Source organism: Ochotona princeps, chromosome 11 (genome assembly GCF_030435755.1).
Source record: "Ochotona princeps isolate mOchPri1 chromosome 11, mOchPri1.hap1, whole genome shotgun sequence".
Classification (NCBI taxonomy): domain Eukaryota; kingdom Metazoa; phylum Chordata; class Mammalia; order Lagomorpha; family Ochotonidae; genus Ochotona; species Ochotona princeps.
Window position 1 is genome coordinate 44,765,165 of NC_080842.1, and position 120,945 is coordinate 44,886,109.

The window sequence follows — 120,945 nt, forward strand, 5'->3', positions numbered from 1 at the left end:
TTTTTTTAAGGTTTCTCTATTTCTACCAGAAGGAGGGAAAGAGAAAGAATATTCCACCCCCAAATGGCCAGGCTAGACCAGTCTAAAGTTGGGCATCAGGACTTTCTAGGGTTCTCCCACATGGGTTCAGAATTTGGGTTCCCAACTTTCATGGTAGAGGCTTTTAGAGATGGTAATTATTTTCTCTGTTGGGGGATGGGCAGCTGTTTGGAATTTCAGATTTGGACATAGTTAGGATGCTAATTAGATATACAAGTGGGGATTTTTAGTAACAGTTAAATACGCAATTGTAGAATTTAGGGGAAATCTAGGGAATTAACTGTCTATGGGTGGGTGTGTATAAATGGTATTCAAATGCTTTTCCAGGCCACTAGCAGAGAACTAGATTGGAAATGGAACAGCCAGGACTCAAGGCAGCGTCTATACGAGATGCCAGCACCCCGAACAAAGGATTAGCTTGCTATACCATCATGCTAGACCATTGTGTCAGCTCCAGAACTTGATAGTCTACAAAAATATTTGTTTTATTTTCTTTTGTGTTAAAACAATCTTAAACTCTCAGTCATTTCTGAAATCCTCTTCATCAGGTTCTCTAATTTTTTAAGTGGAGGTCAATACATTTCTTCTTTAATTTTGTTTTTTTAATTATTATTTTCCATGATACAGTTTTGTAGGAATAGCGTTTCCTCCCTCTCCTTCTCCTATCTCCTCCCTGTTTCCTTCCCCTGACACCAGAGGATAACCCCTTCATAATCATTTTAATTCATATAAAACTGTTCATATGAGGGACAACAGAGTAGATTTTGCTTTTGTTTTGTTTTAAAAGATTTGTTTATTTTTATTGGGAAAATCAGATATACAGAGAGGAGAATAGACAGAGAAGAAGATATTCCATCTGCTGATTCACTCCCAAAGTGGCCAAAATAGCCAGTGCTAAGCTGATCCCACGCCAGGAACCAGGAGTTCCTTCCAGGTCTCCAACAGGGGCGCAGGGTCCCAAGGCTTTGGACTGTCCTTGACAGTTTTCCCAGGCCACAGGCAGGGGGCTGGATAGGAACTGGGGCTGCAGGGATCAAGACTGGCACACGTATGGGATCTCAGCGCATGAAAGGCGAGGACTTCAGCCACTAGGCTACCGTACCTAGCCCCAGAGTAGATTTTCTGTTTTAAATCCATGATGAAGTCTGGAAATTCTGTGTTGCACAACTCTTTGTAAGAGCCACTTTGTAGCAAATAAGATGTGTGGAGATTTACTTTATTTACTCACTCATTCAACAATCCCTCAAGCACTGACTGAACTTTTACGAGGCAGCAGAAACAGAAGCAAATGCTGATACTACAGCAGCAAACAAAATAACATATACAGTCACTTTGGGTATGGAATTTGTCCCTTGATACATCCATTGGGGTTAGGAAATTATCAACCACGCTGGCCAAATTTAATACATAAAAGAAGCTTTTGGTTTGATATTCTCTGTGTATGCTTATAGATGTTTGGGAAAGAATGTATTAGAGCTAAATGTCAGTAAATAACAATAAAAAGAAATGGTTAAATAATTGATTGCTTTGAAACTATATCCAGATGCATTTTGAAATCTTTGTATGGCTTAAAAATGTCAGCTTTTTTTATGTGTATTGCTTAATTATTTCCCCAACCAATCCTATTCATGAAGACTCTTCCCCTCCCAGACGCAGTTGAATTGCCACTTTTTATTTTGTAAACCTAGCAGTGAAAGCCACTAGCATTTCTACTTGATTTTTTCCTGATAACTCAGTGGCTAACAGGAGAATCCTAAAAGTCAGCACCCACCTAGGATGAACATATCTTGAGTTCAACAAACTTCACACATTTTATTAATATTCTTATTCATAGTAGTGTATCCACAAGAAAGCAGAAAATGAAAATTTGTTATAGTACAGTAACTACAAAAACCATGGACATCTCTAGGAATAAATGAATGAGGACAGATGTACAGACCACATCCTAAGCCCTCGGTTAATAGGAAATGCACCACATGTGTGAATAGAAATATTCCACAATATAAAGTTGTCAATGCTATACAGTGTAGGAACATAATTATTTTGAATAAAAATTCTTACATTTTAAATGGGAATTGGAAAGTCAATCCTAAACATTAAATGCAATTGTCAGGGCTAAAATCAAAAAGGCAAGAAAAATTGGATGAAGGAAAAGCTTAAAAGAGATGTATCGAAACTGTGAACTATAGAAACTGAATGAATTTGTACTTGGTAGAGCGTTCTGTTGAGATAGGACAAAATAATTCAGATAAATTAGGAGTTGAGAAATGGTCCTCTATTTTAGGAAAAGTGAGAGAACACTAGCTACTCAATAAATTCTGTGAAATCATTTATTAAACATCGAGAGAAAAAGTAAATCCTTACCTTATATAAATAAAAGTGTGTGATGGATAAATACATCATTTAAGTGCAGAAAACAGAACTTTAAACTTTTAGAAAAACTGCTCACAAATGTTTTTTGTTATTGTAGCATAGGGGAAGATTTTGAGATGAAGAAAAATATAAACTAAGAAGGAAAAGATTATTACAGTAAAGACATTTCAACATAATATTTTTATCATATGGCTCTAAATAGAGTGAAAAAATCAATTTGCATGCACAAAAGCATTTCCATTGAAGTTAACTATTAAAGAATCAATATAGTAAATTTGTCAAGAAAAGATCCTTCCCACGTATAAATAGGAAAGAAAAAGAAAGCTTCCTCTCTGAGGAAGAAATTGAAGCAAGGATATTCCATTTCTAAACTTATGAGTTATGCACGATTTAGGAATGGCTAATATGGACAGACTGCAGACTTTGGGAGACATGCTGGATCTCCATGCTTAGTAAGGCATTTTGGCCATAAAATGAACATACATTCAAGATGCGCATGCCCTCTGGACCAGAATAAACATAGTGCAGCAATGCACAAATGGAGTCTAGATATGTTCAGTTAGTGTTTTTAATAGAACAGAATGAACTACAATGTTTCTGTGGTTAGGGGTGTCTCATAAGGGGCTGTGGTGCTGGTCTGGGGAGGCCACTTGGACCTTGACCAGGTAGGGCCATGTGAAAGGTCCCCGCATCCCTGGGAGCCCTGCTCACCAAAGGGAGCAGCTTTCTCTTCCTGCAGGAGAGTTACAATAAAAACTGCAAGCCCTGCCCTTCCCTTTTCTTGTGTCCTGCCTCCAGAAATGGTTGCCTAGGCTCCTGCCATTGTATACCACCATGATAAGATGCCGCTGTGAGAAAATGATCACTTCAGAATTTGTCCAATTCTGGCACAATGGCCTTGAACCTCCAAAACTGAAAGGTAACTAAAATCCATTTGTTTTTATAGGTTATCTGGATCTACTATGCTTAAGGATTTACTAATTAGGAAAAAATAATAAATGTGAATATAATCACATAGAAGAAGTGAAAATATCGGGGTGAATGGTTCAGCCGTAAAGGCACAACTTGAGATAGCTGACTGCCTTATTGGAGTTCCTGGATCCCTGAGTGACCTTTGCTCTCAGTTCAAGGCTCTTGCTGATTGCAGCTAGGGATGCAGCACATGGTGTGGCTCAACCACTTGGGAACCTGCCACCCACATGAGAGATCTGGGGATTGAGCTGCTAGTTCCTCAGCACGTGGGGAGATAACCAACAAGCAGGAGGCTCTCTCTGATTCTGCATGTACAATATGTATAAGTATCTACATGCTACTAAACAGAAAGATTACAAATATGGAGTATTAACCAAACAGAAATAAATAGATGCAGAATAATAATATCATGATAATAGTAAAGATAAAAACGTTGAAATGCAAAAGCTAGTGTAAATATTATGTATATACATATATATGTACATATTAGAATTTAAGGTTCAACTGAATCTATAACATTTCATCAAAAAATCTCAAGCGAATTATCCAAGACATGGCATATGAATATTCAGTGTTCTACTCTCCATATAAGTTTAGGTATTATCAAAACTGATCAATATCAATGAAGTAGGACACGAAAATAAATTACTCCTAACTAGGGTATGGAGGATTTCTCAACACACCCCTCCCAACAGTGTTCTGTGCCTCAACTGGTGACATATGCCTTGTTAAAGCTATAAGCCAGTTTAGACTATCCTAAAATCTGCCAAGTTCAGTAAAAATTATGCTTCAACACAATAAACTACTAAATACCAAAATGAAAATAGACATAAGACAGCTGAATAGTATCCTATAGCCATTTTAAGGTAGACAGAAGCCAGTTGTATACAAACTAAAATTGAAATGTTAATGTAGTAGTCACAGGATATGGCTAAGTACCTGCATTTTCTAACATATCAGTCACTCAATACAATATCAATTAACCCCATAATGTTGGAAACTGTTGTTGATGTTATGTTATGGCTTTTAATTGGTTGGAACGATATTCTGCCAGCTATGCCTTTTGACCAAGGTGGTCTCCCCAAGAAACTGTTGAATTGAGCTGAACAATAAGATGCTGGACTTTATGCATGGTACATGCTTGCAATGAAAGAAACAAAGACTGGATTTGAACTGTAATACTGCAATAAGGTGGAGCAATCCACCCTGAGGGGAGGGCACAGGGAGAGGTTGGGGGAACCTCAGAGCCTATGAAATGATGTTATAAAATGAAATGCAATAAAAGAAAAAAATAAATATTTAGACATGGGCCAGCACTGTGTTATAGCAAGTTAAGCTGTAACCTGCAATGCCAGTGTCCCATAAGGGCGCCACTTCTGGTCCAGCTCCGTGTTAATTTGCCTGGGAAGCAACAGAGAATGGCCCAGATCCTTAGGCCCCTGGACATGCATGGAAGACATGCAGTCAGTTCCTGGCTCCTGGACTTGGTCTGGCCTAACCCCAGATATTACATCCACCTGGGGAATGAGCTAGCAGATGGAAGGTTGTGCCCTCTCTGTCCCTCTCTCTCATTCTTTCCCCCTCTCTCCCTGTCATATCAATGAAGATGTAAATATAAGCTATTATTGAGTAAATCCTTTTTAAAAATATAAATTTGGTGAGGGAGACATAACATTATTACTTTTTAAGATACTTACATAGTCCTTGCTATGCTTTCACACTTAATTTTCTAAGCTAAATTATTAGTTTATTAACAGTTAAAATGTTGTGTTACTTCAATATTACATTAACTGTTCTAATTAACTAATGTAGTATTTTTATTCTATGTTAATGGGAATGGTATCACTTCACTTTCTGCATATGAATTTATTCTCCAGGGACATGTTAAAATGCCTTGTGTTTCAAATTATATTAATAGCCAGCTCTCTGACATATTTTTAGCTGCTAATGGAAACAGACTCCATTTTACTTGTTAACTTTTTAGCTTTTTCTATTCACTTATTATAGTTTGAACATTTAAATTTAAAACATTTCACCTAAGATATCCAACTACTTATTTTTGTGTCCTAATTACCATGCTCTTATTTTGTTATCATAAAGAAAAAATAGCATCCCATTAGTTTTTTATAATTCTATTTCTTTAAAAATATTATTTCTAATATTTCTAGTGCTTGATAAATTGGAGTACCATTAAATGCTTTTCTTGTTTTAAAAATTTTTCCAAAAAGATTATATAATTTCTTATTTTAAAATACATGCTCTAGCTAATTAATGAAGCCATTCTCTATGCTATGTCTTTTATTAAAAGTACTAATTTTGTATTAATGATATTTGTAACATCTTAATATTTATCAACAGCATATTAAGCAGTTGATATATGTAGTGTTCATAATACCTTATTCAAGTAAATTGTAACTAATTCCATTTTGCAAACAAAGATACTGAGACAGAAAAAGTTCAAGTAATTTATCCAAGGTCAAACAATTAAAACCAGAAGGAGACAGAATTCAAATTTTGATAGCTTAATGAGCATCCATACTCTTTACCAACACACTATTAATTATGGAAAACTATCATTACCATAAAACATACAATTGTAACCTCTGTTGAACTTTTTTTTAACAAATTCTTTATGCTTAAATTTATTTAAATATGTTGTGACTGTTTCACAGTTTTACAATGATTTCGAATTACATGAACAATTTTTTTTCTTTAAGCGCAACAAGCCTTTGTTCCCCAAGTAGAATCTATAAAAAGTTCCTATGGAGTCTGGAGTGTTCAGAGGGCTGTGACTTCTGGCTGTGATGTGGTGAACCAGGAAATATCATGGAAAACGGTGACAATCAACACCTCTGTCTGTAGATTATTGCTTTACAATGCCAGGTGCAAAAAAGTCTGTGGAGTTGTTTCATTGTTTTATAAAAGCTATTTATACTTTTAATCTTGTTCCATAAATTAATGTTTTAGTAGCTGATATTGCCTAGAAAATGAAAGGTCACTACCCAGTATATATTTTATGTCTAAACAAAAAGATTTCATAACTCAGTTATTCACTCATTGTATATGTGCGTGTGTGTTCATACTTGTATTTAACATGAGTTATAGAATAAGGGTTAAAAATTATCAGTAGAAACACACTGCATGTCTAATGTTATGCTAAATAAATAAACACGCTTGAAACATGGAAAGCACATTTTGTCTTGCCTTGCAGGAACAGGGAAGCAAGACACCTCCAAGGATTTGAAATTTTCTGCTAGATGCTTAAATTTACTAAGTTGAGAGTTTGTATAGTATTCTAGCAGGTAAAAAAGCAGAAAAGCATTGAGTTTTGAAGTTGATGCCATAAAGAGAATGGAAATAATGCACAGAAAACTGGACGGAAATTGTGTTTACACTAACAAGAATGGTTGGCAGTAAGAAGAGGAGACTGGGAAAGATTCTGATGAGAAGAAATTGCTGCAATGCACAACTGAGCAAAAATCTGATGAGAAAAGAAAGTTTGTTGTTGTCTCTGTGTTATTTTTGGCGGTGCTGTTAAAAAAAATAAAAGAAAAACAAAAATCCTGATGATGTGACTTGTAATAAAAAGAATTTTCTTTGGCTCATGATTCTGGAGAAAGACCAGGGTCATATTGCAGCCTGGTGAGGACCCTGGGCTGGATCACAGCTTAGTGACAGGAAAGATTGGGCAGACCTGTACAAAAAAGGCTGTTGGCACAGGGTGACCTTGCTTTGTAAAAACTGTGTTCACTATAGCTAATCCAGTCCCACTACGTCTAATCCATTCCTATAAAATGGACGTTACTCTCTTCCAAGGTAGGTATCCCATGCCCAAGAACCTCAATATTATTTGCTCCCGTACATGAAATTTTGTTTCAGAACTTTAGTGGTACAGACAAACCATAGTTTAGCGATCAACATTTAGTTCTGCACATTTTAGATATGTATGATCTGTTGCTGAATAAAGCTTCCAAAGATCCAAACATCATTTTTATTTTATTGTCATTACAGTTTATTCAGTTATTTGAACAGAGACCTAAAAGACAGTTTGGGAAACCTAGGCATTTGGACTGATTGACACAGTAACAAGATGATACTGTAATTAATTAACTAGTTGCTTTCTGTGGAAAGAAATCAAACTTATAAAATTATCTTTCCTTGGGAAGATAAAGCTTCAATCATTCAAGCTTTAAACAAGAAAAATATTTTCTTCAGGAATGTGTTATTGCTATTGTTTACTAAAACTGAATAGATACTAGGTGAAGAACCGGGAAGTTCTGGGTTTCTTTCTCTCCCTATAATTGAAAGTATATTAGGCATAGGAATATAATGGTTTTAATTTGGGTGTAACAAATGAAATAATATTCAATATACAGACATGGACATGCCATAACAGATCAAGAAAGCTATCAGGAAATCAGTATCATAAACTAAAGGAAATAAATTCCGGAAGCAGAAAAAATAATACTATTTTATAACAGTGAGGCTGAAAGTAGTAATAATACCATAAGAGATATTACAATAAAAATGCAGACTGTTAAAACAAAAATCATTAACAAGACAAACTGTCTTCCAGAAAATAAAGAGTCATTAAGTTTAAAGTGTCATTAAATTTAAATTAAGAAAGCATTCTGAAGCTATAAATAACAGGAACACAAACTAAATGGTATGAGTAAAATGAGGGGATATGAAGTTGACAGGTTAAGATAAAATGGGGGCCCGGTGGCGTGGCCTAGCGGCTAAAGTCCTCGCCTTGAAAGCCCCGGGATCCCACATGGGCGCCGGTTCTAATCCCGGCAGCTCCACTTCCCATCCAGCTCCCTGCTTGTGGCCTGGGAAAGCAGTCAAGGACGGCCCAATGCATTGGGACACTGCACCCGCGTGGGAGACCCGAAAGAGGTTCCAGGTTCCCGGCTTTGGATCGGCTTGCATCGGCCCGTTGCGGCTCACTTGGGGAGTGAATCATCAGACGGAAGATCTTCCTCTCTGTCTCTCCTCCTCTCTGTATATCTGACTGTAATAAAAATGAGTAAATCTTAAAAAAAAAAAGATAAAATGGAAATAAGCAGTTATTTTGAATAAACCATTCCCCTTAAGTAGAAATTATCAATAAACACAAAACCTATATTTTACTGAGAACTTATTATATGTGGGGCTCAGGGGCAAAGAGGTCACTAAGTCAATAAAATGACGACTAACAGTCAGGGTCACTGGGTTACCTGTGGCAAGCAAGATGACAGCCAAGGACAGAGCCCTGGGCGTGAACCTGGGCAGGGGTCACTTTGTTTCAAAGAGAGACTGATTGACCAGGGGCATTTCACTCACCTACCCCTGGCCTATGGGAGGTGGCTTCCGCAGTCATTCTCCTAGTAATTGGCTAATAGTTTCTCCCCTCTTGGAGTTGCTGAAGTTCCTGGTCTGAGGCTATCTCTTACCCTATATAAGAAGATGAATTTCTCCAATAGATCAGAGCTGCTTAGACAGAACCCCTGTCCATCTGTTTGTTTCTTATCGGCCAGGAGGCTGGGTGGTGGGCAGCAGATTCACCCCCTTTGGCAATGGGGTACTAGAGGAATCTGTGCGGGAGACCCCACAATTATGTGCCAAATATCCTTTTAGAAGTCTTTTCCATATGTCATTCCATTTATACCTAACATCTCTGAAGTGAGGTAAGTTTATTTATTTGTTTACATTGAGGAAAGGACAGCTTACTGCGCATCACACAATGTGGAAGTGAGAAAGTATATATTCAAGACTGCAAAGTCAAAATCAGAAAGCATTCTCAGCCAGCAGACTGTAGGGTTTCTGATGGAAGAAAGATTATAGAGGGTGAGGTATCAAATTTCAGTAAACATACTAGGAAGTGTTCTCTTTGAAAACAGACAGGAACTGAAATTGTAGTGAGTAACAAAAAGTTTGGAACACCTGATTGGTGACCGCATAGGACTGATGATCCATACACACAGTACAAGCGAGAGGGGTGTTGTAGATTGTCTCGCAAACTGCATTTCCTTACCAAAATGCAGCAGAATTATTGATGTTCCTTGTGGTTCACCGTTCCCTAAGGTCCCACATGGCCAAGTACCCTCACTAAGATCTCTGTTCTTTGCTCTCATGCATTGTTACAGTCATATCAATAAATTGAAGCTTTCTGGGGGAAAACATGTATTTTCACACTCATCAAATGTGTACTTATCTGTAACTCCCTCTACAATAAGATACACAGGCAAGAAATATTTATTGAATCAATGAATCAACAAACAACACTGGTTTACACATATCTGGTATGAACCAGTCATGATTCTAAATGCTGCATCGTTCAGACGTGAACACAAAAGATAAAAACCTTTTTTGTGAACACTTTCAATGTTAGTGGCAAAGATGGGCCATAAACAAGACAAATATGTAAACTGCAAATATTTTTAACAGAGAGTAAAGAAAGCAAAATAAATCATGTGATTGAAGGGGGAACCTGCAGAAAGATATGTCTGTTGAAACTAGATAGGGGGACCAAGGAAGACTTCAATGGGAAAAAAAGACATTTGCATAAAAAGCATGCATGGAAATGAAGGCGGTCAGGTTGAGATTTCGAAGAAAAGCATTGATACACAAGTGAAAATGTGTGTAGTATGTTTGAGGAGGCTAGTGTGGCTATAAAAGCGGGAGAGGCAGAAACAGGAAATGAGTCATAGAATTAAGGATTTACTCTGAGACAGAAAGCCAGTGTTAGGATTTAAGGTGGGGATAATGTGACCTCGTTTGTTCTCTAAAAAAATACATCCCTGTAGCTACTCTAGAAGACAAACTATTAGAGGACAATGGTCCAAACAGTGGTTGAGGAGGTGACAAGAAACAGCAATATTCTAGATATATCTATTTCAAATGTTTTAACTGATACTTAGAATTATACATGCTTCTGGAATCCCAGGAGACATTTTAATAAACGTATATACTGTGCAATGTTCAAAACAAAATAAACACTATTACCTTAAGCTAGCATCACTCCTTTCAAACCCTTTCCTCTAGCTCTTTAAAAAATGTATCCAGAACACTGTTCATCTATGGCCATCCTACTATGCAGTAGAATAAAAATTCCCTGTGTCTACCTAGTCTAACTTAGTGCTCATTACCCATCATTTCCCCATCTTCCCCTTCCTCCTTGTTTTCTTCGATCTCTGATAACCATCATTTTATTTCCAGTTCACACTGAGGTTATTTTTCTACACAATGAGCATATTTCTTTTTCTTCTTCAAGTGAATGTCAATAACCTTGACTGTCTTTTCTGCAATGTAAGTGGCTAGCACATTCCGGGAGAATCTATTGAGTATGGATTGCAATAGTCTGTCTACTATTTCTAGTCTCTTCTATTGGTCTATGTGTCTGATTTTATGCCAACATCATGTTTTAATTACTATATTTTTGGCTAATTTTTTTTCAGTTTATCATTATTTTTCATGATACAGCTTTATAGGCATAGGGATTGCTCCTTGTCTATCTCTTCACTCCTCTCTCTGTTTTTCCCTCCTGCCATTTGACACTCCCTGCCCCAATTTATCACAGTAGGAGAGGCCCTTTCCTTACTAAATTTCGTATTATATATTTGAAGCCAAATTGTGTGATGCCCCTGCTATGTTCTTTTCGCTCAAGACTTATTTGTCCGTTGGCTGTCTGCTTGTGGTTCCTTACAGGTTTGGGGGTTGTCTTTTCCAGGCATGTGAAAACTAGCATTGGTATTTTGACAAGGACAGTAGTTGAACTGTGTACCACTTTGAGCATATCAACATTTTAATAATCTCGTTTTTTAAATTTATAATTATGAAATATCTTTTCATTTCCTTGTATACTTAATGTCTTTTTGTCAAAGTTTTGTCATTTTTTTAAAGATTTGTTTATTTTTATGGCCGAGTCAGATGTACAGAGAGGAGAGACAGAGAAGAAGACCTTCCGTCTGATGATTTCACCCCACAAGTGGTCAGGAGCCAGGAGCCTCGAGCCTTCTCCGGGTCTCCCATGTGGGTGCAGGGCTCCAAGACATTGGGCCATCCTCGACTACTTTCCCAGGCCACAAGCAGAGAGCTGAATAGGAAGCAGGGCTGCCAAGGTTAGAAACGATGCCCATATGGATCCTGGTCCTTGCAAGGCAAGGACTTTAGCTGCTAGGTTACTGCACGGGGCTCTGTTTTGTAGTTTTCATTGAACAAGTATAAATTTGGATAAATTTATTCTCATCCATGTGATTTCTGTAACTATTTGAAATGGAAATGCTTTCATTATTTCTTTTAGTTCCTTTTTGGTGTAAAGCAATGATATTCATTTTTGTGTATTGATTTTTATTATGTTACTCAGTTCATGTAGGTATTTATCCTAGAGGGTTCTAGGTAGATTTCTTTTTTGTTTTTATTACGTTGCATTATGTGACACAGTTTCATAGGCTCTGGGATTCCCCCATCCCTTCCCTCGCCCTTTCCCCATGGTGGATTCCTCCACCTTGTTGCAGTATTACAGTTTTAAATACAAGATTATGTCATTTGCAAGCAGTAACAATTTGATATTTTCTAATCTGGATGCCTTTCATTGATTTTTCTATTTCTAGTTTCTCTGGATAGTATTGTTCCATGCACTCTGATTTGGGATATCAGCTTAAATGCTTGCTCTTATTTGGCAATCTTAAGTCTCTTCCTCAACTCTGATAACTCAAATCCTTTTCGTTTAATGCTATCATAAATTTTCTGCAGATTGTCTTTATAGAACTTTATTTTGTATTTTTACTTTCTCACTATGTATTTTCAAAGACATGTCTTTGAACTTACCAATTCTTGCTTTCATTTGATCGTTTATCTTGACACATTTTATCACATTTTAATTTCATTCAGTGTACCTTGTGTGTCAAGAACCCTCAATTTGATTTTTAACTAATTTTATTATAAGCCTCTTAAGCATTAAGGTGTTTCTCTGTGATTTTTTAAAGTTTGTTGAATTTGAAATGGTTATTTTGGATTCTGTTTTCAACAATTTGCAAATATTTGTTGCTAGATGGTTTGTCTCTGGAGTTATTTGGTCTCGTATGTAGAGTCATGACTGTGAAAGTTCTTGACACTTCTCGGAGTATGACAACATCTATTGGTGGAAGGATTAATTGTTTATCTTTTAGTAATCTGACTTTGTACCTCTCCTTCCAGATCAATTTATTTATTTATCTGAGCCCAAAAAACTTTTTGCTTTTCTATTATATGGCACCCCATGCCCAGGCTTACCATGGTTACACTTGGTAATTTTAGTTCCAGAAGGTTCCAAATTCCAGGATTGTCCCAAGTCAACAGCTGGTGCATTGTGAAAAATTGATTGGGAAAACACATATAAAAGACAAATGACCTTAAACAAAGGTGGGACTACATGACCTTATCCATAGTTACTGGCCTTTGAGTATTCGTTGTAATATTCTGGATTTTGCGGCTTACCGCAGAAGATCTAGCCTTATGTTGTTATATAATATTTTGTTCTTACTTCCCTTTTCTTTCTTTTTTCTTTTAAAAGATTTATTTATTTTTACTTGAAAGGCAGAATTACAGGGAGAACAGGAGAGACACAGATAAAGGTCTTTCATTTGCTGTTCATTTCCCACATGTCTGCTATGGCTGAGGCTGTGCCGGGCAAAGGTAGGAGCCAGGGGCTTGTTCTGTGTCTCATATGTGGGTTCAGGGAACTAAGTCCCCTGCTGCCTTCCCAGGCCATTAACAGGTAACTGGATGGGAAGCCGAGCTGCCAGAACTTGAACCAGAACCCACATGGGCTGCTGGCACTACAGGCAAAGGGTTGATTTACTACACCATGGCATTGTCCCTTTTACTTTCCATTTCTCTCCTCAAACAGACCATTATAATTTCCATAGTTGTCTGAGACTTAGAGAGTAAATTTGTGGGGAGTCTTATAGCATAATGTCGCTATGCTAGGTCAAACTTAGAGCTGGGAGCTTACTAAGACCTGCATGGCACAATGCCAGGCACAAAACTCAGATTTTTATTGTCTGTCTCTTGCTGAGGTCGATTCATGATCCAAGAATGATATAACCAGTTTCAAGTGATCCTAAATGGGGCAGTATGCCTTTTGGAACTGTGGTCTTATCCTGCCACAGGAGTGGGTCCTGCTGCTCCACCTGCATGCATTGGATTACAGAGAGCAACCATTAGAATTGCTCTAATGCTAGGTTTTATCAGCCTGATGCTGTTTCACCTCCTTTTCTAGTCTCTGAGTAGGAATACTCTTACTACTTGCTGTGCTTCTCAAGGTTGGAGGAGGTGTGACCATTCCTCGATTGCCTACACTAACACTATGCTGGACTGCACCTGAGCCTCACATAGTTACAGGGGCTTGAGTGGGCTCATGGGTATATGCCAGGCTTTTGCCATGGCTGGTGCTTATGCAGGACAAAGTGAGGGTGCATCCTACAAGGGTGCAGGCCCCACCTGGTCCTGGGGCAGGCAGAACTGATCCATCTGTGAGTACTTGCCTGGGGACCAGTGTCCTTGGAGCCTGGCTGATGTTGTGTCTCACTACTGTGGATTTGGCTCTGTGTTTCAAGCAAACTTTCTGCTCACTTTCCAGCCCTCCTTTCTAGCTCATGAAATCTTCCTGTTGCTTGGTGTGTGTGTGTGTGTGTGTGTGTGTGTGTGTGTGTGTAGATGCAGTCTGTTGGATGTATACCTAAGGTTCCATAGACTCAGTTTGCTGTCTTTTGTTCTAAAGTATAAGCTTTTTTTTTCTTTTAATTATTTATTATTTTACTTCATTAGTTACATTGTATTATGTGACACAGTTACATAAGTACTTGGGTTCTCCCCACCCCTCCCCAAACCCTCCCACCATGGTGGATTCCTCCACCTTGTTGCATAACCACAGCTCAAGTTCAGTTGAGATTCCCCCATTGCAAGCGTATACCAAACATAGAGTCCAGCATCTTATTGTCCAGTCAAGTTCAACGGTTTCTTAGGTATACCCTCTCTGGTCTGAAGACAGAGCCAGCAGAGTATCATCCCAGTCAATTGAAAGCTCCAACATACCATCAGCAACAATTTACATCATTATGGAATTAATTGACATAGTAAAGAGTAACCAATATGTTAAAAGTAAATGCGAGTTCCCAGCCACCTTCTGTGACCACCTCACCTACACTTCAATTTTAGTTTATACACAACATATAACATTCATAACATAACATGTTATACATAACATCATATCATCTTAAATTAAGGCAAACATGTGATATTCAACCTTTTGGGATTGGCTCATTTCCCTTAGCATTATGGTTTCCAGTTTGGCCCATTTGGCCACAAAGAACTGCATTTTGTTTTTTTTAATAGCTGAGTAGTATTCCATGGAGTAGATGAACCATAGCTTTCTTAAGCTTTTAAGCTTTGCTTCTACTAATACATATTCTGGGAGTTACTAGGTAATAGTTCAAGTAGATGGGTACCAGGAACTCCTAACTTTGGCCTCTTCCCAGCTGTTATGGACAAAAAGCAGTGAATCAGTAGTCCTCAGGCTGTCTGTTCTCCTTCTCAGATAATCAACTGAAAATGTAGAGAAAAAATATCTCGTGTTATTAATAGAAAGCTATGATTTTTAATTACAAGTTGAGCATTTTAGCACCTAGTCAAAAACTGATTCTACTTCCATTTACACAAGGAACACCATTTTGTTCATTAAATTCTCTGAAAAAAATAGACATTTTGTCACCTAGAGGAAGGTGAGGAACATTCACAAGTTTGATTTTCTTTTGCTTCAGAAAATTGTTAATCCAATAATTCACTGAAGTGTTAATGTCGCTGCTGTGATCAAGTCAAATGATTAGGTTCCCAAAAGTTTCTATGACATTGCCACTTAAAAGAGGCAGGGAAGTTTTTAAATGATGAATAATAAACACTAATAGAAGTAAGTGGTTTTATCTTTCTTCATCATGTGCTTGAGTATATGACTTTCAATGGGGAAAAAGGATGAAGTCATTTTATTGGAAAGGCAGATGTACAGACAGGAGGAGAGACACAGAGGAAGATCTTCCATCCGATGATTCACTCCCCAAGTGAGCGCAACAGCCGGTGCTGTGCCAAACTGAAGCCAGGAGCCAGGAACTTCTTTCCAGGTCTCCCACATGGGTGCAGAGTCCCAAGACCTTGGGCCGTCCTTGACTACTTTCCTAGACCACAAACAGGGAGCTGGATGGGAAGTGGAGCTACCGGGATTAGAACCGGCATCCATATGGGATCCCGGCACGTTCAAGGCAAGGACCTTAACCATTACGCTATTGTGCCGGGCCCAAGACACCCTAATGTTTTAACACATTTTGCATTCTATCTTTCCACGAGTGGCAAGGAGATTAAAAAAAGTGGCAGGTTAAAAAAAGCTGAGTATGTTGGTTTTTAATATAACTAACACTTTGTGTGGCTGTGATGGTCCAGGTACTCTCCAGGGTGTTCCAACATGCGTTAACACGTGAATCCTTGCTAACAATTCTATCAAATGCCACCATCATTGTCCTTATTTTTCAAATGAGAAATCTGAACGCTAAAGGAGCTCTTCAAGGGTTAAGCAGCTAAGAAGGGAGCATCCAGAATTGGAGTAAATGAGAGCCTACAATACTCCGGCTGGGAGCAGGAATGTTCAGGATTTCTGCTTCACAGTGAGAATGTATGCTGATGGCAAGATCATTCCAAAAGGCGGAATGTCAAGGAAACATGGCCTGTGTATTTATTTGCACATTTATTTGCACTAGCAAAATAAGGTAAGCTCTGCATTATTTATGGTATTTCTCTCATATTTCTCTAAGGTATTTCTGTCTCATCTATGCAATATATATGTATTTATTATATATGTAAATTGCTTAATATATATATATATATATACACATAGATATACACTTTTTTGTTTTGGTTTGGTTTTTTGTTTCGTTTTGAGGGTTTTTTTGTTTGTTTGTTTTGCTGTTGCACCCAGCTAAAATATCTAGTTAGGGTTTTATTGTAGGAACTGCTTGAGCAACCCTTCTAAAAGAATTTGTAGGGCCAGGCGGCGTGGCCTAGCGGCTAAAGTCCTCGCCTTGAAAGCCCCGGGATCCCATATGGACACCGGTTCTAATCCCGGCAGCTCCACTTCCCATCCAGCTCCTTGCTTGTGGCCTGGGAAAGCAGTTGAGGACGGCCCAAAGCTTTGGGACCCTGCACCCACGTGGGAGACCCGGAGGAGGTTCCAGTTTCCCGGCATCGGATTGGCGCAGCACCGGCCCGTTGCGGCTCACTTGGGGAGTGAAAACATTGGATGGAAGATCTTGCTCTCTGTCTCTCCTCCTCTCTGTATATCTGGCTGTAATAAAATGAATAAATCTTTAAAAAAAAAAGAATTTGTAAAACATACTTGCATTGCTCTAAAAATGATTGGATGGGGATAAAAACCCAGTCATTCATCAAATGTCGATCATCTCCTCATTCTTGACTTCCTTTTATGCCATTCCGATCTAGACACATCCCGTTGTGCTGTCAACATAGATCACCCTCTGACTTGAACATGGCATTCTTGGCTCGCTTGTCCTTGTCCAGTGGACCAGCCCTGAAAGCCTTCACCCGAGCCTTTTGAGTCACCTCAAGAATACCTTTAGAGACAAGGGACAACTAAGGATCAGCACAGGTCCTAGCATATGACTCGGGACACTATCTGGCCCCTGGTGACCGAGTGTTCGTAGTCCTAAGCACAGTTTCTATCATTGGACTCACTAACTGTCAAGTTCTATTTTTTTAATCCTGAAAAAAGAATAGAATCGATGCTGTTTTGAGCATATGTGTATTGCACTTGGAAGATGGTGCTGAGTAGGCAGTGCTGAGGCTTTGATGTTAGGTGTTGTTAAAATTATATGAATAAACATCTAAGGTAAGCATAGTAGCGTTTTGTTACTGAAAATCAAAATTTGAAAAAAAAATAACTTCACAAAGAGAAAAGGCTTATTTATTTTTACCATTTTGGTGGTTTAGCTATAAGATTAGGCAGTTCGGATCGGGCGCCTTAACCTAGTGACTAAAGGCTTCCTCTTCTGTCCACCAGGATCCCATATGGGTGCCAGTTTGTGTCCCTGTGGCCCCATTTCCCATCCAGCTCCCTGCCTGTGGCCTGGGAAAGCAATCAAAGACGGCCCAAAGTCTTGGGACCCTGCACCCACGTGGGAGACCCAAAAGAAGTGCCTGGCTCCTGGCTTCGGATCGGCGCAGCTCCAGCCATTGCAACCACTTGGAGAGTGAATCAGCAGATGCAAGACCTTCCTCTCTGCATCTCTTTCTCTCTGTATATCTGATTTTCCAAATAAAAATCAATACTTTTTTTTAAAAGAGAGATTAGGCAGGTTAGTTGGTTTGGCCTCTGATAAGAATGGCAGTTAGATAACATGGTGAGTCAAGAAGCATAGAGAATGTCCAGAGAATTGTTGCTGTAGACCACATTGAATGAGTTAAACACCATTTAAAAATCAAAGTAAAAAAATCTAAATTAGTTACAGAAACAAAATGAACTGTTACCACTTTACCTAGAAAAAAAGTAATAATGTCAGCAAAGAGCTCAACTGTGTCCTAAACAGTGTGCTTACAACAGACATGCGCCCTCCACAAGCTGTGGGATCGGCCTTGTTCTCTGTCTCCCCGGCACGCAAGGTGCCTCTAGGACAGATCACACGAGAAGTCACTAGCCAATCTGTACAACTTTGTTTTTAAAAATTAGAAGTCAAATCAAGTATGTTTCAGATCATAATGCCATAAAACGAATGGAATTTGAAAAATTCAGAAATTACGAAAAAGATAGAAATGAACAAAGTTACCACTGAAAAACCAAATAATGAAGGGACAAATTAAGGAGGACTTTTAACAAAAGTTCTTGAAACAAATGATAATGAAAGCACAATGTATGCGAACAGAACTCCGATCCGGAGGCCCTGAACATATTTCTCAAGTCAGGCACCACTCAAGCTAAATTTTCAAGGCTCATCTCAGTGTTTTACGAACAGAAAACACACTGATGATAGAAAGTCTTAATGATCAAGAAAAACTGGTACATTGAATTAATTACTACAAGATTAAAAAAAAAAAACTGACTTGGGTTTTCCCACTAAAAAGCCCAACTGTGGAAGTGTGGATGTGTTACACTGTTGGTGAATCTGACTTTTCAAATTTTCAGCTTTTGAACACTATACATAGCTGCAAATAAGTGGCGTTTCACTTGTGTACTCTTCTGTGTTAGCTCCGATATCCTCCTTTGATCTTGATCTTCAAGCATAGTACTGGCTAGCAATGCTGAGAGCCTTCTCTCGAACGTGTCACTCAGTCCCTTCCCTCTTAAAATGATGCTTATTGCCACTCCGCGCAGTCGCCACCAGAGGGTGACGAAGAGCAGCCTGGCAGTGAAATCTCCGGAGGACTGACGGCATGCCAGCATGGGCTGCATCCGCACATCTGCATACACCGGGATGAGGTGATGGCTCCACTCAGGTACACCTGATTCGTGTCATAGCTTCTGTGTGGGAGATTCTTTCTAAATGCAGAAGAAATCCAGGTAAATATTTTGTTATGCTTTTCTTGAAAAACTGATGCTATTTAAACATTTTGCACTGGATCTTAGCCAAGTGATAAAAAAAAAAAAAATGCTGCTTAAGCAATCTAAAGATGCCAAATATTTCTGTATAGTTTGATTAGTTGAAAGAAACGCATCCTTTGGGCTAATTTAATCTTGTCTTCTTGCTATGAATACATTTAAAGTATCCAATCTAAACATCTACATTAAGTATGTATACAATAAGAAAGGTATTTAAAAAGTTCATGGAATGTGCAGTGTTAAAAACTGTGCATTGATTTCAAAACTTCTGTGACAAGGTATTCTTATTAATATGAAGAGACTAGACTTCATGTATCTCATGATACAATTTTAATAATATACTTTCCATCCTCTCTTCTCCTTTTCCTAAAATACTTACTATAACATGCTTTAAATTTACTTCATAATCACAGACTTAATGCTTCATTGAATAGAATTCAGCAGGTTAAAAAGCAGAATTTCAAAAACGTTACGAAGTCACTGTCTGTACCATATATCCCGCATCTTTGTCTTTTGCACATTTCTTAAATATCTTACTATTGTTTTTCCCCAAGCTTAGCGTGACATTTTTGCAAAGGCTTAAGTCTTACAACTTTTCAGAGGGAGTTGTAAAAGTTTATTTGAATCATTGTATTACACATAATTTACTTCTTTTTTGGCTCATGCTTTGTATTATGTACAATATCTATAGTGAGACTACATTATTTTAGAAACCATGATAAGGACAAAATTCAAATTAATATTAGTTAATCAATTCAGAATCTAACGGCTTATGTATTCTGCACATTTATACTTGCTCGCATTGCCGGAGTCCTTCACTGTGCTACCAAACAACTGTCTAACCTAAAAGAAAAAGAGAAATAAATTATTATACGATACAATTTCAGATTGCCTAAGAATTTGCCCTCATTTTTGTAACAATGAAGTGACATTTTAAAGATAAGAATAATTTTTAAAAAATATTTGTTTTTCTTGGAAAGGCAGATTTGCAGATATGAGGAGAGAGAGAAAGATCTTTTATCTGCTGGTTCACTCCCCAAGTGGCCACAATGCCTGGAGCCAAGCTGATCCAAAGCCAGGAGCTGGGAGCTTCCTCTGGGTCTCCCACACAGCTGCAGGGTCCCAGGATTTGGGCCTATCCTCTACCGCTTTCTCAGGCCACGAACAGAGAACTGGAAGGGAAATGGAGCAGCTGGGACTAGAACCAGTGCCCATATAGGTTCCCAGCACATGCAAGGTGAGGATTTAACCATGCTGGGCCTGAGAATAATTTTGAATGCATCAAAATTTTATTAGAATCCTGAAAATTTGCTACACATTTATTATTGTAAGCCTTTACTGTTTACATTAGTTAGTGATTTACAGTGAAATATGATCAACATCATATCATCTTTCTCTCTCTTTGAAGACTGGCAAGTCCAAAGTTCACGGTGCAAGCCAGCAGTGTGGAGACTCAATTCTGTTGTTTGAGGATGAAGACCATCTGCTTGCAGAATCAACTCTTTGGGGAAGGTCGGATTTTGTCTATTAAAGTCTTCAGCTGATGGAGTGAAGCATACCCATATTATTCAAAGTCCAATGATTTAAATATCATTTCATCTAAAAATACCTTCACTGAAGTACTTACAATATTTTACCATATCTGGATTCTGTGTGCTAGTCTTGTTGCCAGATTCATTATCATGACACTATTATGAAATGTGAATTTTTTCTATAAAGTATTTCAGGCATGTGAAAATGCACATAGAGGCCAGTTGACAGAGATGGCTGCTCAGTGACTCATGTCTCCCAGGATTCACATTTCATGCACTCCTTCTGGAAGGAGCTGGTCTGGTCCTGTGGTCTGCTCTGACCTGCAGAATGGTGATGCTCTGTGTCTGCAAGGCATGGTGTTAGGAAGTGTTCCGCTGAATCCTAAATCATCACACCTTATCATTGTATGTCAGAAATACATACCTTACAATTAAAAGAGTATCGCTTCTCAAAATGAGTAGTTTGTATAACGTTTATAGAATTTTACATACATAGACAAAAATAACCATGGCTCTTTGGGGTACTCTTCTAAATTTATGTAAGTGCTCACTCCAAAATTTACTCTAATAAATAAAATAAAATAAAATAAAATAAAATAAAATAAAATAAAATAATGCTTCACACACTATTAAAGCCAATTGCAAACAAGCCTATAAATATTTACTAAAATTGCTAATGATGCTGTAGATGCTTATAAAATACCAAATTTTCTTTTTAAAAAAATTCACTTGAAAGGCAGAGTTAGAAAGAATCTTCCATCCTTGGTTCACTCCCCAAACAACTGCAATGACTAGAGCTGTGCCTGGTGAAGCCACGAGGCCAGGGCTCCAGCTGGATCTCCCCTACGGGTGGCAGGAACAAGTTCTTGGTCCATACGTGCTGTCTTCCCATATGGCATGATGAAATCATGGGCAACAGAATAACCTGCTCTGTTGCATTACCTGAACCAAACATCCAACTTTCAAATGAAACCAAAGCTGACACTGAAGAGCTAGCATATTCCACTAGAGTTTAAATTAATATGGTCACTTGGAGACTATTAAGTATAGATATGCTCTCTCATGTATTATAAAAACATAATCACTTAAAATACAGTTATAGTTGACTTCTTAAATGTCACACATAGGAATTATTCACATGACATGCAAGTAGTTAGGGCCAATGCTGTGGTGCAGCAAGTTAATCTACCACTTGTGATGTTGGCGTCCCCTGTGAGGGATGTCCCAGATGTCCTACTCCTGATCTAGCTCCCTGCTAATACGCCTGGGAAGACGATGGAAGATGGCCCCAATGACTAGAGCTGTGCTTCTGACATGAGAGACCTATATCAAGTTCCTGACTCCTGACTTTGGCCTAACCCAGCCCATGTACGTGGCTATTTACGGAGTGAATCAAAAGATGGAAAATCCCACTCTCATTTTTACTGTCACTCTCTCTCTCCCTCCCTATCTCTGGAACTCTGCATTTCAAGCAAGTAATCCTTTAAAATAATGTTCCCAAGTATTAGCCACATTTTATTTCTTATTCAAGTGACATTATGACATTTTATCCAAAAATAATCTGCAAAATTCCCACAGATGAGGGAACCCATATATATTGACTTATGGGAATGTAAATTGGTCAGGTCATTGTGCAAAAGAGCACATTGCTTTGTCAGATAAACAACAACAACAACAACAACAGAATTACTCTGTGATTTAGTGACTCTTCTGTCAGTTATGTACTCAAAGGAAATGAAATCAGCAACTTGGAGACGTATCTGCACTCCTATGTTCATTGCAGAACTATTCACAATAGTCAATATATTGAAACAACCTAAGCATCCATCAGTAGAAATATTGACAAAACAACTAATATATAAATGTGAAATGCAGACTTAAAAAAACGAAGAGAGATGCAGTCATTTGGAACATCATAGATGAAACTAGAGTGTTTGGAAAGACAGATACTAAGTGACTTTCCTTAATCGTGGGATCCAAAAGCAATGACAAATGCCTAGAAACAGATTTTGACAGTGGTTATTAGTGAGTAGAGATGACGAAGGGGCAAAAATGGGATAAGTGAACTATGAGCCACAAGCTTGCAGTTGCATGGAATTGGTAAGTACAGAAAGAAGCACCCCAAGTATCCTGTCATTATAGACAGTTCTATATCTGCAGTGCTGAAGGACAGCAGAAACATGGGAAAACGAGCTTAAATTTTTATTTATTTAAAAGGCATAATTAGAGAGAGAGAGAGATCTTCTATCCACTGGCTCACTACCCAGATGACTGCAATGGGCTGGTTTTAAGCCGGGATCCAGGAGCGTCTTCCAGGTGTTGCACGGGGCTGCAGGAGCCCGCGCACCTACACCGTCATTTTCTGCTTTCCCAGGCATATTAGCAGGGAGCTGGTTCAGGAGTGGAGCAGCCGTGACTGTTGCTGCCATTTCGGGAGTGAACTGGCAGATGGAAGATGTCTCTCTTTCTACCTGTAATGTAATCCCTACCCTGTAATGCTGTCTTTCAAATAATTTTAGTATTAAAGAAAAACATTTACATGGAGAATCTGTGGAGACAAATGCTTTAATGGTGTATATGAAGGGTTCACTATTGTTTCCATTATTTTCCCCCCAAAACAAAACTTGAATTTTATTTCAATATTAATAATATTGATCTAGGATCTAAGATTTCAATAATAATATGATGGAGCTGACATTCATTCACTTAGTTTTTTTGTTCAAAAAATATTTGCTGATCAACTAAGTACTATGCGCGGTAACAAGAAATAAAACAAGCACGCATGTGCAAAAATTACCATTCATGGGCTCTCAAGCAGATTGCAATCTGTAAAGAAGAATGATATAAATTGAATTATGATGTACATTGGATGAAGGTAGCACGTCAGAGTACAGCCTGTTCTGACATTAGGTAGCTATGGGTTTTACGCAGTATGGACACATTTGCTTCCCCTGGGGATGGGTATTTTAATTAGGACTTTGAAACGTGTAAACAAAACCCCAAAATCCTCTCCAGTGTGGCTGTTACATCACACCATTCAGAAAATTGTGAACAAACTCTGAAAGTTCTAAACAAAACAAACCATCCCTGTCTATTCCCAGGAACCAAGTGCGGAGTTTACTAAGGCTATTGATGCATCACATGAAAATGCCTAACTGGATCATGACGCATGTTTCTAACATGCAATCAACAGCTTGTGCGTTTTAGTAAGTCTATTAGAAGTCCTTTAGGGAACACTGCCCACACAGTGCTCTGTTTCGAGTCACAAGTAAATTAGGACTTAATCTTCTGCGGTAGACGTTGTGGTGATGCAGACTTACCCATGCTGGGTAAGTCTGCATCACCTTCTGGGAGCCCTGCTGTAGCGCGGGCTACTCCTCTTCGAAAACTATCTCCTGTTCAGCATCTGGGAGCAAGCAGATCGTGGCCCAAGAATGTGGGTTCTTGTCACCCATCTGGGTCTACCAGGAGTTCAAGGCTGCAGATGGTGCCTGGCTCATTTCTAGCTGTTTCAGTTATCTGGGGAGTTTCCCAGCAGGTGGAAAATGTCTCTTTATCTCTGGAAAATGTCTCTTTATCTCTCTCTTTCCCTCCGTTACTCTGCCTTTTAAAGAAAATAAATGGATGTGTGCCCTTGCATTTTCATTCATGTGTCCCCTTTCTCACACACACACCTTGTTTTCCTGTTCTCTTTCCTTCTCCCTGCCCTCTTCCCCCACTTCCACTCCTGTGCCCCAACTTCCCCCATCCCGCTTTGCCCTCAATTGTCCACCTCTGGAAGGAAGTGGGCAGCATTGTGAAAGAAAAGCTTTCTCCAGTGTCCCAGGAAGTGAAACGGAAATGATGACCATCAGGGCTGCCCCGGGCTACCAGCCATATCTTGCCTCCTTGCCAGGACAGGATGGAACAGCAAAGCGCATTAGCTGGGGCGGGAGCAGTGAAGAAATTCTGTATTTTTCAACCAACAGCTTGGCAAACAACTTCACTACGCTGTGAGCTCCAGTCCATTGCCTCAAAGTTTGGCAAAAAAATCTGCCCATTGAGTTCTCACCCCTCCACCAGGACAAATCTTTTTTTTCCTTCCTCAGCCCCAGCCCCTGCACAGCAGTCTGCAAAGGCCACTGCCTCTCACTCCCCACCTCCAAGCCCTGTTAACACAGTATTCCTTCCCTCTACTATGGGTACAAAACGTGTTCTCCCACAGCCTAGAGAAAGCGGCTTCATTGGTTATTATCCGAGTTTCGGCAAAATGAGGGGAAACAGGAGAGTGAAGGGAAGACCCCACGCTGCTGCAGCAGCACCACGACTCCTGGCCGTTGGAGTTACAGGTCGCCGCAAACTTGCTGCACCTCGCTCACCTGCGCACCCAAGTTACTCCGCCCGGATGCGTCGGGTGCGGGCGCGAAAGGGTGTGTGGCGTGCAGCGGCATGCACAGTTTCACAAGCCCAGCAAACCGGCGCGGGAGCCTGAGCCGGAGCCAGAGCCGGAGCCGGAGCGGGAGGGTGCGCCGAGGCAGGTTCCGCCTCCCCCGGCCCGCGCGCGCACACACGCCCACCGCGGCTAGGGTGGTGGAGCGCGGGCGAGAGTGCGCACGTCGCGGGAGCCACTCTGCCCTCTCCACGCACTCTGCTCGGGGCATCTTGAGAGCCTGGAAACGTGAACAGGCTTAAAGTATGGCATGTTGCAAAGATGGTCTCTGCCAAGAAGGTACCCGCGATTGTGCTGTCCGCCGCGGTCAGCTTCGCCCTCCTGCGCTTCCTGTGCCTGGCGACTTGGTGAGTTCTTTGGGGGTGCTGTGGGTTATGGGCAGGTGGACAAGTGAGCGTTCCCTGGCCCTCTCAGGCCACCTACTTTTCCCTAGGCTGACCAGATATTTGTGTCTCCGCTGTAAGATCTGGAGCCAAAAACCACGCTTTTCTGTGACAGCGTAGACACTGAAAACATGAGGGGCGCAGGGGCCAAGAGGCGCGTTGCTGCTGGGTTGTGTGCGCGTGGGGTGCGCTTTTCCTAACCGCTTTTTGCCTCCGCATCCCTCCCCCCCTGGCCTCAGCATTGCTTCATTTAGCAACTCAGTCCCTAGAAGGCAAACCTGTTTCCACCTGTTCTCGGATCAATTCTTAAAATAACCCTTTCCGCCCCCGTTTTCTTGTGCTTACAGTATAAACGAATCCCCAGGACAGAACCAAAAGGAGGAGAAATTGTGCCCGGAAAATTTTACCCGCATCCTGGACAGTTTGCTGGATGGTTATGACAACAGGCTTCGTCCTGGATTTGGGGGTACGGTTTCAAACGCACACCTATGTCCTATCTGTCCCTCCCGTCTTGGTCTGCCTTGTCTGTCTGTCTGTGGGAAGATCAGTAGGTATGCAAAATACCTCCCCCTCCCCCATTTCCCTCTTCTGCCTCTTTCCCCAGCCCCATCTCTGTGAGACCTATGACAAAAAGACCGCCCCCACTGGTACACTGCCATCTCCCGGCGCCCTCAGAAGCTTTGCCTCTCCCCCACATTAATTACCTCCCCGGGACCTGACTGTTGGGCGTGGGATGTTGGAGGGGAAGTCAAAAATGGGAAGTCGGGGCTCAGCTGCGCCCTGAGAAGGGAGTTTCCCTGAACCTGGTCTCTTGGACTAGAGTAGGTTTGCTGGAGGCAGCTGAACCCAAGTCCTCCATCCTCCCACGTGCGCTTCACTCTGCCAAGAGCTGCCTGGCCAGTGTTCTACCTAGAACACGAATCTGGGGCACGGAGCTGCCTGCTCTGCTAAACAACCCAGTCTTTTCCTGTTCTACAACAGGGCACTTTTTTTTATTTTCTACTTTCTTTGAGGAAAATGACATTTGCTTCCCTCCCAAGACATTGGTTGCAGAGCTGTTTGGGCTTTTTTCTTTGAACAAATATTTATAAAGAGCTTAGCAGAAGTACATTACAGGGTTGTTGCTCTTTTTTCCTGTTCTTGTTTCATTTGCAAATGAGATGAGGAGCTATGTGGCAAGCTTTGTGCCAGGCAGTAGGCTCACAGAAATCTTAAAATATAATTCTTAATTTCAAGCATCCTCAGTGTGCAGTTGATTGAGGACAAGTGACTTGCCAGGGTGCTAGTAATAATGTTGGCCAGGTCTTCTGGTGGCCAAATCTCTGGATTATCCCATACACTGTGCTAGTTATCCCTTCAGCAAAGGCATTGAACTAGGATTAATCTGCTTTGTCAAAACTTATAGTTAATTCTATTTATTTTGAAAGAGGCAAAGATATGGAGACCTCCCACCTCCTGGCTGACTCCCCAAATGCCCACAATAACCAAAGTTGGGCCAGACCCAAGAGGAGCCAAGAACTAAATGCAAGTCTCACCAACGCAGGGGTAGGGAACCAAACACATGAACATTCCGCTGCTGTCTTACCAGGGTGCACTATGGTGTGTACCACGCACTGGAATGCAGAGACTCCTCCATGGGATACAGGCATTACAGTGGTGTCTTAACTACTGTGCCAAGCCTGCCCCTGAGCTTATATTTTAGTACTAGCACAGCAGAGCAGCAATAGCAACCACCAATATAGTACTTAGTTAATTACACTTTCATATATACCAAGGGTTTTAAAAGCATTTCTCTCTTTAACTCCTGCCATCCTGAAGAGGAAAGCCGGGGTTATTCCCATTTTACAGGTAAAGAAATGAAAGCTTGGAAAATCAGGTCTGAGTTCAGTTAGTAGATGGCAGGGCAGGATGCCAGCTGAGATAAGATTGCATCCTTAAAAGAGAAGCACCTGCAGATGTTGATATCAGGTGTGGCTCATATCCCAACATTAAAAGGGTTCTTATGCTTCCTATTGCAAGTGGATGGAGAATGGAGAAAGCAGAAGTGAGGAGTAGGGCAGCTTTGCATAAGAGGTAGGGATGTGGTCCAATAGTGAGGATTATTAGAGAGAAAATACGGCTGGGAGAAGAGCTGCTGCTGATTCTTCAGAGTTTATTCAGTCTGTTTTTTTTTTTTTTCTTTCTTTCACTTAATTGATGAGGGCCCTGAGAACTAAAAAGGGAAAGTGATTCAGCCAAGAGACAGAGCAGTTGATGATAGCTGGGGATCCAGTCCTGTGCATCCCAAGCCGTTTTCTTTTTCTGCATGGTTCTGAGAGGATGTGGCGTGGCTCTGAGGGACCCGCCTGAGGACCAGAGGGTTGAGTACGGTCAGGATAGATGAGCAGGATCAAAGTTTCTGCTGGTTCTGCCCTGCTGCCTCTGCAGAGAGAGGTTGCCCACACTGCAATTGCCATCATGCAGATCTGAAAAGAAAATTTGAGAGCAGAAATGAATCATTTGTCAAGGCATGATCTTTCCTAAGTGACTAGGAAATTATCATTTTAGGTCAAAAATAGTTTCATGGAGAATTTTTCAGCTGATTTGGTGCCATTTAAGACTACATTGTATCAGTAAGATGGGATTTATCTGCCTGTAGGGGTTTAAAATTTGACTTTTCAAAAAAAAAAAAAAAAAAAAGAAAAGAAAAAGCTAACAGAGATGGCAAATCACCAGTAGCTTAAATATTTGTTAGAGAATTGAGGTTCCTGTACGTAAATAAAAGTGAAAAGTTATAAGTGAGATCATAATGGTTTGATTATTAAATGTTGAACGTCAGAATAATATCAGTTTATGAAACAAGCTAAACATTTAAGAGGGAAAGGGGGTTCATTGTAAATGAACCTTTTTTAACCATCTACTCTCTCCCCATTATATTATGTAGATAATAAAATGTGGGAAAACCATTTATATAAGCCATTACTGGGTTTTGGTTAACTACAACATTGTGAAATGTCTCAAGGACATTGTTAGTCATCTCATGTGTCACTGCCAAGTAATTTGCATTACCCACTTAGAGGTTACACATTTATAGCTTTATGAAAAGGGAATGATCTAATGGAAGTAACTGTATTTTGACGTAAGTTGACTAATCATTAAAAGTTTATAACAGTGAATTTGTTATCTCTGTTAGAAATATTTGTGGTACTCATGATTCATTTTTTTTGGAAGTGGGTCATTCTTTGTAATGTGTAGTATTCCAAATGAGACAGAAGGATAATAATTATCACCTGCAGAAAATGTGCTATTGGCCTACAGAAAGTTGTCAATGTACACCGTGAAAAATAGCAAAATATTATTATTAGCACAAACTTTCAGATATTTAGTTAGACCAAACTTTTAGTTTCCTCCCTTTTATGACATTTCACACTTTGTGGAAATTTTGGCATTTTAAAAATAGAAGGAAAACAATTCAGATTTTGACCAGTAGGCTATAAATGCAAGTTGACTTCCTGGTTCCTTTAATCCTGCTTCTGCTCTTTGTGGAACATTTACTTTTTATCTGTTTATACAACGTAGCTGTGTTCTATTTAAAATAAAGCTAAAAGCAAAGATTTGAATTGAAATTGGATGATATGTGATTGCTCAGTAGGCCAGGCAGGGGTTGAAATAGATTTGGAAACTAAATTGCATATTTTTAACTCAGCAGCACAGCTTGCAATGGGGAAATAAAAGGGACTGGAATGGTACTCCTCCTTTCATCCCTGCAGGTTCTGCTCTGCTTTGTCTGCACATTCTCCCACTGGAGAGGAAAGGGGGAAAGGTGAGCAAAGGAGGAAGGAGGCATGGGGAGAGATACTGGGTTGGGATTTGTGAAAGGATGTAGTTCTTTCAGCCTGGGACACATCAGGTGCAATCATCTTGAAGTACTTTGCACCTGCTCAGAAGTGGCACATCAGTGAGGTGTTTGTTTTCACAAAGGAGATAGAAAAGCATTCCTCATGTTCCAGCCCACTTTGACTTCCTACTTTCCTTCTTAACAATGAATGATTGGGGCATAAGCCACCAAGGGACCATTTGCATCTATCTTAGGGATCATGCAGGTTTGGAGCGTCTCAGCCTCTTGGGGCACATGCTTTAGAACAATAAATACTTCATATATAGATGGCTGCCTTGTATCATAGTCCATAACCTCTTTGGGATAGAAACATCAATAGGGCCAATTTTGTAAAATTTTGCTTACCAGCAAAGAAGGACTTTCCATCAGTGCAGTCCTTTATGGATTTAAAGACTTTTTTTTTTTTTAAGCAAGCAGCAGTTATCAAGACTATGTCAAAAACACACAAAGCGGTACAAACATCATCTCTCTTTTGGAGAAAATATTGGCGAAAGTTCCAAGAAACTGTCCAGGAACCCTACAGCTAGCAGCTGATGAGGTCACAGCTATAACCCAGTTCTCAAACACTTAATCAGGCAGCTAGTCTCTTTCAGCAGCCCTTTCTGAGGCGTTTTCACTTTTTTTTTGCAACATCATCTTTACCAAGCATCAAAATTTCCTGAATGGATATGCTTGCCAGTAAGTGAGTCTCACAATAAACAAAACTCCATTTATCCAGTGGAATAAGATGAGAACTTTCTGTCTAAACCTTTAGTAATGTTTAAGATAGAAACACAGATCTAAGAAATGATACACGTTTTGGTTAACTTGTGCTTTTTCCCCAAACAGATAAAATTGCTTTAGCAGTATTTATAGGTGATCTGTATCTCATTATAAAAATTGAATTTCTGTGACATATGTAAGTTTTGTTAACTGAATGTCAAGTGCATATTTTTAAAAAGTATGCATATTTAAAGAAAACTTCAGATCCTCAGGGCAATAGAAAGGTAGGCTCCATTTTCTTTTGATATGTCACATTCATTCATTTGTTACACCCATGCGTATTAAAACATTGGTGTCAGGAGCAATATTGGGTTGTGAAGGTATATTCTGAAGCAATATTGCTCCTCTGACTTTATAGCTAAACAGTATAGAGATAAAAATAGCAAAGAGATAAATAAGCAAGTGATTAACTGAAGATGCTATGCGATACTCTAACAACATGCAAGAGGAAACAAGAATGAATGAGCAACCTACTTCAGATACAGCAGGCCGTCTCTTTTAAGTGGGGACCTGAAGGCATGCAGAGTGTGAGAGTGAAGTTTATTCTTGGGAGAAGTACAAAAGACAAGTCAAAGATCCTGAAGGTAGAAAACTAGATTAGTGTGATTTGGACGCCAAAGGAGCCTGTATGCCGGTAGCTGGGTGTAAGAGGAAGGCTCTCCAAGCGTGTGGTGGGGTAGTAAGGTAACTTCAAGTCAGGTAAGGCCTGCTGGGATGCTCTAACAGGTGGCAGGGGCGGGGGTGGGGGGCGGAGGGAAATTATTCTCTGATGGACCCAGAAGTCTTTGGAGTTCTACAAGTGGAGAAGCTAGTTTTGTATGGCTTAGATGTCAACATGGTCCATTTAGCAGGCCTTTTGTGACAGGCTTGGGAAAGATCAGGCAACACTGGAGACAAGTATAACAATGAAGATGCTTTCTCTTTTCTTGAAGGGTGGCACTCTCCGTTTATTATACAGCCACTTGGAATACATTGTTAGAGGTTACCAAAATAAATGGCTAAAATCGAGATATATTAAAAAGTTTAATTTGACAAAGAATTGCTGTTGGAGTGAAATGGATGGTAAAATTACAGGGGGAAATAAAGTGGACAGATTCTGATTTTGAGAAACTGAACAAGGATGATGTTTGTAGGTAGGGAGAGCTGTGTAATTGCTTGTCCTCATGAACCATATTCTAGTAGAAGAGACCAAAAATAAGCCAGAGATATAAGTGAAATATAGATGCTGCATGGAGTAATAGAGAACTCAAACTGCAGTAAAGTAATTCCAACGTATATAGAATAATATGTTATTGCAATATTAACAAAGGCAGCTGGTAAAACTTTATTGAAAAGGAGGGCCTGGCGCATTAGCCTAGTGTCTAAAGTTCTCAACTTGCACGCTGGGATCCCATATGGGCACCGGTTTTAACCCTGGCAGCCCTGCTTCCCATCTAGCTCCCTGCTTGTGGCCTGGCAAAGCAGTCAAGGACGGCCCAAAGCTTTGGGACCCTGCATCCCTGTGGGAGACCTGGAAGAGGCTCCTGGCTCCTAGTTTCAGATCTGCCCAACTCTGGCAGCGGCAGCTGCTTGGGAAGTGAATCAATGAATGGAAGATCTTCCTCTCTCTCTCTCCTCCTCTTTGTATATCTGACTTTGCAAGAAAAATAAAAATAAATCTTAAAAAACAACTTTATTGAAAAGATGATATCTCAGTACTGATTCCAAGTGGGTAAGAGCTAAAGTCATGTCGGAGGTGAGGTGTTGTGCAAGTCAGTATTTCTGTAATGAAGAAGGAAACAGTGTTACAAAGAGGATGACTAAGGACTTTGCATGCTGAGAAAGATGTTGCTGTTACTCTGATTTGGAGAAGTGACTGGAGGAATTTTAGTGGAGGGGGGCTAATCCTGAAATAACTAACTTTGAAATGCTTGTCTTGTTGACTTTATTGAGCAATGGAGAACAGAGGCAAAAACAGCAGTAGAAAAGTTTTTCACCACAAACCAGATAAGAGGTGATAGACACTTGCTCCAAGCTGGTGCCAGAGAAATTTGTAATTTTCTAAGAAATGGTTAACTTCTGGCCATCTTTTGAAGTGAGGCTCCACTGATGACAGCTAGAATGTGGGATGTGAGAGAAAGGGAAGTGTCAAGGCTGACTCCAAAGCCTTTGACTTAAACGCTAACTAGAAGAAAAGCAGATTTTCCAAGATTGTTGTGGAAGCCCATTACAGATGCAGATGGAAAATTTGTTTGTGAAACGTTAACCTTGGGATGCCTACTGGTTATCAAATGGAAATGAGTCTGGGGTATTTTAAGCTGCATGCTAAAGGCATAGACTAAAATTGTACTAATACTATCATTTATTTACATTTTTAGTTAGAATCAGGTGGTGCAAAATGCATTTGGAGTTTTTGCAATTAGACACCATAAAATAAGCCATAGACTATTAATATGTTGATAATACTTCACTGAGTTTTCAGATTCTTTTGGATGAAAAAAAAAAAAAAAGAAGCCCACAAACTTAGGTTTGTGTATCCTTAAAGAGTACTTCCTTGTACTCATACTTTCCTGGTGCACAGAATTGAATTCTGGATGAATAATGCTTGGTTCATAAGACGTTCTCCTTCTTGAGTCACATAAATTCTGCTTTTCATCTAGCCAACTGTGTATCAAATTCTAGTAAACATAGCAGTGAAATCAAAGATTTTGACAACAACTTTTATTCTGCTGCGTGCTCCCTTCAATCCTATCTTTCTGTCTAATGTACCCAAAGTCATCACCCTTTTGAATCCTTTTTATAAATTACTTCACAAGATTTCTCTGAATTTCATTTTAGGTCATCTGTAGTTTTTGAAATCTATTTGGAATCTTGGCTTGTTTTGAGCTTTGTTGAGTGCTGCAGAGACTCGTTCTTGTGGCTGATGCTGTATAGATTGTTCCTATTAACTGCTGTGTGATATTCTCATAGCACAGGAACCAGTTTATTCATTTGCTCTGTTGGCAGCAGGATTTTTGCTTGCTTCCAACATTCTATTGCTGTGAATATTCTGGCCCAAATACCCTGCTGTAAATGTGCAAGAGTTTCTTTTGTATATAAAGCTGGGAATGGAATTTTCTGGATCTTGGTGTAAGTGGGAGTTCTGCTTGACAAGGTTACACTAAACTGTTTTGTCATGGTGAGTTGACTAACTCAGACTCCTTTTTGCAGTGAATCTGAGGCTTAGGAGCCACGCATCCTATCCAACAGTGGAAAGGGATGGATGCATGTGTATGTTGGGTGTACCCAAAGTCATGAAATGATATTTTATTGTGAAACCATTTTAATTTTCTTTGTATATTCTAATGTGGGCAGAACATATTTTTTAGATATTTATTGGCCTCAAAATGTTCTCCTGAGAATTTCTTATTTTCATTTTTTATCATTGGTGCATTCTTTTCTTATAGATTGCATGACTTGCATTATTCAAAGTTAGAGTGAGACTGATAGAAAAATTATAGTTTAGAAGGCAATCATGCTTAATGCCTTCCGAGGAAAAGAAACTTCTGGAACTCTTGGAGTTTTTGGTTTTCTCAGTGGTATCAATGGATGTCTGTCATCTCTATTCAACAATTAAGAAAGTTACAATTCCAATGTTCTGTTAATGACAAGCAGATTTAGATTTCGATATTGCCTTATGCATTTTAGTTGTATTTCTTGTCGTAGTTCTTGGGCACTTTAAATCTCTTCATTTTTGAAGACATATCACTAAGGTTTTGTAAGGTGTAAGTGGATGTATGATGTAAGTAGCTAAAAAAAGAAAACCTTGTTTTCAAGTTTTCTCCAGTCCATAGCTGGAGAGAGAGGCAATGTGTATAACAATGATTGAGTAGTTTTAAGATCAGCAACACATGGGCCCGGCGCGATAGTGTAGTGGCTAAAGTCCTCGCCTTGGATGTGCTGGGATCCCATATGGGCACCAGTTCTAATCCTGACAGCCCCTCTTCCTATCCAGCTCCCAGCTTGTGGCCTGGGAAAGCAGTCCAGAACAGCCCAAAGCTTTGGGACCCTGCACCCGTGTGGGAGACCTGGAAGAAGCTCCTGGCTCCTGGCTTTGGATTGGCTCAGCTCCAGCCATTGTGCTCACTTGGGGAGTGAACCATCGGACGGGAGATCTTCCTCTCTGTTTCTCCTCCTTTCTGTATATCTGACTTTCCAGTAAAAACAAATAAATATTTAAAAAAAAAGATCAGCAACAAACCTCATATCTTATTACAGAACAGCAAATTGAACACCACTTTTGGAACTGAAATTTTAAAAATGAGTACTGTTTGGCTACATCTGTACTAACAAAGTCATGTGAACAGTTGGGCATTCTCTGATGCATTGCTAACTTCCTTCCCACTTTCCCAGCAAGTTGGATTCTTTCATTCATTAGATGGTTCCATTTCCCTGAATTTTGTCTTCTTTCTTTCAAAGACTGTCGAAGATCACCTGGTCCGTCTTATGGAGCATCCACCATATTTTAAGAATTGAATTAAATTTATTTCTTCATAATCAAAGAAGTAAGATTTTAAAAATAAATGATGTCTTTTTAAAGAAAGAACTTGGTTTATTCTAAACGTATTCTGGAATCATGTTCTTGTTGGAAGTGTGTTAAGAGTTTGGCAAGTGTAAGAAAGCAAGACTTAGAGACCTAGAAAAGATTTAGGTTGAAAGTATGGTAAGCATAGGAGCAAGCCTGACCTGGATGAGCCTCTGAAATCAATGGTTGAGGTCAGCCGGTGATTGAAAACAAAGTTCAGTTATGGTTTGAAAAACCAAGGAGCACAGATGTCAAAGAAATCCGACACCTGGTGTAATTTAATTGGTTGGAAGAGTCCACCCTCTGTATTTCTGTATTTTAAAAACTTTCAGGGTATTTTGAGCACATGGGCACTTTTGAGGAGCTCAAAATACTGCACTGGCCCAGCGCTGTGGCACAGTAGTGGATTGAAACCAGTGCCCACATGGGATGTTGGCATAGCAGCCAGCAGCCTTACCTACTATGCTAGAATACTAACCCTTTGCAGAATTTGGAACTCCTAAAAACTGCCCACATATTCCAAATACCTTAGAAGTCTAAAAAGTATAGAGTGAGCTCTTCTATACATTGAGCCACCTGGCCCTCCAGCCCTCTGTGATAACATAGCATTCCTCCATTCTGGTAAGGGAAGTCCTCATGGAACAATTGAACCTACCAGTGGCTTGATCCTGGATACTGTCTTTTTTTTTTTTTTTTTGCATGGTCCATGCCTGCAATGAAGCAATCATGGCTGGTTATGAACTGTACTACAGTAACACTATAGAGGAATTCAATGTGGGGGGAGGGGTTGAGAAGGGGTTAGGAGAATCCCAGAGCCTATGAAACTGTGTCATAAAATGAAATAATAAAAACTGATGTCTTAATATCGGTTGAATACCATATATATGAGAAGTCCTTCCAGCATGTTCAAAATTATCAGGTTTCTATGTAATTATTCCCTTAGTAAGGTTCATTATAATATCTAAACAGTCATATTAGTGTCTCTAATATTTATTCTTAATTGCATAACAACCATTATTCTTTGACGACTAATTTATTGAAAACTATTGCCTTTAAGACCTGAGACTGGTTACAGAAGAGGACACACATAGAAAGAAGACAGTTTCTACTTTAATGGGAAATAGCTTAATGTTAATTGATTTAGCAAAGGAATCATTCATTTTTTTCTCTGGGGGATGTGGGTAGGTGCTTAAAATCACCACTGGGTGACAGTAGGAATACAATTGAGTGTATAGTTATTCAGCACTTATGTTGCATGAAAAAGAGGATTATGATTTCATCTGCTGTTAAGGGTAGACCGAATCAAAGAGTCTATAATTAGCAGGAAATTACAGGCATTAAAAAATTTGTGTATGAGCATAGTTTACTAATTATTTATGGATGAAACACAAAATATATGTATAGCATATTGTATACTAGACATCAAATTTCTCATTTGCTTAATCAGCCAATTACTGACTTATTATTTTATGGTATGGTATAATTTATTAAAGCTAGAATACATTTTTAAGATCAGCACAAGGAGATAGAATTCTGACTCTGTCACACTGTTTGACATCCAAAATCAGTGTCTAAATCTATGAAATTCTCATGACAATAGCATTGTCTTGGGTGGTATGATGATTCAATGAAATTGTAGTGGGGGAGCCTGCTGTCCTAGTGATAATAGATCTGTGTCTTGTTTGTTGGACAAGCCTACCCTCTGTAGACAGTGCACATGGATCTGCCGTTTCATCTCCAATGCTGTGTCCTTGGTCTGGGTCACCATTCTCTCAACTCCACTGGGATAACAGTCCTTTATCTACTCTTGGCTTCCTGCAGTTCATTTCCCACACCGCTTCTGGAATGATTTTTGAAAAAAAAAAGGCATAATTTAAACCTCCAGAGCTCTACTAGTGATGATGGGATACAAACAAACTTTTTACTATAGCCTATCAATAAAACAGACTGAATATCAGAGAAAAATTAGGAGAAAAAAATCAGAGAAAAAATGATTAATCTCTTACTAGAACTGCTATAGCAAAATGACATATACCAGTTGGCCTAAATATAAAATTTACCTTTTTTTGTAATTTTATGATACAATTCCAGAGGCTCTGGGATTTCCCTTATCTCCTCCCAAAATCCCCCTATTATTAAAATAGTATAGTTCTTCATAAACAATCTTAAGTACATCATTCTGTTATTCAAGTGTATCCTGACATTGCACGTGCAGAAAATGGCAGGGAGTCCAGCATCCTATTGTCCAAATATATTTAACAGTTTCATTAGGAGTCCATCTTTGAGTTGGAAGTGGAGATGCATATTGCATTATATCTTCACATCTGGATATGATAATCTCTATTATACAGTTGCTATATATTCCCGAAAGTGAAAAACCATAAAACAAAATCAACAACAGGAATAAAGTTAAAAAAGTTGCAATTCCATGAAGTTTAATAATATGCTATTGAGTGACCAATGTGTCACTGAAGAAATGAAAAAGTAAATAAAAAACCTTGGAAAAAATGATAATAATGTATGACCTATGTGCCGGGGACCTGCTCCGGCTGACTGAGAGCTTGCAAAGGATGCGTGGATCGGGGAGATGATAAGAAGAAGAGATAAGACATGGACCACTATGACATGATGCTCATAATGGACAACTCAGAAAAGTTGCCTTCTTTATTTATACACAAATCATCACAAACTTTTGCACAATATCCAATTGTTTCATTTTTACATCATGGTTAAAAAATGCAAAAAGCAATCCTAAAACATATTATTTACTTTAAAGAAAACATTTTTGGCAAACCATTACTCATTGAAATCTGCAGTGACCTGGCTAAAGCCAGGAATTCCACGGTTGGCAGCACATGCAGTTACATAGTAAGAAGTAGTTTACTTATACTCAAAATTAGTCTTATACTCAAAATCAATTTCTACTAAACACAAACTAAGATTGATTAAAATATTATTAAAAGATTATTGAATTAAAAGATTGTAAATGAAAGGATCTTATAAAAGCATATAACATAGGTTCTTTGCTAAATCTTATAATCAAGTCATGCATTAATTACTGTCACCTTCACCTAGTGCTGATTCAATTGTTTTTTGTTCTTTAGTTAAAGGGCAGTGAAAGGGATCAAGGCAGCTCAGCCAATCTACAGAGGGCCTTTACAAGAAACTTCCTTTTATCTTTATAAACTGTTTTCTTTCCCTAAGCATAACTGCTAATATAAGATTGAGATTTTAAGCCATTTTGAGGGGGTTCACATTTGTTTCCCTTTAGAAGATGCCCCATATACTTTTGCTTTCTGTGGTGAGAAACTAGAATGCGTCATATCATGTGTTGTAACAGTTTGAGGTGCATGGTAAACAAGCTCTTTGTACCTCCATGATTGCCATCAGTTGCAAGATATTACCAAGCCATTTCTTAAGGAAAACATTACTTATACTAGGGCAAATTCCAGGACAAAAGTGGGCACATAACAGGATATTTGGAAACAATGTGGGCTCAATTGTACTATTGTATACTTTTAGCTGTGTGCCATAGCCTTACGTCGCTAAAGATGTTTTTATCATAACATGATTGATCAATTTGAGGTGTCATACTAGTTACAGGAATCACTTCCCATTAGCAGAAAAACAACAACAACAACACCCTCAGGAGAATTCTATGAAACATCAGAGAGGTAATTGAGTGTCCATACAACGGGGTGAGGCAGCAATGAGGTGACCAGAGACATTCTGCCGGGCTTTGCCTCGCTGCCAGAAACTCCTCGTAGCCTTGCTAACCAAGGAGCAGTGCTCATCACACACCCATGCCATCCGACCCAACTGCATGGCTCCCCACACCTATGAGTCAGTGAAGAATTTAATATAATAAAATTTCATTTGTTTCTCTACTATTTATACTCTGTCAACTCCTTGTTTACCACTAAAACATCAGGACCTCATATGGAACCTGCCTTACAGCTAGGGCTTATGAATAAGGGTTTACTAAATAAACATTTCAGTGAAAACCATTTAGTGATCATACATCTCAAAGATTTATATGTTAGTCATATGACCAAATAATGTCACAAATACTGAAGTTAGAACATGAGCATAAACATTTTTCAAGAATTATTTGAAAAGTAGTGTGTTATGCAAGATTTTGACAATGTCTATTATTATTGCAGAATCATGATAACTGCAAGAATTATTATACAGTGATACATCTTAAATTTACAGAGAAAATTATTGTTTGCCTAACTCCTCTTTCCCTTAGGACTTCCCAGATCCTTGAAACACTTTGGTATTAATATTTTAAAAGATTTACTATTGTAAATATTAACCTAGAAAACAGGTGAATATCATTAAAAAGTTAATAACTTTCTCTAAGAACTTGCTAGGAATGAAAATGATGAGATCCTACTTTAAACCTTGTAAACTAGTGATCTAAGGATGACTCCAGCAATCTGCTGAAGTAAGCTCTCCAGGTGGTACTGATGTGACTAAAGTTTGAGAATAACTTCTTCGACTGGTAACATTCAACTTCATGTCAATCTTGTCAAATTCACCAGTTATTAGTGCATAATCAACCCTAATTGTTTGAATAACTTGCCTCTCCATGTCGTGTAATATAGTGGTATGAAATTGTCCAAAAATTCATGAAAAAAGCAGATTTAAAAATTAATTGTTTTGATAGAATTCATGCATGGTTTTTTCATAACACATATTTCTATGAACTTGTTATTTCTGCTCTTTAGGACTTTCATAGTTGTCTTTAAGAATGTAACAGAGTCATTTCTTCTACTCTTGAGCCTATTTGAGTAATGTTTCCATCTTCTGGGGTTCAGCATATATTCTGTTTGTTGGGTTAACTGATCCTGGTTCAAACAGTTTGGCTCTAATAAATATACTATCTCTGGTTCTTTTGATTCTAATATCTCATTTAATTGAAAATTTGGTAAACTTTCCTGTTTTCCAAGGAAGTGTCACTTACAAAATCAAAACTATGGTTAGATTAAGCAGATTTACATTTTCTTGCTCTCACTGTCCTCCCAAAGCTGTGGGAGTATGTTTTTGTTATACTACTTCTTCAATGAATTCTTTTCTTGTTCTCCTGGAGGCTATCTTGGTGTGGCTGAATCTTCACATTTTAGAGAGAAATATTCAAATTCATTTTTATGAGGATAACTTCAGACCAAGGGCTTTAAGAAATACCAACTGCTTTTTGGCATAAGTGTTATTTCTTGACCAAATCCAAGGGATGTATTTCATCATCATGGGCGATGTTATTTGTGTCACTTATGAAGTAGCTAGCCTCTAGCCATATAGTGTTATAAATCATCATTTAAGGACATGATGTTCAAGAGGGCAATAGTTTTTGCATTTTTAGTGGCAAAATGGTATCTATTATCTATAATAACTACTGTCACTGACTGCATTGGTTTCTGGTAATAGGATACTTGATTTACAAATGAGGTTACTGCAAAATGTTCATAGAGAATGGGATTAAAAATTAATTGCACATTTAAAAATTAATGTACATTTTCCATTAACTTTCTAAAATGCCTTTACATAATATTCCAAATAATCCTCGTTAAAAACACGTCTTTACTTAGGAGGAAACTTGACCAATGTCATCAACTTAGATGGCATTAGACACTCCAAAGTGCCAGCACCAAGCTAAATCTGGATTGTGGTAATGATCTTTGTCAGCTGTAGTATTCTTTTTTAATTTATTTTATTCTTATTGGAAAGTAGACATACAGAGAGGAGGAGAGGCAGAGAGGAAGATGTTCCATTCGCTGATTCACTCCCCAAGTGGCCAAAACTGCCAAAGCTGTGGTGATCTGAAGCCAGGAGCCAGGAGCTTCTTCTGGTCTCTCACGCAGGAATAGGGTCCCAAGGCTTTGGGCCATCCTCAACTGCTTTCCCAGACCACAAGCAGGGAACTGGATGGAAACTGGGGTTCCTGGGCTTAGAAGTGGCACCCATATGGGATCCTGGTGCGTGCAAGGTGAGACCTTTAGCCAATAGTCTACCACACCGGACCCGGCCAAAATATTAATTGCCATGTTTTCACCTTTTTTTCCCATACAGAATACGTACATACTTGATGAGGCAGTCTTATTTAGACACAGAAAAGAATCTTGTAAGTCAAGCACAACTGAGATTGAAAGAATAGTTACATGAGACAGTCACTGTGTTTGGCATCTTATTTAGGAAGCATCATTTGGTCTCCATAAAAATGTGCACAACAGGTATGGCTGCTACAGCTGAGGGTTAAGTAACTTGCCCAATATCACAGAGCGGTCCGTGGCAGAGCAAGAATAGGCATAACTCTTAGGAGAACTTTTCTTTGAACCCAATCATAGTGGATGGTGTGCTTGTTGTTAAAGATGACAAGGATCAGTTTTAAAGTCATTCACCAGTATTCTCAGTCCTCAAAAGATTCATTCCTTATAGTGGTTATGGCTTTTCTTTTCTTCACTATTATACCACATTTCCTATTTTTAACAACTCATTTCTTTAGAGACCAATCAATGATGGGTTATAAAAATATCACAAAGGCTAAAAGCTTTTGTGTCTCTACATTGCCTGTTGTAACAGTGCCCAGGGGTAATATATCTTTGAATAACAAGATTCCTGGTAAGTAATTGGCTTTCTTTTCTCCATTATGTAAACACTATTTTCTGGTTGTATTGTGCTTTGGTCCACATTTTTTTGTTGTTGTTGAGATTCTTTAGCTCACTGAAAATATAAGACACTTGTGAGATGATATGTCATTTGTATATTTATTCTTTAATTATCTAACTTGCCTAGGCTGTAAAAATGGTAATTATTTTTCACACTTATTTACTTCAAACCTGCTAGGTCCTGTAACAGAAGTGAAAACGGACATATATGTCACCAGCTTTGGACCTGTCTCTGATGTTGAAATGGTAGGTATTTGGGAAATTTTATGTACCTTCTGAGATTGGAAGAAAACATGCCTGAAATGAGTGCAATTAACGTTTATTTTCTTGTCAATCAGTGCAAAGCTGGAAAGTCAAATGTCCTATTCTACTAAAAGGCTATAAAGAGTAAGACATTGAATTTGCATTTCAGCTCTGATATTTCAACACTTGCTGGAGTCATTCTCAACAAAAAAATCTGTTAATAGTTCCCATAGCCCAAACTATGTGAAGTTGAGTTGCTTGTTTTTTTTTTTTAATTGGAGAGGACAATATTATAATTAATGTTATAATTAGTTTTGATCTAAATTAATTGAATACTTAGCTCCTCATGAGTGGCTTTCTCCCTCTCCTCCATCCCCTGCTGAAAGAGCTGAAAATACTGAGAAATGGTTCAGGATCAATTCATCCATTTAGTTGTACTGTTTTTTATTAAATACATTTATTTTTCATGACAGGGAACCTTCTTAACTTTTTCCCCTAGACCTTTGACGAATGATGATGTGAAATGTTTCGGTTGTTTGTTAGTAAACTTAATAAAAATAAAATTAATTTCTTACATATTTTACTTTGTCTTAAAGAAATACCTTCAACTTTATGATTAATTATGCGATGATATTTGTTACACTTTGATATCTAGTCTAATGTTAAGCACAACTATAATTACTGATGCTGGCAGTTTTATTTAATTACAGTAATTATTCTTTAATGATTAAATGTGTGGTAATTTATTTCTTATAAAAGATGAAGGTATCAAAGTGGACATAATGCACTCTAACTGCTGAGCTTAGTTTTACTTTATTGATTTGTGTTCATTTCCTCTCCTATTTTATGAGGGGCAACTTTTTTGAATTGGAAAGAGCCTAACATTTAATGCATTCTTTCTGTATATGTAGTGTAGTCATCTGTGATTTGAACGAATCACACACTAATTTCCTTAGGAATATACAATGGATGTATTCTTCAGACAAACGTGGATTGACAAAAGGCTCAAATATGATGGCCCCATTGAAATCCTGAGATTGAATAATATGATGGTAACAAAAGTGTGGACACCTGATACTTTCTTCAGAAATGGAAAGAAATCTGTTTCACATAACATGACAGCTCCAAATAAGCTTTTTAGAATCATGAGAAATGGCACCATTTTGTACACAATGAGGTAATCTTTTCCTTCTGCTCCTTCCTCTTTTATCCTGTCTTCTCTAAGTTCCCCCGTCTCCCCCTTTCTCCTCTCCTTTCCATTTTAAGGAGCTATAAAACTATTGCAAGAAAGGATTGATTCTATTTCACTGCATTTTTCCTTCATAGACTTACCATAAATGCGGAGTGTCCTATGAGATTAGTGGATTTCCCCATGGATGGTCATGCTTGTCCTCTGAAATTTGGGAGTTGTAAGTTACAATAAAAATGTTATTTTAGTCTGTGATTACCTTATGTGAGAAATATGTATCCCTGTGATTTTTCATAATACAACGTTTGAATCATGATCCAAGAATGATAGCATAAGGTTTGATTTTTAGAGATTGCTCATTAGTTAATTTTTCTAAATAAGGATTAAAATGAACCCCTCATTTGTTCACACAACGAGAAACCTATTTACATATGTAGTATAGGTAAACAGTCATAATTAACAGTTGATGATCTGTGGTGAAATTCACTTCATGTATTGGTGATAAAAAATAGAAAATTATTTTGGGAGGTAGTTTAAAAGTTTCTATTGTAAGCAGAACGCTTTATAGAAGGTTTGGGAAAAGCCAAAGATTAAAGCTTCCAGATATGACATAGGTTAAACAGCATGAACATCACTGTTACTGTGGAAGTATTTAAAGCATACTCCAAAGCACAGAAGGGGTGCGCTAGGATAATCTCGCACCTGGTTTGTCACGTTAAGGAGTTTGGATCTATGCTTTGGAGAGCCTTAGAAAGCTTTACAAAGTAGTCTGCCATTTTTTGATATTCCAAAATTTCCATTTGGCTTTCACACGGGGTTTGGGTTGTGGAAACGCTAGAGTGCAGAATACAAGAGGTAGAGGCTTCTGGTTCAGTATAAACAAAGATGGTGTGGTTTAGTTGAAGATGCTCCTGGAAGAGAAACATTGGACTAGATGAATTAGGGAAATTCTGTAGAGTTGAAAGCAAGTGGCTGAGCTGAGTGGATCAGAAAATTGATTTGAGATTCGTTGCTCAAGTTTCCTTCTCTGACAGAGTAGCAAAGTGTGATCGCGTCTTCTAAGGTCGTCTTCAAATATTTGATTCTATTAGAATTTACAAAAGAAAAATGTTTGCTTTTACTATTGCTTCACACTCTTAGGTGTGTTAATTATAAAATGATCTCTTGCTGTTATTCTTGCTCAGGTTTAACTTAATGAGAATCAGAAATTGTTCTTTTTTGTAACCCCAATATTACAATATTCAGTGGCTTAACTTGAAGCCAGAGAGAAATTATTTGCTTCTTGACCAAAGATTTAATGAAAAGATAAAAATCAGAAAAGTGCACAGAGTGATATTCTTTCCAGAATTAAAATCTATTTGTGCTGCAATAATTCAAATTTCATCCAACGGACTTTTTATTTAGAAGTCTTTTATGTATCTTATACTGTGTAGTTCTCACAGAGATTCGTGACTTGAATATAGTTGGTGCTCAGTCAGGATTTGTATTAAGTAAAGCAATCACATCTTAGAAGCTGGTGTTCAGAGGCTGAAGGTTAAAGAGAGGTAAATTAAAATCAGTAAATGTCCTTAATGATTCAGGAAATAGAAAAATACAATTTAGCCTTATTTGCAATTTAGAGGGATGATGAAGTGGAGGAAACAAGTTATTCTCGGAAGGGTAGCAAAGAGAAGGATACCTGCTATAGACGAGAACATAGGATATAAACATTTTCAATATATGAGTGAATTTTAGGAGATGAACACTGACACATAGCTGTAAACTGTTCAATGTCAAAATCAGCCTCATACTTTATTTTGCAAGGTCGTTTGTAAAGAGAGCCTCCCTAGGTGTTGACTCATTTTGAAGATCACAATTTCCGCTGAAGACCTGCCGTGCTCTGGCCATTTTGGGATGGTTTCTGGGGAGGAGGTGGCACAACATTCATTTTGATTCTTTTGAACTTATTTGTGTGTGAGCCAGACCGTCTGTTCTGGGTAATCTGGTAAGCAAGCAGCTGGTCTCCATTTGAACTGTACAATAGGAGATGGGTCTAAATTGCTGCCGGCAGGGATTTGTTGAAGATGGAAGGGAAAGTGTACTGATTGTAAGAGTTGAAAGGTAGTGGAACTGGTTGTATAATTATATTCCCTGGAGGGTTTTACAAAGAGCACTGCCAGTTGTCACTGCACAACAGTTCCTAAATCGTCTGGATTTTGCCCTGCTCAGAATCTAGAATAGGTGACCCCCGGAGAGCTCTCCCACCAGTAACATTTGGTTTTGTTTTTATTGTTATGTCATTATAGGAAGCATCTGGTATGCTTCTTAATGGCAGTGCTGCACCAGGATGGAAGATATCAGTATTGGTCATACAGTGATGTGTTAGAAGTGAAACAAGCAGGAGTTTGACAGTACTGTTTGGGGGGTTGATATGGCTGCTTCTCAGTGGCTTATCCTGTTATCATGAAATCACATCTATGAGAACAGATGCAAATGTCACCTTTTTCAAAGTCCTGGCTTTAGTCTTTCCTTCCCTAACTTTTTGGCATAAAAACAATAAATTCTGCAGAGTTGCAAGACTATTTGTTCAGTGCCTACAGTTTCTGAAGTAGTAATCGTTTTTATAATGAATGATACATGATATATCATAATAAATCTCATGTGTATTCTATTTTTCTTGGACATGCATAATAAACTTAAGGGTTGAACACCAATGCTAAGAAGAAAGCACTGACTCAATCTGCTCTCGTTCAGATGCGTATCCGAAGAGTGAGATGATTTACACCTGGACAAAAGGTCCTGAGAAATCAGTTGAAGTACCAAAGGAATCATCCAGCCTAGTCCAGTACGACTTGATTGGGCAAACTGTATCGAGTGAAACTATCAAATCAATTACGGGTGAGATCCTTCATGGTTGAAACCAGTATGTTCCTTACTACCAGCAGCAGAGCTGTATCCTAGCTTTTTCTCTGAAGCATCCAGGTTTTCAGCGAAACAACAAACATTTCCAGAAAGAATCAATGCACAAACAGTTCAGACTGCTATTCATGTACTCAATCTTAATTTAGTATTTTACATTTGAACTTGGTGAGATATGAGAAGTGGTTTCGTGTTCATATTCAGAAATCAACGCTAGCAATCAAATACATTAAACCTAGCTTTAAGAAAAATATGAGGCTGGAAGTTTGACCCTGCATATTTTGGTGCTTTCCAAAATTTTTATCTTCTCTTCCCCCAGCAAAGTAAAACAAAAATTTAAAGTTTAATTATAAAAACTGTTGATGGTATACATTTAAGTGCTTACAAGAATAGATGAATGGCTTTAATTGATGATTCTTGATTTCTTTGGAATATGAATGGAAATGATCATAGGATATAGTTTAACATTCCTAATGGGACAATCAGTATTGGTTTTTGCAAAATTGTTTCTTGTATACACACATCATAAAAAAAATACTTGGTAGTTGTTTTAGTCTGTTTGGGCTGCTAAAACAAAGATTCCATAAAGTAGATATATAGATATCTTATAAATACTTATTTCTTGAAGTTCTGGAGTCTTGGAAATCCATGACAAGATGCTAGCAGATTCATTGTCTAGGGAGAACTCATTTTCTGATTTATAGAATAGGACCTTTTCAGCATATCCTGACAACATTGTTCCATTGTATTTGACTATTAAAATTCTCATAACCATCCCATGGCCTTGATACTGTTACTATCTTCATTTCACAGTTGAGGCAGACATCAATGCAATTTATTTTTACCTTGCCTGAGTCCTATAGCTAATAAATAGTAAAACCCGAAATCTAGCCACTAGCATCCTAACTTCTGAAAACCTTAAAAGGCCTTGCCTGTCAGATTACAATGTTAAAGTTTTGTTAATAGGAAATGGACAGTCAGTACATATCTGGAACACAGCTCTGAGGGGCTGAAGGGGTTTTTTTTGTTGCATTTTATGAAAAAAAAATTCAAGAAGTAAATTCATTGGAATGATATTGTCAGGGACTGGGGCAGGAGACTAGAACAGCAGAAGATATTGGCCAAAGGATTTCAAATGTCAGTTTAAAAAGAGTAAGTTCTGGATGATAACTATACAGAATAGTGCCTTTAGTTAATAACACTGAGTTGTATTCTTTGTCTTGAAGGAAAGATCGTGAGTCTTCTCACCACACATGCAAATAGTAAGATGGAAAGACATTTTTTGAGGCGACGGAAAGGATTATGGCATAGGTTGTGCTGATCACAGATGTGTACTCTTCTGTGATGTCATCAACTTGTATGCATTTACTATGCGCGCATTTCTGTGTCAATTATATCTAAATGAAGGTTTTTTTAACTAGGTAAATTATATTATGGAAAAATAAAATAAATATGTGGGTTTTGTTTAAAAGAAAAGTAATTTAGTCTACCTTCTCCTCTATTAAAAGTCTCTTGTATACATCCACAATCCTGCGTGACATTAATGGTAGCACATCTCTCTTTTAAATTCCCATGACTTATCTTCACAACACCTGTTACAACTGTCATCATTTTGAGGAAACCTTCTGAAACAGCACTGTAGTCACCAATTATGAAATGACACAGTGGCCTTAACCTGTCATCTGGCCAGGAAAAAAAATTCACTTTTGAAAAACACTCATTTTCCTGTCTGAAATTTAAACTGTATCTGGAAGAATCCAAGTCTGTAATTAAGACCTCTATTTCTAAATAGCTGCCTTAACATATTCCTTTCAGATATAACAGTAATAGTGTTTATCAGCAGCTCAAGCAATCCTATGGTTTGGTTTGCTCATCAGGTCTTTAGGTTTTCATCTTTGTAACAAACATGCTTGAACTGAAGGATAGCAAACAAGGCATGTCTTCACACTCTGCATATCTGTTTGTATTTTTCTAAATGCAAATAAAGCTAACATAATTTCTCCCTATGACTGTGTGTGTGTGCATGTATGAAATACGTATGAATGATTTACATACACAAAACTATAACGTTTTCTAAAAATGTGAAATATATAAGGGAAATTTACTATTTTCAAAAAATCAGGCTTCCCTTTTCCATGCATATGATGGATAACCATGTATTTATGTGTGTGTGTGTTTTCATTTTTCCTGCAATTTTCTCTTAAAGTTACGTCTGCTTTCCACTTTAAAAGAAGCTAAAAATGAAAGCTAGTTTCTTTAGCAGTATTAGACCTTTGAATCGGAGGGTATTTCAGTAATTTATTAAAACTATAACATTTAAAAAGCTTTAGTCTACTAAATTGCTTAGTCACTATAGAGGACAAAAATATTCTGTATAATGCTTTCAAATCTCATTTGCTGTGTGGTATATAATATATATGTGACACTCTTGACTCATGTCCTGCAGGACCAATAATGCCTTTTTCTCATGTTTCTTGGCAGGTGAATATATTGTTATGACGGTTTACTTCCACCTCAGACGAAAGATGGGTTATTTTATGATTCAGACATATATCCCATGCATTATGACAGTGATTCTTTCTCAAGTTTCATTTTGGATAAATAAGGAATCAGTTCCAGCTCGGACTGTATTTGGTAACCACAATTCATTTCTTGGTCACGCATTGCATTCTGATTGTAGTTCATGGGAATTACTTTTAAATAGTTCAAAAAAGACACTAAATAGAAATAAGTTAACCTGTATGGAATAAAACATCACACACGTTTTCATTTTGTTAGGCCATACCAGTTGTTAAGGCTTGGGAGGGTATTTGCAGTCTGCCCACTACTTGGGCCATACATCCAATTTCCTCTTGAGAACCAGGGAAGTATAGACCAAGTGTGAATTGGGATATGATTTCATTTTCAGGGATATCCTTGGGTTTCTAGCATAATGCTGTGTAATTGAATTAAAATTACACTTAGGTGTTAGAACGAACTGCACTGGGAGCTTAAAATAAAACAAATAAAAGTCATGGCTGAATGAATATGAAAGTCTTAGAATAATTTGGCATTTAATAAAGAGGAACAAAATGCAAATGGTTAAATGCATTGAGTTGGAAGATATTACATTCTTTTCAGCCCATAATTATGATTTTTGCTTTTCCTTTTTACAGTTGCTGCTTATGAAGTCCACAACATATGTATTTAAAGTTTCTGTGAATGTTAATAAGTCTTACATGCCAGCCATGCTTTAAGATAATAAAATCAGTTGTAATTACTTATTTTAAGGTTAACATCTTTTCCTATCTTCTGTTTATTGTGAATAGCAAAGCATTTGTATGTACTTACCAGATGCTCTGCCAAGTCTTTAATGTTAATTTTCTCGTTTAATACACTAATCTTTTCTAACACTTACTTGAGAGGCGGAGAGATAGAAATAGAGATGGAAATAGAAACAGGGAGATGGAGAAATAGAGACAGAAAGATACCTGTATGTATAGAGATAGCTAGAGAGATCCCGTCTGTACTTTTCAAATGCTCACAAGCTGGGAGCCAGGAAAACAATGCAGATCTCCTATATAAGTGACATGGGCCCAGTACTTGAACCTTCACCTGCTGCTTTGCAGGGTATGTATTAGTAGTAGCCTGCAATGGAATAAGGATTTGACACTGTAGGATTTGGGCAACCCAATTAGTGTTTGAATTTCTAAGCCATTTGCCTAGTCTGATCTTGTATCTTAATATGTCATATTCTAAGGCAGCCTGACTAGTTGGGAAATATCTGTGGAAGATGAATATGAGATCAAAGTACCTTAATTATTCTCATAAAATATTAATAATTTGGGAGTCTTCATTATTAAAAATGAAGCCTTTCTTTCTATTAGGCTTTACAACTAAAAATTACTGTGCCAGTATTACCAGATCTTCTTCCAGATACCTTTCTTATTACTTGGGAGTAATTATTAATATTTTGCATTTCTGGATTTACACAAAATAGAATTGGCAAAATGTTATTACAGATGCATTTTTAAGTTTTATTTAATTTATATAAAGTGAGCAATACCCAATTAGGTTCACATAGGCATTACAAGATTTTTACTAAGATCTTAAGGAACTTCTGGAATAGAATGCATTGATATAGCCAAGGCTACAGTAATGAGAAGGTGATCGTGCTGTGAGTACAGGCTCCAGAGGCAGAAAGCCCAGGTTGAATCCCAGCATCCACCATTTACTATCTTAATATTCAGTGACTCTCTTCTGCCTGTTGGCTCATGGTACACCTACCTCATAGGGTTTCTGTGAGGATTAAATGAACCAATGGGCTGAAGCTCTTGAAGTAATGCCTAGCACATAATAAATACAATATAAGTGTTGTATGTCATTTCATGCTGTCATGTGTTTCTTTTCAAAGTTACTACTAGATACCAAAAGTGAATATCCTTCAGAGTTTATAATATTGTAATTTGGTTGATAAGCTTTGAAGATTTTCTCAACAAACTATTTTACATTATGTCTAAACTAAACTAAATGATAATATCTCTCAAAATGAAAGACATTTTCAGAGGTCTGGAGAATAATATCATTAATTACAACTGTTCAGCCAACATTTCTATCTGAAAAAGATATTACAAGGAAATTAAGTAGCACAAAGTAATTGTCCTAGTAGTGTTAACAATTTTTTTTCATATTCTGAAATAATCATATTATTCAAGCTTTGTAATAACTTAGCAATTAAGGTATTGCTATTTTTTATTCATAAGGAGTATGGTTCAGGGATATTAGAGAACTTAAATAAAGTTGCATAACTATAAGTAGCAGACCCAATTTATCCATTCTGTCTCTACCAGGGATATTAAAATAGGAACCTTTGGAAAATTTCTCATGCACTGGGGAGATTATGTGGATGTGTGTTAATTGTTGGATGTAGATAGGCTTTTCCATTTGAAATATGAAGTTTTTATAGTATGTACCCATATGTCAAGATATTGGTATTGATCAATCATGAAAAGTAAATGCAGAGAGATCAGTATGAACATACTGTAAAAATTAATGATGGCTTTGAAACATTCTCAGGACAGATGATGGCTAAGGCATTGATAATATGTACACTGTGTAGATGCAGAGAAACTGTTGATTCCTTTCTAAAGGACTGGTTTCTGTTTGTTGTTCCTTTGGTATTAATTTATTTAATTAAATGTTCCACCTAAAATCGGGGCAATAAGAACATCACTGTATTATTAGTGCCTTCCTCACATTTAAATGTCAGCTAGAGAAAATGTTCTAACATCTAAAGAGATGCTATCTTTCATACATTTAGCCAGTTGTCTATGTCAGCTAATTTCCTAGTTTTGCCAATAGACATAAATAGAAAATGAAATGTCTGAAAGGCTATTACACAAACTTTGAAATCAAGTTTATATAATTTTTTTAAAGATTTACTTATTTCTATTGCAAAATCGGATATGCAGAGAGGAGGAGAGACAGAGAGGAAGATCTTCTGTCTGATGATTCACTCCCCAAGTGACTGCCACGGCCGGTGCTGTGCCGATCCGAAGCCAGGAGCCAGGAACTTCCTCCATGTTTCCCATGTGGGTGCAGGGTCCCAAGGCATTGGGCCTTCCTCGACTGCTTTCCCAGGCCACAAGCAGGGAGCTGGATGGGAAGTGGAGCTACCGGGATTAGAACTGGTGCCCATATGGGTCTCAGCACATTCAAGGCAAGGATTTTAGCCACTAGGCCACCTATAAAATTTAAATTTTTATGAATGGTTTATTTTGATTTATTGTTAAACACTGTTTTCCAGGGTCAGCACTATGGCATGGTGATCAAAGCCAGTGCCTGGGGATCTGGAATCCTATACTGGGGCTAGTTCAAGTCCTATGTGTTGACTTCCAGTCACATTTCCTAGTAATGACCTGGGAAAGCAGCAAAAGATGTTCCAATGCTTGTGTCCCCACACCAACATGGGAGACTCAATTGATCCTCTTAGCTTATGACTTGCTTTTGGTCTGGGCCAGCCCTGGCTATTGAGGCATTCAAATAAAAACAAATTTCTGAAATTTTTTTCAGAGTCAGTTTAGGGTTTATTCACGCATCTTGCAGTCAGTATGAGAATTGTGCCATTTTTCCGAGATTTAAATTGGAAGTCTAAATATTCTAAGGTATCTTTCTGAAATAAAGTCTGGTGAATTTTAAGTTCATTTTTTATAGATATATAGGCATTTATATGTTTGATTGAATTAATTTTAAAATCTATTTTAGAGTAATAAAATACTATAATTGTTATAAAAATTGAAAAATATATTATGAAAGCCTCAAAATTCTTTTTCTGAAGAGTTTATATGGTTAGTGAGTGCAATTTCTCATCCTTGAGCCCGGAAATTCAGAAGGCACCTACTATTCAGAGGAAAGGGAATGACAGAACTGGAACAATGTGTTTTTCATGACATTTATACTGTGCCTGACACTATGTGAAATATTATGTTATTAAATACAGGAGCAATACCAGACATATCTGTCCTCAAAGAGCCTGTGCTCAGTGGGCTTGGTAACAAGGCTTGTACGTTTGGAGTAGCTAGTCCATGGCAGAGCAAAGATGAGAATAGGTGCTGAGTTTAGGCAACAATGTTTATTCTGGATTAAAATACCAATCTTTCTTTATTGCTGTATGGGGCTCATTATCACTGCAGTTGAACTTGTATCATTTGCTTTTCAGCTGGGAATTGGCATGGACTGGAATATACAATTTAGATGCCTTCATCATCTACTTCATCATCATCACCACCATCACCACCATCATTATTACCCACCCCCCCAAAACCTGGGTGTGTCAACTTTAGGACCTACCTTAGTCATTCAATAGAATAAGTTCAAATGGATAAATAATCCCTGTCAGACATTTTCAGCCTTAACTAGACGATATGAGTCAGATAGACATAAAAGGACAACTGTACCAATGTGAGCATCTTTCAATAACACATTGCTCTGCAATTCCAAAGGCAGGAGGAATTTTTACACTGAGAGTGGGAATCAGCTTTCTTCTAGACTGAGGAGATAGATTTGGGATTGCAGTGCTTTGAAATATGCTGATACAAAAAGCAGGATCTCTGTGCTTGCTGCGAATACTTCTTCCAGTCATAATGTGGTGGCCTGTATATATATCCAATCTTTTGAAAGCCAAGTTAGTCTAGAAGCCTGTGGAGGAATACATTTTTGTTGTTTTCAATAGCTGAGCTCTTGCACAGCTAGCAAATTTATTGTCTTCATTCAATAGGTAATCTTCAATTAGAAAGGTAAGAAAGTCCTGTGTATTGCTTGTGTTTTGTTTGGCAGTGATTCTCACTAGCAGGAGGCCATGCCTAGGCCAGATTTTCTGATGCTAAATTCAAGAGGCCAGGCTAGTATTTCCCTACATTCAACTCCTTTTGATATCCACCACTCTAATGAGTCTCCCTTCCTGCAAAATGTTTTGGATTTCACAGGCATGTTGACTTAGGACTTATATACAGCTGCATACAGAGTATATTGTACAAATCTTTACCTTTATCTGATAGGTGGATGCAAAATAAAGCCCAATAAGTACTCTAAACTTGGTTAAATCAAGTTCTGATTATTAGAAAGGTCAGGATTTGAACCATATCTGTCGCACTATAAAGTCTGTGCTAACTTCATTGACTCATTAGATAGTTTTCATTTAAGCTGTTCCTGGCTTTGTTAAAACCTCTTTCCACCTACTCTCCTGTAAGGTTTTCATTTTCAAGGTTTTGAAAAGAAATAATACAGAAAGGATTTATGTCTGTTTCCTTGTTTGCCTTCAAGGTATAACCACAGTCCTCACCATGACCACACTGAGCATCAGCGCACGCCATTCTCTGCCCAAAGTGTCCTACGCTACCGCCATGGACTGGTTCATTGCTGTCTGCTTTGCTTTTGTGTTTTCGGCTCTGATTGAATTTGCTGCTGTCAACTATTTCACCAATGTTCAAATGGAAAAAGCCAAAAAGAAGAAGTCTAAACTCCCTCAGGAAAATCCAGCTGTTCCAGTGCTAAGAGAAAAGCATGCTGAAGCACCTGTGCAGGTATTTAACTAACACTCTTTCTGTTTGAAATTTCAGCAATTTGGTTAAGTTAATATTGATAGAGAAAAGCTGAGAAACTGAGAATTTCATTGACAATGTCTTAGTCATTTAAAATTCAAACATAAAAAGATATTTATGAATTGAAACTCTAGAACAGTGATTAGATATAGCTTAAAAACTGAACAACTCTGAATGAATTAGCAGCAGGTCAAGATGATTTTTTTTTTTTAATTTCCAGATTAAAAGCTTTTGACAGATTAAGAGGAACCTGTGGTAGCTAAGAGTGGGTTAGGTAGGCATTTTGGTAGAATTCTTTGAAGAAGGTAAAATTCTTAGTGCATACCCACCTTACAACTACTTGATGGGGCTTACCAGCACCTATGCCTTTCAAATACACAAGAAAACAAAACCAGTAAAAGTGAAAACTCATAGTTGAAATTGATGCACGCCCAGGGTAGAAAATTCTTTACCTAAAATGACACATGTAAGAGATGGCAGATAACACAGTAAAAACTGCTGTAATTTAAAAATTGGCACCTAGAGATTCTGATTTAAAATAAGTGTCTTATTCTCCATGTGTAAAAATAGCAGTCTTAATGAAAGTAGGAATGGAAACTGGAAGCCTTTCTCATTTTTTCTCTGCCCTCCACTCCTTCTCCATCATTCCACTCTCTTATTCTCTCTCTGTTCGGCTTCTCTCTTGAAAGAATAGACAAATGTACAGTCTATTGTCAATGCCACCATGAACCCAAATGTAAATGTATAGACGCCATCAGTGTTATTCTCTGTAGATGGCATCTCAGACTCTTACTCCTTTCATTCATTCAACAGATTCACTTACCAGATATAGATACAGATACATAGATATAGTAGATACATAGATATATAAACATTTGTCAAGCCTTGGTAGGGATGCAGGAATCAATAACATGCCATAAAAATTCCATCCAGTATCCTACATATATTTAGATAGTGCAGGGGAGGGGAGGTAGATAATTTGCAAACACCTAAGAAGTAAAATAAGTATTGTGCTAGATAGTGTTAATGCGATAGTGCTAAGTAAAAGAAGCGTGAAGAGGACGGAAATTGTTGTATAAGAGAAGATGACAGTTGAGTGGACCAGTTAGTTGTCCACCTGGCAAAAACATACTGGTCGGGGTCCTGGAGTTTCTAGTCTGCTCCTGCATAGGCCTGGGGTGCTACTACTCTGCTGAGAACATTGATGACAGGCAGACAAACACAGTGCTCTGAACTGAGCAAGTTAAGATAGTTCACAGTTGCCTTGGCACCAGCTCATCAAGATTTTCACAATTATCAGAATATGCTTTGTATCCCACTCTCAGGTTAAAAATTATTCACTGAATATGCAGTTTTATTCTTATTTTCCATCCCTCACCAAAGCCCTTTTTGTCTCTTATGATTGTTTTCTTTTGGTTGATGTGTTGAAGCCCTAATAAAAGAATTCTATTCATAAGTTCTTTCCAAAATCCAGTTGGTTTATTTATTTTAGTATTTCTCTCTCTAATTATCAACTGAACACCACATTTTATTTATATCTATTTTACAAGTTAATTTTATTCATGATATTCTCATTTCCTGAGTTTATTTTTTAGTAATGTGTTTTCGTTGCTTTTTATTTAATATTTCCTTTGCTCCAATGAGATTTAGATTGCATACAGCTTTGCTCATACTTCATAAGTATTGGTGTACAATATTATCATAATTATTTCTTAAATGTTCTGTAATTATGTTGCTGCTTTTTTCTGTGGGCTAAGATTTATTTGGGGACAATATTAAAATTTTTATGTGGATTATTTTTGTTGCACCAACTCAAAATATTATTTTTACAGTTGATTTGAATGTTGCAAGCATTTCCATTGTACCTTGTTATACTAAAAGATTGTAAATGTTTAAAAATAATTATAAAGGAGTTACTTTTTAGTGATTCAACCCATTTTATTTAAACTTATGTTATCCGTCTTTTAGCATCTCACCCCTATAGTAGGTGATGGCTCAGGTCCTTTGGTCCCGGAAAGCACTTGTGTGTCCTGGGGTGAGTCCCAGGCTCTGAGTTTGACACGGTGCAATCCCAGCGATTGCAAGCATTTGAAATCTGAACTACAGAAATGGTGGATTTCTATGATTCTCCCTCAAATTAAAGAAAAAAATTACCTCCTTAGTAATTTTTCAAATATGAAATATTTGCAATTTCTTCTAATATTACAAGATGACTCTGATTTTTTCTTTCAACTATTTTTATCAGATGATAGGCTATTCCACTTGTAGAAAGTTGTAGTTGCTCTATTTTCTTACCTAGCTATTTCGTTGCATCATGAAATAAGTTTTCATTTTTCTCCTATATAAAACTTTTTCTTTTGAAGCTTAATGAGGCTGATTTTTTTTAGTATTTTTCATTAGTTAAAAAAAATTAACTTCAGCATTAAATTTTTGCCATTTTTTTCATTATTCATCCCTTCCCCATTTTCCTTGCAAGTTATAAATCTTTTTTAAAAAATTATTTGCAGGTAGGGCATTATTGTTGCATGCTGGGTTAAGATACAGTTTACCATATTGGAATGCCAGTTCGAATTGCCACCCATAAGGAAACCTCAATGAGGTTTCTGTTGCAGCCTTTTGGGAATGAATCAGTGGATGGAACATTCTGTCTCTCTCTCCCTCTCTTTCTGTCTTCCTCCTTCTCTTCCTTTCTCTCTATTATTCTGCCATTTCAATAAATAAAACAAACAGAGCTTGTAAGATTGTACCGTAGCTGGTGTAACTGCATTCAATTATGAGCAACATTTTCATGTTCCAGTTGCTCTAATTTGAATCCATCTTCCGGATAGTAGTATTGATAAGATGACTGAAGTGCATGGACTCTACCACCCACATGGGAGACTCCTTGCTCCTGGCTTTAGCCTAGCCCAGCCCAGCCCTGGCCACTGAAGCCATCTGAGGATGGAAGATTTTCTCTTTCTCTCCCCTCCCACCTCTCTTTCTCTCTGTAACTTTGAATTTCAAGTAAATAAATAAATATTTGTGTAAATTAATCTTAAGAAAGAAAGATGTATTTGGATTGACTTCTCAACATATATCAGATGAGAGCATCCCTAGGAGGGGTTTAAGCCACTGTACCACAATGTTTGAACCTGTGTATCATTTTCATATCAATACTGATAAACTTGAGATTTTCTGATAATATTGAGGTTATAAATATATGCCTCTCATGATCCTATTAATTTCCTTAACCTCCAGATTGTTGATGCAAAGATTTCAGTCTTGGAATATACTCTATTTATGTGTTTGTATGATTTTCTGTGTTGAAAATGAACATATACAGTTCTCTTTTCATTTTCCCCAAGTAATGAGGCTCATTACTCTAGTGCTGCAATAAAATATTATAAAGACTTGGATTTATCATTTAATTAGAATAAAACTGTTCTGTAGAATTTCCAAAAATGGGAAGAGAACGAATGGTTCTCAATTTTCTCCCTAAAATTTATCTCTTAACTACAGCAATTACTATTGATAGTCAGTGCTTAGTTAAGCTCCTTTGCTTGGCTTAGGAAATTTTGACTCAGAAAGTCTTTTTTTCATCCTGGTCCAGCTGCTCCATAAGCATGACATGTGAAGGTCAAGAAAAACAGAACTTGTGAAGGACATAAAGTTGTCCATTGAAGTGTTGAAATGGACTTTGAAACAAACCTACTCAAAAATAGGCATTAACTGCTTCATGCGCTTTACATATATGACTGTATAACAGCGTAGGTCTCCATAGCAGTTTACTTGAAGAATGTCTGTGTTTTTGTTACAGTAATTAATAGCTTGAGTCCACCTGTCTTCCTGCATCCATTTCCCACTAAAGTGCAACTGACTTTGGATTATCAGTTGTAACTGAATGATTTCTATATGAATTTCAACACTGAAAGTTGAAAATGCAGTTAACATTAAGGGGGAATAGGATGGGAGTTGTGGTGCATCAGGTTAAGCTGATTATTGGGACATCCCTTATTAGAATGCTAGTTTGAGTCCTGGCTATTCCACTTCTAATCCAGCTTCCTGCTAATATGGCTCAGAGGCAACAGGTAGTCTAAATACTCCGGTTCCTACAACCACCTGGGAGGCCTTTATAGAGTTCATGATTCCCAGCTTCAGCCTGACCCATTCCTAGCTGTTAGTGATATTTGGGGGAGTAAGCCATCAGATGGACAATATCTCTGTCTCTCTCTCTCTCCCTCTCAATGAGCCTTTCAAATAAATAAATAAATAATCTTTAAGAAAATTAAGGGAGGGTGATAACAAAAAAACAAAGATGGATATAGAGAAGGGTCTCAAGAAGGGGAAAATATACTGTGAAGTACACAGTAGCAAAAAGTACACTTGCTTTTGTACAGCAAGTAGTATCTGAAATTATTGCTATCCTCTATTTAAGAATCTTCTAGACCTAATCTTTAATTTTATAATATTGTTTTGCTTAAATTTTTTTCACATTCAAGTGCTATGTTTTTACCTAGCTAAATGGCGGGTTAATTAGTAAAACAGATATTGAAGTTATACTTTGTTCTCCCATACCTCACACAGCATACTTAACTGTTTATTGATGATGGGCCGGTTTTAGAAATTGTATAATACGAAATTTTGTTTTTCTAAGAGCCAATATGCTAATCACTAAATTTACATATAGCTATCTTTGTAACATTCATCTTCTTCAGAAGTAAATATGAACATTAAGGAGATGTTAACATGAACTTTTGGGACAGAAAACATATATTTCTAGCATTGATATTCTTTTTTTCTTAAGATTTATTATTATTGGAAAGCCGGATATACACAGAGGAGGAGAAACAGAGAGGAAGATCTTCCATTCGATGTTTCACTCCCCAAGTGAGCCGCAACGGGCCGATGCGCGCCGATCCGATGCCGGGAACCAGGAGCCTCTTCCGGGTCTCCCATGCGGGTGCAGGGTCCCAAAGCTTTGGGCCGTCCTCGACTGCTTTCCCAGGCCACAAGCAGGGAGCTGGATGGAAAGTGAAGCTGCTGGGACTAGAACCGGCGCCCATATGGGACCCTGGGGCGTTCAAGGCGAGGACTTTAGCTGCTAGGCCACGCCGCCGGGCCCCCTAGTATTGATATTCTGATGATCATGTACTGGTTGTCGCCCGGCTGTAGAACATGATGTTTGGTCTGCGTGCACTTTGTGTAATGATGAGCCTGAGGTGTACTTGTCAGTGGTTGCTCTTCACTGGTGTGCTGCAAAACAAGAGTTGGCAAATCTGTGACTGCAGCTTGTACTTGGAGGATAGGGCAGCTAGTTGTTCTCTGATCACGTCAGTTGTATCACTTCCACAAATATCAATGACTGCGAGTGACATTAGTATTAAATATGGTGACTTCTAGGGATTGGTACTACAAAAACTTCATTCTGTTCCTAAAGGGTATACTGACTGGGTTAATTTCAAATTTTTCTTTCAATCACACTATCAAAAAACCTCTTAGAATGCTGTTCTATAGTTTAAGCTAATAGAAAAAAAAAACAAAAATAAACTCGCTTTTCCATTTGTCCTTACTTATTTAATTTTTAAGCAATTTAGCTTAAAATCTCTTGACTTGGCACTTTGTAAAAGGAATGAAACCATACTTGTAGTTTATTTGACATTTAGGTGTGTTTGTGATAGAAGCCTAGTGATATATTATTTGGAGCTTAAATACTCAAATACCTCCACAAAATTATGTAGTTTTAAGTATCAGATTTTCTGTAGGTAGTAATGGTTTGTAGGCAGGACTGATAATTTAATTGCAAAACTATTAAATGGCTTAAATATTTGAAATGCCAGGATTATGTCTTGTTCCCAGCCATTCTAAAAAATTGTGTCATAATTTCCAGTGTAGAGAAATAGCATACTTAAGAGACTAGCATGCTTAAGAGGAGAGCTCAGCTAGTTAACAAACATTTGCAGGCAGCTATTAGACACCAATCACCATGCGAACAGCAAAGGATTCAAAAGCAAAAACTGCAAAGTGCATTTGGAGAAGCTCTTAATCATGCTATTTTGAGTAGCTGCATTTGAATTGAAGTATGATCTGGTTATTGGATTTAGAATAATATATACATGCTTATTATTACATAACTTTACTCTCAGATTATTTCTACTACCTGAGATCTATCAGCTAGCTCTACATTCTGTACAATCTCGATATTCAATGCATGCCTACAAAGGCATATACTTTTGAAATACCTATTAAATGTCAATATATCAGATATATCAACATACACAGATATGGGTATGTCAGAGCACATACTTATTTTACGAGTTAAAATAAATATTGGCAATTTGCAAAATGCTGTGAAGTAGAGATACTGAGTAGTGATAAACCATATGAGAGACAATTAAGTTCAGATTTTAAATTACTTTTGAAATGCGGAAGAGGGCATGCTAATGGATATCATTGAAAGTGGAGAAAAGGGCCTGGTGCGGTAGCCTAGTGGCCACCGGGATCCCATATGGGTGCCAGCTCTAATCCTGGCTGGCCCGCTTCCCATCCAGCTCCCTGCTTGTGGCCTGGGAAAGCAGTCGAGACTGCACAAAGCCTTGGGACCCTGGACCCACATGGAAGACGCAAAAGAGGCTCCTGGCTTCTGATTGGCTCAGCTCCAGCCATTGTGGTTACCTGGGGAGTGAATCAGTGGACAGAAGATCTTCCTCTCTGTCTCTCCCTCTCTCTGTGTGTATTTGACTTTCCTAAATAAATAAATAAATAATCTTTAAAAGAAAAAGAAAATGGAGAAAAAAAGAATCACCTTCATTTGTCTACTGGAATAGTATTCTATATATTTTGATGATGTTAGGAACAATGTCATATGTAAAGAAAAAATCAGCCTTTCCATTATAATTGAAGATTTAGATTCTTTGTTTTTCCAGAAAGGGAAGCACCATCAATTTAATGCTGCATTTGGAGAACTGGCTATATTGGCTAGCGCTTATGGAAGGAGTAAGATTTGTTAACCTGGCATATAACGGTGGGGTGTGTTACGTATGTAGATGATATACAGTTATAGATGATATGGTTTGTTTGTATATTTGACACACATATCACACCCAATGAAGCAGCTGTGAAACCTATTTTGTATACAGTTTGGGAAGGAGGCAGACCATCCTTGAGTACCTACTGTGAGCTGCTTGTCCTGCTACTTTCTTTATACCTGTCATTTCGAATCTTTACACCAAAACCCATGAGGAGCTGCTCTTTCATTTTACACAGAATTTGATGGTTCTGAAAACTGAGCCATGGTGAAGTATTTTTTTGGTGAGTTGCCTAGACTATATGTATAGTAAATGGTAGAGTTGGATTTGAGCCTTACGTCTTTGGCATCAGAAAATGAATGCTTTCAAATGCATAGTGTGCCTCTCACCTAGAAATAACTGCAGACAGACATTAGATGAGTTTTGCCTTTCCTCTCGTTTTTCTGGTGTAGCCTTGCTATCACAACCCAATACTCAAGCTTCCTCTTGTCCATTTCATGATGATCGTAAGAGAAATTATAACTAAATATCTGTATTACTATGGATTCATCCACTCTCAATAATAATGCAAGTGTTTATGCTTTGATAACAGGTCTTGTTTTGTGACACAGATACATTAAGAACTGGTTGGATGCAGGGTATTGCTTTTGGGAGCTTTTGTGTCAGATCAAATGAAATACTCAGGTTTGTTTTATGCTTACCTATGTGGCAAAAATGCGCATTTTTCCAACAGCAAAAAAACACCAACTGATGCTTACCATATACCACAGGGCACCTCAAGCATGAACTTACACATTCTCCAATTTTTTTTTCCTGGTGAGGAAATGGAGGCACCTAAAGATCTGAATGATTGGTGCAGTCATGCAGTTACTAGGTAGTAGAACCAAGGCTAAGCCCAGGGACTGTGGGTCTAAAGTACTACTCACTGCCTCACTCTGTGCCCTTCCTCAGCAACCATTAGCACACCTCTGCTGACTTCTGCTGTCCCCCTCACCGCATACTCAGAACCCATCCTTACCATAACTCTTACGAAAACCACATTGCTGTTGATCTTGTTGAAAATGGAAATACTGCCTTGAAACTATCCTATTTACAAACAAACAATATATATCCATTCCAGGGGTGGGAACAGCTGGACCACGGGCTGTATAATGGCCTCCTAGATCATTTATCCTGGGCTGCCAAGGAAACTGCAGGTAGGACTCTAAACTCAACAAATCTCTAGCAGACTAATCTTTAACTGATAATTGTGTGTGGCCTGAGAATGCTAATCCAGGTATTCAAAATGCCCTTGGTAGGAAAAAGATCCCCATTTTTGCATAGTAGTTTGGTTTAAAGAAATAATGAAACCATAGAAAATTACAACTCACTGACCTTCAAATAAACATAAAATACATGTGGATTTTATTTTCAAGGCTATAAATACTGAGTTATCACAGTCATTTCATCTAACCATAGAAGAACCGATCCATAGCTTTTCATTTTCATTTTCTTTTTTTTTTTTTTTGACTTTGTAAACATCAAGAAGTGTTTTAAATGTCACTGTTAGTTTTTGGTGTGCAGAATAACTATATCCAGCTAACAGTATATATTTATAACACATATCCAGGAGAATCATTTTACATGTTGTGGGAAACTTTTAAATAGAGTAAGTGCATAAGAAATTCCTATAGATCGTTTTGACTTCTCATATAATTGATGAGGCTTAATTGGCAGGGAAAATAATATATGCAAGTACCAGACATCTCCACTTGAGAACTCACACTGCTAAAACTGATTCTAAAGATGGTTTAATTATTTATTTATTTCCACTTGAGAGCTTGCGCTGTTAAAAGTGATTCTAATGATGGTTTAATTGTTTACTTATTTGGTGATGGTTTCCCAACAATGTGTGAGGGCCAGCAGGTCTTTTTAGAAAGCAAAAATAGAACCACATCAAAAACAAGCACTTCCCTAAACTACTCTCAGAATTTTGGAACAAGTTCTCCTTCCCAATACACTGAGTAATATTATCTGTTCCTTCTGGTTGATTTGGCAAAGCTGCCAATTTTCCCTCTGGCTCTTTTGAGGAACTAATTTTCTCCCAATATAATATACAGCACGAAGTCACTTTCAGATGCTTTAGCAGGTGCAAGAGACATCAGTTTAGATAGGACTAATCTCATTTCACCTAAATGAATTAGCAGATATCATTCATGAAAAATATCTTTGGTAGCAGAAAAGTATTATGCTTTTTGGTCAAATTTTCAGCGGTTTTAAGAAGAGAATATTTTCCATTCATATCGTCTTCCAGGAAATGTGTTTCTTAATGTTTTCTGATATCTCCAATTCCATAAGATTTTACCCTGTCTAGAGACTTTGCCTCAATAATACATTCCATGCTTTCCAAAGCAATCTTTTTCTTCCCTTAGTAGTGATTTTGCATTTTCACCTTCCTCCTAATGATTCTGTGGCACTCCATGTGTCTCTCAGTCTTTGGCCCTTGAGGTCTTTCTTCAACTTTATAACCCTCTGGGCTTTTTGTGGGTGATCTGCATGTGGATTTACTCTGATCTCATGACTCTCAAAGCAATGTAATTCACTGAATTTCTCTTTTTTGGAGACTCTTTTGGAAGGTAACTTGGGTTAAAAAAAGTTTTATTGTTGCTTTTGAAAACTGTTTGCTAGTTAAAAAAACAGCTTTAGGCTCCACAGTCACAATACTAATACTAGTACTAATACTAATACTATAATACTAATACTACTAATAATAGCTATTCTTGAGAAATTCACAGTAGAGAATGAGAATATTATCACTTTCTTTTTTCTCCTCCCTAAGAAAAGTTCTTCTATGTTTGGTCAGCTTAATGTAAATGTTAGGAACTTCATCAAATATGAAGACAAAACTGTCATAAAATATGAAGTCAGAGGAGGAGGTGTGGGGAAAAGGGAGCTACATTATTTAGCACACTTGTGCTTTTACTTTGTTCATGCCTTTGGCACTCGAGGAGTCCAAATGGTGTGGGGTGTGTGAGTTCCATGAATACAAAGAGTAGAAAGTCAACTGCTGTGTCTAGTTTCACAAGTTGTGAACACATGTGAACGACTGAGTTTAATATATTGAACAGATTTTTAAAAAGCATTTTGAAGAGTATAAACTTGAAGTTTGGTATTTGTTAACCAAGTCAGTGAATCAATGAATAAAATACAGTCTGTTAGTATTAATAGCTCCAACAGAAGCAGAGACAACTGATCTAGATCCATTTCAGCACAGTTATTTTCTTTTGGAGGATCCCACAGAGTAGTGGGATAGTTGAGAGAAATCTGTGTAACTCCTCTCTTACCCTGAAGCCACTCTGGTTTCTTTGGAACTCTCCCATTAGAAACAAGCACTGTCCCTGCCTTCCAATGACTGTGCCTTTGACCTCAGCATTTAAAAGATTGCTTTATTTATTTATGTCTTTTTATTTATTTATTTATTTATTTGAATGTCAGAGAGAGAGAGAGAGGGAGAGGGAGAGCAAGAGAGATCTTCCACCTGCTAGTTCATACAAGATGGCCGCTATGGCCTAGGGACTGGGCTAAGATGAAGTCAGGAACCAGGCCCTTTGTCAGGGTCTCCCACACAAGGTGACAGGGGTTCAAATACTTGACATGGACTTTCACCCTTAGAGAATGCTGGTGTCACAGGTGGTGGCTTTATGTGCTATCACACAATGCTGGCTCCTTGATTTTACTGCTGCTGAATTAATTATATGGCTCTTAGCAGGGATGATGTTAAACAGAAGGTGAGAGTCATGTTGAACTCGGCTTGTGGGATTTTGCCTGGATGTGAGCCCACTTTCCGGTTGTACATCAGGGAAGAATCTAGTGGATAACTAGAGCAGATTTGATATGGAGAAACTGGTACCTGCAACTGATTGGAAGGTGAGAAAGGGAGGCCTGTGTACCTGGAGTGATGCTTCCTCAGGGACTAAAAGCAAGAGCAAGTCAACTGTTGAGCAGCTTGACAGCGATTTTCTTAGAGTCCATCTGTGTTTTCAAAATATGGGGACAGCGATGGAGTGGCTGCAAAGGGTGGGTGTTCAGTATTTGTAGACTGTTCATTCCCTCGAGAAAGAAGCTTGTGGTTTGTTTCCAAATAAGTCAGGTGCTTCCAGTTGACCTTAGGAAAATGCCATTTTTGCTGGTTAAAATAGTTAAGAGTGAAGTAGAAAAGAGACCTAATCCAACTCATAGTTGCATTTATCAGCTCTCTTTTAACATCAAAACAGGTGTTTAATGAGTAAATGTCTCAGTGATAATCATTACCATATTTCAATTTGTTAGATAATTTGTTTTTAGGCAAAATTATTTGATTATTTGTAAAATTATTATATATTTATCTCATTTAAAAAGCAGACACAGATGGAGATCCTGCCTCTCCTCCAAAGATCTGTAACAATTTATTCACCTACCAAATGACTATAACAGCCTGGGCTAGACTGGCCAAACCCAGGAGCTAGGAACGCAGTCCTAATTCCTTGCATGGGTGGCAAGGACCCAAGTATTTAAGCTATCACCTGCTGCCTGGCAGGGTGTGTATTAATGATAAGCTGAAATGGGGAACAGAACCAGGAATTGAGCCAAAACACTCCTTCCTATATGGAATGTAGGCATTCCAAGCAGCATCCTAATTCCTACACTAACAACACTCATCCAATGTTAGTTTTTAAGGCAAAAACAATCTAACAATACCCCGACGTGAGCTGAGGGTATCAGCAACTGGAGCTGTACTGTGACTGGGACTGGTGGGACACCTCCTCTGTCGGCATCTTAATGCCCTCAGTAAGTGTTTAGCTTCTTTTTCCCATTAGGACTTGAAATAGTTGAGGCTTGTACAGATTCCAGGATTCACAAAACACTCTCCCTTGTACTTAGCTCAGGATTGCTGCTACTGCAAGCAAGAAACCCACTTTCTAAAATCTTAGCTGATCCTCAGAAATGTTAACATGCTTCCTGCCTAATGTCTGCCAACGAGCTGATCCAAAAATGGCACCAAGAATTTAGCTATTATCCACAGAACAAGAAATAGATGGCGGTCAATGGGGACCTGATCTGCTGACAGAAAGTTATTTTAGTATCCCCAAGCAATTCATAAAAATAGAATGAGATTTTACATAGTGAATTCTGTTTATTTTTGGTTAATTAAAAATGAATACCTCATTTAGTACTTTTTAATATTTGTTTTTCTTTCATATTTTCACAGCATTTCTCCATTAATTATATTTCTTTGAAAATTTAGTAAATAATTCATTTCACACATTTGCAATGAATAATATCCATGCAACATAGTCAAATTTATTTGTCAGATTCATTGCTACAAATATGTATTCAGAGAGTGCATTTATGTGTCAAGAGGAGACATAAAAAGGTTTAGAAATCACCAATTTTCCATGTGATATATTTATATTTTTATGTTGTCTTCAAATTCCTAATAAATTAGGAAAAAAAGTTTTAAAATTAATTTCTATCAGAAAGATAGACCTTGTTCTTGTTTGCCTGAAATTGCCTGAGTTTATACCACTTGTCCTCATGGCCCATCCAGCTTAGCATTTCTGCTGCATGAAAGCAAACAGGCTTGACCCAAGTATTAGAAACCCTAACAAGAAAGAAACGGTGAAAGGCAATCTTCTAGCAGTGAACTTTTTCTATTTAGCCATAATAGGAACACACACACACACACACACACACACACATACCCCCAATCAGGAGAAATAAAAATGACTTCCAGGTGTTATTGTACCATAATGGTTAAGCAAGGAAAAGGTCAATTGTCCATACTCTAAGAGAGGTAAAAATCACTGCTTGACTCTCAGATATTTTATTAGACTATTTTTCTAATTTAGAAAAAAATAGCAGGAGGGTGGAAGTAGTAAAATCTGGGGCTGACATGAGTGCAGTGAAATCAGAAGTATGAAAGGGAGGAGTGGACTCCTGGTAAGACTTTCTTCCACCTGCTTGATCTGCCTTGTGCATTACAAATATCGCTCTGTTTTATCACACAGAAAGTAAGGATAGTCCAGCGATTCATCAGATGTGGTGGTCTGATTGAGAGTAGATGGTGCACTTTTTTTGGAAAAAGAGCAGTATGAGTTCAAGTGTCACATTCTGTTAGAACAGTGATATTTAGGATTATGGCACTGTACTTGATAAACCTGATTTAGCACTGTTTAGTACAGCTTAGCTCATGAGAGAACTGTTAATCTTAGAAATAACTACACGAAATAAAACATTCCATGTGTTTATTCCAGGCCAGTCTGCTAGCACAGTGGAGCACAATCATACACTCTTGGCAAAGCAAGAGATGAGCTGCAATTGCTGCTGCTTCTGCACCAGCTAACGTCATGTTCATCCCTAGTCTGAATGCTCTTCACAATCTGAGTATTGTGTTTGCTACATGGTGTTCTTTGTTCATGTCATTAATACATTATTTTCTAAGAGTCTCCTTATTCAAAACAGCTTGATAGATTTCCAAAGGGTAAACAATGTGATTGTTTTGTTGGCTAAGGTATACATTGTGTGTTCACGTGGAGGCATTACTGCTGTTTCAGATCAGCTGAGTGGATTCAGGTTCATGGTCTGGGCTATCTGGCTACGTAGTGTACTATCTGGATAAGCTTATAGAGTGCTGAGGAGGTAGACAATAGATGGAAGCCTCTTGACGTGTTGACTGTAGATACTGGAGCAAGAACATAAGAACACACCTCCAGTGGGCTATGTGAATGAACCTTTTAAAACAGTATTTCACTTGGTGCTACTGTTCCAAATATGCTGTGGGGTATTCTGGCACTTCCAGGCATATAAAAGAGATCTCCAGGGTGACTCCTCCCTCAGCCCTTCAAAGGGACACCACGGGGAAGACACTAAGTCAAAGTTGCCTCACTCAGTCCTGTGAACCTCCAAGCCAGGAAAGATGGCATTGCAATGATTTCTGTTGCTTTAAGCCACCATGTTCTGGAGCAGTTTTTATTGTGCAACACTGGGTAACTAGGAAAAGCATGCATTTAAATTAGATGCATACTAGTTCACATTCTGATTCTGCTTCTTGATAGCAGGATGTCAGTCAAGATAAAAAAAAAAGAGAGAGTTTTTTTTTTAAGTTAGAAGATCAGATTCAGAGAGAGAAGGAGAGACAGAGAGAAAGATCTTCTATAAGCTGGTTCACTCCCCAAGTGGCCACAACAGATGTAGCTGAGCCCATCCGAAGTCAGGAGCCAGGAGCTTCTAGGCCTTCCACAAGGGTACAGGGGCCCAGGGTTTGGGGTCATTTGTCCCCAGGCCTTTCCCAGGCTACAAGCAGGGAGTTGGTTAGCAAGTGATGAAGCTGGGACACGAACCAGCAGCCACATGGGATCCCGGCGTGTGCAAGGCGAGGATTTAGCTACTGAGCCAGCATGCCAGGTCCTCAGCAAGGATCTTAAAATTTTCTGTTTCTGTATGTTCTTGTTTAGATTTTAATATGGAATACTGCAGGTGCTCAACATTATAAACTTGCCTGCCTTCCTTCCCTCTCTCCTTCCTTCCTTCGTCCTGTTACTTCTCCCTTTTTGCTTCCTTCTTTGTTTCCTTGCCTTTTTTCCCCACATAAAGTCAATTGAGTGCAGCTGTTTTTGTGATAGGCCATTTTAAAATCGAACTTGTTAGTGCCAGGTGTGGATTTAATTGGACCTTTACTTAGAACACAGGCAGACAAAATTCAGAATTTTTTTTCCCAATGAAAACTGCTGATTCACTGGTTCCAAAATCAGCATAAAATATGCTCAGATCTTCCACAGCCAGCATGTGTGATGCGATCAAGTGCCTTGCAGGAATGGGACAAACAATTTTTTTTAAAGGAGTGCTTGCATCAGTTCATGGTGAATATTATCTGAATTCATTTCAAGCGAAAAATATCTTAAAAAGCTAGATAAAGGAAATGAAAGCATGAGCAACATGTTATTTGAGGAATGACATACATTATCTCCTTGGCAACGGCAGGGTGGCGTGCAATTTGGCAATCTCTGTTGTGTCATCTTGGATGCCTGGAAGTCACTGTTTCCTACAGAAACAAAAGAAAGAACATGAGGAAAGCGTTCTGATTTTAGGATGCTGGAGAAGGATTTCAAAACCAAGGGAGCAGTAGGCGGCCACAGCATAACTGGAGCTCAAAATGGCATTAAACTTTCATTTATTAATTGTACAATGCTTTTGAGTATGGATTTGGGTCCAAAATGATTTGGGCCCTGCTGAGATTTTTATTCATATTTTGTGGTCAAGTGATGACTTACAGCATTTAGGCGAAACTTTCAAAGCAGTGATGTGTTAGTAAGCCTTTTGTCAACATGAAGTCTCAGGTCATTTCCATGTATTTATCCATTCGTTCCGTAAGTATTTATTAAGTTTCTAAGTTGTGCCAGGTGCTATGCTAGTCAAAAAAGGCTATGCAGATCCCTTACTTGATGTGTTCTTTCTTTCACAGCCATCTTACCACATCCATGGGATATTATGACATTTACTTATTTAACACGACTCAAAAGTAAGCATACACTTATCTTGTCTAGAGGCCCTATTATATTGGTAGCCCACAGTAGAAATGAGCCACACAATTGCACAGTACCTGGAATGAGCACAAAGTGATTCTCACAATGACTTTTGTTTGATTGGGGATTTTGGAGACCTACTTTAGGTACAGTCCACTTGCTTCCAAGAGCCTCCATATAAATGCCTCTAAAGTATTTATAATAATGCTTCGTGCTCAATATAACTTCATTCTGTAGGGTTCAGCTGAGATTGAATATCTTAAATGAAGAAAATGTAGACTGTGATGTAGCTGGCTGGAATAGAAAGTTTCCATTTTGATGAAATTCAGATTAGCCACCACATTACAAAATGCTACAAAGGCAGCCTAAAAAATTGCCAAGAGGCTGCTTGATTACAGCAGAAGGATGATATGGCTACTTGTGTGAGTTTAAAGCAGCAAATCAGTGGTGCCAGGATGTCACCATTGGGAGGCTGGGATTATTTTGCACAATAGTGGAGAGAAGAATCTGGCATTTACTGCAGAAAGGAGAGTTCAACATTCCTCTCTTCCCAAAGTTAGTCTTGCCTTCCATTGATCTGATTAGGATCTCTTTTTAAAGTTTTATTTATTTTACTTAAAAGACAGAGTTACAGAGTGAGGGAGAGAAGGAAGGACCTTGTGTCCACTGGCTCACTTCTCAAACTGCAACAATGCCCTGGGCTGGACCAGGCTGAAATCAAGGGCTTCGTCTTCCACCTGCATAGCAGGGATTCAAGTACTTGAATCAACTTCAGCTTTTTCACAGGCGCATTAGCAGGGGGTTGGATTGAAAGTTCAGCAGCTGAGATACTAACTGATTCCAATGTGGGATGCCTCTTTGGGTGCTGGCATTATGGGTAGTATCTTAAATCACTGTGCCACAGTGCAAGCCTCTATTTGGTGTTTCTCAAGCCTTGTATTAATTCCATTGACATCCAATCTTATTGTTGCAGAATGTGATGCACATATCCACGTTTCTGGGGCCTATTAAAGAATGATTTCAAAATAAAGCAATGTCCATTAGGGAGCAGCACAAAAGAATCTAAATAGTGATTTCAAGTGTTCTATAGCTCAGAGGAGTTGAATCGTATGCCTTATTTTTGTAATTTCAGTATTAAAATTAATGACTAGGTTTCATTTCCTCAGTTTTCCCCCCCATGGAGTCTTATTTTACTATGTCCTCTCCAAGAGCAGTATTTCAGCTAAGAATTTTCTTGGGTTTGTGGTGATATTCATGGAAGATTTAAATAGCAATGCAGCTGTACAGAAAAGCTGTTCTAGTGTATGCTTGGAAAATCAGCTTTTTCAATAAATGATAGCTTTAGAACTATGATTGAGATGGGAAAAAAAAAATCAGTCCTAGTTAAACTAACTATTGCAGCCACTGGCTACATGTTCCAAGTCCTTTAAATGAAAGTTTGCATTTCTTTTAGCTTGGGTCTTACAGGCGCAGGTTTGGTCTCATGTCTTTACTATGTATCCTCAAAACAAAAGAGGATGGTGGAGGGTGGTCCACAAGGTGATTTCTCATGCTTAGTAAGAATCACCTAGTCATACTTCTCCATAGGCAGATGTATGCAATAGGGGAGGGAAACCATTTTATTTTGGTTATCAATTAATATTCCAGGATTGACTCATTAAGCAACCCATTACTATGATGGTCCAGGAAGCATAATCTGGACAGAAAACATGACTGTCTGGTTTTCAAAGGTATTTAAATGCGCTACTTTTTGGCTGTATAGCATTGCTAAATATTATCTTCTGAGATACATTATGTGAAACTAATTTTTATATTTCGAGTACATAAGGAAAGGGATAGGGAGATGATTTTGATGTTGATATAATACAGCTTACTCATGAAGCATTATTTATTCACTCAACTTATTTTTATTAACTTTTTCTCAGTATTTAATCCCATGCTCGTTGTTGGGGGGAAAATAGGAAGACACAGAGGCATACTAAGTCCTTGGTTAGGAAGCAGAATTAGGAAGATCTGTGAAGATACTGCAGTCTGGAAGTTCCTCAAGTGAGCAATGCTGACTAGGGTGGTAGAGTGTCAAGTCAGACATCACAGAGGAAGCCATTTTGGGCACTGTCTTGGAAAACAAGGCCATGAAGTCAGAGAAAAGGAGGCAGTGAGGAGATTCTGTGCCAAGACCCAGAAGCAAGAGAAGGTGGCTCAAGTTTGTAGGACCCAACTAAAGTATAATGTGAGACATATATCCTGGTTAGAGTTAGGCATTTTAATTTAGGTCTTCCCCAAATCAAAATTCAGTGCAAAAATTTATGTGCAAGCAATCAAGAAGTATAGAAAGTGAAGTGAAATGAAAGGAACAACAGCCACTCAAGACCTTCATGATTCACTGTGGTATACCTTTCTTGCTGGAGACCTTGCTTCCCCAACTATGTTTAGGAGCTTCAGGCAGGTCTGACTCACTGGGTGGTCAAGAGATTGAGGTAATTGAGGTAATCAGACAATGCCTTAAAAAAGAACTTATTGAGAAGCGGAGAAACAATGAGAGACAGAGCGAGATGTTCTGTTTGCTGGTTCACTCGCCAAAATCTGGGGCCAAAACTAGGATCGAAGAATTCTATCCAGTTGTCTCATTTGATTGACAAGGTGTCAGTTACTCAAGCCATTATCTATGGCTCCAAGAGTTCGCATTAAACAGAAGCTGGATTCGGGAGCCAGGGTTAAGGATTTAAATCTACATATTCCACTGTGAATATGTAGATTGATATCATGAGAGGCCAAATGTGCATCCTGATACTTACAAATCTTGACTATTTTAGATTAGTGACATTATTCATTTGCATGGTATCTATTTAAGATTTACCTGGGTAGAGCTTTGTTTTACATATCCACAATGAGCTGATGCTGTACTCAAGCCAAATAGCATATCCATTTATCCATATAGTTATCTCTCTGTGTATGTATGTGTGTGCGTGTGTTAACATAACTGAAATGGTGTCCCTCTTGAGTAAATTCTTCCCTCTGTCTTCCCCTGTATTTTACCCTAGTAACAACTGTACTTTCTCTGAAATTGAGCATTTTTTATAATTCATTCATAAATTTGATCGTGCAATATTGTCTAACTTTCTCACACATCTGGTCAAATTTTCTCCCCTAGTCTAGTAAAGCCACTGTAAACCTAACATTCTTCATGCAAGCAATGGCAGTAAACCATCAATCTGTCTGGATTAACCTCGGAAGAAGCCAAATGAATATAGAGCAAATATGGACAGCATGTAACACACTAGGGTATTTGAAGTGGGAAAGAGCAAGGTTTGGATGTACAAGTGAGCTCAGACTTTACTGGGAAGTTGGGCCCAGTATATTTAAAATTTTTTGCTACGTAAGACTGTTTCTTTTCTCATGAAAATGTTAGGTACCATTAAAAAGCTTAAGCAAGAATATGACATAAGCAAATTTACAAAGAATATATATTCTTTCAGTGGAAAGCAGAAAGAGGGAAAGCACTTGAGACTGCTATGTCAGGGGATGTTAATAATTTGTGTAGTTGTCGAGTTAGGAATGTTGAATAACCTTACAATGGCTGAGGGAAAGAACAGACAAATCAGAAAACTTCTGAGTAAGCGGAATGGAAGAGAATAATTCAGAAGGAGACAAGAATAACAAGAGTTGTGTGGCTGGCAAGCTAGTTGTAATGAGTGCTACTTTCTGAAATATCGAATATACCAGGAGCTATATATTCAAGCAAACATTTCGTATTCATGACTATGAGTACGTTTGCACATTGATTGTATTTTGCACATAGTGAGAGTATAAATTCCTTAAGTAGAAATTGTAAGCTCTCCTTTGGTTTATAACACAAGAGTCAAGCCCAGTGCCTGAAATCTAAAGAGAAACTCAATAAGTCTTTGTTCAATAATTATATGAACAAGCAGTTTAGAGGATAAATGAGTACATTTAAGGTTTAGTATCCAGTTAGAAATTGGGGATAAATTAGGGAATAGACATTAATTTTAAGACATTGATCTAAATAATTGAATCAAAGTCAAGGAATATATACATTTAGTGGAAACTGAGAAGTGAAGATGACTGTGAGCCAAACCTCACAGAAAGATAATTTTTTAAAAGATTTATTTATTTTATTTATTATTTATTTATTTGTTTATTATTTATTTATTTATTTATTTATTTTCATTACAAACTCAGATTTATTTATTTTCATTACAAACTCAGAGACAGAGAGGAAGATTTTCCATCTGATGATTCACTCCCCAAGTGAGCGCAGCGGCTGGTTCTGTGCCAATCTGGAGCCAGGAACCTGAAACCTCTTCCAGGACTCCCACATGGGTGCAGGGTCCTAAGGCTTTGGGCCATCCTCGACTGCTTTCCCAGGTCACAAGCAGGGAGCTGACTGGGAAGTGTAGCTGCCGGGATTAGAACCAGCGCCCATATGGGATCCCGGTGCGTTCAAGGCAAGGACTTTAGCTGCTAGGCCACGCCGCCGGGCCTAGAAAGATAATGTTTTAGGGTTTGGTTTGTTGACAAGCATCAATACCATCAACTAGAAAAGGCCAGTAGAGTGTAGAATCATGAGTAAATGTAAAGAAGTGGGGACAAAATCAAGCACAATGATAAATGCTACTAAAACAATACATGAAACAGATTTTTTAAAGAGTCTTATTGGAATAATTATTGTTACATAAGAAAAATGAGAGTCAAATGCCAAGGAATGAGGAGTATATGATGGATGAAGAAGTGAAAATAATACTTACAGCCATTTTTTTCATCATACTAATGATAGTTGAGGGAAGTGGTCAAAAGTTCAAGGGGATTTGAAAATTAATATTTGCGCTTACTTATTTATAATGTAAAACAAAGTTTAGAATGTTGTATTTTGAGAAGGCACAGATGCTTTCTAAAATTTAGACTTCAGTTAAGTAGAATAAAATTCCTGGAAATTTTTATTTCCTGCCCCTTGTAGGATGCTATAACTATTCCTCCAATGGTCATATCTTGGAAATCTGGATTTTAGCTAGTTCTCAAGTTTGCTCCAAGAGATAAGAGCCGATTATTTCTCCAGTTAGAAATAATGAATAAGAATTATGATTATATAGGTTCCCATATATTCCCAGCATGTTCCAGAGTGAAGAATGTCATTATTCACTTGACATTTAGTTCTTTTTTAAAAATACATTTAGTAACTTTTCATGAAAGACACTTTATAGTGAATTTCACTTTACTTGCAGATATCTGTTATGTGTCAGCATACAACAGTCCTGCAAGGTTCAAGGTGGACAAACAGGCCCTGAAAGAATTGATTAGAAATAGGAATAATTAAGAATTAAGAATAGGAAAAAAAACAAGATAAAGGAACAGTGGGGACCAGGATTGACTTTGCACTTGAGCCAGGCCCAAGATCCCAGGGAAACTCCCTCAGTTTGTTTTTATTCGGTATGTACAAATCAAACATCCCATAAATCCAGGGGTCTGAGATTACTTGCAGGTGACAACACGAATTATTAGTGAACACACTCATTGTTTGTTTTAATTCTGTGCTTCTAAGTGCTGGTCACCCCTCGTTGACGCAATTTGTCAACCCCTATCTCCATAGTACTTATAACAAACAGGCCTAGATGTTGCCATTCCAAACATCTATCCTATCTCACTGCAGGGAGGTTAGTACAAGGAGGCAAGCCTCCACCCTGATCTTGTTCCTATAAATAACCCTGAGAGGGTTAAGGACTTGGCCTGTATCAATAAAGTGAGGTCATCTACCACACAGACTGCAACCTACCCTAAAATCAGGCCTTAACGAAGCCTAAGCCAAACTAGGGCTAAAACCAAAAATCCCTACATCTATCTGTGTATCTTTATTACATTAGCAAATGATAGCAACTGTGCTGTGGTGCAGCAGCTTAAGTAGCTATTTGCAACTCTGGGATTTCACATGGAGTAGACTTGAGTGCAGGAGCTCCCCTTCCAAACTGGCGTCTTGCTAACTTGCCTGGGAAGGCAGTGGATGATGGCCTGATTGTCTGGGTTCCTACTCCGGATTCAGGCTGGTTCAACCCTAAATTTTGTGGTTAGTTGGGGAGTAAATCAGTGAATAGAAGGTGTCCCTGTCTCTGTCTCTCTCTCTGCGTCATCTATAATTCTGCCTTTTGAACAAATCAATAAATCTCTTAAAAAAGAATAGAAATGCTAACAATTCAATAGCAATATTAATCAGTATTATTAAAGATATACAAGGAAGTTTCTCTTAACATGTTATCTGCCAAGCAGTTGTCATGATTATCTTCACTATACCCAGAAGAAATCTGAGGCACAGGCAGGTTGTATTAACTTCCCCATTATTGCACAGCTTGTGCTAAGCAGAGTCCAATACTTATCCACTTGACTTCAGAAGCTGTAATACTAATTTTAGAACCTAGCTATACGCCATATAAGAATAAGAATTAACGCTAGTGATGGTTTTAGGATGTGTTTTATGGATATTGACAGAGGGCAGATTTCCACTGTCTGGGTTTCCTGCCTGCATGGTTGAAGTGGTTATCTTGGCAGTAGACATTAATGTGCTGATGAGTCATTTGCCATAAATTGCAACTCAGCTCCTGGTTCAATTCATGCTAAATTTGCAATCTGCCTTTACTGAAGTGCAAAATTGGCTTTCTTGTCATAAAGTGGTAGAACATGCAAAATAGTCTAATACCTTATTTTTTAGCTCAAGTAAGATTAGCCAGGCTCAGAAAAAGTTTAAAATTTTTTCACTTGGGACGAACAGTTGTTTTCAGCTTGAGAGCATTATCAAGTATTGAATGGTTTGATAATAGAAACTCCTGCCAGTACCATGAAACAAGTCAAATACTTCAGAAAAGTCAAATAATTTCCTGGAAAACACCCAAATCACTTCGACTATTTGGTGGTTGTCTATTGTGAGTGTCATGAACCAGTGTCGCAGAAGAATGTGAATTCCATCTACTGACTTGAAATGCTGTTTTAATCTGGATGGAATAGACTTGCAGTGAATTATATTAACAGAATAATTCAATTTCTGTGTTATGACCAATTATGCTTTCATTTGTAAAGACGAGGGAAGGGTATTTATTTAAAAAATGCAAGAACTTATGTAATAAGCAACTTGATAAATGCTTATGTGTTACATATACATATGTACATATATAATTTGGGGGCACACATTGCTGAACTTAGGATAAAGTATTTCTTGAAAAGTCACATATTTTAAGAATCATTCTCAAGTCAAACTTAGAACAGTGTCTAATGAACATGGGTTGTGGGGGGATGTTTTAATCTGTTGTAGCAGATAAATAGACTATTGAAAATTGAAAAAGCTTTTTAAATTGATATTTGAACATAAAGGAGATTTCAGCAAAGAAAACTGAGCAATAATTTTCAGGTTGCAGAAGAACATCATAAAATACTATTATCATGTAGTAGATAAAGATTTCGAGTAACCATTATTAATTTTTCAAAGTCTTCAGGAAGAAAAAAGAAGCAAAACTTTGCTGAACTCTGTTTATTGTTATTCTGTGGTATAATCATGTGGACCTATTGTAGATATTTAAGCTTGTATTAGAAGATATATGTGCTATAAAAGAATATGTATAAGCACTTAATGACATCAATTGAAAGAATGTTATGAATGATATTAAAATTTAGTAAGAACTCTACAACAATTTTTCAATGAAGAATTGTGAGGGATACAAAGACTTAGCAGAGTGCTTAGTGAATATTCAAAGCCACTCAATATAAATCTAATCCAAATATGAAAAACCACATTATATACACGTCTTTTTCTTTGACTTGGGTTTTTGTAGGCCTTTTATGCTTCAGTTTTAAATTTCAGAAAAATATGTGTTTGTTGTTTTGGGCAGGAGCTGACATGATTGAATAGGACTTACGATTCAATTCATGATCTCTAACATTTTTAATCATGTGCTTTTGAGAGAGGTACTCATCTTTTCAAGGCTGCATGGCTTCATCAGGAAAATAAAGATGCTAATATTATCCCATGCATTATTGTAAGAAATCAGTGGTAGCATTTGTGAAAAACATTTACCATATAATGAAAAATAATTTTTGAAGGAAAACTTCCATGAAAAAAACAGTAATGAAATGGTTCTTGTCTTGTTGGTCTCAGGGACTCAAGATATTTCATAGTAAAAACTAATCAGAGAAAAAAAAATTAGTGTAGCATTTGGCACGTAGTTTCCAGTAGATATGATGATAGTTCAAGATTTTACTCTGGAAAATGACATTATTATTAGACATTATTATATGGAATAGAATGTACAGTCCTGCTTTAATTGTTCATTTACAAACTAATCAGGAGTAAGAGGAAATAGGGTAGATCTTAGGACATCTTTAAAGGGTCTCAAGTTTTTATTGCAAGTTTATTGGCCTTCTATATCCTTACTCCTGAAGGAAGCTTCCAAAATTGTTCCCACAACCAGCACTTGGAGCAAGTCTCCCCTTATCCTTAAGTCCCTCTATCATCTGCTAAAACTTTACTCAACTGTAACATCTCAGCCTAAGTATTAATTTTACCAAGAGGTTTCTCTAATGCTCAGCTAATTAATATACTCCATAGTTCCTTGGATTTCCTTTACAGCATTCATTGGTTTGTACATAGATGTCTTCAGTAAGTCATTTGCTGCTTATGACCTGAGCTGTGGATATTCTATTACCTCTTTGACATGGGCAGTAATTTCCTTTAGAGGATCAAACATAGGGATTCAGCTTTTATCTTTAAAACTGCAGCTATTGAAGTCATAGGAAACTATTTTTTGTCTGCAATTTCAAAGAAAATTAGTAAGGTTTCTGACTCATCTAACACTTCTGTTTCCTGCATAACTATAGTTTTACAAAGGAATACAAGGTTGATTAATATTTAGCTGAGAAATCCCCCCATTTCCCTCAACCCTGCAGAAATATCCTGGCAATCTGGTCTTGACAAATGTTTGTGATTTAGGCCATGCCCTGTTATATTTGCTTATCTAGATAAAACTGTGACTTGGATTACTTCCCATGTATAAGGTTGGTGCTGGCCTGAATCTCTCTGGATGGCTGTTTATTGTAGCACAATTTCATTATGCTCAAACTGCATTGTCTATATTTAGAATAAAACATTGTTCAAATGCTGCCTGAGTTTGGATTTTGTGAATTACAATCCAGTTTGAAGATTAAGCAAATAATTTTAATAGTGTCATGTTATTGCTTTAGTTGAATTTGGGGCTAAGTTTGTGGCACAGCATTTTAAGCTTCTGACTGCGATGCTGGCATCCTATATCTGAGTGCTGGTTTGTGTCCTCTGCCTCACTTTTGCTTCACCTCCAAGCTAATGTGTCTGGGAAAGCAAGAGAAGATGTTCGACTTCTTGGGCACATCTGACCCACAGAGGAGTTCCAGAGGGGTTCCAGGTTCTTGAATATGGCTTAACCCAATTTTGACCATTGCAACCACTTGGGGAGTGATCCAGTAGATTTAATCTCTCTCTCTCTCTCTCTGTTTCTCATTCTCTGAATGAGTCTCTATCTTGTGTCTCTCCCCCCCCCACTCTTCCTTTCAAGTAAATAAAACATTAATGAAAATGTGAATTTGTTGGGCCACCTGAATTATTACTTGAAAAACTTAGCAATTTATTTTACAATGTATTTAATCAAAAATGTACATAAATCAACTTCAATATTGTTCATATAGTTTTTGCTATTTTGAAAGGAAAGGGGAAAAAAAAGAGCTCTTGCATCTCCATGTTTACTCCTCCAAAGCCCCCGAGACCCAGGATCAGGACAAACCGAGGCCAGGATATTGTGCTCACTCTTGATGTTTCCCATGGCTGATACCTATCCAAGTGCCTGAAGCATCACCTATTGTTTCCCATGGTGCACATTACCAGGAAGCTGGAAATACTTTGCGAGCATAACCAAGACTTGTACCCAGGCACTGCAAAACTGGGTGTGGCAACTCAAATAGTACCTTAACCATTATGCTAACTACCCAGTACTCCTAACACAAAATGTAAAAAAGTAAGTTATAAATCACGCTGTGAATGACAATTTCTGCTTCTCATGCTCTGAAACACAAAGCGTGACCACACAAATTTGTGCATTAGTCACACTCATAAGTCATAAAGGATGAGAATTTTTATTAAAAAATGTCGAGTAGTTGCAGAAAGAGTTGGGAATCTAAATCAGAAAATTAAATAAAAATTCCAGTTAACTGGATTCTTCTGATTAGGGTGAAAATGAGCTAACAAGAACTGAGAAATACCAAGAGGGAATTTTATATATAAGTAAATTTGACCCTGTAAGAAGATGTCAGTGCCTCATGGGAAATATAAAAGCATCTTATTTCCTCAAGGACAACTAAAATATGAATAATTTCTGCCTTCATTCCTATCAAAAGTCTCTGTCTCTGCATGTCTTGCATCTTGGCTCCACTTAGGGTTTTTCAATAACCAGAGAACTGTACCCACTCTGTGAATAAAAAAGAACTAATTAGACATTCACAAAACTGTGAAAGATGAGGGGGCTGCCAAATAGTACACTTACATTTTTTTCTTACAAAACTGCTATTGTAATATTCATTATTTAAAAATATTCGAAATCTGTATCTTGAAAGTAATTTCCTCGAAATTAGGCTGTTTTCCTAATCTGTCTGCATTGTCATAATACAACGCCATTACCTGGGAGGCTTAATACTCAAATCCATTTGATAGTTGTAGAGGTTGGAAAGTTCTGGATCTGAATTTTTACAGGGCTCACCTGCATTAAGTACTGCTTTCTGACTTGCAAACAGTCATTTTCTCACTATGGCCCCATGTGGTCGAGAGTGGGGCTTGGGGGAGGATATAAGTAATCTGTGATGTTTCATTCTCTTCCATAAAGACACCAGTGGTACCGTATTAGGGTTTCACCCTCTGACTCTTTCACTTTAAACACTTCATTAAATATTTTATCACCTGTACACTCGGATACAGAGTTAAGACTTCATTATATGAATTTTGAAAGAACACAGTTAAGTTCCAAAAGTAATGACTTGTAACATTGTGCTGTTTCCATTTGTGATCTGCTCTGACACATCTTGCTGTTTGTCATCCCCTGTCTGGTGGTCTCTTGTTTCTTTCTTCCAGTTTGTATGTGAATGAAAGCCCTTTTGACTACTACCCAGATTGGTTAGTCAACACTGTACTTGTGAGCCAATGCTTCATGTCTGTCTTCTCTAGAATAATGAGGTGTGACAGTCATTTTGTAGATTGGTGTTCCGATGGTCCCTCCAGTCCTTGATGCTTCCCTGACGACTGCTTTCTAGACTGACTGATAGTTATTGATGTCCCAGAGTCACACCACACACACACACACACACACATCTAATATAAAATGCACATGATGCTTTTCTTATCATAGTCACAGTTTTATAGACATTGAAATTCTTTTGATTAGCTTTTGCTTTATAAAGCTCAACATAACTGTTGTGGTAGCTAGTTCAGTTAACTGAATGTTAGCTGAGTGCTAGGTGGCTTAAAAAAATTCAGCTTTTGTTGCTATTGCTACTATTGCAAATTTTTTATATTTTCTCTCTTTGTTCTACACACAAGTTACATGATTTAATGTTTAATCTCACCTTTAATATCACATTTTACCATTGTATTTTGTTATTATATATGTGCAAATATTTCTTATTATTTCTTCCAGTAGCATCCTTTCTATGGTTGGCATCACTATAGACTTCTTTTCTTTCCTTTTCTATCAGATGTGATCATATCTTATATAAGTATAAATTTTAAAACTTCAAAGTTTTGTTTTCATTATATGTTTCTGAATGACATGATTTTTCTGTTGGAGGCATATGATATTTAAATATATAATGTTGCATACCAATACTTATAAATATATATAAATCATTTATATATTTATGCATATATAATTTGTAATTGTGTATTTATGGATCTGTGTTATGCAATGTAATTTATAATAACTAAGTCTATAAATATGTAAATACATTATATAAACATACAAATAGTTCAATCAAGTTATTTATACGATTGGCTTTGTGCTTAGTATTTTGCTACATTATCTTACATATTCATGACAGGGAATATACTGTTACTGCTTTTGTAGCCACACAGTCTTGGAGACTTTGAAAAGTTAGATAAAACTTGTTGAATATCTCTAACTAGTGAATGGGAAATTTAATATTTGAATCTTGGCCAATCTGATTTAGCCAAAAATTTTTTTCTGTAAATTTCTAATCCAAGATGCTGACAATAGAGCAGCTAATTAATAAACTTTGTGCAAACAGGAGTTGATACTTTTATTGATATTTTAGTGATTTAAATGGTTCCTATAAATGCTTTAAACAACTACAAAATTGCTTTTCATTTGAGTAAGCAAAAATTTATCTAGCAATGTGTTTGGATTTAAGGACAGTGAGTAGAGTGGCTTTGTTATCCAACTTCTCCAGAGCTCTGTTCATAAGAGCAGCTGCAAGTGCAATTCCAGGTAGCATTCTGGAGAAGTCGGCCTGACCAAGCCAAGACCTACTGCTCTGGTGTGTTCCCAACAAAGCAGTGTCCTCCAGGGGAGCTATATCTTTAATACAAAAAATATTGGCAATCAAAGGCCTAAGGATCACCACAAAACAAAACTAGCTAATAAATCATGGCTCTGAAATAAATTCTGATGTTTTAAACATTTAAATCTAACTATGTAAAGGCAAAAATAAATTCTTTAAGCTCTATTTTTCTGGTAACTCCAAGTAGAAGAAGTAAATCTATCCCAGTGTCTGCTACTGAAATTATTTCTACAGCTTATGAAAATGCATACATTGAATTTACTTTTATCATTGGAAAAAAATGAAATAAAAATAAATAGGGAACTCAACATTTTCATTTCTATATTTTAGGGCTCAATATGTGATTGAATCCTGTGGTAACTATTCATGAAATATTTAGCATGCTTATTTAGAGGTGTTGTTTTCATTTCTCCATTGTGGCACTTTCTAAAAATGCTATTGAGGGTCCTCAGTATATCATCACATTGGGGTTTAGTTTCAACTGCACTCCAGTACTTATTTCCTCATTTATAAAGCTCTGTCCAGCAGCCTTGAGTAAATGTGTTTATATCTTTACATTATTAGATTTGGGATTTTTTTCTTTTTGAGTATGTGACTCATTGAGATCCTAAAAGGACAAGACTGTTCATTATTACCCTTGTTAGTTTTTAATTTAGAAGTGTTAAATTACATTTTATTAAAGTTCATTAGTTCTCAAGCAAGCAATATGAAAGTAGCAGCTCACACTCTACAAATCTAATCTTAGTCACTTATTCTCATTGCTGCTACAGTAATGAGATGGGGGTGAATATTCCTTTTTGCAGTTGATAATATTTCTTTAGAAATTGTGTTAGGTCACAGGCATGATTGACGAATTGCTTGGATCAGCTTCTGTTTGCCTGTTGCTGCTTCATTTGTTGGTAATGTTTGAATCTGTCACCTCACATCCCACCAGTTTCTTTGCTTTGGGCTATTGTGACTGATGACAAAATGCTTTCAAACTAAATCATTTTTAAAAATTCAAATGAAGCTTAGGTGCTTTTTCAGTTTGAAACCACTGTGTGTCTGCTGAATACTGATGGAGCCGCTGAAGTCTCGGTACTCTGTGTGAGGCATAACATCCCTCTGCTTTCCGCAATAATTCGTCCTCAAACCAGAAAGCTGTGTGAATATTATTGCTACTGAATCCTCTGCCAGGTAGATCAGCAAATTTCCAAACTCTTTTGTGATTTGTTGCCATGAAGAATGACAACAAACTTTTACACGATAGACGTTTGGACGTAAATACAAAATAATATAGGCATCATTTAGCTGTTTGGAAGAGGGTAAGGGTTTTCAGACTCATATCAATCCAATTCCATGTCCCTTTTTTGTAGGATTGACACACAGAGTGCTGATGTTGCATATTTGCAGAATATGTGTTTTCCTCCCTGAATATTACACAATACATACGTTCAATATCACATGGTCTCCTATTAACATGCCCAATTATGTATCTGTTAAACTGATTTAATTTGAAAGTTCTGTAAATGAAACTCCATAGGCATTCTCAGTTGTGCTTGAGATTGAGTCAAGATAATTGATTTTTTTTGCTATTTTATTGAAATTAGCTCCAAAAGAAAAAAATAATACTTTTTAGTTAAGGTAGAAATTTTATGATAGAAATTTGGAAAAAGGATTTGGATTCTGTATTATATACCTTTCAAGGCAATTTATCAAGGAAGAAGTGGGTTATTAATGTGTGAATTTGTCTTCAATGATTAATAAGATCGTTTTTATATTCTAGAAGCTTATTAATATTTTTCAACTGGAAATTATAAGATTTAATTTTTCAGATAGAAATGTTGTTGGTACTTCTCATGCTGCACCCTGCAGTCATCATTCTAATTATTTTATTCAGATCCTTTGTCTTTTACTTGGGATTTACCTGTTTTCTAGGGATATCCTGCAAATCTGGGCTTATGTTTCTCTTTTTATTTATGTCTTATCCAGTAACAGAAGTTATCAGGATAAAAAGTCCTTAGTCTTTTTACAGTTTGTTTTTATTCCTGCATCTAGAACTTGAAACTCCATATAGGTTTGCCACGGAGGTACCAGGAATCCAGCTGCGTGAGCCTCTGCCTGCTTCCACCCAGTGTTCATGTTAGCAAGAAGCTGGAATAGGACCTGAGTTACACCTCAGACATTGCCGCTCTGATATTTGCAACCCAAGCATCAGCTTAACTGTGTTACACCACAATATCTACCGCAGGATGTAATTTTCAAGCTGGCAAAAACAGAAGTAATTCAGATATGGAATAGAAATGACAAATCTGTAGTGAATGTATTAATTCATGAAGGAATCACTTAGTTGGTAAAATTGGCTCAAAATCTATTGTAACAGTGGCTGTGGGTTTTTGAAAAATGAATACTAGAATAAAAACCTGGATTACGAACTGATGTGCTTAATATCTCACGAGGCGATGAAATCATAACCTTTGGCTATTTTTTTCTGCAGCAGAAACACACAAGTTAATATGTGAATTTTCCAATGATTGCATCCTAATCAAATATTAAGCCAAAAAATCACTGTCAGGAAGGTCCTCCTATATACTTAATAAATGATGCCTTAATAAATACCTTAATAAATAGCCTTCTTAAATGATGCTCTATGTGACACTAGAAGTTTTTGCCATATTCCTTTCTAATTTCCAAGTCGTAGTTAGCTTTTCTTATACCTGACTATTACAAATACTTTACTGACACAAATAGCACATGAAGTTATTTTTTTCATACTTCTGAGTAAAAAAACTATGCAGCATGTCAGTCAGTAACTGGCCTGTGACGTCCAAGCAATCATAACATTGCTGTTCTTATTTTATTCTGCTGTAAAATGAAAAGCTGGCTTAAACTTATTAGTAAAATCCCTCCCAACTTCAATATATTGCAATCCTTGAAAGTTGGGATTATAGCGAAATATCTTGCTCCTTTAACTAGCAAGTGGAGTTAGGCTACAGTGCCCCCTAAAGGTACTCTAAGGCCAACCTTTAAATCCTAGAATCTGAGCGATTTTCAGAAGTTTATCAACACTTCTATTGCAAACTTTGATTCAAGTGGTCAATATATTTTTTATCTATCTTCACAGAGATTTCTCATCACAAATGACCATGCAATAAATATTTACTTTCACTCTAGAGTGCATTAGTCAACTGGGAAATTCTGTTGATTTTGATGAAACTTGTCTAGGCAGTTCATGGCCCCTGTGTCCAGAGATCAGGAAGCTGTTCAGTGATCCAGGATGACCTCATTGATATGACTGACACTGTTCTAAGTATTTGTAATCCTCCACCAGATTAGCATGGGCTTGTTTTCTATGTTACTGGTCATGTGTTTTGAGACATGATGAGGCCACAACTGGGAAATGACACACGGTCATTTCCATTTCATACCATTATCGAAAGAAAAGCTAAAGGAGTTTGTGGGGGGAAATGATTCATACATTGTTGAGAGGATTTGCGAGATCACATTGTACAAGATGTATGTCCTGTTTGGGTTATTTATCCTATACAACCCTTTTACTTCTCTTCTCAGGAAACTTAGGATTTGTATCACAGTTTGGCATTTGAATGTATTTCATTTTTGTTGTACTTTTTATTACATATGTGAGTGCCTACATTTAATCAATATTCATAATGCTCTGTCTATATTTGATCAATAGTCATACACGCTCTATCTTATACTTTCAAATTGCATTACTATGCATATAACATCTTTGAATTGGTGATAATCAGTTTTTATTTGTTGCTGTTAAAAGAGATTCAAACTCTGAAGTTTAAGTGCCATTGATACTATGTTGTGTAGGGGGATGTTCAGGATAAGTAATGATGTCTTTTAATCATGATGCCTTTTTATATCAATTTGAGTTTAAGTTGTCTTCACCAACTTAGGGGTCATTTATTAGGCTGCAATTTCTCGTTAGTTCAGCTGCAACCTGCTTAGGGGAATACTCCAAGCTGACACGAAGAGTTTAACTGGAACCTCACAGAGTCCACTTGGCTTTGTGTTTTGTGAAGCTGTTTTACTTCCTCTATTCAGTGACTTTGGTGCTGTAATTCAAAAATTTCATGGATCATAGATTACACATTATAAACTGGCTTGATGAGCATTGTAGTGAAGATAGTATTTATTGACTAAACCTTTTGCTTTAAAATGAACTCTCAAATACTCGCACTTTATGTATTATCTGTGATTTGTCCCCCATGGAAGTTTTCTCCTTCCAGCCACCCTTTGAAGAACTTCTTTTCTTCCTTTCTTGACTATTTTTTTAGAGAATTAATTATTTAGTAAGAGAGAGTTGCAGAAAAAAAAGAGACAGAGAGAAATCTTCCATCTGCTGATTTTCTCCCTAAAAGTCCAATCCCCTTTATAGATTTAAATCGTTTTTATAAAATGGATTGTATATTGAAGTAGAATTCTTCTGATTTCTAATTCCCCAAACATGCATATACTTTTCATTTATTTTAAGAATTTCATTAAACTAAGTGAATATAAGGTATCAATAAACATTTTTTATGGACATGGTTAATTTGTATTGTCCTTCCTTTTAGCTTTGTACAGAATCTTCATTAATTCACATAATCAATATAGTTTTCAATATACCTTTTCAGAGTACACATGCTAATTTGAACATGCGGAAAAGAACAAATGCCTTGGTTCATGCTGAATCAGATGTTGGCAGCAGAACTGAAGTGGGAAACCAGTCAAGCAAATCTGCCACGGTTGCTCAAGAATCCTCTGAAACCAAACCTCAGACTGACTTAGCTTCCAGTCCAAACCCGTTCAGCAAAGCAAATGCTGCTGAAACTATTTCTGCTGTAAGAGCACTGACACCTGCTCCTTCTTCAACTCCCAGTCAGACTGCATGTGTGTCCAGACAAGCTTCCATGGGATCTACTTCTGCTCCTCATGGGTTTGGATCAAGACTTGGACGGATTAAAACCACGGTTAATCCCATAGGGGCTTCTGGGAAACTGTCGACCTCTGCTCCTCCACCAGCTCCTCAACACTCTGGATCTGGCACAAGTAAAATAGACAAATATGCTCGGATTCTCTTTCCAGTCACATTTGGAGCATTTAACATGGTCTACTGGGTTGTTTATTTATCTAAGGATACTATGGAAAAATCAGAGAGTCTAATGTAATTTTATTGTATGGTAGTTTCCTACAAGTTGATAAAATGCAGACTAGCTTTTGCAATGTTTTCTAAAGATAAATGGTTATTCTTTACAAACATAAAAAGTTACACATAATTTTTCAGTTCAAAAAATTATAAACCAGCTATTGTTTCGGTGACAAGCAAGTGATGCCTTTATTCTGAGAAAGATGATCAGTTCATCCTTCAAATAAGATGAAATGTAGGCCATTCAGAACGTTGAGAAGACAAAGAGGGATGGAGACATTAGAGATATGGAGTATAAATTTTTTGCATTGAAATTTAAAAAGAGACTGTGAAATGTTTAAAATATATCCTATACATGTCATCAGCCATCCTAAATTTCTCAGTGGCACTGTTCTTAATCAGAACTGTTTATCAGATATCATATGCATTCGCCTTTAGAAATCCTTTTAGTACCTACCAAAAAAAAAAAGATTTATTTCCCTGCTAAATAAAATGTCCATTAAAGCAAAAATGGAACAAGGCTGGTCAATAGAATAAGACTTCTCTGTGTGAAAGACAAAGACACAGTCGGAGAAGATGTGTTCCCTTTCATATGCTGGTCAAATAGTTCTTAATAGTTGACTTGAAATTTTGTACTCTGAGCCAAAGCTTAATTCATTGTAAGCATTATTTTTATAGTAGCTCATTCAGTCATGTACTGTCTTCAGTCATTACATGGGTACTAAACCTAGAGTCCACTGAGCTGGGCACTGTCTCCTAGGAAAGCTCTTTCACCATTATCTACAATATTACTCATGTAGAACAGTCAATGCAGGCTTTAAAAACACAAGCTGGCAAAGGACAATGCATTCCTTAATAAAAGAAATTTATTTAGAGTCTGGCAACATATCCAAAATTATTTGTTTTTCGTACATCAGTAGCAGGTAACTAGTATATTTGTTTACATAGCTGCTGTGAGGTTAGTAAATGATAGTACAACTTCAAAAACTGGTTTTCAAAATATAATGAAAATGTGGCACAGATTGTTCTGTCCTTGAAAAGCACTATGTACCTGCAGATAAGAACCTGGGAATTGTAAAACTGAATAGACTCAAATTTGATCCGAATTACATAATAGAATTTGATCAGAACCACTGCAACATCAGAAATAAGAATTCGATATCCCTTCTCAGATGCTTTTCCAAGTGCAGACTTTTATTTGATGGTGAAATAATAAACTTCTTCAGAGTTTTATGCTCCTAGTTCTGTATTTCTGGGCTAGTTTTGTGTGCGTTCTGGGAATTTTGTTAGGGTTTTGTAACTCACATGAGCATTTAAAAACTAAAGTTACTACCGAGACAGGCTGTGAGGGAGAAATCACAGTCACAGGGTACCATCCACTGACCGCTAGGAAATGGATCAGGATTTTCATATAGTGATGTTTCTGTTTCATGAGGTAGACTTAACAACATAATTGGATTTTTTGGAGCTGTCTTATACAGCACTATCCAGAACTAATGTGTCGTTTTTGTGTTGCTTTTGCTTTTTTCTTCTATAGCCCTTCTGCCTGCTTCAAAGGATATGAATGAATGTGTCTGGGGAACATTTTGATAGATTCAGCCACCCTGCCAAGAGGATCTTTTATCATGTAGAAATAAACATGAATTAGTCGATGTCAACTTTTTGGGTTGAGCTCCATTGTTTGTATCTGAGACCTGTAAAATGTAAAAACTCAAAATAGTCATTGTTATCCATATCTGATGATTTCTTGGTTGTCTCTCTACGTATTTTATAGACTAGACACATTTTAAAGCTCTAGGATTATGTAGAAATCATCCAATCTAAATCCCTATTTCTAATTTATTATGATAAAATTAGGTCCAGTAAAATCTGTATATATGTATATATTTAATACAGAGTACTTGTAAAAACTGATTGACCATAAAGTATTTCATGAGTGTGAATGGATTTGTGGCCTTGAGGAAATGATTTGAACTATGGTTGGAATCTCTAATAATTCATTATTTCACGGAAATGAGCTTATTCCTTTGATGAAGAACACGTTTTCTTTGCTTACCTACTGACCTACTCTTCTGAAGTATTTTGTTGACTTCCTTTTTTATTTCTCAAAAGATTTTCTTTAAATTTTGCGGTTCTTAAATGAATAAAAAATAAATTATTTTAGATTTGTAGAACCGAGATCAAAAGGAACTCATTTTTTTTCTTGTGCTCTTACACATGAGGATTTTAAAAAATCAGATAGTCAAACAAATGAGAAATTGACTAAGGATTTTAAACTGTGTATTTAGAAAACAAATTGATTGAAAAATACAAATACTACTGTAAAAAGTATGGAAACATAGTGTTAAGTATAATTTGTAAATTGTTTTTCCTAACTCAACTTTAGGAAATTCATTCAATGATTTTTTTTTTTAAATTCGGGACAAGAATTCTGAATAAGAAGAATGCTGACTGAGAATGGTACCTTTGTATGCATCATTTTAAAATAAACTTCAGGATTGATTTCTTTAGTATTAGTATAGTATCTGTATTTCCTCTTTCAGTCTTAGTTGGCATCTAATTGCAACATAATTATTTTCAATTTCCTCTAGGCAGGACTATGTCTAAAAAGTATATTTACATAGCTAATTCAGTTGAAGATGACTCGTATTTGTACATATGTATAATACTTGATGTAATGTATATTCAATGGGACCTTAAATATGTATTGGAGTACATATTTAAGTACATGCATTGAAATAATGTATTTTCAATTGGACCTTTCAGCTAAAGTAGGTTGAATGTAAAATCACCCTCTTTTATGGGTGAAATGAATCATAGAGAAGTTAGTAACAAGATGAAAGCGCAAGGCTGGCATAAACTTTGAAAGATTGTTTTTCAATCACCTCACCTTAGCAGTTATCAGGTTTGTGGTTCATTTAACTACAAACTAGTCATTTCTGACTTACCTAGGGGAAAAATTCCCATTTTCCCCTCTCCTGTTTTCCAGTGATACCCCCTTTTCTAATTTTTGAATAACATCTTGTGGAAGGTACTGGAGAGAAGTCTCACTTGACTTCAAGTTCTAAGTATGTTCTGAGTTTAGACAAGTTACTTAATCTCTGTAGGACTGATTTCTCATTTAAAACAAAATGGATTAAATAATATATATTGATGGTTTCAATATTAATATTCTTTCATGCTTAGAGTAAATCTAAGTATATATGTACGTATGTATGTATTATATGCACTTAATATTTTGTGCCATACATAGATGATTAATTATGGAAAACAATCAGTTCTACTGTTTGATTATATGAATCTGTGACTTGCTGCAAGTAATATTTTCTTAATTCTAAAAATAAAATTCAGAGAAAGTAATGTCTCTCCATTTAGATTTGATACTTCCTGCATCATAGAAGATTTTACTCTTTACATTTATAAAGATATTGATTATTTCTCCTTTGGCTTTTTAAGCATTCTTCTAAATAAATTCTTTGCCAGTACTGGTACTGTTTTAGATAGACAAAGATAAAATTGATTCCTTTCCTTGCAGGTGGTCAAAATCTGGTGGTCATGACAGATGTGAAGAAAACAGTATGGAGTATAAAAAGTAGAAGGTCTAAGACTAGGACAACACCTTCGGCACTAGTGTGTTGGAGGACACCAAAGGCCACAATAATGAAGACAAGTAACAACCTAAAAAATTTTTAAAGCATAATATGCATATGTATGATGAGTAAAATACATACAGTTAAACACAGTATCAGATAAGTCATGTTTCTTTTAGCCTTAGACTCCAATTTTACTTGGCATGACATGAATCTAGGTGGTTGGAGGATACACAACATTTCATAGATTTGTTGAGAGAGAAGGCAGATAATAAATGATAGGGAAGGGCTTGTAGAATTGATACTTTGGTGTTTCTAGACCCAATACTACACTTCCACTAAGAAAAACAGAAAACACATTCTAAGGACCAGGATAAGCAAGAGAAAGGATGAAGTTTTCAAAGGTAAGAAGAAACACTTAGGGTAAATGCAATCTCAGAATTCCACCACCTGCAAAGTAACACCTCATGATGATCATGCCGGATAACTTCGTACAGTTTTTTTTCAGAAGAGCAGATTGATTAAAATGCACAGTTGCATATCTGCAAAATGTGTCACATATTAAAGCTGCTGTTAAGTGTTAAAAATTATTTTAACATTAAAAACACCAGTGTAAAAAGGAAGAACTTGTTGAAATTTCTACTGTGTTTCTTCAAAGATGTGGACTTCAGAGAATTATGCTGATTTCTACAGGTTACAAGCTTTATTTAAGCAACATTTTCTCCTGTTATATGTCTAAATAATTTTGTTCTTTAGGAATGTTAATTATGCTAAACCTCTTTTGTCTACAACTATTTATAATCATCTCTGTAATACATGTTGTATCAAATTTAGTCAATACTTAAGCTTCGCTGAAGTAGGTTTTCAATCATGGCTGTTCTATTTTATAACGTCTATAATAGTTTTCAACTTTATGAATTTTCTAAAACATTGCTTTCTTGATCTCTGCCACTTCATTTTTGATTTGTTTTTGCCTGTTCTAAAATGATCTCTTTATCAACATCTATCTCTTTGTTTGAGATTCTCAAGCTCCATTCATAAGATCATGTCTATAGTATTTGGTTTCTGTTTTAAAACTATCAAGCTATTTTTGTAAACTTTTATTTTTCTTGAAAATATCTTTCCCTAGTATGCATGTCTCATTTTTTTTCTTCCTTTGCCAGTCTTGCATGCTGGTTTCTCTATGTTCATCACTGACTTACAGAGGAGGAAACAGTGAGAAGATAGATCATAAGAACCCAGAGAAGTTCTTTCTATTTCAGATTTCAAGTGCACCTTTCTTCTTCTCACTGGCCATATGCTTTTCCACTTTTGATATTCAGGTGCTTTGTGTAGGTTACAGTGTGAGCTCTTCTTCCCCTCTCTCCCTATATTTTTATTGCTAAAAAATTTTTTCACTCTCTTCTGTGTCCATTTGAATCTAATAGTCATAGGCTGTTGCATAGTGTTCAAATGTAGACAATCAATGTTCTTTTCACTACCAATATTTTCTCAATTTCTGAATATGTAGCTGGAATTGTATGAACATGGATGCTGTTTTTCTCTTGTCTGTGTACTAAACTTCTGGGGCCAGTCTTTGAAGGCACCTTAGTACCAATAAAAGTAATGAAATCTATATCCTCCCCCAGATACATGCCATTTGCATCCTATTCTACCTGGGCAAATATCTACATGTTTACTAGATAAATAAAAACTATTATCAAAGTTTGTTATCAATTATTTATTAAAGATAGATCATGTTTTGAGTGTGTTTTAAAAAGTTATGTCATTTTTGGAGACTATCATACAAGGGAATTGATTGTATGTCCTTATATTTCACTATCTTTAACAGAATCACAACCTATCAGGTTTATATGGTGCGTAAGTGGTTTTAACTTCCTTGTATCAGGTATCCTCAGAATCAGCCATTAAAGCGGGATGGAATCTGTAGTAAAACAGTGTTACTGACTTATGGGAAGGGTCAGTGAACTAACAGAACTCTTAATGTCACTGAGCTTGTTATTTTTGGAGGTGATGGGCAGGGAGGAATACTTGATCCTTTAATTGAAAGAGCTAGGAACATAAAAGAAACAAAGATTTGCTATTATGACTTGCCATCATTTCAATTATTTAATATTACTTTTGACGCAAATTAATATGCAAAGTGTAATTTCCATGAATATCTAAATGAATTTAAGTCAGTAGGAAGCACATTGCAAGTGCCAGCATTCTATTATATATGAATGCTGGTTGGAGTCCAGGCTACTCTGTCTTCTGCCTGCTCCCTGCTAATTCACGGAGAAGGCAGAGGGAGTCAGGTCATGTGTTTGGTCTCCTCTCACTCCTGTGGGAAACCAGGATGGAATTACAAGCTCCTGGTTCCGTCCTCTTCCAGCACCATTGAGGAGTAAGCCAGTGGATAGAATAGCTCTCTCTCTCTCTCTCTCCCTCCCTACCTCCCCGCGCAGCTCCCGGATGCCTCCTTGCACCCCAACCCCCTCCTTTCTGTGTTCAATGTGTCTTCTGTGTGTCTCCTTTCAAATAAATAAATCCATCTTACAAAAAGAAAAACACGTTCTTCTTAAAGAAGAAAATCGTTGTGATGTAAAATGTGTTTTATTGTAGTTAGCCTTTAGGTTGGTGAGTCAGCTTGTGGTATATCTCTGCAGTGCCACTTACCGGCTTGCTGTTACATTCGTTATGTATCTTGAGAAAGTATCGAGCACTAACTTTTCAAGACACAAACTAATTATTGTTGGTGGAAAAAGTAAGGTTTTAGGATCTCAAGAGAGTTTTATTTTAAAATGAGTGAGAATTCAGTTTTTGTGCAAAGCCATGTCTATGACTTAAGACACTGAATGGTAGTTAATTTAAGTAGGAGTTCAATGTTTTACTTGTTTATCCTTGATGATGAAAACTTTCCGGTAATTACTTTGATGCCTAAAATGTTGAGAGCTAAAGAGGGAGAAAAGAGTTAGGGAAGGGAGCTTTCTTTGGATTTTTTCAAAACAAACAGTTTGGCAAGAGATATAGGTGTTTTGATTTCAAGGGAAAATACCATTTTCCCACATAGTATACATTTCTTGGGCTCATGCAATTATAGTTGAGCTTCTAAAGTTGGTGATTTTATTCTATATAGGAGCAAAGTCTTAACAAACTATAGAGAGGAGACATACTCATTACAAACTTGGCTTAGAATTCTGTTTTGAAAGAAGATATGTGTTATGAAATAAGTCATCAGGATATTATTTTCAATTTTTATTCATTTTTTTTTTACTTTATTGGAAAGGCAGGGAGACAGTGAGAGTGTGTCAGTGAGAGAGAGAGAGAGAGAAAGAGAAAGAGAGAGAATGCTTCTTTCTGTTAGTTTCCTCCCTAAACACCTACAATAGCCAGAGCGCAGAAGCCTGGGGAACCTGATATGGGATGTATTTGTGGGGTGTGGAGGCAAGAAGTAGTGTTAAGATGTGTCTTAGCTGCCAGGTTCAATGTTTGCTCTGGAAAACTGATTTTTTTAATGCTGTCTGTTAAGGCAAACTCCGTTTGCTTCCCAGATCTAAATTTCTACTGATGGTGATAGGATACAGTATTGTAGAACAACACACATCTTGATTTCTCACTGTAAAGTGTTTCCTTGAAACAGTAGGGACTTTAAATTTCTTTTAGAGTTAGACACAGATACATATATTTTAAGATAAATGAGCTAAAATTAACTCTGGAATCATTGAATATGAAATATTGTATCTCTCTAACGCATTTCCCTGTTTGAGTTTGAAGCAATAAATATCTTTTTGGTTTCTTTTGTGTAAGTACTGTTTTTTTTCAAGTACAAATATCCTTCCTCTAAATTGGGTATTGTGTTTGAGATGACATATCATTGTGTAAGCACCATCGCTGTCGTGAGTAATCTGAATTCTTATTGTTTCATTTACCTGACTAATGCCTCCACCTGGATGACATTTTTGCCATGTTTTAATGGTTGCAGAAATTCTTTTTAGATGACACAGATGAAGAAAAATTATAGGATCTGTGATATGAAATCTGGTATATTAAAGTCTTTTAACATGCAGTTTTGATTCACTAAAGAAATATCATATATATGTATATATATATGTGTATATATATATATATACATATATATATGGATTCTACCCAAAGGAAAGAGTAAACTAACAAATCATATTAATCAGTTCATGATTTGCTTCTCACTTGGAAGAAAAAAATAAGTGACAAACTATATGAGATTAACACATACTAGAGATATATGGTCTTATGCTTGTTAATTAGTTCATATTTGGGGTAATTAGTGTGATGAGATGAAGCACTTGATTTGTACTAGACATTTTAGCGTTTCTTTTAAATCTTATAATGATCTATGAAATATTTTGAATATAGTATTCTTAACAGCTATTTCAGTATAACTTTTGTAAAAGAGATGTTCCTGGGAGAATATACATACATGCACATTACTATACAACTAAACATCAATAAAATTTAATATATAGTTTTCTTTTGTCTCTTTGTTATATGATCTTAAGTAACTCTTTTCCATATTTGTTGTACTTAGTTAGCTAAGTACAATTCCCTAGTTTGGTAAGAGTTGCTGTTTAAATTTACTATTTAAAATGTACAGTTGCATTGTTGTATAGGGAAATATGCATATATATAATGCCTATAATATATTCACTATAAATATAACAATATATTTGATATATAGATATTTTACACACACATATACAGCATATTTATGTTTATGTCTAGATCTATATATCTATCTATATCCATATGTTTCAAAATTGAAAAGATTTCACTGATTACCATTTCTTGCTTCAAGTTGAATGGAATAATCTTCAAAAAGTGCCTACTTCTTGTTTTCAGTGATGGTAGGAAAGAGGGCAGCCAATGTGAATGTTGGAAGTTAAAATCAAGCAAGTAAAATCATCCACAATCTGAAGAATAAATAGATACATACAAAATAAGAATTAACAGAAGACAAGGACTGTAATGACTTTTCAAGCTGGATTAACTCAAGCGCTTAAAGCATGCTAGCTTCATTTGTTTTCATTTTCTACAAATAATTTTCTGCATAGCTCATTATTTTAAGATGTGTAACAGTTAAAGGTCAATTTCCTTCTGACTAATTAGAAGTGGAAATTAAGTGCTGGTCTCTTAGTTATGAGAATAAATCCTCAGTGGTTTAGTAATTGTAAATTTCTTTATAATGTTATCTTTTCCGCTTCCTAAAAATTAGTCTATCTCACAAGTAAAATTACATGAAATCTCAAATGCCAAGAAGTTTAACTGATGCCAGATACATATCCATCATGTAAATTTTAAATGCCTTTCTTCTCATATTATTTCAAAGAATGATACCATCCATTTACCATTTTTTTTTTGTAAGTTGTTCTGGATAACATTCATCAACCTAGAATTCTTGACAAAGATTCATTAATCTATACTTTTGGCATTAATATAAGTGCTAATTGGTGACATTCTTTATTAACTAAGGCAAATATGTTTGCTTTTTTAATGATACTATCATCAAGATGTTTCATGTACAATTATCGATTTGAAAACAAACAGATTGATATGTGTGTTCTTTTAACAGAGGATGCACTTTGATTGGCATGGTACTACAACACTCTGAGAGCACTTCCAATTCTGTTTTGGACTTCAGTTGGGCTGTATTTTTCCTACTCTCCATTTAATACATATAGAATATAAAATTAATCTCTTACAGTTTGTGGTGTTCCTACTGCTAAGGAAATAAAACAAAAGTCTTCTGTACCATGTGGAAAATGAAAAGGGCATGATGGCATCTTTCTCTTTTTCTATATTTTTAAGTGCATTGTTTTCTTAGTACTGTGTTGTATATATTATTCCAGTTTAGATGAGTACACTATATTAATCACTTATAATTAAAACTACTCTTGATGTTCTTTTAACAGAAAAAATGAAGTATGAAGGGTAAAACTATAGCTCTTTATTTTAGCAAAGAATTGTGAACAGAATAATACCCTTTGGCCACTTTCACAATAAAGTATGCATGGAATTGAAAATGCCCTTCAGAAGTTGTACTCACTAAATTATTCAAATATAAAACTGAAAGAGCAGATCTAAAATACTGCAACTTGTCAAAATGATTGAGTAACATGTAATCCGGTTTTCCATTTCACAATTACAGCTTGTATTTCTGCTCACACGATGGCTTTATTACTGGCTTCTTGATTTCGCTATTGTAGAGTCACCCATTCTACATGATGGTGTCCGAATACTGCTAAAGCCTGCTCCTGTTCATTTCTCACTTGCCTTCAAGGTTCTGTTAGTTCTTCATCTCCACTGGATAAAATATGAATCCTTTAACATAATCCAATCATAACCCACTTCTATCTTTACCCTCTGACAATTTTAATATTTAGCCACCTAGCACTACATGAAATTCTTGGATTATATCCTGAGTGACCATATCTTGATGCAGTGTCTAGGTAAATCTTTTGCTTGGAATGCTTTTCTTTTTTTTTTTTTCTTTTGTTGTCAATCTTATGTAAATCTCCCATTTGGTCAGGCCAAATCTGATTCTTCTGGAAGAATTCATTCACAACATTTCCCCCTATCTCACATATCTCTTTTCATATCAAAGTTCTTATCTTCATACAAAATTGTGACTATAGGGCAGCATATTTTTTTAAATTTTAAAGTGTGCATAAAAGCAATCAAGCTCCTTGATCACAAGTTCACAGTTTATTTGATAAGCATAGCTATGTCAATACAGTAATGATAGTTTGTCCATTTGACTAGCTTACTGCAGTAGTTGGTAATTGGAGTTGTAGAAATAATTAATGACTGGGCACAGCATGTTGACCCAGTGGTTAAATCCTCACCTTGCATGCATCGGGATCCCATATGGGCCCTGATTCATGTCCTGGCTGCTCCACTTCCCATCCAGCTCCCTGCTTGTGGCCTGGGAAAGCAGTTGAGCACAGCCCAAAGTCTTGGGATTCTAACTACGTGCAGGAGAACTGGAAGAAGCTCCAGGCTCCTGGCTTCAGATCAAAGATGGAAGATCTTTCTCTCTTTATCTCCTTCTCTCTTTCTCTCTCTTTTTTTTGTCAAGTTATATCTGCCTTTCTAATAAAAATTTTAAAATCCTAAAAATATAGTTGATGACTATGGAGGATTAGTAACAGCAACAACATTGAAACCAATACTTCTCATTTCTCAGGTGATGTTAGCAGTGGCTTGCATTTAAAGGTGTTACAAAGAAGCCCAAGAGAAATGTTAAAAAGAAGAGGTGGAACTTGTCCCAAATATCTCTTGCCTAGAAGAAAGCTCAGGTAGCACCCCCACACACACCAAAACAAAAAACAAAAAACAAAAAACACCCCCAAAAATAAGCTTACTAACAGGGCAGGCCATCTACTGATAGACAATAAACCTTTTGACCAAATACGACACAAAACAAAACACAGGAAATGATTTTGAGCACTTTCAGTGTGAAGAAATGTTGAATGTTTAAGGTCTGTCCGTCTAACTATCTATCTATCATCTATCTTCCCTCTTGTTTAACATTATACAGTGTATATTTCTATAGAAGAAGCATCGCTTAGTGCCCCATAAATATGCATTATTCTGGGGTGTATCCGAAGTAAAAAAAACAAAGAAGCTCTCTTAACCACCTTGTCAGATAGTGTATAATGAAACTGCAGCTCCAGTTTCAGAAAAATTTCTGTTCCATGCTCAAGAGAAAGCAATGCTGAAGAATCAGGTCACACGGGCGGTGCTAGGCTCTCCCATTTGCACTGTTAGCACTGCATCATGGACTTTTTTGTGTGTGAAGTTATATTATAGCACAATTATCCATGCTACAGTCATACAATCTTCAAAGAAAAAAAGTTCACAGTTTCCAGGAAGCTGAACAAGTGGAGATTTCTGTTGTGCTAGAGGAAGCATGCAAGCTCCGTAGCCCTTCTCCCAACCCCTACCTAAGCATTGCTATGTGGGGGCCTTTTACAATATTTTTTTAAAAATCACTTTTATTATTTTCTATGATTTATTTTTAGGTATAGGGAATTCCCCTCTTTTTTTCCCCCTACATAATTTTCCCCTTCCACCATTTCCTCCATATTATTAGTTTTTTATATATAGTTTTGCAGTGTTCTTTGCAACAAACTGAAAAGCATTTAAAAAGAACTAATCACCTAACTAATGTCACCAATATATTTTGTAAATGAAGCTTTGCCTTTTTTTTTAAACATCAGAACTGATTTACAACAACATGCCAACAGCTAGGCTTTCATTTTATTTATGTATTTTTTTTTTTAAAGATTTATTCCATTTTTATTACAAGGTCAGATATACTGAGAGGAGGAGAGACAGAGAGGAAGTGGAGCTGCCGGGATTAGAACCAGCAGCCATATGGGATCAAGGCGAGGACCTTAGCCACTAGGCCACGCTGCCAAGCCCTATTTATGTATTTTTATAATATTGAATCAATCAGTGATGCAAAGAAAATGTCTTCATATAGTTACAACTTAAAATTATTAACTATGATTAAAACAGCCAGAGATCACTCTGTGATTACAATTCTGACATTAATAGCAATTGAAAAAGGACTCGTATATATATATTTCAGTGTTTTGAGATATTATATAGCTTCACAATTTTTACCTATTTTTCCCTTGCTGGATGTTTGGAAAAAATAATATATTAAGTATTAAAAGATGAACTTCACGCCCATTTTGTTTTTGAATTATTTTCTCTGCAACTTATACCCTCTGAATTTTTTTGCTTGCCATAAAAAGACTCCAAGAAGTTTATGATCTTTTAACAACAGTCACACACTGTTTACTCAGACTGACAAAAGTAATTTTGAAATAAATATCCTGATGTGCAAGAAAGTTCGTTCTAATGTTTTCTGAAAGACAACATGTACAATATATTGCTCTATGAGAACCTTATTGTAGTTAAAAACATATTTGTTCATTTTCGTGTTCAAAATTTTTTATTATAGTGACAATAGAAAGAAAAAGATAATATCAAGGCACTAAGTGAGGAAGACACATGAGAAACAAGGAAAGGAGTATTGTGAAAGAAGCTCCACAGTGGTTTCTGAAGTTGCCTGGGAAAGTGAAACGAAATGCTAACCTATAGCAGAGATGCCAGTCCACTATTTCAGGCACTGTACAATCAGATGATAAACCTGGATCATAGGAAACATGGTTAGATGATGGAGAGGACAGAATGAAGTCTGAATTTACCGTTTTATTTATTATTTATTTATTTGCTTGAATATTAGAGTCCCAGACAGACAGAGGGACAGATGCAGAGACAGCTCTTCCATATGCTGATCCACTCCCCAGGTGACTGCTATGGCAAGGGCCGGAAGCCAGGAGCCAGGAGCATCTTTGTGTCTCCCTTGTGGGTGGAAAGGGCTCAAACACTCAACCCATGCTCTGATGTTTCTCTTAAGCCATCCGGAGGGAGCTGGATTGTACCTGGAACATGCAGCAAACGAATGACCACTCACATGGAATGCGATGCTGCAGAAGGCAGTGGCTGCATCAGCTATGATGTAATGTTAGCCCTGAATTAACACAACTTACTGTGCCTTGGCTTATATTCCCATTTCTGAGTTGTCTGGATAGAAGCATAGACATTTAGCATGGCAATGTTGTGCTGTTGGAGGATATTTTTATTTCCAAATGACTATCTAAGGCATTTTCATAGTACAGAAGTCTCATAACTCACATTTTTTTTATGCAGAAGCTGGCTTCCCCCAAAGTTAGCATTCCAAATATCAGAAAGTGCAAATAATAAGTTTCTTCATACCTGATATTCAGGTTGGCACCATGTTTCTTCTGTAATATTTATTGACCAGAGCAGTTATAACAAAAACAACCTAGGTGCCAGGAGAGGGGAAATAGATCTTAGTTCTTGACACTAGTATCAAAAACTGAATGACTGACCATTTTTAATTGTCAAAGTATATGTGTATTGTTCAGAAGTGCATGTATTGAATGCTATCCAGGCAGAAAAAAATTTGTAGAATTAAATATTCCACATTGAGATATTTTTAAACATGTGATTTTTCAATAATTAGCTGTATGGTTAGTACAGACTTGTAGCCTATGAATAATTACCTGAGCTATCATTTTTCTTTTGCCCTGTGTCAGCTGGTCTGAAGTTGGGTACACTGTCTCTGTCTACCAGTCAAATGCCAGTTGAGACAACTGATTGTAGAAGAACAACCATTTGTTCTTGAGTGAAACCCATGCAGGATCTGTGGCTACACATTGAAACATGAGTGTGAGAGAACTGGGTCACAGATCAGAGGTTATTCAGGTTTTATGAGTGTTCAATAAGTATTACCACAGCACAGTGGATTTTACTGAACCTTAGTTGGAAGTAGCAGGACCATTCAGCTCGAGAGGTCTCAGAGCTTTCAGACTGTGACATTTCAAGATTCCATTAACTGTGTGTTTATTTGTTGATTGACTCCAAACCCGAGCATAGGTTAGCAATCAAGCCAGTAAGTGAACATTTGAAACCAGAAATTTTTAAATTAGTTTTTGAGTTTCAGTTACACATATCAAGGCAGTCTATGTAAGTAATCAGTTTGTCACCTAAACAAATGAAGATGATAGTTATGTCAAATATAACCCACAAATCATTAGTGAAAATACTCACCACGAAATACACAGTAGGGTCTCTCATAAAATATATTGAAAGTGAGACTGTAGGGCCGTAAGAGGCTTGCTTTGTAAATGCACTTTACACGAACTAGTGCAGCGAGATAATTTTTTAGGTTTGAACTCTTGATCAGGATATTTTGTGACATTCTCTCCTAATTCATTTTTTAATAGCCTGTTGAACTCATATGGTTATAGCACAATGGTTAAGGAATCACAGTGCAGCAATCAGAAATTCATTTCATTTCAAGTAAACCAATTTACTTTGAATTTTAAACACTGTAACGTTTACATCTATAATCTTAACAAACACTTCTCAAAATCTCCTGTTATCTCACCCCCTTTGCCATTTTCCATGGTACTCTTCATATCCCTGTCTCCAAGGGCTACAGGAATTTCTCCTGAAACCATGCTTTGTTTATTTCATCTTTTATTCTTCTTGCCTGTCTCCCAGCTTTCTAATATTTGTTCATAGCCAAGGGAAAGAATTGAGATAACAATGCACTAAACGTGCTTCACAGAGTTTCACTCACTCCTCTCAACGAACAAGAATTTACGAGTGGAATATAAACTCAGAAAAGAGGCATGATTGTTGGTGTTTTGGAGATAGAGAGAGAGTTATACAAAAAGGAGACCAGAAAATACAATGGCCCTCTTCCCACTTCTGCAGTTCTGGGGCAGAATGAGAAACGAGAAGCTAGCGATGTTTTTGCTTGGAGAGAAGTGGGAACACATCTTGTTTCCACTTCTTTTTTGGAGAGTTCTAAAGGAATGAGATAAAAGAGAAATACAACACGCAGAAATGTGTGTATTCTATTTCCTAGTATTTTGTCCACCATGGTATTTATCTCATATTTTAAAATTTATGTTGAAAAAGTTGTATTCATGTTTGCATTAGTAACAATAATATTTACTAAATCTTAACCCTTTGATCATGTACTTCTGCTTCTAACTTCCGTACAGATTAGTTTAGAAAGATATGGAACCTGAACATTTATAAAATGTTCATTTTTATCACATAGTAAAATTGGCAAACAACCGTAGCTGTTCTGTTTTTTGATTTTCAGATCCAACATAACCAACACTTCTTCTATGAGGTACAACTTGCAGCACATTTTTCTAGGACACCAGTGATCTCGAAGAGCAAGGAAAATTAATTGCTAAGCTTAGGTGGTCATGAGCAAAGAATCTGATGCTATTCCCATTGCTTTCTACTTTGGGTACCGTTCAACTGAGGCCTGATCAATCTGTACGTAGGTCCTGTTACACTGGAAATTTGAACCAAATATTTGAATTGTTGTGACAACACAATTCAGGTCTTTAAGATTTTAAGATTGTAGTTACCAAAACAAAGCCAGATGGGAAAGATATTTAAGTGTATTTCTACAAAATTAAGGGATGACATGAGTAAGCCAATTGAATAATATGTTAAACAAAGTACAATATTGATTTTGGAATTTCATAACTGTGCTTTTTGATTTTTAAAGCTCACATAAAAAATATTTGTAAGAGGCTCTTTCAGAATTTGTATATATTTAACCATCTTAGGAAAATTAATTTACAAGGCTTTTTAAATTCCTAAGTCCTAAATTTGGCAAAATCTTCAAAAGAATCCGAAGTAACAGGGTCCAATGTGATGGCTCAATGGCTAAATCCCCTCTTCACATTTGCTTTGATCCCATGAGAGCACCAGTTTGTGTTCTGGCTGGTCCGCTTCTCATCTGTATCCCTGTCTGAAGGCTAGGAGAGCAGTAGAGGATGGCCCAGAGCCTTGGGATCTTGCAAGACTAAGAAGCCCCTGGCTCCTGGCTTCAGATTGGCTCTGCTCCAACCATTGTGGCCATTTTGGGGTCAATCAATGGATGGAAGATCTTTCTGTCTCCTCTCCATAAATCTGATCTGCTTTTCCAAAAAAAAGAAACACATTTTAAAAAGGATAAACATGAAAATCACATGGCTTTCTCAGTTTTATCAGTTTCAAATATGATTTACATACACCTCCGGAAAATATTATAGACAACTCAGACAAAAAAATATTAACACGAATTCTTCACAGAATATTAACTTACAAATATTAAAGTACTAAATATTAGTTGATATTAACTATATCAAATATTTACATTGCGTTATTTTTAATGCAAATATTGTCAATGTAGACATTTCAAAAAAACTTGTGCAGTGATTTCACTTTTTAGGAATAATTTCAACTTCAAAAATGAATTTTGAATTGTACTCTTTAATAGTTCAATCATATAAAATGATCTAAAGACGTGTAATTTCAAAATAATTTTATTAGAAATTTTATTTTCAGTTTCTTTGAATGGCAAAGATGAGAGAAGGAGATCGAGACACGAAAGGTGAGAGCGTTGGAAGAACGCAGAGATTTGCTAACCACTGGCTGATTCCATGTAAAGCTCCAAGAACTGGAACCAGGTTAAAGGCAGCAGACAGGGATTCAACTGGTCTTCTGCAGGGTGGGGCGGGGGTGGCAGGAAGCCACCTATTTGATCACTGCACATTGCCTTCCAGGATGTGCCATGTATTGTCGGTCACTGGATTTGGAGGCAATGCTTGAACCCAGCATGCTACTTGGCACCAAGCAGCGCTATCTGACAGGTAGGCATCCCAAGGGATGTGACCCATGGCAGTTAACCCCTCTCCCTGAATAATCAGAATCAATTGTACCTCCTGCTTCCACTTTCAAGGGTTCTCCTTTGGACAAAATAGTTTATGGTCCCCATATTTAGCATGCTGTAGGCTCAGAAGTTATATGTACCAAATACCAGGGGCTTCTCACTTGCTTTATGGTTGAAGGCGGTAATCAGCCTTCTCTCCCTACCAAGTGGGATAAAGATGTTGTTGAACGGCCACAGGTGCTTCTTGCGGTTTGGAAACGACGTTCCCAGCCGGAGTAGTATGAATACCGCAAGAACACTTAGAGCTCCTTTGTATTGTTTCCTTTATTATTATGAAACATGTTGGAGTAATACTCATAAAGTCATTTCTTATTCCTGCACGGGTGGTGGCAGCCGGGAATCTGATTGGTCAGTTGTTATCAGAGCCTCGCGTGGCCCGCCCCTTCCGCTCCCTTAGGCGGAAGCTACCACAGGACGTGCTCGGAGCTGGGTTCCCGCGCTGGAATGTGGGCAGCGAGTGCGTTAGGCTCCACGCCATCTTGTTCCGTCTTCTCGCTGAAGCTGTGGGTAAGTTGGCAAGTTTATTTATTCTGGGGTTCGGCGTCAGTAAGCTCCAGCTGGAAGCCACCGTGGCTTTTGCACGAGGGAATTTCACAGTGTTCCTGGCGAACCCACATGATTTTACGCCAGCGCTTGTCGGTGAACTTCTTAAAAAGCTCCCTGGAAGTTACAAGGAGTTATTTAGTCATTTCTTTTTTGAGCCGCTTCACGGCTTTCGATGTTATGTGTTCGACTTTTCGCAGTCCCAACATTTGGGGGTGAGTTGTGGGGACAGAGAAAGATGAGAAGGAAAGCAGTTCTGTGTCACGACGTGTTTCGTGGTGTGGCGATGGTGGGGCGCAACAAGTTTAGGCGAAACTGGGCTAGGAACCCACTCGGTGTTTTCAGCAGCCGCCGTGGCAGCTTCCAGCCACAGTGTCTGCCCAAGAGTGGCCGTCTCGGTGTAAGCCAAAGTTTCTTCCTTTTTTTCTTTCTTTCTTTTTTTTTTTTATTACCATTTTTCCGGTAGACACAGGTTTGTATGCCGAATAGGAGGACGCTAAGCGATCTCAAGGGACCCCCAAGCGCCGCATCTAAGCTGGATGAGTAGGGAGTGCATCCCGGTTATATCATTGCCGTGGCTTGTCCTACAAATCTGCAAGTGGACTAAGTTTTGATGATAAAGAGTCTTTCCGATACCCCCACTTTTACGGAAGTGTGTCTCTTAGGTCTCAGGGACCGCACAGCATGTTGAGCGCCACGACTAGCTCGGTAGGTAGGATGTGTGGGAGTCCGAGCTCTTCCGTTCTTTTGACTCCTGTTTGTTGCCGAATGAGGGATCCGCGAAGGCACGGATCCTGGTGTCCTGGGACTGGCCTGTGACTTTAAGAGTGATCTTATTGTTACTGGTAAAGGCAGTCCTGGAATTTAAAAAATAAAGAAATGTACTAGAAAAAAAAAAACCTTAATGCCTTGAAAAAAATTTTTTTAAAGTGGAAAATGCTGGTTTCTGGCAAAAACAACCTTTCGTGTAATAGAGTTATACATACATGATGTATTTAATAAAATACGTAGGTAGTAATAAATGCCTTACGTATATGAGAAGACACTAAATTAATCAGCTGGTTAAAAAGTTAGAAAGTAAACCCCAGAAGATGAGTTAAAAATCTGATTCAGACTTTGAGAAAGGTGTAAGAGGGAATGAGGAGGCCAGAGAAAAAACTAGAAGCATATTTCATTGTACAGAAAAACATGTAGCAGGAAAAAAATGCTGTTCAGACGCCAAACAATTCAGGGATGACAGTGCCTGGTGGGAGAGGAATCAGTTCTGGTGAGGGGTGGCCGGGGGAGGGCTCTAGAGGGCATTTCCCATATACAAGCATGTTGGGCACTACAGCTGTTCTGGGAAGCCCGGGCACAGCGGATCATTTGGCTGGTCTTCCCGTGTAAGTGTTGGGATCCTGTGTGAATGCCAGTTCATGTCCTAGCTGCTCCACCTGCACACCTGTGGGTGTTGCGGAGGAAGCTCCTGGCTTCAGATCGCCTCTGCCTCAGCCACTGTGACTATTTCGGGAGTGAACCCGCAATGGAAGATCTTTCCTTCTCTTTGTAAATCTGCCTTTCCCATAAAATACTCAGCCCCACTTTTTTCAAAGAAATTGATTTGGGAGAAGCAATGAATGAGTGGTGAGTAGAATTGAAAACTGAAGACGTTGTTGTACTCTACCGTAACCTTTGGCAACACTGTGCACTTGGGCCTCACCGAATTTGGAAAGGACACCATTATGCTTGGTGAAGTAAGCCAGTCCCAAAAGACAAATATCGTACTGTTTCCCTGACTTGTGGTAATGCATAGAGTACAGAATAAATGTAATATATATGAGCAAAATTGACTTTTTATTTGATTTTTATTTATTGGTGTAACTATACTTTTGAGGAATAGTGGGTTTTTTATTCTTACTATTTGAATTCTTAGTGAAAAGTTAGGATTCTGTTACAAAGTAAATTAAAAGTATATCATTGTAAAGATTAAAAGGAAAAAAAGATGGGAATGGGAATGCCAGAGGTGTATGGTGGTGGGCGGGCGAGCATCATTAGGATGCTAAACTGTCTGCCCCGGGACAGCTCAGCTCTGGCTGTCACAGCCATCTGGGCAGTGACCCAGCAGATCTCTGTCTCCTTGTCAATCTGATCTGCCCATCCAATAAAAATCAATATAAAACTCAGTATGTTAGATGCTTGAAATGTGTACCCTTAACATAAATAAAATACCACATAATGAATCCTAGCTTACTCTCTATATGTGGATGCATATAAATGTATGTGTGTATGTGTATGTGTATGTATATATCTATGTCTATATATTTTTTTAAATTTTTTTTAAAAATTTATTTTTATTACAAAGTCAGATATACAGAGAGGAGGAGAGACAGAGAGGAAGATCTTCCGTCCAATGATTCACTCCCCAAGTAAGCCGCAACGGGCTGATACGCGCCAATCCGAAGCCAGGAACCAGGAACCTCTTCCAGGTCTCCCACGCGGGTGCAGGGTCCCAGTGCATTGGGCTGTCCTCGACTGCTTTCCCAGGCCACAAGCAGGGAGCTGGATGGGAAGTGGAGCTGCTGGGATTAGAACCGGCGCCCCTATGGGATCCCGGGGCATTCAAGGTGAGGACTTTAGCTGCTAGGCCACGCCGCCGAGCCCTAAATATCTATATATTTTAATACCATTGATGTTTTAAACCAGGAGTGGGGGAAACTTTCTGCCATGGACCACTTAGATATTTATAAACCATTTGTGGGATATATAAAATTAGCAGCTTATAAATTAATTGCTATAGATTTATTGACTTTGAGTCACTCTTATGGTTGCCTGGTAGGGGCAGAGCAAATGATTCAAACAGCCTGTGGGTTGGACATTCTTCACCTTTGCTTTAAAGCATTTAATTACTTTAACACGTAGCTTTAGCTACATACACATTGTATAGTTATACAAAAGTATTTTTATATCTTACTCTGTAAGATTTTCTGAGAGTTTGTTTATACTTTTAAGAACCTTTTTTGTTAGAAACTAAGGCACAAACATACCAGCTCAGTCCTGTGAAGGTCAGAGTCATCAAGACTACTATTTTCCTTTCCATATCTCTTCCAACTGGAACGTCTTCAGGGATGGTCACATGCCTGGAAATGTCACTTCCTATGATGATAATTCTTTCTAGATACTTCCTAAGGACCTTGACGAAGCTGTTTTATGGTTTGTGTTTTTTAATTTGTTTGTTTGTAAGAAGATGGCATATACTTGAAATAATAAAAATTGAAATGTTAGTAAATATGTAAACCAGTACTATAGTTATCACCAAGTGTTATGTTCTATACAGAATTGCATTGCTCGGTCATTGTACGGTAGTGTGGTACACTAATTTATATAAGTATTATCGCAGGCACGTAAGTAAAGCTTGTGTGCTCTATGACCTGGCGGTGTCTGCCGCAACACTTGACAATTGTAATTCTTCTCTGTTACAGTTTTATGGGATTGCCATCATATATGAATTCAATTCTTGAGGAAAATGTCATACAGTGCATAACTATTTTACAAATGTTCATTCTATCAGGTTTTCAATCATGGCAATTTTAGAAATAGACTCAAAGCATTTTAGTTTTTATATGGCAGAAACAGAACCGGGTAATTTGGCTTCATAATCAGAACTAGAGAGGTCAATTATTTAATAGGCTCTAGTGTTCTATGTGTACCTTCTCTGGCATTTTCAAATGAAAAAAAAATATATATATATTTCAATTTTTTCTGTTTAAAATAATACAGACTGGGCCCAGCGCGTTAGCATAGTGGTTAAAGTCCTTGCCTTGCAGAGTTGCAAAGAGACCTTGTGTTTGTTCTCCCATTTGCCTTTTTCCTTCCCTGCAATGGCCAGCCAGGACAGGCCCAAGCCGGAGCGTGGCAGTGGGTCAAGCAGGATCCTTGAGCCATCCGTGGCTGCCTTCCCATTACATTATCAGGGAGCTGGCGTGCAAGTGGAGGAGCTCGATGCTCATAGGAGATGTCTGCAACTCAGCCTGACTTGCAGCACCTAACTTGCTGGTTATTATCTCTTTTATTATTATTACTTTTAGAAAATTCTCTTGACTTTTTAAAAAAGATTTATTTATTTTTGTTGGAGAGACAGATGTACAGAGAGGAGGAGAGAGAGGAAGATCTTCTGTCTGCTGATTCACTCCCCAAGTGACTGCAATGGCTGGAGCTGAGCTGATCTGAAGCCAGGAGCCAGGAACCTCTTCCAGGTCTCCCACATGGGTGCAGGGTCCCAAGGCTTTGGGCTGTCCTCAACTGCTTTCCCAGGCCACAAGCAGGGAGCTGGGTGGTAACTGGGGCTGCTAGACTTAAAAGTGGTACTGATAAGGGATCCTGGTGCGTGCAAGGTGAGGACTTTAGCCACAAGTGTACTACGCCGAGCCCTGGTTATTATCTTAATGATTTAACCTAGTAGCTTGGGGTGAAATGCTATTGTTTGTTGGTTTATGGGAGGGTTTGTAAAATGTTTCTCATTCTTATACTTGCTTTTATGTGAAAAATCCATCGTATTAACACAATTGGCTTCTCATTCCAACTCTTTAAAAATATTTGTTTGAAGGCAGAAATATAGACAGAGAATTATTGAGAGCACACAGCCTCTGCCCCATCACTGCATCTGTGGTGACAGTCACAGTGCAGGCCAGGTTATTTCTACTGCAACTATGTCACGATGGGTGAAGAACGAGAAAACGTATTTTCCACTGCTTACTAAGAGGTAAGCAGGTGACTAGCTCTTTCCTCTTTAAAACAACAACAACAACAAAGTCTCCTTAGAAACGTGGTGATTTGAGTCCTAAATGCACAACTTCAATATGTAAGTAAGATGTTTGCAGGAGTTATGTAGCTATGTATGTCTCAGACCAAATGTTGAGTCTCATTTCTTCTGGAATAAGTTCTTGGGGATTTTCTCCCCAGTTCTTTTAGCCCTTATCTGAGTACCTAACGCCGTGCGTAATCTTTAGCTTTGGGACAGTTGCAGGTGTCTGTTCTCCACAGAACTTAATCAAAGTGGGTTTTATGTCTTATTATGCAGCCTGTTTTCCTTATAGGTAGATTTACGAAATAGAAGAGTGTCTTACTCATTTGCCTTTCTTAGCTCACATTTTTACATTGCTGTTGCAAGGCTTCAAAATTATTTTGTTTTCTGCATAGTGTTAATGACAGTTTCTCAAGTAGGGTGCAGTGGAATCTAGCTAAGAAAGACAAAGCTACCACAAGTGAAATCATTAGTGTATGGTAGATTATAGAACATTTGAAACTTGTAATAACTGAAAGGCTGATCGTTATCTTGGGAGTAATTGATGATACTTAGTAGAGAAGGAAGTACATGAATTGGACCCTGCTTTGTGTTAGAAATCAAGAAAGTAGTACACTTCAGAAACTGGTGTGAACCGAGAGCATGTGCACGTATTTCTTAACTGTTTTCTGCAGCCGCAGTGGAGTAGAGTGATGAACGGGGGAGAGTAGTCTCTTCCTTCGTGAGTCCACAGTGTGGAAACTATTGCTCACACTCATAAGTTGGTAAGTGTTGTCAATAGGTAGCAGAAAACACAGCAATGAATATGTCTGGTTAAACCAAAGAATTTAGTCCCTATGCTATAAGAAATATAAGCTGAACACAGCTCTTTTTTTCCTGCAATTTAGGATTGATTTTACTTAATTTTACTTATTTACAAGGCATAGAGAGAAAGAACAGGTCTGCTTTTTCACTTCAAATATTTCAACGTCTATGAGATTGGGAAGGCCACAGGCAGGAACTGGGGATTCATTTCTGGTCTCCCGCATGGTGAGATGTACTCAAGCAACACAACTACCACCTGGCGTGTGCCAAGGTATGCATAAGCAGGAGAGTGGGATTGGGAAAGGAGTCTAGAATACCTCCAGAAATTGATGCGGGACGTAGGTGTTCCCAGGGGTGACTGAACCACTGTGGCAAACATGCACCATTCAGAACAGTTTTTAAACAAGCAAGGAAAAAATACAAAATAATATAGGAAACTTGGCTGTTGATAAATTGAATGGAAAGAGTTGTGAGCTAGGAAATTAGGAAAAACTGCAATAATTTAAGGCATAAATTATGAGAATGCCAAATACAATTGTGGCTTTTAGAACAGAGAATTTCAAAGAGAAGGCAAAATTCGTGTGACCCTCATTTATGAATTAAAGAAAAGAGGTAATTTAGAGTTAATGTCAGTTTAGAGGACATAACAGAAATTTGGGAGGGAAAGGGATAAGTAAAAATATGCATATTTGGATTTTAGTCAATGAGTATCTGTACAAGACAAAGCTCTTTAGGTACTGAAAATGTGGAACTAGAATTCTAGGCTGGGAGTGGAAGTTTAGGATTCACCAACCTAGAGTATTCTAAGTGTATGGGTGTCTTTTGAATTATAAGGCTGAAGAGTTAGCCATAGATGATGAGAAGGAGAAACAGAGGTGGAAGTCAGACAACATAATCAGAAAGTCAGGAAAGCTGAAGAAATACATTCAAACAATGTGGTTAGCAGTACCAGGTTCTCAGGTAAGGTAACAGAAAATGGGAATGCTGGTCTCACTCACCTTGCTGTAGCCCTTAACCCCAATCACTCCAATCAGCTATGTAAAATCATCAAAATTAAAAATAATTATAATTTAAAAAAAGAAAATAGGATCGGAGAAGTCTTCACTGATTCTCCGGTTTAAAATATCACTCAGGGGCCCGGCGGCATGGCCTAGAGGCTTAAGTCCTCGCCTTGAACGCCCCGGGATCCCATATGGGCGCCGGTTCTAATCCCTGCAGCTCCACTTCCCATCCAGCTCCTTGCCAGTGGCCTGGGAAAGCAGTCGAGGACGGCCCAATGCATTGGGACACTGCACCCGCTTGGGAGACCTGGAAGAGGTTCCTGGTTCCCGGCTTCAGATCGGCGCGCACTGGCCGTGGCGGTCACTTGGGGAGTGACTCATTGGACGGAAGATCTTCCTCTCTGTCTCTCCTCCTCTCTGTATATCTGACTTTGTAATAAAAATAAATAAATCCTTAAAAAAATTATCACTCAGAACAAGAGAAGGATATGCAGTGGGGAGAGCTGAGCTACTCTGTCGATATAAATTAACACTTTAAACTACCATCACCCATTATTGAAGACTTATTTCTGCAGTAAATTGAGAATGGGTTATTTAATTTGAACAGTGGAAAGAGATGAAAAATGGGAGTGTGTGTGAAGATGGGAGAGCAATGAATTGACAGCCTTCAGGATCATCCCGAGAGACTCAGGAGATGGAAGAACTGTAATAGGCTGGTGTCCCAATTAGTGTCTTCTGATCCTACTCCAAGAGTGGTCATTCTGTTTTGTAGCAGATGCCCAGGTGTTTGCTGAATGCCGTATTCAAGAGGGTGCTTGGTTAGCATTCTCCCAATAGAGAATGAAGTAATCCAGAAGAGCTGATACTGGATTGCTTTTTTATACATGGGTAACAGTGAGAAGAAATCCAGAGAGATGATAATTCCTTCCATTTTTCTTGAGACTTAAAACAAGGGTGGTGGAGGCAAAAATGGAATCAGGACCTTAATTTTACAGCGAAGCTAGTGGTTCATGACAGGCCCACAGGCTGAGTGACCTGTGCTCCCAGACAGTTGCCCCTGCGTTGACCCTGTTTATTTCTGGTTCAGTTGTCTGTGCCCCTAGGGTGATGCTAAGAGAGAGGACAATTGGGAAGCCTGGCATGGCCTACAAAATAAGCCTTCAACTGTCACTTTAATGGGTCTGCCATTTCACCTTAATTTAATTTTCCTACCTCCATGAATATATCTTGTTTTGTGAGTTCACAAGTTGACATATGATTCAGAGAGACTATTCATTTCCCCTGTCTTTTTCACACAAAGGCTGAGATTATTCCTGCAACAGTAATCAAGATCTTCTGTCTTTGGGTTGCAAAGAAAATGCATTCAACTGTACTTGAAAGAGAAAATTGAAATTTGGCCACAGATGATAAAGCACATTCTGCTTCTCTTTCAGTTTTGTCTGCTCATGTCGGCTGAGCTGCATTAATAAAATAAAATGAAAAGGATGCCTGTTGTTTGCTCTTAGCAAAAATATAATATTTGATTGCCCCAAACAGTGTATTAGATGTATGGAGATTTATTCCCGTACTTTTAGTATGTGTTTTTTTCCCATCATTTTTGTTTGTGAGAGCTATCCTGGTACAAAATGAACCAGAAAAATGGGAAGGTTTTTTTTGTCATTAGCTTGAGTAATTGTACATCATCCAGAAAAAAAAAAATGATCAAATCTCTCTTGTCTTTTTATACATGGCTGTATACAGACTTTGGGAACTATTATGTACACTTGCTAGAATGCTTAATACTATCTTTAATTATTTATTATGTTTATTTGGTATGTAAGTCAAAAAATAGCCACTGGATATGTTTACTTATAACCCTACCAGAACAGTAATATCTTAAAATAAAAGTAGGTTGATAGCCCCAAGACACTTCTGTACCGAAAGGGTTTACTATAAGCTCCTCTTTGTTCCCATCATGTCTCATGATGATTGTGAAACCATAGTCAAATTTAGAGAAATGCAAAGGTAAAGACAAAATAAATGCTTATACTCATATATACTCAATACATGATTCTTTTAAACCAGCTCTACAAGAAGGAGGCAAGTGGTGCAAGAATAGGTAAAATTGTGAAGTAAGATAAGTATATCATGATGTGTCCCCAGCTCCCTGTTTGTGTGTTTAATAACATCATCTTATCTAGAGACTTCATAGGTTTTTCTCTCCCTACAAAATTTGTTTTCAATAGCAGATGAGATTCCTTCTTAGGTTTAAAGGACAAAGGTGATGAGGCCACAACAGGAAGAATTGATTGAGGCCAGTCAGCCTTGGCTTTGAGTTTGGTCTTAGTAATTTCATAGTGAAATGATTTTAGTTAATAATTTCTCCCTTTGGGAGTTTTATGTAATCTAAAATTTATACAATTTTGGGGACGTTTAAAAAACTTATGTGTATAATACTATACGTATAATTGTTGGTAAGAAAGTATTAGATTGGGCGTTTGGCTTAGCAATTAAGATTCCTCGTAAAATGCCTGCATCCCATACTGAACTACCTAAGGTCAAGTCTAGCTCAGCTGTCAATTCCAATTTGCTGCTAGTATCCACCTTGGGAGGCAGCAAGTGTTGGCTCATGTAACTGGGTCTCTGCCATCCATGTTAATAACTTGGCTTGAATTCTTGGCTCCTGACTTTATCCTTTCGTAGCTTCAACTGTTGTGGGCATTTAGGGAGTAAACCAGTGGATATGAGTGCTCTCTCTATCTCTGTCTCCCTGTTTGTAAATTTTTTTTAAAAAATGTGGGAAATAACATTAATATAATTACACATTAAAATTGCTAAACCAAGTTAATTTTAATTGACTCCCCAATACCACCAGAATTAATTTTTCTTGTAGTTTTTATCCATGTGCTTTTAAAAAAAGAGTTATTTTATTTTTATTGCGAAGTCAGATATACAGAGAGGGGGAAAGACAGAGAGGAAGATATTCCATCTGATGATGCACTCCACAATTGACTGCAGTGGCTGGTGCTGTGTTGATCTGAAGCCAGGAGCCAGGATCTAACTCCGGATCTCTCACATGGGTGAAGGATCCCATGGATTTGGGCCATCCTCAGCTGCCTTACCAGGTCACAAGGAGGGAGCTTGAAGGGAAGTGGGGCTGCCGGGATTAGAATCGGCACTCATATCTGATCCTGGTGCGTGGAAGGCAGAGACTTCAGCTGCTAGGCCATCGTGCCAGGGCCTATCCCCGTACTTTTTAATTTCTTCCTATGAAATTTTATAAACGTTTCTATAGAGTGAAAAGTTGGCTAATTTTGAAACATGACTGGTATTTTTTTCCATAGGTTGGAGAACTTTCTTGTTCTTTGCCACTTGCTTTTGGAAAAGCTGCATTATGACTTCATCTACCATTTCTTGTTCAGATTGCTTTATGCCCAAATATGAGCTCTGGAAAATTCCAGCATAATGAAATTTCCTAACATTATCTCATCTGATACTATTTGGTTAGGTTCTTGACATTATTAAAAAAAAAGACAAAAAATTTGAGACATAGCATTAAAAAACCATTAATTCAATTATTCATTAATTATTTGGACTCAAATGAATTTATCCACTGTTTCCTTTTAGATGTGTACTCATTCCAGAGAATAAATAAGGAGGCATTTCTGCTCTCATGGAATTACTACAGAGTTTAGATGGTTATTTTATAACATAATGTGAACATTTCAACAACAAAGTAAGACTCTGAAAGGACTATGGAAGATCGATAAGAAAGTTTTAACAACTGGTATAATACAGAATACTTGTTTTAATTTTTCAAATATTTCCAGGGAATGAAAATTTTATACTGTGAAAGAAAAGGAAATTTACATATCAGTTTTTTAAAATTATTTTTCATGAGACAGTTGTATAGGCTCAGAGATTTCTTTACATATGAGTTTAAGAAACAAATAATACAATGTGTTTCTCTTAAAGATTCACAGTGCACTATTACACTTGTTAAGGCTCTAAGAAATTTTTTACCCAATATATCTAAATGCCTATTTAATTAGGCATTCTTCAACATCATTTGAAATTATTTTCACTGCTACCACAGTAAACAAATGAACAGCATGTTACTAAAATAGCTAATGGTTTTGGGATACAGTGGCTTGTTAAAGTCTTTGTTTGGAGATGTGGGGGTGATTTTATTTTATAATCATCTTGCAGCTGACAGCATAGGGAAGTAGGCTGTGTCTCCACCTGTGGCTGTGGCATCCCGTATGGATGTCTTAATTTCAGTCTGGCTCCCTGCTTATGATTTGGTAAAACAGCAGAGGAAAGCTGAATTCCTTGGGCCCCTGAACCCATGTGGGAAACCTGGAGGAAGCTTCTGGCTTCAGATTGGCCCAGCTCTATCTGTTGTGCCTGTTTGGAGAGTGAACCAGCAGTTGGAAAATCTTTCTCTTGTCTTTCCTTCTCTCTGTAGCTTTGCCTTTCAAATTAAAGCAAAATAAATAAATATATATACACATATATTTAAAAGTCATTTTTTTATTGCGACTGGAAGTTGATGTAGGGAGATGAACCGAAGGTTGGGGTTAAAAAGTAAAGCATAATTGAGCAACATACCCAGTTACTACATGTTCTGCCTCTTGTAATTTGATTTCAAGCACCAAAAAAAACTTGGATGCAAGGAATAATGTCTATGGTTCTTTAGATTCTGTATCATGGACAAGGCAATGAACAGCTCTTGTGTGGCACACCATGAATTCCATTGTGAATACAAATGAAAGTGTGATAGTGAGTCAGAGGATATCTGCTGTGTGCATATGTTGCTCCATGTTGTTTCGATTGGATCTGTTCCCTTAATGTTATCTAATAGATCAGTGAAGTCCAATAAGCACTCAATGGAATGTCACTTTTCAACCTATACTACAAAATACATCAGTGATGCCAATAATCACTGCACTGAGCATTGAAGTCAGGAAGTCTAACAGATTTCTGCAGTTTACATAAGTCCTTGATTTACCTGTTAAGAAAGGTGATCTCTGTTTCTTTAACAGTTTGTGTTAAGTGCATTGTTCTTTGGAACTTACAAGTTGCACTTAATTATAATCCTTGCTATCGACCTATTCTAATGGCTGTCCAACAATACCGAAAAATAAATTGAACAGAGTGAGGGAAGAAGAAAATAAGTGAATACATAAAATGTCTTGCATGGTGCTGGAACAAAATAAACCTACTTGCATTTGAGACTCATTTTTTTCTTCACTGAATCACAATAGCATGCCTGCGATTTAATTGGCATGGCTTTTAGGCTGTATTCCCCTCAGTATGTAGTCTATAGCTTGTGTGAAATTCACTGTCATTCTCTAGTGATACTAGTAAGCTAGAATGGTCTGAGGCCTAATCAAACTATCCACTGATGCAATGGTTTTAGACTTACTAGTGTACTACAGAAATTGTGAAAAAATGTGTACAACTTACATGCAATCTAAAGTAATGTCTAATAAACAGGGGTAGAGACAAGACATGGAAACTAGACAGTTGTGTTGCTTAAAGTGCACCCTCTTGGATACTTTGTTCAGTTGATTATTGGGGCATATTCCTGCTAATTTCCTCCCTCATCTGATGTTATACCCTTCTAATCCTCTCTGTTAGAGCATCTTCTTTAGTAGGATGTAAATATTGAAGACCCAGGATTTTATCATGGTCCACATATCTTTTTTAGATGTATTTAAATTTTACATAATGCTTTAATTAACATCCCTATAATGAAATCTCCACAGGTTTTGTAATTGGCTTGAATGTTCCCTTGAAATCTAGATTCATCTCCTAGCTCTTCACCTGAATATAACATCTCAAAAATTGAATGCTTAATTTCCTCATTTCCTCTGCCAGATCTTTTTTCACACCATGTTTTCTTTGAAGTAAATTTTAACATTTAGTTGGTTGGATTAGGAAGAAAAGAAACAAAAAAACCCCACAGTGGCTTTAAGTTTATTGCTTGGTTTCACATTCACATCAGCAAAACTATTAGCTGGACAACTTTTGAAATTCATTGTGAAGCTGACAACTTTTCTCCATGATCATTGTCATCATTTTCATTCAAGCTCCATCATTTCTGGCCTGTGTTCTTTTATCCTTCAGTTTAATGCATCTAGTCTTGCCATCACTTTAGCTTTGTTTCATGCATGGCCAGAAATATCCATTTAATCCATTTTTAGAGATATTCATATGTAGGTGGATTTACTGCTGACCTTTACTCATTTATACACATTGGTACACATGTAAAACTGTCACAGACTAGATGCACTAGAAAATAGTGTGAAAAATGTGGAAGAATAAGAAAAGTGATGAAAGTTCAACTCCTCAGAAATAATCACTTTTAACTTTTTGATGTATTTCGTATCCAGTTTCTTTTAGAGCATGTGTTTGCATGTGTTTATAGTTGGAGTAAGCTGACAGTATTTATGGAGTCCTGCTTGTACTTAGAGCCCTTTGTTCTTACATTAATAAGGAAGCCAGTAGAATTTCATTTATTCTACTCTTTCTTCTGAACAAGTTCCTTAGAAGGCATTCTCTGCATGAAATTATAGCTTACTTCTGTCGCATTACTGTTAGGTTGTGCTTGAGTATACTCTTGTCCTTTTTCGTATCTAGATGGGTTTTCTCCCTTGATAATATTGGGTAACACCAGTGACAACATTATGCATCTTGCTTTGCAATTTACTTCTGCTCAGCAAAAAAAAGCAATGTTGTGAAACAGAAGTCAGTGAAAACCAGACTTAAAGTATATGTGATGATTCTTGCCATGACGAAGAGTGAGGTGCTGCTGTGCTGTCAGGCCTAGGAGACATGAGGAAGAGGAGGATGGTAAAATTGCTTTGTGATAGAAGTTAAACCTTAGAGAGTAGGTAGCATTTCTGCACTACAATAGGAACACATGTCAAGACTCAAGTTCAGACCTATGAGACAGAATATTAAAAGTCCTAGACAGAGTGCAAACAGTATATAAAAATGGGAAAAATAAATGTAGGGACTGTTTGTAATTGTGAGATTTATTCTACTGAATGACTCTTTACCTTGGACTCACTTAGTTAATACACGATGATTATAGGAACACTGTGTTTATTTGAAAGATGTCTTCTGGTGTTTGTTTTGTTTTGGAAGATAGGGAGAGTATGTAGAGCCGGAATGGGAGGAAGTATTAAAAAACAGGAAAATCAGTGAAATCTAAAATGAATATAAAATGTTAAGATCGATTAATCTGCTTCTGTACATCATTGTGTAATACATTTTTTGATTAGAAAAGTTAATTTTTAAAGGTAACATAAATGTGCTGGAAGTAGAAAATTGAAGAGATCAGGGTTTGAATGAGGCTTATTTTCTTTAATTCTAAAGGCACTCGCTGAAATCTTGGTGGAATTCATTGTCTGTAACCTGAAGGCACCCCTCTGAGATTAAAAGAAAAAGGTCTTTGCCTCAAAGGAAAGCACTGGGCTCTGTGACACCTTCTAAGGGACACCACTTTGCTCCTCCTGGTGTGCTCCTAATGCACAGTTCACAGCGTGTGAGTTATTGCTTATCAGCCAAACTCTGATCGTCACTGTGAAATGTTGTTTTTCCAGATGTTTGGGTCATTAAGAGTGGTGTCAGCACAGCAAGCAGACCTTCCAGTTGGGGCATCTGTGTCTGCAGTAGGGGTTGGTAGCCTACTGGTTTGGGCCTGATTAATGGCTTCAGACAGGAATGAGGCATGCCCAGGATGTGACAAAGGAATCTCTGGACTAGATCGACCCTTACCTTTGTTTTAATTTTCCAAGCTACAGGCAAGGTAGAGGCTCGTTATGAAATGAGAGTTGAGGCAGAGGCAGGTAGTAACGCTGCTTTTGTTGGTGTAAATTGCCAGAGAAGAATACATTGTATCAGCATGGAAGGATGATTTTATGTACATAACCGTATGAATCCTCTGGGATCAAGCCCTGAGTAGGAGCCGGAGTACATATGTACATGAGGCAGCCATTCTGTCGCCAGTATCAAACCCACTAATGACTTATTCTGGTTTAGAAAAAAAGCTTGCTTTTCTCCTTATACTTTTAGAAAAGGAAAACATAAGTATTGTTCTTTGGAAAACTTATATCCCAAAATGCTACTCTAAAAACAAACAAACCATGAGGTTTGAGGAAAAAAGATGGGATTCTTCATTCTTTCCTGTCTTCTTCTGTCTTCATGTAGGATTTTTAGTAAGCCCTTTATGTGAGGTGCACACTACTATTCTGTTCCCTCTTAGAACCGTAATGCTAATTGTTTGAAAAGTTATATTTTCATGGTGCTGGGCAGATTTTTGCCTACAGCCTAAAACATGTACGTTATTTCCCCTAAACCTGTAGACAGTTTTGTCTAGTCAGTGAACTCCTTTGTACACATGTGGGGTTCTTTTTATCTAAAGTATTCTTTAAATATGTGAAAAGACATTTCCTTCTATTGAACTCTGGTTTCACTGATTTACTGTCTGAAAAGCTGAAAACTTCTTTGGGAAGTAATTTCATCTTTAGATACTTTTTTTTCTGTTAGCATAGTGGCATTTTTATTAGGCAGGATTCTTTTGCAGAAACTAGTTGTTTTTCTTTGGTTTAAGCTTACCATCTGCCAAATTTTTAATAAAGACACTGCATTTCTGAGCTGATATTTGTCATAGTATACAAGTATGTGAATAATTACATGTTGACATCAAAGGCTAATAATTATAGTTATGAAGATAAATTTTTCCATAGTCCTCATTTTTTCTTTTTAAGATTTATGCATTTTTACTGGAAAGTTGAATATATAGACAGGAGGAGAGACAGAGAGGAGAATCTTCTGTCTGCTGATTCACTTTCCAAGTGGCTGCAATGACTGGGGCTGTGCTGATCTGAAGCCAGGAGCCAGGAGCCTCTTCCATGTCTCCTACCTGGTTGCAGGGTCCCAAGAGTCTGGGCCATGCTTTCCCAGGCTCCAAGCAGGGAGCTGGATGGGAAGTGGAGCTGCCAGGATTAGAACCAGCACCCATATGGGATCTGGATGAGTGCAAGGCTATGACTTTAGCCACTAGGCTATCGTGCCAAGCCCCATAGTTCTCATTTTTTAAAATTTATTTGTTTTAGAAAGATACACAGAGGGAAGGAGAGACAGAAAGATTCTGTCTGTTGGTTCAGTCCCCAAGTGGTTGCAACAGCTGGAGCTAAGCTGATCTGAAGCCAGGAGCCAGGAACAACTTCTGGGTCTCCCATGTGGGTGCAGGGTCCCAAGGCTTTGTGCCATCCTCTACTGCTTTCTCAGGCCATTAGCAGGGAGCTGGGTGGGAGGAGGAGCAGCCCATAATGGATCCCAGTGTGTCAAGGTGAGGAATTATCCACTCTGGGCTCCATAGTCCTCATTTTTTTTTTTTTTTTTTTTTTTTTTGCTCTGCTATTTCCAAGTGTTTTTTTTTTTTTTTTTTTTTTTTTAATGGATTCTGATTCATGAATCATTTTAAACCCTTGTAACATCAAGGGGGATAACTTGGTGGTTAATGGCTTTGGCAATTGTGTTGTCTGTCTCTGTGACCATATTAATGAGTGCAGCTTAACGTTTTTGGCTATCAGTTTTCTTTCCTCCCGAAAGCCTCGTTCTAGGCCCGGAATTAGAAAATGCAACCTTACCATTGACTTTATGAGGTATACATGGTGGCATTTTAAGGATTTGATGAAATTACTTGACTCCAACACATAAAGACATCTGTTGACCTGGAATTCATTTTTAGGAAGACCTCATTTAGGTAATTCGAATTTTTGTGACTGGGCCAACGGTGATAGCATGTAACCCCAAAACCAAACTTTTCTGATGGTTCTTTACTTTCTCATACAGCAGAAGTTCCACCTCCAGTGAAAATGTTAAACTGCTGAAGTGAATGAAGAGAAAAAAAGACCATGTTTTTCTTGTAAAAACAAGCTAAAATTTGCTGGCTTTGAGCTGTATTTTAAACCTGGTGTTGGAAAGGGGTAGCTTTCTTTG

General features: G+C 37.5%; 1 protein-coding gene across 2 annotated transcripts; it reads left to right on the plus strand.

Moving 5' to 3' along the window:
* The first annotated feature begins 25,091 nt into the window (after positions 1-25,091).
* On the plus strand, positions 25,092-87,026 carry GABRA4 (gamma-aminobutyric acid type A receptor subunit alpha4). Of its 2 annotated transcripts, XM_004579121.4 has the most exons (9): positions 25,092-25,308; positions 25,692-25,810; positions 41,373-41,440; positions 42,394-42,614; positions 42,764-42,846; positions 45,360-45,503; positions 48,006-48,158; positions 53,325-53,584; positions 86,357-87,026. In XM_004579121.4, exons 1-9 carry the CDS (start codon positions 25,223-25,225, stop codon positions 86,888-86,890), a joined length of 1,668 nt encoding a protein of 555 aa, XP_004579178.2. In that variant the 5' UTR covers positions 25,092-25,222; the 3' UTR covers positions 86,891-87,026. The 2 variants fall into 2 exon arrangements, with proteins under 2 accessions (XP_004579178.2, XP_036352816.1); XM_036496923.2 differs by lacking the exon at positions 86,357-87,026 and having other exon boundaries at positions 25,152-25,308; positions 53,459-53,761.
* The last annotated feature ends 33,919 nt before the right edge of the window (positions 87,027-120,945 follow it).

What these genes read in the sequence shown, in the direction of transcription:
- GABRA4 (XM_004579121.4), top strand. Translation starts at nt 25,223, where the DNA reads ATGGTCTCTGCCAAGAAGGTACCCGCGATTGTGCTGTCCGCCGCGGTC. An exon ending in TTCCTGTGCCTGGCGACTTG is followed by an intron (nt 25,309 to 25,691) that starts GTGAGTTCTTTG and finishes TTGTGCTTACAG; the next exon opens with TATAAACGAATCCCCAGGAC. An exon ending in ATGCTGAAGCACCTGTGCAG is followed by an intron (nt 53,585 to 86,356) that starts GTATTTAACTAA and finishes ATACCTTTTCAG; the next exon opens with AGTACACATGCTAATTTGAA.